This window comes from Corvus moneduloides, chromosome 3, assembly GCF_009650955.1.
Source record: "Corvus moneduloides isolate bCorMon1 chromosome 3, bCorMon1.pri, whole genome shotgun sequence".
In the NCBI taxonomy this organism is placed as follows: Eukaryota; Metazoa; Chordata; class Aves; order Passeriformes; family Corvidae; genus Corvus; species Corvus moneduloides.
The window spans coordinates 53,518,947-53,663,125 of NC_045478.1; the positions used below are offsets into that span (position 1 = coordinate 53,518,947).

At 36.9% G+C, this 144,179-nt stretch overlaps 2 protein-coding genes across 7 annotated transcripts; one reads left to right on the plus strand and one right to left on the minus strand.

The window, feature by feature from the left end:
* Nucleotides 1-11,046: 11,046 nt before the first annotated feature.
* TBC1D32 (TBC1 domain family member 32) lies at nucleotides 11,047-82,225 on the minus strand. 5 transcript variants are annotated; one of them, XM_032101576.1, is made up of 34 exons: nucleotides 82,154-82,225; nucleotides 79,814-79,968; nucleotides 76,405-76,566; nucleotides 75,079-75,256; nucleotides 74,366-74,437; nucleotides 73,095-73,220; nucleotides 72,121-72,199; nucleotides 71,876-71,976; nucleotides 71,734-71,795; nucleotides 71,089-71,233; nucleotides 70,286-70,345; nucleotides 68,355-68,445; nucleotides 67,947-68,084; nucleotides 66,464-66,556; nucleotides 66,064-66,206; nucleotides 65,245-65,369; nucleotides 63,927-64,125; nucleotides 62,016-62,098; nucleotides 60,248-60,386; nucleotides 59,663-59,750; nucleotides 58,090-58,208; nucleotides 57,388-57,504; nucleotides 53,937-54,025; nucleotides 43,605-43,727; nucleotides 42,456-42,564; nucleotides 41,520-41,613; nucleotides 33,213-33,338; nucleotides 26,306-26,389; nucleotides 19,644-19,713; nucleotides 18,718-18,833; nucleotides 17,560-17,714; nucleotides 15,970-16,110; nucleotides 14,007-14,195; nucleotides 11,047-11,748 (listed from the first exon to the last, which is right to left on the minus strand). In XM_032101576.1, the coding sequence occupies exons 1-34, from the start codon at nucleotides 82,217-82,219 to the stop codon at nucleotides 11,629-11,631; spliced, it is 3,957 nt and encodes a 1,318-aa protein (XP_031957467.1). In that variant the 5' UTR covers nucleotides 82,220-82,225; the 3' UTR covers nucleotides 11,047-11,628. The 5 variants fall into 5 exon arrangements, with proteins under 5 accessions (XP_031957467.1, XP_031957470.1, XP_031957469.1 ...); XM_032101579.1 differs by lacking the exon at nucleotides 82,154-82,225 and adding an exon at nucleotides 81,813-82,051; XM_032101578.1 differs by lacking the exon at nucleotides 82,154-82,225 and adding an exon at nucleotides 81,463-82,051.
* A 42,439-nt stretch (nucleotides 82,226-124,664) lies between these two features.
* Nucleotides 124,665-134,004, plus strand: GJA1 (gap junction protein alpha 1). 2 transcript variants are annotated; one of them, XM_032101581.1, is made up of 2 exons: nucleotides 124,665-124,907; nucleotides 130,925-134,004. In XM_032101581.1, exon 2 carries the CDS (start codon nucleotides 130,941-130,943, stop codon nucleotides 132,084-132,086), a length of 1,146 nt encoding a protein of 381 aa, XP_031957472.1. In that variant the 5' UTR covers nucleotides 124,665-124,907; nucleotides 130,925-130,940; the 3' UTR covers nucleotides 132,087-134,004. The 2 variants fall into 2 exon arrangements, with proteins under 2 accessions (XP_031957472.1, XP_031957473.1); XM_032101582.1 differs by having other exon boundaries at nucleotides 124,666-124,907; nucleotides 130,929-134,004.
* Nucleotides 134,005-144,179: the final 10,175 nt, after the last annotated feature.

Genomic DNA, 144,179 nt, shown 5'->3' on the forward strand with positions numbered 1-144,179 from the left:
TATTCGGTTAAGGTTTGGTTGATTACGTTTTGATCAATTACTTTGGTTATATGCCTTTGAAAACTGGGGATCCAGCATGAATGCAACAGGACTTTGGGAAGAGCTTCAAAATTTCAGTCTATACTCACTGTCATAGACATATTTTTCTCTCTACATTTGGAAATAATGCCCTCTTAATGCAACCACTGTAGCAAATCCTGCTCTCTGTTCAGCCGATCACGCATTACAATTTGCTTTATCCTTTCAAGTGGGTTAGAATAAAGGAGATTTTCCACAGCAGAATTCTTAAATTGCCTTAAGCTCAACTTGGCCATTGATGATGCTGTGGAAATGGTGATGATGCTGTGGAAATGCATGACACCATTCCTCAGTATACTGGGAAATTAACACCTGAAAGGATAGGAATGAGGTAAATGCTATCTGTTAAAAAAAAAAAAAAAGGGGGGGCAACAAAACCCAAAGAGTTAAATTATTTACTCCTGTGTTACAAAAATGTGGGAAATACCATAATGTTCAATTTCTGTGTGTAAGAAAAGCAAAGAAACTGTAAGAATTAGAGACAATGTATTTGATTTCCCCTTAAAGAACAGGAAGCAGGTGATTAGCAGTATCAGAAGAAACCAGATTGTGTTGGGTTGACATTGGCCAGCTGCCAGACCATCAAGTTGCCAGTTTCACTCTGGCACAAAAGGGATGGTGGGAGGAACACAAAAATGAAAAAGAAATAAGAAATAAGAATTTTTAGCATATGCTGTAGAAGAGGGGAGTAAAAAGGGAGGCAGAAAGAAACTGTAGTGTTCATTTATCCAGACACCTAGAAAGGAAGACCAAAATATTCTTACTGCTTTGTTCTTGGTGTGGTTCCCACACTAGGCTGCTGGAGTACCTGCTTTGCTGCTCTTTGATTTTTAAAATATTAGCTTTGGATGCAAAATACCAAGCTCACTTTTTGACGAAGGTCCAGACAGACATTACATCAAAAAACCTGAAGAGTTCTGTGTTTCAAATGATCTGCTGGGAACTCATGTTGGAAGTAGTATATGTCATCATGGAGCCATGGGCAAACTGGGCCTCACACAGCCTGTGGCTCTGCATGCTCCTGCCTGACTCCTGGAGATAAAGCAGAAAGAGAATGAGGAAAAATGCTACTCAAGTGTTTGTCAAAAAGCTAATATAATTTGGGGTGGGTCATTACTTATAAGCTTTATGTTGGAGAACTTTGGCCAATAATTCATTAATCTCTACTGCTTTAATCCACAGGTATTTATGAGCCTGCTGCAGCTCTGGTGTCATGGGCAAACTGGACTGGAGGGGAACTGAAGCAGTACTAATAAGGATCACTGCCATGTGCACAAACACTACAGAAAAAGAGGTGAAGTTGAAAAAGTGTTCCTAGTAAACGCAGAGGCCTTAGGTTGTGAAATAACAGATACTGACAGTTTCTTTGGAAATGTTATACATGTAGCAGTAGTAGCTGGTATAAATTTCTTTTACTGACCTCTTTTGTGCACAGGCAGGCAGGCTGAGATTATACCGAAGATTTAGGTATTATATCGTATAGCTCTAGGGATTATAGAAGAGCCAGGTGTAAATTTTAGAGCTTGGGTTCGGTTTGGAGATCTCCCTGCCTGAAGTTTCATAGGCTGAAATGTTTACAGAGTTAGATCAGAGAACAGCAGTGGATTTTACAATATCAAAGGCAGATTAGTCAAAATATTCTTAAGTAGTTGGGTCTCAATTCTTTTGGTGTTATGGGAAGTGGCCTGTATTATAATTTCATCAATATCATAAATTATAAATAGATTTCTCCTTGGCATTAGACAGATGTGTGGAACTGAAATTTTAAGTCGTATTAGAAGACAATCAGCAAAAGATCACTGTCTATCCTCATTTTTATTTATTTGTGGTGGTTTGAGGATTTTTTTTTCTTTCACTCTTTCCTTCTCCTATTAACTTTTGGTGTTTACTTGGAAATTTGAGAAACCAAAATATTTTGTAATTAATTCCTCTATAATTTCTCTTTTGCAAACTTCTCATCGATATCAGGTTCTAAGATTTGTGTTTCACTTTCAGTCTAACACACAGCAAGGAATATGTTGTCTATCAAACCGTGCATCTGTTTAATCCCTGCATTTTTGTTAGTGAAGGATGTTAATTTTTTTCCAGTCTGAATTCCTTCTCTTTGATGAACAGCCTTTCCTCCTTAAGAGCTTTTGTACCTTTCATCTCTAGACCAGGTGGAGTGCTGCATTGCTGCATTTCTGAACAGATGTTCTTTAAGTGCATTCTCTCTTCACAAAGAAATAAATAGCTCTTGCAGAATGAGATGGGTTTAGTCACAGTTTGAAGAGAGTGAGAAAGAAAGCAGTCTCCTGAATGAATGCTTGCCTACTGTATGTGGCTAATTAAAATCCATTACTGCTTCCTTCTTTGCAAAAAGCAGTTGAGATATGGATTATTAGTGGCTTGTGGATAAAGCCTGAAGAAAATCACATTGTAAACCAGTGAACAATTTGCAGCTAGATAGTGAATGGAATGTATCAGTGACGTATATCTGAACTGACTGAATGACCAAAATATTGTAAAGAAACTGAGCAAATTCTTTCGGCACATACCCATGGTTGGCAGTGAAACACCCAAACAACATCTTTAAAGGCTTTGATCCTTCTAAAGATACGAACAATATCTTCAGAAGGATCTGAGTACATATGGAAATTTGAATGCCTACACAAGGAATTGGATGCCAGGTGGTGAGCCAAACTTGGAAACAAGTATGTTTCTTTGAGCTAGTTTCCAAGAATTACTATCTGTTGTAGTGCTATTGGAATAAATATATCTAAGCAAATGTGTAAAGTTGGGACTTCCAGCAGATTTTTTTTTTTTTTTGTCTGATTGAAAAGCTTGGAAGTATTTGAGCACTTCCATTTTATAAGAAGGTGTTCAGGGTTTGCAGTTTTTCAGTGAGATTTGAACTGGCTAGGCTGACATGGAGATGGGAAAAGACGTGCTAGTTCAAAGTTGATCACTCTTCCCTGAAAGATTGCTCTTGGCATAGTTACAACCACTTTCAGAATAGCCAGACTGGGAGGCAGGGAGGAAAGAGCTTGATCTTTGGAAAGGCAAGTAGGGTTTTCAAAATGCCGACCATGTGTTTATAGAGAACTCTTCACTGTAAAATGTTTCAAAAGAGCTGTCTCAGGTCAATACACTGGTACTTTTAAAAAAAGGGGTTCTGTCAAGAAATTTTTGGCTGTGTAAACATAGCAAGGCATTGCACAGAAAACATAATTCTACAGTAAGGTAGGAGCTCATGTACCCCTAGGGCTGATTGTTGTTGCAGGCAGATGATGCCTTCATATCCATTGAAACTGCAATTTTAAATTCAGATGGTCTCTATTGTGCTCTGATTATTTTATGAAGGGCCTTGCTTTCCAGCTCCATGCTGGCATACTAATTTGATAGTTATTTCTTTTCTAATTTCTTAGTCTCAGACCTAATCTTTACACTCATTATAATTGTTTTTTATTATTACATTTACTGGTTTAAATTCTGGTTTCACTCTGTACCTTAAGTAGCTTGCTGCCAGTGCAGCATCTTTGCTACACCACTGTGCACACAGTGTTCACAGTCTGTATTTGCATAATGAGCTAATCTTTGTTGGCTGATTACTTTGTGGAAAGAATTGAACTTGTATCTGATAATAATTGCAATCTATCAAACTGCACAGTCACCTCACAAATGATCAAAGTATGTTTGCTCAAAGTTCTGCTGAATTTTATGAGCTCTCCCTCTCCATATTGAAACTCAGCTCAAAACTTTACCTAACATTCAGCTCCATCAGAAGAAAAACTGGGATCTTATTAGGTCAGTTGCTCTGGAATTAATAAAAGCAAGATATTTATAAAAAATTCCCAAGCCTGTTCTTTGTATAGGTAATGATGTATCTTAATATAATGTTAGTTTGAGGCCAACAGAGAAAAGCATGTACTTTTCCAAGCTATAGTTTTAAATTGAGTGCCTTGCCTTGTGCACTGAGCTTATAATACTAAAATTTTCTCGGCAAGCAGAACACATAAAGCTTTAATTTCTTCGGGCACATTAAATAACTCTAAAGCTACATATTAACTTATCCATCACATCTAGCCTAAATTCCTCAATTTACCTTTTTTTTTGTGAAAAAGATTTAGTAAGTCTTAGCATTGCTTTCTCTATTCACAGATGAAACTTTGAGGTAGAATTTGCAAATAATATAATCTTAGTGAAATTGTCATTGGGATTAAATAAAACAAAAACGTGCCAACATTGGCCTTTACTACATGGCAGAGTCGAATGTTTTGCTACAGTGATAAAGTACAGCTAAGTCCCTTGGTCTTTGTAAGCAGCACATTCTTTTTGTGACTGACTTTTTCATAAACACAAACCATGAGATTGTTACTGTATTTCAAGGAATTCTTCATACATTCTGTCCCATGTCCTGAAATTTTTTGAAGTGGCAACAGAAACTGCTGCTACAAATACTAAGGAGAAGGCTGTTTCCTGAAGATCTTGCATGAGCTAAGGTGGAGGGGGACCAAACATTCTTCTCCATGTTGTACTGTTGTGGATTTGCAGCACAGAGAACTTGATTTGCATGCCACTGCCCATGAGGAGGGATATGGAATGAGAAACTAAGCACAACTCTTTCCTGGCAAAAGACATTTGAAGATATATATGTAGAGTTCTCCATACTGTTCATACTTTAAAGAGTAGCAGGCTAAACAAACTCTTGTGCAAAGAGCCTGTGGCTAGTGTCAGAGAGGCTAGAGAAAAGCTAAAGCTGGCTTATCCAAAACCACCTGGTAAGACTCCAAAATCCACCTGAGTTGACTGTAATGCCATCAACCTGGAATATGCAAGTAATGGTTCAAGTAGCCCTTTAGAGTTACTGATTTGAGTGCACCCTTCTGCTTGAAGATAATAAACGTTGAGTTTGTGATCTTCTACTATTGCAATTGCTGTGTAACTTTGCTGCTGTTTTTTAAAAAGGTGTAAGTGACATGGTGTAAGGACCTTAGGGATAGACACTGGCAGCTGTGGTAGACAGTGGAGGAAAAGGACAGTTCAATCAGCAAGCTGAAATAAAAGCTATGTGCCAAAGAAAATTTGCTGGGTGTCTCAGCTGAGATTTTCCCAAAGGAAAACATTTGTTTTGTCGTAGTTGCTGAGCTTGTTTTCTTAGTTAGAATCAGAGGTAACATTTGGGGTTTTTTTCTAGTTTATTGCCCATTTCTATCTTCTGAAAGGGTCATTTGGAAGACCAGTTCTGACATTTACCTCCTCTGCTCTTTGAAGTCAAGTCAAACTGGCTGCTAACAATCCAGACCATGTTATACCGTAAAGAATGTTAATGCATTTCTTTAAATCTTTCAAACTTCTTCAGTGGCTGAAATTTATAGTAGAAATAAGTTCATGTTCGGGGAAACAAACTATTCTTACTTTGGGATTTTGGCACTTTCATCTTCTCTACTGTAACAAATGGCAGTTTAAGTGCTTGTGACACAAGTGGAGGAGACATTTTTCCATGTGGACACTATTAGTCATGTTACAGGTTCACCTAGTGACGCGCTGGCTGTGGGGGGGGTCGCAAGAGCGGCGCGTCCGTCCCGATCGAGTCCCGTCGGAGCCGCTCCGGGAGTGCAGTGCGAACGTGCTCAGACACACTCTGACACACCGCAGCTGGGGGATACCCACAGCCACTCACACACAGAGCCGGACAGCTCCTGCAGCGTCGCCGAGGACAGAGAGGCGGGAGGGGTCCTTTACACGGAGTTCCGAGGGGTTCATTGAGCTCCCTGCCAGAAGGGATCCAAGAACAAAGGACAGAACGCTGAACGATCCGGGGTTTTATCCGGATCGGCACCGGGGAGGGCAGAACATCAGAGCCTATCCTTCGGGGGCCAGAGGGTGGAGAGGGCATGGGGTGACAGGGCAGCGACCAGTGGCAAAGGCGAGGGGTGGAACGAGGTACCCGGGAACCAGTGGGGTATCAAGGAAAGGAGAACTATCTAGAACATGAACTTAAAAAGGGTAAAAGGGGGTGGTCTTAGACTTCTGAGCCTGCCCGCCAGCGGACCTCCACTGTTTTGGGGCTTTGTGGCTTCTGGGTTATTCCTGCAGTGGATTCAACCACTGCAACAACGTAGCAACCGTGATGGGGCTCCCACACTCCACCTGAGCATCTAGAAAACAACCCTCACAAAATAAGATTATGTCCTTCTGCTTTTAAATTATATAAACCAGCTAGGGGAAGGATCTGGTAAGAATCAGAGTGGTGCAACCAGTGAGAGTATTTATCACAGAGGCAGGGATTACAGAAGGTAGCAGCTTGTTGTTTTAGCTGCCCAAAACATCATGTTCCAGGATTTATTACCCTCTTTCTGTAATGAGTATCATATTTTAAATAATTCCTTGTAATTTTGGGGGGCAGTGCTGATAGAGAGGGGGACTCTTTTTTTATGGGAGAGATTTAAAGCGATTTGCCATTCTGAAAAGAATCACTGTGCTTTTGGAAAATATTTGATAAAATCTGTTGTCAAGATTTTGTTGAGACAAACAGTCCCATTATTATTCACCACAGAGGATGAGCTAGTTGATTCAGGATGGAAGATACCATTGTTCTCCTCAGCACAGCATGTTAGTATTGCGTGATGTTGTCCATAGCTGTGTGAAACAGCTGGCACTAAGAATAGCCAGAGTGGTAGCTGCAGCAGTGTTGCAGGCTAAAAACAGAACAATGGTTGTTAAACACTACACTGGGATTCTCCCACTCCTTCAGTTCAGGATGTTTTGGAAGCTTCAAGTCTACTGCACGTTGAAGGTCAAGGCAATTATTCAGGATATAAAATTAGTTTCTCTAAGGGAGAAAGCTGCACGGCTCCAAGTGACTTGGCTGAAAATTCATCCAATTTAATTTTCATGGGAGTCTGAAAAGGTTGGGATATCTAGAGACCACGGTTTCCTCTCACTTCCAGGTTCTGTACAAAATTAATTTCCTACAAATATCTGAATGACTCCAGAGTGATTTAGACAGATGGTCTAACTGGCTTCATGGGTCTATAATTTCCCTCAGAAGGAATTCCTTGCCAAAACTGTATTTGTTCCAAACTTTGGTTTCCTATTTTCTAACAGGAGGCTTTTCTCTGTTGATTTAGAGCTAGAGGAAAAAGGGCATTATAAGCAAACACCATCCCGAATCAACATGGGGAGTAAGTTCTTTTGGAGCAGAAATCTTTACCTAGAAAATCCATGACAGAAATTGTGACAGTATACACATCATGGCATTGTTCACAACAGTGGGTTTTACAAATCAAGAAAAGGTTGATCAGAAAAAAACCACTTGTTATTTGCCTTCTAAGTGAAAATTATGTGGCAGCAGGTAGCCTGGATAACTCCAAAAGATTAACCATATCTAAACTATCAAAAATTTTGAGGAGAGGGAAGTTCAAATGTATTGTTGTGCTTGTGAATGTCTGTATTAAAACTAAAGCAGCATTTTAAAAGCTGAGTCAAATTTTAAATGAGTTAATTTCCACAACATCGATGAATCTCATGCCATGACAGGCTTTGAGTTAGAGTGGAACAAATACCAGGAACAGATGAAATCTTTTGAGAGACTAAACACTGATTTCTTTAAAAAGGTTAATTTCCCTTGGTGTTTTTATTCCTGTGGTGTTTGTTTCCTTAAAAACCTACTCCAAAAAAGCCTGCTTTCCTCATTCATCATTTTAAGTGAATTTCATATATTGTCTTTGTCTTGTTCTATTTCTGAACAGGAAACTGACCTTATGAAATATTAGTCAGGTGTCAGTTCCTGATTTAACACAATCTAAACTAATTTTTCAAACCATGTTGATACCTCCCTATGCACCACTGCTCTGTATGTTATGCTTTAAGACCTTTTGTTTCTTCTGATGAAACAGAATCAAACAACATTATGCTCTGGAGCTGTGGGGATTTTTTAATTTACTGGTGTTTTGGTAAACAGGGAAGGAACAGGGAAGATGTTTTTTCCCTGATATACTGCTGAGTATACAAAACTTTTTGAATCAGTTCTTGCTAGGTGAAGTAATATAACTGGTACCTCATTCACGATCTGAAATGTAAAGAATTGTTCTCCTTTAGCTTAGATGTTGGACAAAAATGAACTCTGAAAGGACAGGATCTGTGTATATGGAAATGTCATTTAAATTATTGGAAACTAGCTTGAGTAATCTAGCTTGGAAGAGTTGTATCTTTGTCTACTTATGAATGATCAGTTAATAAACAAAATGCCAGAAGTGTCATAAATATAGTCCATTGATCTGCAGAAACAGTACAAACACTGCAGCTCTCCAAATGACTTCCTCACGGGAAATAAATGATAGTTACTTCTCCTGGCACAAATACGGTTACAAGTTTAGCTAGTTTGAGCAGATAAAAATTCAAAACTTGTTTGAACTATATCTTCAGTTCTAGTCCAGTGTGATATATAGGTAGATATAATTTGAAAGGGAAAATGTATGCTGTCATTACCATCTATTCTTAAATCTATGGACAATTGCTATGGATTACTAAAAAGTATTTTAAGACAACACAAAATGGTTTAAAAAAGCTGAGACTTTTTATCTGTTGTCCTAGTGATTGAGCTGGACATATTAAAACAGCCAAACCCAGAATTTACAGTGCAACTATTTACCGTTGATCTATTTTTTTTCCCTACCACATCTAAACTATTTTGTTTTAAAGTTTCTAGTTGCTTCCACTGCCAGTATTTCTCCTGTTGCATGAACACTATATATAGTAATGAAGAAAGTGTTTCCACCTGCAGAACTGTCATTTTGTACAAAAAAAAAAGGTAAGCATTATTGTATTTTTTTAGAAAAGTACTCAGAGTTTCCAGAAATAAAATAATTTGGCAAAAGGAAACTGGGCACACATGAAGATGTGAAAAATATTTTTGGATATTACTGATTTTTATCCCAAAAGGCTGACTCATGCTGCATAGACTAGGTGAAGGAGGTAGTTTGGAAACTGCATATCTTTTAGAAACAACACAGATGTTTCTATCCAGCATGGTATCCCAGCTGATGGTCAGGGGGATATGACAGACAGGCAGAGACAGCAGCACTCAATTGCCCCCTGTAGGAACCTGGGTCAGGACTGCTGACAGCATATTTGGGAGGGTCATATCTTCCTACAACCAGCTTCTCAGTTTTTCCAAGTTGGGGATTTATTTAGTGTCTTGTTTAGGGGGTTTTGCACTATTACGTTTATTTTAAATCAAGTTTAGTCACACGTTAGGTACGAGCAAGGAAATACTTCTTATCCTTTAGTGCTTGGGCTGTCCCTGGGGATTGGGAACAATGAGACAGCTGAAAATAACAGAGAGAAAAAGTCTGAGAGAGGTAAATACAATCATGATGGAAGGCAAGGAAGAAGCAGCTGGAAAAGGCAATGAGAAAAATACAAATAGATTTAGAGACAGAAACTGTCTACATCTCAGTAGAATAGCTCCCTGAAAGAAAATAGGGAGCTGAATGGAGAAATTTATATACAAACCAGCAAAGCTGGATAAGGGAGTCTTCAGACTGGAGGTAATACAGCATGTGAGCATGTCTTCAGGTATCTGTTGCTAAAATGGTCATTTGTTTTCAGACTGTCACTGATCTAAAGAAGATGCCACTGGTTTCCCCATCCCTTCAAGCTTTATTTCAGTCTACTTGTAATATGTGTCAATGTCCTGTTTCTGTCATAGGGCACAATGGAATTTAAATTATTACCAGGTTTTAAGATTTTGCATTTACATAAAATTTTCATGCACTAAATGTTTTATGGATGTTCTCTAATTAATCATCTCAGCATATATGGACTGTATGAAAATGTAGCTGTTTTGCAGATGGGGAAACTGCAGTTGACTGAATTGCTGGAAGCAATGCAAAAATTGCTTTTAGCAGTAGCAATGCTTGGTAGTCAGGCTGTTTGCTTTCTACTATATGTATCTGAGTTTTCTTTCTGGTTATTGGGTACTGTACCTCTTTGGATTAATTTGATGCAATAGTGATGAAAGTTGTTAATATTAAGGGTCAGCTCAGCAGTACCTCTCTCTTCTTTGTTGGGGGACAAGGAATAAAAAAGGACAGCTATTTATATGGCAAGAGTCCTTGGGTAACTCATATGCCTATCACAAGAGCCTATTTTTCTGAAAAATTTCTGGTGCTGCTAAAAGAACTGATGACTTACTTCATAATGGATATTTAATCAACCATGGTCTGTCTAGAAACGTGTATAAATTAGCGTTCTAGTGTTATTCACCACCTGGATGTTTGTTATCTCAAACCAAGAAACAATAAATATATGCCAAAATAAGGTTATTTAAAAATTAGAGACTGCTATTAAGGTTAAAAGAACAGATATTATGGGAGTCATAATACTCACTGGCCTCAGTGACAGGCAAACACTTGGTTCTATCAGTTCTTGTCATAATTCCTTCCTCATACTTGCCAGTCTCTTTTATTCATGTAGGTGAGCTAACACAGTTCACAAAAGTGCAAAAATATTTAAAACATGTCTTTGCTAGACAGGGAAAAAAGCTTAACTTGTGAACTTATGAAATGCAGAGTCAGAAAAGTAGAAATTAGTGGCAAAACCTTTGTCAGTGTTCACTCTTAGGTTGCATATAATTTCAGAAATTTCACTGCAGGTTCTAATGTGTTTTATAATTTGAGTATGTGTTGAATTCATGTATATATATTCATTTTATCTAGCAAAGTTGTTTTCCAGGAACTTTGCAGCAGTGTTTAGTTTGTCTCCCAAGGATGTGGTAACAATATTGGATAAATCCAAATTCAACATTTGTGGTTTCTGTTGGACTTCCAAAACATTTATTATATCATGAATTTCTATTCAAAAGATTTGAGATTTCAGACATTCTGTAAAGAAAATGTTATTACAGGTGTTGACAAAACATAATATTTTCTCTTCTTTTTTAACTAAATAATAGTTTTTAAAGATTCTAATTTCATTCAGACATGAAAGATAATAAAGCTTTATTACCTAAAATGATTTATCTTATTTAAAAAAAAGACAGGAATATCAAGTCTTTTTTCATTGCATGTATTCGAACATCCCATTTTCTCAACATTATCCACAAAGTCAGAACAGAGAATTTGGTTTTCATTTGTTGACTTTCCTTGCACATGAATACACACTAGCAGTTGTTTCTAAATATAAAAAATAATCCCTTTGTCAGACCTGAGCAAAATAGGAAGGCTTTAGGATGGTGCTACAAGGAGATGACAAAGAGACAATGAATTGAGAACAGGTTCAAGGCTTTATAAGGAAGACATTTCAGCATCCTACAGGTGGCTTCTGAAGCTGCCTTGTGCTAACTGAAAATGAGGCTGTGCACATAACCTATCTGGGAAAATTTGGTTATCAAAATTAGGTTATGTCTTTTTGAAAAACTATATTCTGAAATCCCTTCTTATTTGTTTTACAGTATGTACATTTCAACAGCCTGGCTGATTTTAGGTGAGATTGATCAATCAATCAATCAGCATCCTTTTAAAGGACATAACCAAAACTGTAAAATAAAGTGCTTGTTTGCTTCATCTATGTATTCTGTGCTCTTATGGTCCTCATGTCTTTCAGCAGCATCGGTCTGTAGATCTCCTCCAAGGTTTCCATGTAGTCTAAATAATCACTCACTCGAAATCCATGGAGTGCTTCCTCCTGCACAAATACACATAGAAAGCACTTAATAGCTAGACCAAAAAAATGTACAACTCAAATGTATGAATTCCAAGCTTCTAAAGATGGCTCATTTTGTTCTGATTGTCACTGCCTGGCTGTTTAAAATAGATTTTATTATGTTTTATTAGAAATACAGATTTGGCAATATCTGCTTCCAGACAGTTTTTTTTCTAATTACACACTTGGTATCAGAGAATTTTATTTCATGGGAACATTGTTTACCTCATTTTTGGAGAATATTTCATTGAAGATTTTTAAGAAAAATAAAGAAATTTTTGAGAAGGGAAAGCCAGGTACTAAAATATTTTTTTGAAAGAAGATTTCTACACCAGCACATGACATAAGTTTATTAGTGTGGCGGAAAACAGTAGATGTATATCCTCAATGATAGAGGAAGATCTTCATGACGTGCTTAAACAAAACCAGAATAAACTGTTCTGCACCACTGCAAGCAAATAATTCTTACTAATTCCAAAACACAGAGTAAAAGAAAGTGCCCTCAGGAAAAAGAAACTAACAGATAATGTTCCTTCTCATGGCTACTATATTAGAGGGATAAGGAGGATGCAGCACAGAACACAGGATCCTGAAGAACAGTTAGGTAAAAAGGGTTAATTTGTTGCTGTTGTGTCCTCATCATCTACTAATCAGTATTAGCACTGCTGGGAGGATGTGCTGCAAAAAACTCTCTGGAGCCAGACAGTCTCTGTGGACACAAGTTGTACCTCTGGTGTATTAACTATGAATCTCTGCTAAAAAGAATTCTCCTGAGAATGTCTACTCAGGCTTGGAAAACAGCACTTTGGCATCTGAACAGGAATTCAAAATAGTCTTTATATTTCTTCTCCTCTACGTAGAAGCAAAGCAAAAGTAAGATTTTACCTTCCAAGTTGCTCCTCATGCACTGTGAGAAGGCTATGGTGGAATATAATATATATATCTGGAATTGAATGGCATGTAGTGACAGGACAAGGGGGAATGGCTTCAAACTCAAAGAGGGTAGGTTTAGGTGAGGTATGAGGAAGAACTTTACTGTGAGGATGGTGAGGTACTGAAAAGAAGTTGTGGATGCCCCATCCCTGGAAGTGTTCAAGGCCAGGTTTGGTGGGACTATGAGCAACCTGGTGCAGTGGAAGATGGATTGGAAATAGATGATGTTTAAGGTTCCTTCCAATCCAAACCATTCTACAATTCAATTTTTTTTTTTTTTTAATTTCCATTAATTAAGGTTATCAAAAGCAGCAGTACAAGTTAAGTATGCTCCTTTTTCTTCTGCAGTTGTCACTCAATAAATTGCAGACATTCCAGTACTGCATTAATTTACATTTTTTTCTCATTAATTAACATCTTTTTCTCATTAATTTAACAGTACCATACCAAATCTTTAGTCTGTTTATACTGCATGTGGCAACAACAAAATTCTCTCTCCTGTAATTTACATATACCATCCAATAATGCCATCAAGATGCAGTTTTTAAGCCACCTTGTCCAAAACAAAACAATACATGCATTAGACTGTGTACCAAACATTTTCAAGCAAACTGAGTGGGCTGAGATATTTTTCATATTTAAGAATATGTAAGTTGGATGCAAACCAGTCAGAAAACTATTATTCTTAGGACAGACTAAGATGCAGATATCTAGTTCTCAAAAGAATTTTGACAGGTGAAAAAAGATTAGAGAAAAAGACAAAAATGTCTCTTTGAAGAAGAGTAAGATACTGTATCTATTTATGAATGCAGCTATAGCTAAGCACTACCCTGCAAAAACCCCAAACCCAAACATAATTTCTACTAGGGAAAGAATATGAAATCGCGAGGCTGGTTGTATAGTAACTGGCATCTCTTCAAAATACCAGCTCACTCAGCTTTGTGCCACATCTCTACAAGCTTCTGCAAGAGACCACTGTGCAAACCCACCTTTCTGGAGAGCACCTCATTCAATGAGACTGAGCCCACATATAGAGAACTGAATCTAATGATCTCATGACTTAATGTGGCTATTTTCTTTGCTCATGAAGGGAACTGCTCAGTGCAAAATGCAGGAAAGCTATTCTCTGGAAAATACTACACACAATTTCCTGCCAGGAAGCAAGTAAAATTAAAGTATTATTTCACTCACTTGAAATCAATAAGTGAAATTCAGTCAGAGTGTCAGATTAAGTAACGTATATATCCTCAGTATTCAGAGCTTTGCTTCTCCCCAGCAGTTGAAAAAAATAAGAAAGCAACCCTTACTTTAAGAAAAACCTGAAGGTCTCGGGCTTCTGTGTGCTTCAGGATGTCTTGCTGTAGGTGTCTGAACACAGAAATACACATATATATTTGATAATCGGGACCAAGGAAAATGCATATGGCAATGTAGTGACAGATCTCACTCCAGTCCATGTAATTCCAGAAACACTGAGTTATCCATTGCAGACAGATCTAGATGAGAATGAAATTATATATAATTAAATCATTCTATACATTCCGTCACAATTGATCAGCTTTTCTATACTACAGAGCCTTTTCCCTGTAACATTACCCTAGCTGTGAAAATAAAAGCTATAAAGCACACCATTTTTAAAAGCACAGCCTTTGAATAGAATCCTAGTGAGTTTGACTAAACATAACACCCTGTATCCGTGCATCTCACTTATATGAGTATGTTCCAGCACCTCCTGACATTGAGACTCAAAAGTCCAATGAAAGCAAAGGTGATTTTTTTCAAGATTTTGTTTTAAATGTGGCCTAAAGGGTAATGACAGTGATGAAGGCATATTCAGTGTGGGTTTTCCTTTCAATTAAAGTAGTTCTCTGCATTATAAATGAATGTCAGGCCCTTCCCTAAGACACGTTTCCATTTAATGAAGTGCGTATGAACACAGTGACTCCTCTTCTCTGTTCTAAATTACAATGTATTAAGATGTATAATGCACATTTCATTTGGTTCTAGACCACAAATCTTCAGCTAATCAGTCCTTGAAGTGTTCAAAAATATGCAGCAGAATTACCAAGATTCTAATTAGATGACAACAACCGTAGTCTGGCAGTAAATCTGTTTTGAGGTATTTATTGATGCACACAATCAAATACATCAGAACTGTTTCCACAGTTCAGAGTTTGTTTTTAATGCTGCAGTAGAACTGCAAAATCACACAGAAGATACAGTGGCACCATGAGTGGCATTTCAGTAACTTGTTAAATAAATGAAAAAATCCTTGTTAGCAGTTTGGAACAGTATCTAGTCTATTACTGAGTGCACACAATTTAAAAAGCATATAGTGCAACTTGTACAAGAATAGCTGAAGGAGTGAGTGTCCCCATGTGTTTTCCCCATTCCCAAACAGGAATCTTACTGTAAGTACCTTATTCCTATGCTGAGATAATTTCCTTCATCTCCCACTCTTCTCTCCTCAAAGACCAAACCCGAAGCTGACTACTTTAAGCAATACCACATTGACATCAGCCCCCATTAAGAAGTCACTTTAGCTGCAAATCTCACAGCAAAAAGGAATTTTGAAGGCAAAAGATGAAAAATATTTTTCTTGTCTTGGCCCAGCAATATGCTTTCTCACTCTGGCGAGATGCCCTTTGCATTGGCAATCTAACTCACTGCATGGAGCTCTTTACCCTTCTTCATGATAGCAATCTTTACAAACAACGCTTCATCCATAGCTTTCCATACGACCAAAGAATTGTTTTAAGTAGGCAAAATGAAAGCTGGAATTATAGATAATTATTCTTCTGTAGTAACACCTACTTAATATGAAAGAATACCTGATTGTAATAGTTATGGTAGCTCATATAAAATTAATTTCACTCTAATATCACAGGAACAGCTTTCTATTATATAACTACTGCAAATTACTAATTTCCCTCCTATTTCCCTCCATTTCTTAGATAATTATTCCAGGGAATAAAATACTCTGTTTAGTTTTAATGCTAAATCTGAGGATTTAGTATATATTATTTTTAGCAAATTTTCTGCATGAACATGTAATAAATCAGCTCCAGTACACTGGTGTTATTCTGTGAGTCAGCTGCTTTCTATTTTCAGATGCTCTACGTCACTATGTGCTCATATCTGTTACCCTCAGTTTTAAAACCACCACACAAGTGCTGTTTAGAAAAAGTGCCCAGTAGTTCCTCAGTGTTCTTGATTTTGTAGATTTAAGTCAACAGGTTGATGATACTTTAATACACTTTGATCAGTTACCTGGGATGGAGTGAAACCAGACATGTGGAAAGCTGAACAGACAAGGGGCAACTCAGCTTTCAGCAACATTTCAACATGGTGAGCACTGCAAAAATAGACTGGATGGATGCCGTATTCCAGTGTTGTAACAGGCAGGTGCATCTGGTTAACAACAATATCATCATCAACAACAAAATTGAGGAACATGATTACAGACTACAGAAATGTGCTATTTAGTAATGCCTTGCTGAGAGCAATATATAAAAACACACACTTTTGCATGTAAGGTAAGTCATTCTGATTATTTTAGAGACAGGAAACAGGATAAACAAAATAGGTTGTACTTCCATGAAGAAAAACATGTAGGTAACTAAAGAAAAGTTTTAATAAATATATCCTGTTTGTTTCTATGCATTAGCAGTCTAGCTTCTTATTGCATATAGGCTTTAACTGTCAAAGCAGGGATGGAGAAACTGTTGCTATATATTAAAGAAGAGAAGAGAAGAGAAGAGAAGAGAAGAGAAGAGAAGAGAAGAGAAGAGAAGAGAAGAGAAGAGAAGAGAAGAGAAAAAAAGACTGAAAAGACTGATTTCTGTTGGATTTTTTTTCCCCATTTAGTGGTGGTGTGGAACTTCCATCACATTTGAAGTTGTTTTCTGTGTGCAGGTATCTTTGTAGTATGTGTGGAACGCGTGAGTGAAATTCCACTTTGTGCAGCAAAAGGAGCAGAGGTTTTATCACTACAGAAGATTCTGGATATCAATGCCAGTTAATGAATCCTTGGCACCAGTAGTTTTTCAGCACTCGCACAATGGAGCAAATTTCAGCACAAATTTCACTATGCTGTAACAACCTCAGGCCAGACTCAGTGCTGAATGGACCGATACCATCATCACTTCTGGTGACAAAATAGATCACTTGGTAATTACTACAGAAGCCTGCATGCAGAAGTACAGAATCTAATCTGTGCTTCCTATACCCCAGAGTTCTCTGGTAGAGACTACAGTTTAGGGTTTATGTTCAAAACATTCAAGACAACATGACAACGTACAAAGGGTTTTATTTTAAACACCCACAATGAAAGATAGAAATGATGTTTCCTATATTACAACCTCAATGCAGAATACTTACAATTTAAAATTGTCAATCATAAAGTATTTGTGCAGTAATATTTTTAAAATTTACTAAATACACTCTAATGTATTAAGTAAATTTCAAAGCTTTTACAAAAAAAAAATATCAAATGGATGAACTTGCTCTCTACTGAACTCTAATAATTAAAAAAAGGTCATTCAGGAGTATCACAGCCTTCACACAGAATTTAATTCCACTAACAAAGCTTGTTTTACTGCCAGCTTTAAAATTCATTACCATAATCTTCACTATCAGTCCATCTGCTACTTCTCTCCTTTTAAACAAAAATTTGAGCAAATGTCATATCTACATTTTTCCAAGTGAGTTTTTCAGAGCCATGTATTTAGTTAGGGGGCCTTAAGGAAAATTTAATGCATTAGAAAAAAAAAAAGAAAAAACAAAACTAAGGAAATTAATAAAGTCTCATTTGTAAACTTTCAAAGTAGCCTTTCAGAAAGAATCAGAACTTATTCTTACAGATAAATGCAGCCTTGGTAGCCAGAGAAATGCTGAAACAAGAAGACGTGAAAATTGTTGAAGAAACATCACGGTCTTCTCCCGGTCCCCTGACATCATAAGGAAGATGGAAGATGCAAACCAGTCATAGCCAGCATAGTGCTCCTGCAAGCAGCCTGAATGGGAAAGTTAAGGAACTTGGACAGAGATCTCCTCCTCACTCTCCTGCAGCAACCACAACTTTCCTCCGTCCCAGGCCCATGCAGACAGAGCCAGGTGCTGGGCTGTTAGACATGGCCTAGGGGAACAGAGCTGCACAGAAGGCAGCATCAAGGCACAGCTGTCTCTCAAACGGAACTAAGAGAAACAATTTAAGCTGTTTTCCCCATATACTAATTTTTTTCAGTCTGTAAGTACTCAAACTAAACCAATAAAAGAAAACAAACAGCAAGTAAATGCAAAAAAACAAAACCTGCACCAAAACAAGCGTGCTTATAAAGTGCAAGAAAGGAGAATTGTGGGGAAGAAAACAGTTGTTAAAATTATTGGAAAAAAAACAAAGTAAAAGAAATGAGTAAAAAAAAAGTAAAAGCCTTAAAAATGAGATTAAGCACATTCTGACTAATAGACCTGTAGTATAATTTAATAGTGGTATGCAAATGTAACAGAAACAAACATAGCAAAGCTTGTTGGAAAGCTATTATCTGCTTTAGTTTTTTCTTTACAAGAAGTTCCACAGTAGATCTAAAAGAGTCAAGAGTCTGAGCACTCCTGTTGATCAGACTACATCCACTTATCACTCTTACCACTACATGGGCAGTATCATTAGCAGTGCTGGTATTGTGGGAGTACCACAAATACTCATTAATGTTCAAAGGTACATTGCTGCAGGCTCTTTCTCACATTCAAAGATGTGATCCCACTCCAAAACAGTTGATGACAAAAATTAATGAGATTTGCATTTCTAAGAAAGTATAGGAACAAAAGGGTGAACATTTTCTTGAGTGCATGGAGTACGCATTGAACTTAATAAAATTTCAAAGTAAAAGTGCTGCTTTTAAAAACCTTTTTCTTTCTGTAAGTATTATGCACCTACACCTCTATTAAAAGTGAAAACCAAGAGTTCAAATTCCACTGAAATTTTTAGGCTACATAATTTATAAGATCAGGAAAGGATACAAAGTGAAGATACCACAGTTCTTTGCTGTTGTTTCAGAAACTCCTCACAATTCATTAACACAAAGCACAGCCCATTTTCAGCATCTTCTTTTAGCAAGTTTAAATATTTTCCATATCTATTTCAAAAAGTTAAAAAACAAAACTGTTCAAAGATTAAATATTTTTTTAATTTCTAAAAAGGAAGAACTCATAGTTAATAAGCCCATAGAAGTTAAGCTGTCATAACATTCTTCATCACTAAAACTATGCTGTAGGTATACCCATAAATGATTAAATAAAACCTTCTATGCTCTACCTAGAAAGGATACACAGCAAACATCTGCTGCTCATTGCTACAAATCCTCACCCAAATTCCCTTTAGTTCAGTTTTAGAGACTGTGGTGGGGAGGAGCAAATACTCTAACACACGACTCAGTTTCTTCACATACAATATTTAGAATGTGACATAAGTATATTGTACGTGTAATTATTATAATCAGAATTCAAACATTAATGCTAAAGATAGCAATCTGTGGAAGTACAGACATCTTAGCTTTTCCTTCGTCACAGCTCTGCAAATTACCAGCCAAATGAAATGTTTAAATGGCACATAACTAAGCTTAGCTAAACAGAACCATTTAGAGAAGTAATGCGAGGGAAAAAACCTCACATAATTCAGGATAATGCCATTTTATGGTAAATCTTACTAGCATGTTACAGTTAGTCTTTACAAAAATAGAGGATAATAACATACATAAACTGTAAAGATAATTAAATTATGTACTAATACCTTTTTCAATTCCAATTAGAATTCATTTTCCTAAAGTTTATCTTAGATTTAAATGGTATAAAGCAATGAGTTGATGGATTAAGTATCATTAAAGTCATTCCATGAAAATCAAACAAATCCTAGAAATACTCTAGGGAAATATTTTAATACCACGTACCTGACTGTCATTTCAACACCAAGCTTCTGCACAGATGAAAGGTTTTCTTTCTTCACATCTGCATCCATGGCTAAAACAAAAGAAAATAAATTAAATAAAGTATCACAAGAAATATGATTTGAACTGAATACTAATGTAAAGCTCCTTCTGTGTATGCATACCAATTTTGGAGAATTGTTTCCTATTCAAAATTAGTTTGATAGTGTTCGGAAAGGATACATAAAGAACCTGCATTCTTCATATATTTTTTAAATGAAAATCACCCTCTTTATAAGGAAATCTTTATGGTTAGTATGGTTATCATGATGGTTATCATTACATTTACAGCAAGTTATATCTATTTCAGCCCCATATCTTAGCAGAACTTTATCCTTTCTGGCCTAGAAATCAGACAAGGCAGCATATTCTGATGCACCTTTTTCCATTCCAGAAGCCTTAAACTCACCTAGCAGTAATTCTAACTTTTTAAACAAAAATTCTATTTTGATATGAAATGAATCACAGAAAATTTTATAACTGATGGATTTAAAAAATCCTGTACTTCTATGCATTTTTTTCACACAGTAAAATATACTCCATTTTCTGCAGTTGTTTGAAGTAAAAATCCAAGATCGAAAAATTAATAAACAATATTTTAAAGCAACCACTGCTGCAGCATTTCCTTAAAATTTTAAATTCTAAATTATATTTTAAATGGGCATGTTCCCTATCAGGTACATGTATCACCTAAGATAACTATACCGCAGAAAAAAAATTCAGTCTAATAATATTATGAGTTACAAAGCTGAGGGAATAAACCTTTAATCTACTTCTTCGAAAGTGCTACTTAAAAACCAGCAAGAAATGAAACAAATGAAAGCCCCTAATAACTGACAATATTTGTTAAAAATGTAAGTAATAGATCTGGCAGCAGAAGTTAAAGTATATTCATGTAAATGATAAATGTAAAAATCTAATTAAGCAGATCACACAGTAACTTTGTATGTATTTTTTCTATATCCTCAGATGGACAGAGAAATCAAACCGAAGGATTCCCTAGCGATTCATGTAGGTAAACACTCTGTGTTCCTGGCACAAAAGTAGGGACTAAGGTATTAAAGATGAAATAGTTACAAGTTCAGGGAGGAAAGGCCTCAAAGGGAAAAAAAAAATTAAACTAGTGACCTGAAGGATATCAGAATTCTCTAGGAACTGATTTACAATTTTAAAAAATTCTTAGCACCTCAATGGGCAGCGCTTTTCAAAATGTTCTGTAGCATTCAGGAGCACAAAAAGAGACTCCCATAAGGCATGATTTCCAAAGGCAACTATGTATTATTATTAAACTCAGTCCATAGCTGTGAACACTCCAGAGTAAGTTAACTGCCATGCACAGTCCTGTGGTATTCTTTCTGATCAGCCTAGACTTCAATCAACTTTGCAATTTATATGAAAGATTGCTTTCTTACTCATTTTTCCTCTTACCATGACAAAGCATTTATGTGTTTAAGTCAGAAAATGGGCCACATCCGAAATGACAGGATGACAAGCTGAAACAGCTTTACAGCATATTTCATGCAACTTGTATGGTCTTTGGATAATATATAATTTATTTCCCTGTTTAAAGTGCTGCTACGGCAAAGAAACCACTGGCTTCCCTTTTGTCTTAAGTGAAGAAGATTACTAAAGCTGTCAACTCACATTATTGGTTTAGCTCTTCCTGGTGCCCAGGCCAAATGTTTTTATGTCTATATAAATAATCTTTGGAATATGCTAACAGATGCTAAATTTTAACTTCAGTGATGGTAAGAAATTTTAGGTTTCTTTCTATGGATGAAAAAGATTTTTGATTCAAAGAAAATATGTAAGTAAAAATTCTGCAAACAGCTGAAAATCCCATAACAGCCAGAGCCACCTGCATAATTCCCACAGATGCTTCAAAATACTTAAAAGTAGATAGGTATTTTTGCTATCAGATTTCTAGTCCATGGCTTTGTCCATATAAACTGAAATTGTGGAACTCATAATTTTTTGCCTATGATTTATTATTTTTCTTAACAAAACAGCAGGTTTTCACTTACTCTTCAACAGGTACCTAAACACTGACACTGTCCATTGGCAGATACCCAAGCAGTCAATATTAATTTTTACATTTTGCCAGTAACTATCCTTACTCATTCTGATGTTCTTACAAAAATTTTCTATTTTAAATATTACTTGGACTTGGGGCAGAGCAAAAATTACGAGTTTCTCTCCAGATTCTGTTCTGTCATTTTGCTACTATTTCTTGATGATGTCACCTCCTTCACCAGGCTACTCATTTAGAATACTTCTGACAGTCTGAACCTCATATTCATTGTTAGAATTGTCTATAAAAAAATCTTTTTTCAAAGAAAGGTATTACTTTTGCTGGATTTGAACAGGAAATGGAGATAATGTAAACAAGATCCAAGAGTAATTGCTGGAGAATGATGCTGGCTTCTCAAAGCTAGGTAATCTCATTTGCAATTCCACCTTGACTCTTGAAAGTATCTGTCATCAGTACTCTTGTCATAACAGTACAAGACTAAAATATTCATATCTAGATCTTTGTTATGTAATGGTCATCACAAATACTCAAGTAATTTCTGGCAACAGCTTCATTAAGAATGAACTACATTTTCAGTCCAGTTACCTAAACTGGCAATGGGTAAAATGCTTCCTGCTAACAGCTTATTTAAAATGCAGGACAGTTGGAAGAAATGCATTTATCAAATGATGCAGAAAGAATGGAAGAATGCCCTTCCTTCTCCTTCCCTTTCAGCCCAATTTGAGGTTGCAATCCTGTATTTCTCGTTTGCTGCTCCTTCTGAAGGTATACTGATACCTTCCCACTGGGTTTTTAAAATTTCTCAGTTTGTTACCCAACCCACCTGACCCTTCAAAAGATTAAGAGCTCATTAAATGGTAGAAAGCTCCTATGAGATTTTGTTCAGTCAGAGAACTAAGCTTCATCTAGGAGAAGGAATGCACCATGACATTTGAGTTTTATGGCCAAGACCTGAAATCCCTGAGGTTCTGTCCCTTTGGCAGTAAACAGCAGAGCTGTTTCAGAGACAAAGTCCAGTGGAAACCAAAGATTTGACTGCAAGGTCATCTGAAAAAGCAGAACTACCAAAAAAACCTGCTGATCACAAAATATTGCAGCATTCCCAAGTTTGGGGAGTCTGCAACTCATGGTGGAGATCAAGAAGCACAGACACTAATATATTAGAGAACTTTACATGTAGAATTTCTCTGATAAATGGGTTTGTCGAAACCTTGAGAAAAACTAAGAGAGTTCCACAAAGTGTTTCTGTTGCACTGAACTGGAATTTGCTAACAGAAAGAGCAAGAGGCTATTTTAGGAACTTCATATCTCTAATATATAATGCATGGTATTTTACTACTACAGCAAATTTCAGTTTCTTGCCATTTTATTACCTATTACAGCTAGGTACCAATGATTTGATTTTCAATGTTTTGGGGTTTATAAAAGAGAAAGAAAAAATAAAAGCAAACTCGAAAGTATTAATTCTAGGAAAGGGGACAGACAGAGATCATTAACATATAATACACAGATTCAGTCATCTGAATACACATCACAGCAGTATCATTGCTGCTGGCAGAAAGTAAACTTCATGTAAGATTTGTGTTACTGTTTATAATTGAACATTATAACTGCATAGTGTTTTATCAGATATTTTTTCCTTCTCTCTTATCTTGAAAATGGTAACAACACAATCTAATTTAATTTTTCCATATTGGCAAGTTTTATAAGAGACTGAAATCCTGAGGGGTTCCACAGCAGATGGATGACTTTGTTATTCTAATTACAACTAGCTACAGGTTTACAAAGCTGTCATTTTTTTAAGATAATCAAATTCTCATTTCAAGAAACATGATAAATGCTGAATGTCTATGTGCTGTACTGAATCCACTTTCATGAAAAATGTGACTTTTCTTCATTGAAATTAAACAACTATTGGAAACTGGTTTTCAGTTCCTCAGACCCAAATTTAAGAGAATTGTGGACACACGCAACTGCCAAGTTCATGTTTGGTTTACTTAGATGTGGAGCTAGAAAGATGTTACCTTCTAACAACTCATTAGCTTTATCTCATACAGAAAAATGTCTCCACAGTAACTAGTTTTAGGATTTAGGTTAGATGGCTCTAACAGGAGTATATGAAAAAGATACTGTGAAATAACGGCATTCAATAATTCTCCTTGAAGAAATTGCAACGCTTCATAAAGACTACCAGAAAACCGTGGGAAATATACAGAAACCTGACCAATCATTATTCAGTCAGTGAGAAATCTAATTTTAAACAAAGATGGTCTGACAAAGATTTGAGTGTGTTTTGTTGTCCCTTTGGTACAAACATAGGAAGGCCACACTGTTTATTTAAAGAACCTGAAATGAGCACAAATTTAGCTATATGACCAATTCTTAATCACGCCCTTTTACTGTTTCAGTGTAGAAGATGATCACAGATTCAATTTTAGAGCCAGACTTTTGCTTCATGTCAATCAGCATGAATTTATTGGCCTAAACTAACTTCCCTGGTAAACCCTTATTGCTACATCCGTCTGAAAAAGGTGCTTTGAAGTTTTAATAACTATTTTCCTATAAAAGTTAAAAGAAACCTTTGATGACACGTGCTGTTTGCCTGAGCAACACTTTCCTGGGCTGGAGACCTCTTCAAAAAAAGTCTTTGATAATGGTGTTGCTGACAGGGAAAGAATTCAGTAAGACACCACCAGTCCTTTGCCTACCTCTTACCACTAGATTACTGATTATCCCTGAGAAAACTTCTTACTCTCCCATTTCCAAGCTTGTCTTCATTAAAGCACATAAAATATCAAAAGCATTTGCACATGAGAACTGTTCATCAGACAACCCTTTAAATGTAGGAGCCTTTATCCAATAACTGAACAGGCAAACCTACCCAGAATTAATTTCCAATAGTGCCTTTATAAGACCAAAAAAAAACCCCTCATTCAGAAAATATAAAAAGAAATATCATCATTAAAAGAAAATCTGTAATGCTGAAGAAAACCAAGAACTGAGGTTTTTACTATGTTATCTTTGTTTCTGTATCTATTCTTTGGGATTTTTCATTCTAAATAATTAATTGAATGTATGCAAATGTCACAGAATTTTCAAACTTGGTCTTTCTTCAAAGTTGACAATAAATTTTAGATAAGTAATGCAGTGTTGTTGCCACCTCCATCTAATCAGTGGTTCATGATGAAATCAATTAAATAGAAGATCTAGGTTCAACCTTCCTGAATATGTTTTAAATCCCAGCTTTGACCAAAAGGTTGAGAAGAGTGGATTAAAATGAATGTACCTGATGACTAAGTGAACATTGAATACTGCTTCTCTTTAGAGATCTTTCACATTAGATGGAAGCACTTAGCTATCATGATTAAGGAAGAGCAGGATTGCTGTCTTTGGTGGGCAAGGCATCCATTTGGAGGATGCACGGTCAGATATTCGTTCTTCCTCTAGTTAGTTTTTGCCTTTTGAGCTTTTAAAGGAACTATCATAATTATTATTTGAATTAGGAAGTCTCAGAAATATGTAATTAGCAAGCCTTATAAATACATGGAATTATTTTATTGCTTATTAGGCCTCATGAGAAGTTGAAAAGTAATGCAGGACAACACAAAACGCTTTCAGTATCTTTTAAAAAAAATAAAATTGTGATAGAAGTAACTCTCCCATCAGCGACTCTCTTCATAAAGCAAAGAGACAGATACTCAAATGAAGTTAAGGATATTCTGTTTGCAAGCTTTTGGAAGCTAAATGCCACTACATAAAAAGAAAGACAGCCTCTAAAATTACTAAAGGGGTTTTATGCTTTGAAGCTTCAAAGGCAAGCCCCAAGTCTCCAAGGATACTATATTTGCATCCTATGAATGGGAGAGTAAAATATCAGTATAAATAACAGACTCTTCCCAAAGTAGGCTTGATTCTCCACAGTTAGTAACAGAATAAGTACTCTAAATGGCTGAACTACAGCCTGAGAGAAGAGTCCTGGATAAACAGCGAAGAATGGAAGTGCAATTTCCAGCAGATATTAACATTGCTTCTAAATTTTCTAATTTTATCAGTGTTTCAAAGTATTAAAACAGATTACTTTACACTCAGAATAAATCAACTTTATCATTCATCCTTTATTCTTGGCTGTAAGCACCACATCTGTACAAAACTAACACTCAGATTACTCTGACAGCAATAACAGTTTTTAATACATATCCTTTAATACAATATAAAATGTATACCTTTGTGGGGCTTTCAAAAGGGGAGCAATGATTGCTTACACCATCTTAAATATTTATGCCATCAGCTTTGCAAATCATATTATAATAGGTGTCAACTAATACTCTGAATCATACCCTCACCTGTTCTGCATCTCCATCTTTCCATTATACACATAGAAATGTGAAAGCCCATCACTAACAATTATCTGTTCTGTTCACTCGAGCACATCACCTTCTGCTCCCAAGTCAGGTATTTCCCACCAGTGAAGTATTGAATTTCTGAGCTCTTAAAGAACATTTTAAACAACCTCCAAAATTATACAGATACATTTAGAAGAAAAACAATTTAAATATGAAGAGGCTGCATGGCAATAAGTTATTAGGAGACTGACCTTTATAGCTTCCTGTGCTGAAATAACAATCCATTCGGCTTTCAGAAAGATGTGACACGAACTTTTCAATTAATTCTGCCAAGACTGCAAGAAGTAAAAATCCATTAAAACATTAGAGACAATGAACAAAATGTGGAACTACGTCACCTAACTAAATGACAATATATGGGAAAGTAAAGCTATTTAAATTCCTCCATATTTATTCATGTTTTTATGAGGGAACAACTCAAAACCTGCACTGCACTTTTACATTCCTAACACCATTCCTAACTTAAATTAAATTTTAATAGCTTTATTGAGAATATATTCAGTGTAAACGGAAAGAGAATCTCATATTATCTTTATATCTTCCAAGGATTACTTCAGGATTTGTTGCATGGTTTCAATAAGAAATTAAAATTAACTATAATTAAACTATAATATCTTACCACATTTGTCTGTGTATGGAGACAGGAAAGGAAAAAAAACCCACAAGCCACAAAACCAACCAACCAATCAACCACGAACCCCAAATAAATCCAACAACCAACACAGAACAAAAAACTGACACCATCCCAAAATTATGCTAACAAAAGCACATGAAGTTTAAGGACTGTTTTCAAAAAAACTCAATATAAAACCACCTCTGCCATCACAGGATAAAAATTACTCATTTAGATTTATGCAATAAGAGTATTTTATTTGGGAAATTCTGTATTTAATGATGACCATTATGTTCTTCTTCAGTTTTTCTTCCTGCTGTGGAACTTTGAGCCTGCAGATACTGCATAGGTAAGTCCGATGCTGACATCTGTTTACTACAGAGAAAAGCTTATCTCCCATCTTGATAGGATTTAGTCAGGAAGTTGGCAAGAACTCTCAGTGACAAATTATTATCCAAACTGTCCTTGATTCTTCAATTCTGCAAGTTTGAGGCTATGGCAACCGAACACATGACACCATACAAGTTTAAACAAAGCTTACAAAGAAGCCTTTACACAAACTGCATGGAGGAGGCCTGTATGAGGTAAGCCATATTAAGAATTTAAGATAGCAACAATGAACATATTTTTATAAGTAAATGCTATCCTAAAACAGCCGCTGTTGTCTTGATAAACAGGATATAAAGCATACAGATGTGCATACTGATACTTCTTTTCATAAGAAGGCAAAGCGAGGGAGCATATTTAGAGAGTAACAACTGCTGCTACCCATAAGATTTCCTGTTTAAAGACCATGTTACCATTTTCTTGGCAGCACCTCCATTTAATAGCAATGAAGCTTCAGCTCCTGCTCCCCCATTCTTGCATATAACTCCATGCATCCACTGTGCAGGTGGGTTTGCTGGTTTTAAACTGAATAGTTCACAGAATCATAGAATGGCCTGGCTTGTAAGGGACCATAAGGAATACCCAGTCCCACTACACTGTTTAAGTGGACAGTGGCAGGAGCAGCTGCAGCAGCACAGGTGAGGCGGAGCAGCAACGCATCCTGGAGGTAGCAATGGAGAAAGCCAGAAAACTCTTGAGCTAGCCATGCTGACAGGAAAACTAACACAAGCAGTTGAAGAGCTGAGCAAGCTCTTTCAGGAATGAGGAGGAGGAGAAAGAGAAAACCACAGACTGATGCTTGTTATGCCAGAAAAACAATGAAGAAAAAGATATAATAAAGACAATTAACTCTTCTTCTAATTATTTTAAGCTAACATACTGACATTAAATCATGGGGGTTTTTGTCTTGATTACTTGTCTAAAACATTTACAGAAATTAATTTACACTGAATAAGTCCAAAAAAGTTTTTAAAAAGTTGATTTTTGGTAATGCTAAAGAAGTTTCACTACAATAGCTAAACATGAATTTACAGGTAGAGTTCCAGCTCCAACAGTAACAAACTTAATTTTGAGTTGCAAAGGACTATTAAATTAAAACTAAAAACCTATATGTGTAATTTATAATCTGATGGACTCATAGTAAAAAGAGACTGCTAATTAAATATAACATAGCTACCTTTAAACATGGTTAATAAAACACATGGGGCTAGAAAAATCAATTTACTGTACAGAAGAGTGACAATTTATTCTATTTTGAAGAATAAAAATACTCACTATCTTCACTAATATGTTTAGTGGAATTTTGCCCACAAACAATATAAGAAATATTTGTGTAAAATGAGCAAATGTGTATATTCCTGAAATTGTAGATTGCAAAAAGCAGAAATCAGACTTAAAATTTTTAAATAGCTATATATTTACTGTATGACTATTAGTATGGCAATTACTGAAATACGCCATACTAGAATAATAAATGGGAACTATGTTAAGATTGAAATATTCCATAATTCAGAAAATTTGAAACTAAGTTGGACATTGTACATTTCTTCCCTTTGTGTCATAAGACATCCACATGCTTGACCTAGCAGGTGAATACTTCTGTTCAGTGCTTGAGTTAATAGAATGACAGCTCAACTGCTAAGCAATATTTTGAAACTCAAACACTAAATTGATTTCAACCATTTGAAGGTATTTATCTAAGTACCTATCAGGATCTTTGAAAAGATTTTAATGAAGTTTGAGAGAGGAAGACAAACAAGAATTTATCAAAACACATGTGGTTAATTCATAAATAGAGGGTTTTCACAGGATGGTCTTTTCCAAAGGAATGTCCATGTGAAATGACAAGTAGAAAGTTTTTGTCTTTTAATACTAAATCATTTAGCTGCCATTTGGACACTACTGGTTCAGTGATTTAACTGGAAAACTAGACAAAAGACATTTAGGCAGGTTCATTGTGAAGTACAGTCAGTATTGCTGTAAAGGCACAAATTTTCAGGTAAAGTTGTTGTGGCCTACCAACACAGTGAAAATGTTGATTTTCGTAAATTATGGTAGCTTGGCTGTATTAGCACTGAAGTTTTTAAGAGTCTGGCAATCATCTCATGCAAATTTAACTCATACACACAAAATAAATAGACTTTTTATTTAGGTGTGTGTAATTATATACAAAATAAATGGAAGCGTTTTTAAATTTCTTAAATTACTGCAGTATGCTCGCAGAACACCTACATTCCTGCAGGATTTTCTTTTTCTTTGAAGCAGTAGTTTACAAAAGGAAGGTAACTGAAATAGCTTCAAAACTGCATAAGAACATTGCTTGAAAAAAAGCATGTGGTTAAAACTGTTTTAATAGGTAACAACCACGAGCACTAACCTAATTGCTACTCTGAAAGTTTTAAGCCAAAAAGGTCAAAAAATGTAAAAAGCATCAGATTTTTTTTAGATCCTCTAACATAACTAGTGCTACTGGATCATATTCTATGATCCAGCTGTTTCAGAGGAGTTTAAAAGAAAATACAAAGAACTCTTTTAACAGCAGTTCTGCTCTCAGGCACAGGGTGTGACTCTTGGAGATGGTGCTGTGCAGGGCCAGGAGTTGGACTCAATGATCCTTGATGCTTCCTTCCAACTCAGCTGATTCTGTGATTCTGTGACTTCTGTTAGAGGTTAGAAATTCAAGAGTGAAAATCTTGGGCAAATTAGTTTTTTGTAAGAGTAGTGTCAGAAATTTTCAACTCCATCAACCATACTTCAGTTTAATAAGTATATGAAAAACAGAGTTAGCAATTCTATTCTTGATGGCAACAACAAGGAGGACTTTCAATTATTGTACATTAAAATGACAAGTGAACAACCTACATTTTCTCTGAAAAGAGGAAAACAAGATAAAAATTCTGACAGTGCTTCCATTAGAGAAGAACATTGCATGTCATATCAATATACAAGTATTTTCTTCAAAAAACAGCCCCTCAAATCCAAACCAAATGTCCTAATCTTTACACACTTGCACACACATTCCTGTGCACTCACACTGCTTACAGTGGCTCCAAACTGGTTTGGGGACAGAAGAAAGAGTTTCTGATCTGCAATTGTTCTTTCTGCATAACATAAAGACCCACTGTTCCACTCGAATTCTGACACAAGCTTCCTTGGAAAATCAAGGACATGAAAAGGTAAACATCTATTTTGAATTATTCTAAAAACTACTTTTGCAAATACAGTATCAGCATTTTGTTATCCTGAACTGAAAACACTACTACAGCACGCAACAGTCATGGGATCTTTATCCTATGGGAAAAGTTCTGCAGTTAATTTCAAATTTTTGAAGCAATTACTAAAGGCTGCAGCACACATATATCACAAACAATGACACTACTTCAAAGGCTCATTGTGTTTTTTGTCAACATGTTTTGATAGAGCTATGTCAGATGATGCAGAGCTCACAAAATATTAAAGGATTCCAAAACACTGTATTGACTGTAACCATTCTGCTTCCATCAAACATTTCACTCGTAAAAACTGAAGAAAATTCCTATGTTTTATGGTAAGGTCTCACATGCCATTTCAAGAGCTGCTATCTTTTCTTTTCTTGGTTGATTGGTTTTTATAAAGAAAAAACAAATTAGAGGTAAATTAATAAGCCCTAAAGAATACTGGCGATCTAAATCCAGATCCTCAGGGAGAAAGGTGATGGAAAATCTGAAAGACCCTATGGAACAAATAATTTTAGATGAGTTTACTATCCCTACCCATATCACATATGGATATAAAGCTTGAGAAGAACTAACAGGATTTGGGGACTGAATATCTCATGAAAGGAAGAATGTGAGCATATAACTGATATGATCTCTGCAACACCCTTAATTTATTTTACTTTGGGTTTAAAGTCTCCTAAAAGGGGAGAGGAAGAAGGGTATTGAATCTGCCCAGAAGTCAGCTGCTGATACAACATTAACTGCAAACAGATGAAAAAGGAAGTTTATGGAATGGAAAACAACAGAAATACCTTCTTCCATACCTGAAGGACAAAAGGAGGAGATAATTGAAAAAGGCATGGCTAAAATAATCAAGATGAGATTCTGGTTCAAGAGAAAAAAAAACCCAAGACCAAAAGCCATCTCTCAGTCACGTGAATTATTTGAACATGCACTATACTAAGCCTAGATTCACACAGACTAATAATTTTTTACATAAATCTAAACTATTGCTCAGCAGACTGGACTCGCCTGCTTCTTTTCCTGACAAAGCCTAGATGCCAGTACACAGAAAGCTCTTACCTAGATGTACTAAAGACACTTCAGGGAGACCACAAGTACTGTAAAGAGTAATCCAAAAGAAGCCAAGACTTAACCTGACCAAAGGCTCTCCCTATGGTTCTCTAGCTGATAAGTGACCCAAAGACAACAACCAGCTATACACCTAAACATCCACGAATCCATGGCACCTGTACGGAAGGAATGACTGCAAGAATGTCTTTGTCATAGCTTATTGTGCCTAGAACAACAGACTGTAGAAGCTGGTTGTCTACAATATGTTTCGTTTTTAGGCAACAAGATAAAATCCCAAACTTTCAGTCCTGATGCATTAAAAGACATGCAAGGCTAAGGAAGGTTTTACGTCCTTTTAGCAGTTCAATAAAGCCTTTCAAAACTGGATCTTGATGTTTGAGCACAGAAATTACTTAAAAGCTACAGTCAGAGGTGATGCTTTAGCAGAGAAAACACCAGTCTAAGGACAATCCCAAAAGCAATGCATTACCAGAGCATTTAGCACAAAAGTATTGACCAAGTTGATGTGAGAGTAATCAACATGGGAAGGGTGAATTAGAGATATTGATACCGTTCATTTTGCTCAATAATTTTTTGATGGAGTTCAGGCAGGTTCTATAGATTCAGCATCTGGTAATCCTGACACCACATCACAGAATATTTTTAACAAATCAATACACATTACACTATACAGTCCTTTAATCTAATGTTGTCTTTGCTCATTATGTTCTGGTTCAACTCCTGTTAATGTCAGTCCCCCTTAGAATGGGCCCAGTACAGAAAGCACAAGTGTGCATCTTTGTTCCGTAAACCTTGGAGACTGCTCCATCTGTAACTATAGAGAAACCTTTGATTTCTAGGCACCTGGACTGAAGCCTCTCCTCTGAAATCTGGGAGAGTTTTGCATGCTGCAAAAGATACACAGCAGCATAGCTGTTTCTCATAAAGCAGATTCAATGAACACGATGTTGTCTCAAACCACAGAGGTGCAGATATTTTGCTGCTTCTGAAATATCTCCAAGCAGATACAGAACATCTGAAGAGCTTTGCAACTGCCAGTTGTATTAAGTGCTTATTTAAATAATATAAAGGGAAACCTTGGGCACCTGTAAGCAACAAATTAGACTACATACTGACCATCTGACCATAATCAGAATTCCTATGGGAATGGAAGCCAATTTCTGAGAACACCTCCCTTCTTTATGGCTCCACAAACTTATATGATGTCACAAGGGAATTATTATGTCTGACTTCTGATGATTTATGTCATATGGATGATAAGTGTTTTTGCTTTCGCTGCTTTTGTTTTTTAACTATAGCCATGCTCCTGCATGATCACACTGTTCATTAGAAAATGCATATGAAAATGAGGAAGAACCTGAATGAGCGGGTTCATTGATGTTTAGTATGGCTTAATTCTGATATTTCTTACTGAAATTGCCCATTAGTACAATTTCCCAACCCATATTAACTCATTCGCCAATCACTGAGAAACATCTGTTTTCTTTCAGGCTTTCTTTTACATTTTCTCAGTATCTCAATAATGGACCCTTTAGAGATCTGGAACAAAGACTTGTATTTGAGCCCTCTTGCTCTGTCAAATTTCACTGACAACATAGAGGGATAACAGGCATAAAGAGAAACACAGGACATAGAAGCATAACCTTGTTTTCTTAGGAAAATCCCATTGAAATAGTTTTCATAATCAACACAAAATTACTGACTACTTGTACAGATAATGTACTTCTCAATGAAAGTAAGAAGAAGAGTTGCTTACTAGTGGTCTTTTGCCCGCTTTCTTTGTTAAACTTATTAAGTCATACTCACTTGATCCACTGAGACTATCTGGACTGCTTTTCATGACTTTGCAGAACTCTTTTCTACAAATTTCTGCCCACCCGGTTGGTTTGTCTGGACTTTTTAAGAGTGTTAAGAGCTTGTCAAGATCTTTATCTAGAAGAAATGAAAAATTAGTGTTATTCTGTAATGATCATACAATGACAGAATAGTTTTGAGTTGAAAGGGACTTTAAAGATCACATAGTTCCAACCCCATTGCAACATGTATTTTTGGCAGACCTCATAAGTAAAGACTACATAAATATGCCTTTTCCCAAGACAATTAAACTGGAGAAGCAGTCCTAAAGCTGATGACATTCTGCTTTATACAAAACAGAAATATTCATTCTACTTACTGATGGGGTTTCGTGCTTATTTTGGCTGGGGTAGAATTAATTTTCTTCATAGTGGCTGGTATGGGGCTATGTTTTGGATTTGTGCTGAACACGAGAGTTGATGATCTAGAGATGTTCTTGTTACTGCTGAGTAGTGCTTATACAGATCTGGCATTTTCTGCTTTCATACTGCTACCCTGGCAAGGAGGCTGAGGGTACAAGGGAAATTGGGAGAAGATACAGCTGGGACAGGTGACCCAAACTGACCAAAGGGATATTTTACACCATATGATATGCTCAGTATATAAAGTGGAGAAGAAAGAGGAAAGGGAGGAACATTCTGAGTGATGTTGACATGATGAGTTGACATTGTGGTGTTCAGTCAAAGGTTGGACCTTAGGATTTTAGCTTTTACATTTTTCATATATTTGGAATTCTGAAATTCTTTAGTGTATAACTATAAAATCCAAATATAGTGTTAGCTACTGTTCTCCCATTTTAGTCAGACAAAACAATTCCTCTCTAGGCCTGAAACTCAAGGACACCTTACTGTCGCAGGCCCCAAGAAATGTAAACAATAGTGAGTTGGGGGAGAGCAGACTTGGGGTAAATGACTTCATTACCTGAAGCTGTAATTGGAAGATTAACCTCCGATATACAAATGGACCAAACTCATAAAAGTATGAAAACCCATGACCCTGTCATCCATTTTGTGTGTCGTCCAGCCTAGGTGGGCTTCGTCTGCCCTACTGTACCTGAAGGCCCTCCAATAAATATAACTGCTTTTTATTCTCTCAACTTTGTCTAGCCTCTGTTTTTAGGTAGTCCCAACAAGGCATCACAATGATATCTAAGGTCTTTTCAAACCTTATTGATTTTCTGATTGCATTTGTCTCTCTAAGTAACCATTACAGGTGATGGGGCCCTGCTCTCCTGCAGATGGCTGAACACCTGCCTGCCACCAGGATGCAGTGAATTAATTCCTTGTTTTGCATTGTCTGTGTGCATGGCTTTTGCTTTTCTATCACAGAATCATGTGGAGTTGGAAGGGACCCATAAGGATCATCGAGTCCAACTCCTGGCCCTACGCAGGGCACCCCAAGAGTCACACCATGTGCCTGAGAGTGTTGTCCAAATGCTTCTCGAACTCATAAAGGCTTGTTGCTATGACCACTTCCCTGGGAAGCCTGTACCAGTACCCAACCACCCTCTAGATGAATAGTATTTTCCTGATATCTAATCTAAACCTCCCCTGACTCAGCTGCTTACCATTTCCTCAAGTCCTCTGTCATTGGTCACGAGAGTGAAGATTGGTGCCTGCCCCTCCACTTCCACTCGTGAGGATGTTGAAGACCACAGTGAGGTCTCCCCTCAGTCTCCCCTTCTCCAGGCTGAACAAACCAAGTGACCTCATCCACCCCACATAAGGCTTCCCCTTCAGACTTTCACCATTCTCGCTGCCCTCCTTTGGACACTCTCTAATAGCTTAATGTCTTTTTTATGTTGTGGTGCCCAAAACTGCCCCAAGGACTTGAGGTGAGGTCACCCCAGTGCAGAGCAGAGCAGGACAATCCCATCTGTGCCCAGCTGACAATGCTGTGCCTGATGCCCCCCAGGACACAGCTGGCCCTCCTGGCTGCCAGGGCACTTGACAACTACCAGGTAACTTGGTTCCCAGAGTACTTGATGCTGCTATGAAATACTTTCTGGCCATCTTGAGGGGAAAAATAAAGATGGTACCTGAGAGAAGGCAAATGCACATGCATTCTCTCCAGCTGTGTACAACCCTTCTGCTGTTGGACCATGCAGTTCCCATCATATGAAAGGATTGCAACCTACAGTACTACTAAGTAGTCACTAAGGCAATGAACATTTTTCATACCTTGCAAGATCTCCTTTGTTCTGTTTCTACATTTTGGACACTATAGAAATGAATGCTGCCATGAAAGGTGACTTCTCATTAAAGTGTCAACAATTGTTTGAGCCAGTCTATGGCTATCTAGAATATTTGCTGTTACTTTTACTTCATTATAGCATTTGTATTTCAAAACACTATTTTCAAACGATCTTACTCTTTTAAGTGATTAGCATATTTTCAACAGAATTATGATTTTGCATGTAATTTATTTTAAGCTCATCTAAAGACCTTAATGATTTATAATTAGCAATTGTATCCCTGTCATTGGAATTTATTATACAATATATAATATTTCAAAACAAGCTTATTATAGTAACTTAATTATTATCATTAATAATGACACCAAATTAATTAACCTGAAATTTCTTTGTTATCCTCAAATAAATAAGTCCTCAGTATCTTCCCAAATAACATGCAGTGATGCTTAGAACAGCTTACTTATGAAAATTTAATGTGAAGAAGGATTTAACTCTTACAATATTATCAGGATTTCTAGTTCTTTCTCTGCCCTTGTTATTTCTATAACAGGTGAGTATTGAAGAAAATCCTGAAACTGCAAAGGAACACTCCTTGTAGTACAAGTTAAACAGTTATTTTACTTCCTCAAGGATTGCAGTAGTTCAGTTTGGCAGAAAAGGATCAGAGACTACAAGCTGAGATTTAATCAGTCAGCTTACCAGAATCCCATGCAACCAAGATACTGTACTGCAGATATTTAATATATCCATTACAAACTGCAACTGGTATCATATTATGGAAACTTACTCCAGCTTATTTTCTTCCAGGTAAACCACTTGCTTGCCTTAACTTGTCATTATATGTGGATTATCACTTCTGCCAGACGGTCATCACAGTACAAAAAAAAAAAAAAATATAACCTTGGGGAGTTTTTTGAATGAAAATTGCTTACAAAAACTCATGATACTGAAAATTGCCAGCTCACTTTCACAGTTTAGTATATATATATACTCAACTATAACCCGCCCAACAGTATTACCACATAGATGAAACTTAAGCAACCACACGATTCTGGGCTATACATATGACATGTTACTGAGGGCAGGCTATCACACTACCACTACAGGTGTTCTAAACACACATCAACACCAAAAAACAGAAGTTCTGGTTTTATTTCTTCTCTTTTCTGGTATGTCACTAAATGAGTTCACTAGTTATCCTAAATTAATGATCTGAATTTTATTTTTTTTCTGGAAAAAATACCAGACCCGCTAAGTGACATGAAGGATTGAAGGTGAGGGAACAGGGGGAGGAGAAAAAAAATAGGAAGAAGAGAAACGATGAGAAAGAAAATTACTAAGACCTTCATCTACTGATGCTAGTAAGCTTTTAAATATGGTCATGATTGAAAAGAAGCTAATGTAAATTTAATTAATCTGCTGTACTCCTGCTCCCTTCTTCATACGTGGCTATATTTTGCTATCCTATCTCTTACTCGTACTTATTTTGTGCTAGTATTGGTTGTTCTGTGTAATCCCATGAAAAAACCCAAAACCCCACATTTACTAGTTTATGAAGCTATGAAATTGCACTATAAATAAGCTACCATTACATGCGTGTATGAAATCTGAACCACTACATCAAAACTGCAAGTTTAAATTGATCTCCCTTTTCTAAAAGATGCTGCTTCATAATTCTTCAAATAATTCTTCAGCTAGCTTGTTTAGGTCTTCTAAAGCAGGTAAGACCTGAAAAAATTCATCAGTGTTTTAGAAAACATAAGAAATGCAGCAAGCCCTTTCTCATTTGACAGTGCTTTGTGGTAGAAGTGTTCTTCTGTATTAATAACTAAGATCTGTAAATCCATGTGTATCTTATTCAAAATCTAAACTGAGAGATTAACAACCTGACTACAATTTATTTGACTAGTACATAGAAACAAATCCATATAGAGATATAAATTTAGGAAACCTCATGTGCATTTCTGAGACACCTTACTACTCTTTCATCCTTTTTTAATTGAGTGGAGTTAAAAGCACAAGGCAACAGACTCATACATGAATACCAAGACAAATATAAAAAGAAGGAAGAGTCAAAGACGCGTAGGTGATAAAGACATTTATGTGACATTATAAGGGATAACAGGAAAGATAATACAGCTGATTCTTGGACAGAGAAAGTTTAGGAAAAAAATTAGAGATTGCTAGTAACAGGTATTAGAAAAAAAGGCTGAAATCAGATTTAGAAAATAAAACAGAACAAACATGCAAACAGACAAGAAACCCTCAACAAAACCAAACCAGAAACATGGCAGCAAGTTTCCATTCAAATTACAAGTATAAAGCAAAGAACTCAGAGAACAGTGGCTGAGATAAATTATCAAAATACTTTTGATAAGAAGTAACCACAGATTTTCAGTACCAATTCTGGACCGTATAAGTCCAGAAGAAAATAAGATTAATGAATGGTGGAGTACCCAACTTTAGGGAAATTAGTCATTGCAGGACATTTATGGACAATATTTTTCAGCCACACTCACTACCAACTGTCATAACTGCAGAGCTAGGAGTAGGAAAGGAAAACATATTCTGTGCAAATAGAAGAGTGAATATTACAGTTTAATAGACTTCTAAAGAGCTTAACTTTTAATAATCTACACTATAGTTAACATTACAAGTAAAAAAAAAAAAGAAAAAAAAAATTTCACAGTTGTATCCTGAATATAAAAGGACTATATTACTATTGGAAAACCACTTAATTGTTCTTCCTCAAATTACCTTAATGAAATAATAATTGAACAATTAAAACAAGAAAAGCAACAGGGTATCTTGCTGCAGTGTAAATAGAAGGAAATGGAATAATTAATTTTCACATGTAAATAATGATCTACATATATCATTTGAAGTTTCACTATAAATTATCTTCGACAGAAGTGAATCACTAATATACTGCTATCCAATAGTTTTCAAACTCTAATTACTAGCTGAAATGATGAGTGCATATTAATATACAATCAACCAAATTTATTTTTCCATAAATTCTTTCCTACAGACACATATACCACACAGACAAATATCTAACATCTGCAAAACCAGGACAGATATTTGTAAACACTGACACACTACAAATTTTCCTCAAATACAAATACATTTTTGGGCGAGTCTGCTTACTCAAAGTGTCCTCATGAAATGGAAGAGATACTCCACTACTCCAATGCAGTTACCAAATTTACCAGCATAAATTACAATGGAATCCTTTTTTATTCATTGAGTCAGTGCTGGTTTCTGTGATCACTGTAGCAGCACAGAATAAAAGCAAGAGTGCTAAAAAGGAGTTATTTTAGATGCAGCCTTCAGGCCTTGGTACTGGGAAACACGTTCCATACATTGTCAGTTACCACTGCTCTACTTTTTCTTACAGATCATTAGCTCTCCTCCCTTTGCACCCCAAACTGAACCAAAAAGATGTCAGTGTTGCATGTTTAGTACTGTCCTTCAAAAGAACTTACAGAATAAAAACCCCACCCATTTTTTGGGTTTTTATGCTAGAAAACTCCGTGCAAATAAGTACTTTCAAGTAATCACCCCTTATAAGCTACTTTTAGTTTTATCCATGGTTTCCATTATACCAGATAGAGTCATAGGCTAAATGGAGTCCAGGGATGTGGAAATGAAGCTTCCTGTTCTCTGACCTCAGTTTGGCCACACTAAATCCAAAATGTTATAGCATCTATCATTCAACTCCATCTGAAGGGAGGGTTAGAAACAGCAGTATCAGGCTCAAAAGCACATCTGTAAACCTTTTTTTTTTTTTTTTTAAACTCTCACCATCCATCTCCAATATCTGTTTTATAAATATATTAAAAAATCAACTCAGGTTATGTTTTTACACATGACATCACAATAATGTGATGGATACAGGACATATTTTCAAAGTACAAAGAAAAGGTAAGCTTCTCTTGAGGTGTCCATATCTCTTAAGCAGTAAAAGAGGACACAAATAAGAGGTCAGGACAGATAGAATAAAACCTACAGTCACAGCTTTTTCAAAAGAAACTATGCATTCTTTAACAGTATTAAGAATCTACTAGTCTTAATTATTCATATCATAGAAACACCCAAAATAAGAGGACAGGAATGATACCTCACAGGTTACATAATGAAACACCACAGCATGAAATTTGAACACAAGACACGTTCAGGGAACCAGAGACATTGTGCTGCCCTTCGATCCAGTCATGCATTCCCACTCATACCAGGGCTCCAGAACTCTTGCCAGTCAAAAATCTGTGTGAGCCCTGTACATCTCCTTGCACTAAAGCAGAATGAAAATTTAACAAGTATTTTTCTAAACTTCAAGCAATCTGAGTAACACACAGCATGAATTCTGAATATTCACAACAAAGAAGTTGTAAGATCTTGTATAAATGTAACTCACAGATCGATCTCATAATCATATTTTTAACCTCTCTTATGAAAGAAGACTTCTATCACTGCCATATCATAGTGCTTAAGAATACAGTTCAGATATTCTCCATTTACTATTCATGCTCCTGATTTCTTTTTTTGCAAGCGCTAGAATAGCAATTTATGAATTTCATTCTTTTAATTTTTGATCAATTTATTCTAATACTTTCTTTCAAAATAACTTACACATCCTGAAGGCCTCAGTCTGGCAAATCATATGTTCACAATTTGGTGGTTTGTTTTGTTTTGTTTTTTTAACCTGAGTACTGAAATAGAACACTTTCAGTGTTTTGTTTCACTTTTATTTTTAAACAACAAACACAAAATATTTTGACTCCACTAACAAATGTTCTGTTAATTTTGCAGCTATATAATCTTTTACTTCAGTTACCTTTAACATTAAAAATGCCATTCCAAATTAAAATATTTCTTTGATACCATTATTTCAATTCTTCATCAAACTCATTCGCAAACCTTTGAAACTTCATTTCAGCAAACTTACTGTTAGCCAAAGTTTTACCCAAGTTTCCCTAGTTGGCTCTCATCCACAAAAGTGACAACTGTAATATCTCTTTCATTAACCCACTGGGTAATGATGAGCAACAGAATTATTCTGAACAAGAGAACAGAGGGATCCTTTGAACATGTTCTGAGAATAATAATAACAATGCAATGTACTTTTCCAACCCAAGAGCAATACTATTGCCTTCTTGAAGACACCCACTTTACCATTATCTGATTGTTGTCTTATGAAACTTGCCTTGGGAAGCCTGGAACAGTAGTACAAAAGCTAAGATACAGAAAACTCCCTTCTTTTATAACTATATGGCCTTTCCTCTGGTCAGAGCACGGAATCACCTTTTAAAATTTTTTTCCCCAGATATTTACAAACAGACTATTTTATAGTCCACAGTTAATGAAGAATTTTTATCACTTCTGTAAATCTGTCTCTGCTAAGGAAATTCACAAATAATTTCCATTAAGTTCATCTCAGGGATATAGTAAACGCGAACAAATACAATGAATGATTTATTTACCAAATCATTCATTTGCATTGTCTGTGCAAACTAAAACCTTAAAATAGTTTCTCTGTGTGAATTAAACTGCTGTGCCTAGGTAGTTCTTCAAAGGATTCTTCAGTCTGCTCACATTCCAAATTGATGTTCAATGTGGAAACCAACTATCCTAAACGCTACCTATTTCACACACCACCAAGCTCTGTAAACACAGGGATGTGAATCACGAAAGTAGTGTACAAAAAACTCTGCAGTTTAAGCAAACTGTCTTGCTTCAGTTACTAGAGAGATGATATAAATGCACTTTGTGAGTCACCCACCCAAGACAAGCCAGGAGGTTAATCTTGAAGTTTGTATAAGAATTAGATTACCAAACAGAGCTTTGCAGATTGACAGTTGCACAAAGCCAGACAAGCAAAACCAAACCAACTTATTTAGCTACGATTGTAGCTAACACTGAAATAACCTTAAGTACTTAATGAGATTATAATCTGTGGGATGTGAGGGTAGGAAGCAGGGTGCAGGGAGGAAGGAAAAAGAAAATTTTAAAATTGACTGAGATGCTTGCATGAAATCTACACTGCTTGCATGCTTTCTATGTACCTTGTCTGAATTCAGCTTTCCTAGGAATTTCTGAGAGATAACACTTTGGCACAGGGAATGATGAAAACATTGGCCAAGGATATAGACCACTGCCCTAGAAACAGGACCAGAAATAAATTAATTTAGCAGAAAAAATAACAGCTTTTTCTCAATTAATACACAAGGGTACAGTTCCCAGAATTACTGCCTATGAATCAAAATTATGCTTGATACTACAATTTTCAATGAGATGTGCCATAACCAAAAAAAAGGAATGAGAATCCAAAAAGCATTTGAGATTATAATTTTTTATGGTGTATATACCACTGATGTTTGATTTTATGGTTCCTTTTTTCAACCACAAAGAAAATTGCAAGTCTTAAAAAAAGTTATGAAAAAAAACCCCAACAACCTACTAAACTGTATTTCCAATTTTGTACATTGATCTAGGTGTCTTTGTTGGTTGCTGACAGTAATCTGCATTTCATCTTTATGAGACTGACAGCCAGTGAGAAGAAGAACATTTAAAGAAGTTGCTTAACAAACTGTCCATTGTTAGAACATCGATGAAAGCTCCAGGTTTTAGATACTGGACATGAAAACCCAAGCATGGAAAAAATATCAAATAAAATGAAGATAAAGGAAAGCTAGTAAAGAAAACACAGAAATATAAAAGTGAAAAAAAACCCCTGTATTCTCTTAAAAGTAACATTAAAATGCAACAAAATAAACATGTCATCTGAACAACATAGGTACATGACAATCCCCAGATAGTGGGAACAATGTGTTTTCTCAGTGTATCACTTCTTTAAAATGTTAACACTTTATAAAGCTAAAGGTGGTCTGGTATTTCTTAATGTTAAATAATTTTGCACATGCAAAATTATCAGCAAAAAATGTTCAGTTAATGAAGGCAGAAGTTACAGAAAAAGAAACTGGTACAGTTTAGGTTCTAACCTTATCTAATTCTCTCAAAGGCAAAATCCTTTCCTGTGGTCCTCCAATCAGATTTATTCTTACAAGAACATGGTTTCTCTCCACTGACAGACCATCAATTATAAAAACTCTGTGGAAAAAAATCCAAACAAAACACAAAAAACCTCCAAAAATTAGAACTGCTTTGATTTACTGACTGTTTAATTCAGAAAACTTTAATAAGCAAGAATATTTTAAGAAACATACTTGAATTAAAGCACAAGCTGGAATACACATAGGCATAAATAAACAGAAACATGAAGTATTTTGAGATGTCTCCAAGCATTGTTCTAACTTTGTGCTTCCCTACCTACTACTGATTAGAAACATCTGAGCAATTACTAGACTCAAAATTTTGAGTAGAAAATACCACAAGTTTTGTTATTTCACATAAAAATTATATAATTAGGGCAGTGACATTTAATGGACCATCAAAATTTCCTCCTTATTTGGCCTACCAGTATGCTTCTGCTGTCACAAATAAGCTGAGTTATTCATTATTTGAAACATAGAAAATGTCTGTAACTAAATGACTTTCTGCTTCTCTCCCAAAAATACTTTTTTCCTTTTGAAAGGATGTGCTGTGCAATTTTATTTAGAAGACAGCAGTGGAAAGTCATAGAAGCTGGAGAGTTGTATCTTAGTCAAACTGTTGGAGAGTTGACAAAGCTACAAACCAAACAGTGACAACAACAAAAACACTTTCCCACAAAAATCCCCAAGTGCTGATGATGCCTTTAATTCATGAACATTAAAACAATACCCTGATTTTATATTAAATACATAACAAACATTAAAAACCAGTATAAATTAAAAGGCATATTTACATCCACAATTTTTGAACACTTTTTGTTTAAGGAACAACTTAAAAGTAATACAAATAAAAATACAAGTAAAATAATTGCTTTTTTATTTCTTTTATTTTTGGGGTGAACATGGGAGAAAGAGAAGTCTATTTTATCTTTTCATAATTTAAAACTTCTGACAAACCTGCATGTAAGGAAACTTACGGACATTAGAAGCCACCTTAAGTGAAAGCATCTGTATGTTTAAAGCCACTAAAGCATTCATGTGTTTGCTCAGAAGAAGAATTTGATGGCTAAAATAACATTTACATCAGTCACTTCTTACCCATGTCCTTCTGACGTTTCTGTGACATTTTCCTCTTGAGCAGTTAGTAAAACTTGTGACACTTTATACTGAGTCTCCAAGAGTAAAAGGGTATTGAGCTCACAGCACAGCACATTCAACAGCCTGCAGAAGGACACATTGAAATGATACGACATCAGTCAGGACTCCAGTAACGCACAGTAAGACAAGAGTGAACGTGTTTATGAGATCTTGCAATGGAAAGCAAGGGGAGAAATACACAACAAAAAAAACCCACTTGAAGTGTCTGACAAAAACCCAGGCATTACTAGGTCAGGAACACTCCTTTATATCATTTTTAGCCACTCAAGTGGCACAACCTTAATCAAACAGGGTCCCAACAGATTTTTTTGTGTGCACTGAACAACCAGAGAAAATACCCACTGGTCAGCTCAGTCTGCTTTTGAGTTTGCATCACAGAATGACAGAAATGACGCAGGCTTAGTAAGACACTCCATGTGAAATGTAAGGAAATTATACAATAATAGGCTGGTAAGGCAACTCAGAGTCAGGTTGTCTGAAGGGGGAGGAAGGCAGGGAGGTAAAAAAATATCTTTCCTTTAGAAAGTAGGCTTTTAAGCCCTTCTGTATAATCAAATTTAACACAGTTCAAAAGCAATAAAAGATTTAATGTGTAACATAACCAAAAAACCTGCTGGGTTGGGGTTTTTTCAGAGAAACGTGAATGGTAAATGAAATTAGTAATAACAAGTGCCCAAGACAGTGCCTTATATACAATTTTCTTTCATAAATTTGGGGCAAATTAACAGGGTAAGTACTCCAATATATTTTCACATAAATCTGAAGTAAAGTAATCCAAATCATACTACTTTTTCTTTTAACTAATCTATTCATTCTAAGACCGCAACAGAATAATTTTATTGAGGGCTTCCAGTTCAAGGAAAACTGTAAATGTAACTAAACATTCTTGTTACTGGTTTTATTTCCTGTTTTAACACAGTCATAAAATGAAACATAAATTACATCTGATCAGCATTTTATTTTGTATTCACATAAGATTTGATATGAACTAGAAAATACAGTTTTAAATTGTTTGTTAGTCAAAGCTTATTTTCTTCCCTGTAATTCCCAATATGCTTCTACTGACAATAGCAAAAATTCATAAGCCATTCTCCCAATAATTTAACACCTGCAAATTCATACAGTTGTGGCCAAGGATTAAACAGTCAAGATGAGAATATGTCTCTTTAGGTTTTTTTCCTGTTGTTTTTTAATACAACTTGATCTGTTCAGTTTCAGTATTCTTCAGGTTTTATTTCTTTTACATTATCTATTTTGTGACATCAGTTTGTTCTCAGTACTTTTCAAAATCACAGAAGAAGCAATGACAGTTCAACTATAACTTTTATTATTACTATTATTTAGAAGAAAAAAAAACCAGAAAAGAGCACTGAAACCATCATGAAGATGGACAATTTCTTCTGTTAAGTACAATAAATGGCAAAAACCTATTTACAGCAGTTAAAAACCGCTTGGGAGAAGACTGGTAGCTGAGAATGCTTTATAACATCTCCTCTGGTAGGCAAGGCAGGGCAAAAAACAACCATAAGCAAATAAAATTAGGTAGATGGAATAGTCGTAAAATAAATGACAAAATATACAAGATCTAATATGAGCAGCTGCTGCTTGGGCATCCAAATGAAATTTTCACCTATATAGAAAAATACATTTAAAATGCTATTATTGAAGTACAGGTGTATTTAGTTAAATGTAATATTCCATTAATTACCTTCCAATGTCATAAATGTATAGACTAAGGTTTGTAATTTTTTTTAAAAAATCACATTTTATAGTATGTATATTTGTAACCATGCTTGAATACAGCTATGGAGATTTTTCTTTTTTGTTTGCTTTTAATTGCATTTGGAACATAAGAATTGTATCAAACTCCCCAACTCAATATCTCATCTATAAGAAGCACATGCTTGTGAGAATGTATAAAACCTTTACAGATATAATACAACAAGATAAAACATATCTTTTTGAGACATATTTTAAAATTTTCTTTGGAAACTGGAAGACAGAATTCCCAATCTGAATACTGCTGAAAATTGGAAGACAGGCTTTGATGAAGTTCTTGTATCTGGGGAGAACCCAATGCAACAGCACAGGCTGGGGGCCAGTCAGTCAGAAAGCAGCTTTGCAGACAAGGACCTGGGAGTCCTAATGGTCAATAGGTTGAACATGAGCCAGAAACATGCCCTTGAAGGCCAGCGCCATCCTGGGCTGAGTAATGAAGAGTGCTGCCAAAAGTCACTTTGAGGGAGGTGACCCTGCCCCTCTGTTGGCACTGGTAAAGTCATACTGGAGTGCTGAGTCTAGTTCTGGGCTCCCCAGTAACAGCATGACAGGGATGCACTGGAGCAGGTCCAGCAAAAGGCTGAGAGGATGATTAAGGCTTGGGCCATTTGGCATAGAGAAAAGCAGAGAGAGCTGTGAGTGCTCAGCCTACAGAAGAGGATCCTCAGGGGAGATCCTGTCAATGTGTATAAATATCGAACAGGAAGGTTTGAAAATTGAGTCAGCCTCTTCTCAGTGATACCCAGTGAAAGGACTAGATGCAATGGGCATGAATTGAAAGACAGGAAATTCCATTTTAATATATTGTGACGGTGGTAAAACAGTGGAACAAATTGCCCAGAAACGCTGCAGGATCATCAGCCATGACAATATTCTAAACCAGACTGGACACAGCCTTGAGTAATGCTCTGCAGTTGAACCCACTTTGAGCAGAGCAGTCGTACTACACAATCTTCCACCTCCCTTTCAATTCTGATTATATAATTCTGTGATCACTACTAATAAGATATACCATACACCCAGGAACAAACTGCAATGCATATAAAATACAAGATTATCTGAAGGCAGTCCTTTATAGAAGAATAATTTTAAAGATATTCAGAAATATCAAAATACATATCATAGCTGTGAAAGTATGCTAGGAATAAGTAATTTTGTTCTGAATTCTGCACTTCCTGCCCTATCTTTCCTGGAAGGTGGTCCCTGGATTCTATCCTTTCAACTACAATTTCACAACTAATACTTCACTGCAGAAATCCCTAATCTAAAAAAAAGGCATTCTAACTAGTATTTTGTTCCACAAACTATCTCCCCTGCTTTTGGTATGTGGAATCATAATGACTTCTGTAATTATGACAGAAAAAGAGGTCCTTCTTGGGATATAAGTCAGCTAGTAAATAAACCTTGCTAATTTTTATGTTGCCTCTCTAAATTTTTTTGCCTGAAAATAATATAATTAAACTGCCCATGATTTACTCTGAGTTGCTAAAAACGCATATGATGAGGATAGCTTATTAACATACTTCTCAATATTTTTTCTATGAGTTCCTTTTAAGAACACAAAGCAATATATCCTTTGTTCTTTTTCCCAACGTCAAACTATGTTTCTCTCAACAGGACCTTTATTATGGTAAATCCAATTCTATTTTCCTGCAGTTCCCACTACACTACCATATACTGTTCTTCCTTACTGTCGTAATATATGTTCTTTCCAAAGCCACTCTGATGTTCTGTCCTCACTTCAGGGATATCTGCTAATGCTCAGCTGGTGGTGAAAGATGCAAGATACTGTTCTTGAACACAGCAGCTGTAACAGTCGGTGGTGGGTTGACACCAGTCAGCAACTAAGCACTCACCCTGCTGCTCACTCCCTTGCCACAGTGCCTGGCCAGTCTACAGACAATGAGACCTGCAAGACCAACCTCCAAGCCCCTCAGTTTTTATTACTGAGTGGGATGTTACACGGTATAAAACATTCCTCTGGTCAGTTCTGGTCAGTTGTCCCAGCTGTACTCATTCCCAGCCTCTTGCACATTCCTAGCCTACTTTCTCGGGAGTGGGGATAAAAAAGAAAGCCCTGTAGCTGAGCAGTTGCTTGCACAATTTCAGTGGGAACATGCTTTGTTATCAATACTCTTTTACTCACAAATTCAAAACACAGCATCCATGTGGGGTTCTATAAAAAATTTAACCCCAGTCCATACATAGTCCAGTGAAACAAGATAAAATTCCTTGCTATAAGCAGCAAGAAATTTCCACCATCTAGAAAAAAGAAAGCAGCTCAAAATAAACTATACTACAAACTCAGTAATAGATGTGTGCATGCAGCATAAAATGGCTAACTAAACACAAAATGCTTATATCTATGCTATAGACAGTGACATGAGGATGAAATAGAGGACTAAACTGGTCTCTAGTAAAAGGTTTTCTTTTGGCTTGCAGTTACTGCCTTCTACAGCTATAAGCATGGCTGAATCAGGTCAGTGCAAAATACACAGCATGGTATTTGTAGAGAGCTCAGTTGTGACAAGGTAAGGTGCTTTTATCTCTCAGGAATAAATATTAAAAACTGAAGAGCAATAAAACAAGGACTGGAACTTCTTTGCAGTAGCAGGACCTCCTTGTCACTAAATGAGTATGTACAACAACAGTGAAATCCAAAGCAAAACTTTCATTAAACAATTTCAGTGTCATCATCATCAGGGGCAGCCTCAAAACATTTAACATCAGAGCTTACATTAACAATTTGATTTATTCTTTATTATGCTTTGAATAAGAGCCCAAACTTCAGTGAGAACGTGGATCCAAACAGTGAGTGGCAATGACTATCAAGTGCCAGACCAGTAGACAAAGGCTATGGCTAACAAAAAACCCCCAAAGAAATCAAAAGCCACTCAGTCAGTGTTAGAACACAAAGGGCATTTGGAAGCTTCAGCCAAGCAAAGCTTTGCACACTGCCTTTGCACACTGAACAAAAGGCATTAGCAATGAGCAGATAGAGGATGCCTCTGCACTTGGTCTAGCTAAAGGATTGAGGCTTCTAGTTGTTCCACTGAGGGCAATGCATGGTTTTGAAAAAAATATGAGTTTCTGGATACAGAAGTTACACCTTTGGTGCCTGGGGCAGTGGAAGCTACTACCTTAGGGCAGTCATGTTTCTCCCAGAAAACTCAGTGACTAATGTATTCCTTACAATGTTTGCCACATGAAGAGATTTTCAAAAGAGCACCTACGCCACTTCAGCTACCCAATGTACCTACAAATGACATGTAATCTGATTGCTAATGGTAAAAAGTTTCCCTAGCTAAACAAAAATGCTCTCCATGAGCATCACTTGCCAGCCTAGAGGACTGAGAAGTGAAGTGCTTTAATCTTCCCTCAGCTAAGTAAAGAAAAAAAGTCAACAAACAAGTGACATCTGATCACAGAATCTACTGTTCCTATTTTATTAATAATGATTTGTTTTAAATTAATAAACCTAAAAAAACTTTTATTAATATATAAATTAGCAAAAAATTGAATAAATTGTGTAACTACATGACCACAGATAATGTAGATGCATTCTCACATAATCCTGTTGCAAATCCTCATCACTAGTAGTCACTGCTAACCCAGACCCTGTCCCCTTTCACCTTTGGGTTCTGCTAATCATAATGTTTTTTAATAAAGAGAAAGAAAAAGAGCCACTAAATATAAATAGCATTATGTTGCAATCATTAAAATCACACATTCTCTTAATTAACAATACACATAATGCAAGAACAACTAAGGAACAATCTACTTTATATGCTGAGGCTACCTCACTATTAAAATGCAATTATATAAGGGGGCTTTTTACAATGCAGTTGACAAAAGTAATGGAGAAGAATGCAGGGGTGTTTGTTATGTGTATTTCCTAAACTCACAAAGTTATCTTTTGCCTATCACTTTTTTTTTCATTTAATTCATTCATCTGGATTTCACTGGAGTGCTTTAGATGAAATTTTGACTACTACGTACTGCTTTAAGGCAAATTTCAAGATGCTGATTGATTTTGATGTTAGTATAGTATGAGCCATTTAAATTTTCTCTGCTAGTTTTTGGGGCAACAAAAATAGATACAATGCATTTTTATAATTTTCTGCACCCATTTGGTAAGCAACAAAACTAGGATAATAAATAAAAAAACATATTTGCCATGATATTTTATATGACAAAGAAAATGTGACCTAACAATGTCAAAATATTTATTACACAAACCTGAAAATAACAAGCCAATATTCTTTTCCTACTTGCAGCAGACAGTAGCTTTACAATCCTGAAGCTGATACAGATGAGCATATGACTTAGACTAATATTTACAATTTTCTATAATTCCACAGAAACAGAAATGCATTTATTCACACTGAGCATTGTAATAAATACTGTGTTTTCAGCCTTGCCTTGCCTAAACCTAAACTAAATCTATTTTTCATTGCAGTTCAAATTATACTTCTACAAAATAGGTTATCTTCATATATCTCTAATGCTAGTTAAAGCACATTGTGTCTTTACAATTAAGCAGTCACAATTAGCATGTCTGAAGGAAAAGGATGTACCCTCAGAATTTTCCAGGTATTTCTCTGCAGAAAGCCAAACTCTTGAACAGGCTGCTTTCCTTGTCGCCTGATGCCCACTAGCAGGAGGCATCTCAGTGAACAAGTGTGGAGCTAACAAAGGTTCTTCTGATTCAGAATGTACATACAAAAGATCTTTTGACTTCACAGTATTTAGGAGTTCTATTGATCTATGGTCGAAATAAGCCACTGGGGAAAAAATAAGATAGCCAAAGAAAGAAAGGGTCTTGTTTTCCTCTTTAAAGTATTCAAATGCCCCTACTATCATATTACCATATATCCACAAAAAAAAAAGATTCCAGGAACAGTGTTATAGAAGTACTCTATTAAGTAAAGGGAGTTTTTGCAAAGCTGCCTGTAAACCAACTCTTATGCCCTCCCACTGCCCACAGCCTATGCATATTCCAGTAATGTTGTTTCTCCTGTTTTTTTACTCAAGCCAACACTAATGGAGTATCTTTGAATTTATTTTGGGGTATTGATACTGTTTAGAGACAGGAACCTGATTATCAAAGGTATAAATTTTGACTCTGCCACACTTTAATCCAGCTAACAAAATGGTATCACTAACATTCACAGAAAACTAATTTTCTGAATAGAGGGTACAGCAATATGTAAATGCCTGAATAATGCTCTAGGCAAAGACTTTGAAAATATATATATTATGCATATATTTTCTTGGCAGGCTGTAAAAACTCAAAAGTCATGAATGTATTTACTATACTGAAATACTAGACCAGTTGCCTTGATAATGTATAAAGCCATCAATCTGAAAGATTCCTTTATTAATATAAGTTACAGAGATTCAAAGAGCTTGGCCTTAAAAGGAAGCTGGTGAAAACTTCTAGTGCTACATTTTAGGAAAACTGCTATTTCTCATATGCAGTACCTTTTCAAACCAGATTGATGGGTACACTTGTATCAGAGAAATAAAGCTGATAATTAAATTAAGAAAATACTCTGTGTTTAGTATGTTAAAAAAATATTGCTTTAATTACTGCTTTGAATTTCCCTTCTCTAGGATTTGTGCTCTGATGGCAAGTTCAGAACTTTCTAAAACAGAAAGACCACTGAAAATTCCTGCATTAGTTCCTGTGCATCCAGATTTTCAGCCCGTAGAAAAGAGTGTCTGAGACAGCCTTCAGTGTTCTTTTATCAACTGATATTGGCCAACTGGGAGACTTCTCGATTCTAAATAAGTGTAAATCTGCTTTGAAGCTGAAAGCTGAACTGACAGTTTGAAAATCTTTCTAGACACAAATTTGGAACTGTCTATATACTTGCACATATCTATTCCTATCTCCCACTTCTTGCCTAAGGTTTTCCTTTAATAAATAAGTAATAATGATAATAATACCTTTTTTTTTCCCCAATTAGCTTAAAAGGACCTTCAAATGAATAAATCTCATCACAGAAACACACAATAGTGCAATTAATGGAATACCAGTTCACTGCCTGTGAAATTACTGAAGAACCATCCTAGGCCAAGACACTCCCAATAACTTAAAAACAAAAAACAAACAAACAAAACTAAAAACAAACAAGCAAATTTAAAAAAAAAAGAAAGAAAAAAACAAAAGAAGAAAATCAAAGATAGCACAGATTTGAACTCAGCTACAGCTTACTGTGCAACTATTTCACCCTTGACCACACAGGTCCTCATCTATAGGAATGCACCATAGGGAGTATTCTTTAACAGATATTGGCTATGCACACCATATCTAGCTTCCCTGTGTTTTCCCTTTGATTTCTACTGCATGCACACCACTTTACAGAGTGCTTAAGCTTGAAAAGGAAAGTTGACAGAAGAGCCTCTACCAGTCTGTCCTTCAAAATTATAATTCAGAATTCATACTTATTCAAAATGAAGAAAACTATCCACTAGAGAATGCAATAATAACATTACAAACATAAATATATACATCTGTGCATTTTGGATTAAACAGACAGTGGAAATACCAATGTATTAAAAGTTTTTATATGCAATGATACAGCTAATAACCAAAATAATTTAAGACACTGAAGCTCAGTATACACCTGAAGGAAAATTTAGTTCTAAATTGCAGAAGTTGTTTAACATTCAAGTAAGTAAATGTGTAACTGTTTTGAACAATAAAAACAGGACCTTACAGTATAACCTGTAAGTTAAACAGATCTGAAGTTCAGCACTCAGCTCTGGGTGAGCCACATGTACAAATATAAAGTGTATGGCCGTATAGATCTGTGAACAATTAAAATAAAGTGGGTTTGGCTGTACTGCTGGTATTGAGTCTAGCAAAAATGTTTCTAGACAAAATCTTCACAAAATCATACTGCTTTTCAATGCTGCAATTATCACAAACACCTAAATATTTTATTTCTACATAACAGCAAAGAGAAATGTAGATCTTTTGCCCCAATTTCCATATTTTCAGATCTGTTAAGCATCTAATATTATTTGATCTAACTGCTGCTGAACTTAGAACTCTTGATGGAATTTGGTCACGGAGCAAACCAACTACACAAGGCAAGGTTCATTTTACAGAACATGGATGTCTGCAGTCAGTAGCATTTACAGGAAAAATCACGGAACTTTAACTGTATGCCTCCCACGTTCAGATAATATAGGCTACAGTTTCTTGCAAGTCTTAATAATCTAAATAAGTCTTAACACTGTAAATCCTGATTTAGAAGGGCTCCGTCAGGATCAAGTCCAACTCCTGTTCCTGCACAGGACACCCCAAGAATTGCACCACAGGCTGAGAGCATTGTCCAAATGCTTTCTTGAACTCTGTCAGGCTTGATGCTGTGACCACCTTCCAGGGAGCCTGTTCCAGTGCCCAACCACCCTTTATTTTAATCTGTAAACCATCTCATTTTCTCTTGATCCTAATTAAATCAATGGAAGGTCTGTCAAGTTTTCTGTGGAGTCTACCTAATCGTAAATGAAGAAAATAATTTCTTTTTCAAATTTCATCTTAAGACTTCTCATTCCTATATAAACTAGTGATTTTCTCCAAAGCAGCATTTATAACTTCTATGTCAAAATCATGTATCTCCCAATTCCAATCTCTGCCATTGTTCATCTCCTCCATGCTCATCCTTATCAACAAATTGATATCTTACGGTTATTCATACATAGTATGAAATAATTTTACAGTGATATCAAAGTACAAATATGGCTGCAAAAAGCTAGTGTTTCAAAACTTAATCAGTTGGGCTATATTGTGCTCAAACAAGGTTATCAAAGTTTTCCATATTATGAAGTACAATACAATAGATCTTTTATTTCAACTGCATAAAATAAGTTCATAACAAAAATGTGAATTCAAGGATTTATATATTCAGCCTTGGAAAACAGAATAAAAATGCAGAAACTAATGTCTACGTTAAAATTATAAGGCACTGAATATTACAAAACATGAGCATAACAGTGTGAGCATCTTTTAAGTCTACCTTCAGGTTCTAGAAATATTTGGAATCAAATGCTACTCTTCTCAAACTAAGTTTTTGTGAAATCGGTGATAATTAAACAAATACTTAAGAGAACAATTTTAAGTACAGGGAGACTACATAAGCCAAACTGACATAAACATAGTAAAAATAATTTATTTCAGTATTTTGGTGTACAGTGGATGTACAACTTGTTTTTTACAGTCAAATAGGCAAAATCACATGCAATTTCTATCACTGCTTCTCATATTACAATATATCCATTTACAGATAATAAGATTAGATTCAAACTGTTCTCATTTTGTAGGCCATTTTTCATTTAATCTCCTTATGCTAAAAAGGGGGGAAATTTCACCTTCATACATCATAAAACCCAAACAATGTTATCTTGTCAGAAGTAACACATCCAAGCATGTTATATCCTATTTAGTTAACGTGACCAGAGAATAAAAAACATGCATCTTACCTCAGACCAAATATATGGGATTGTTCGTAATTGAATAAGGAATGAATTTTAGCTTCTGAGTTCAAAATTATAAGCCTGTCAATGATATCCTGCAAAGGAAGAGAAATGTATGCTTTTGTAATTTATGCACATCATAGTTTCATATGGATATTAATATTGAATGAAAGCTATTATTAAAACACACACCAAAATTATTTCTGTAACAAGAGGTGTTTTCCACACAAAAGTCAATGGCAAAAAGAAACCATGTAGAAGGTTAGGAAAAAAAAATCTGTTAAAAAATATAAACATACAAAAAGATCCTTGCATATCAACTATCTTAGTTCTTCTTCAGTATTAAACCACAAAAAAAAAGTTAAACTCTTTTTTGTATGTTTGAATGTGTACATGTCTATTTCAATGAAGAGAACAGCAAATCCTTTAGTATAATAACCCTTTTTCACACTGGTTAGTAGTACATGCTTCAAGTCACAGCCATTTATTCCCAGTTTAGCAAGGCTTGGCTCAGATGTTGAGGCTTACACCTTTTACCTTAGAGCATCTCATGTAACAGACAATGACCTGTTACACTTCTTCCACATATCTAATCTAATTATCTTCCCCTGGTTCACTGCATATGCAAACTGCTTCTGAAGGAATAATTTCATTTAAAAAATAGGAAAGAACAAAAACATTCAGTGATGTTATCATCTCAGAGACAGATTGCTGTGCTATGGTCAGAGGAAACAGATTACAAAATCGTTATCAGCTTTATTTAATCTCTATTAAATACAATAGTTTTATTTTCACATTTAAGAAGTACAGTTTCAGAGACAGCAGAGGGAGTTATTATTCACCTAATTAGATCAATGAGTCATTTCGATAAGATTTGAGGGGAAGTTAAGACCCATACTTTCATGAAATCAACAAAAGATCTGTTTTTTAACAGAGAAAAGTAAAATTCCCGAGTAAAACTCACAGTAGCAAAAAAAAGTCTATAACTTTTCGAAGTAAACTGTCTTCATAAAATGCATTCTTATTTAAAATGAAAGCATATTTTTCCTATTAGATTTTTGGGGCTGTGGGGAAGACAGCTTTTTCCACATAGTACATTCACAATCAAATTCTCAATTAAAAAACTCAACTTGTACCTCAAGGCTGTTCATAAAATTGATAATGCAAGCAATTGATTTGTATGGGATTTAAGATTTTTTTGGTATATTTGTACATTCAAATGCTAAGGGATATTTCTCTGATAACAACCTCCTCTCATTTATAAATCAAAGCTTGGAGCTGCAAAAGTGTACAAAGAGCAGGCACAGTGAGAGGACTACTGAGAAAGGAGACCAAGCTTGGATTTGGGATTTTAGGAAGGAAGATAATTAACGAGGTTTAACACAAGATTACATCCAAAAAATGTGCAGATAGATCTGCACTGCTCAGCTATAGAGCACAGCTTAAATATTATGGTCAGATGCCATCTACTTTGAATACCTAAGACAAACCATCTAAGACTCTCTAGAATCACTGAAGAAAATTACCTGTTTTAACGTCTTGCAAAGCTACAGATCTAGAGGGTACTATCCAAACTAGATTCTCCTGAATATATGTACTGCAGAAACCCTCAAAGAGTGAAGGCAGGGAGAAGAACCCTCATTTATATGTTCCATTTTCTAAAGTAACTTTACATGCCAAACACAGGAAAAAGAAATCTTGAATGTATTAAGGAAAACTTTCCAAAGGGCACAAAATAAAAACCTGATTAGTCTACAGTTTGAAGTAGTAAAAGCTCAGCTGACAATCTGTTCAGTCAATGATGCAGCTAGTCAGACAAAAATACAAAGGAGGTAAAAATGGTTAAATCCTGGGTAGTCAAGAAATAAATATACAAAAATGAGTAAGTTCTGTGCATTAGCAAATATAGTCTAGCATAAACAAGTCAGATTCTGTGGCAATGTGACACAATTCAGAAACAGAGAAAAAATAAGGAACACAATCAAATCTTCTAGTGGCATTGAAATTGCTTTTACTTTGCTTTCTATAGTTACATCTGGCCAAAATCTTTTATCTTTTGCTTTCTGCAATCACTGCCCAAAGACGTGGTTATAACAAATCTGTATCTCTCCTTAACTTCAGAAGTTTTCTGAGTACTTAGACTCAGCCATTATATGTTAAATTAACATTAGAGGATCTGACTATTTCCTTTCTGTTAACTACATAACCTTGGACGCCTGTCTTACATAGCTAGACATATCTCTATCCAATCTTGGATGTCTAGGCTTACAAAACCCACGGCTGCACAGTAGTTAAGTGAGACAAGCCTCATCCAAAACACCTTTATCTCCTCAGGGAACTTTGCACAATTGTACCAGTATTGGCATTTCTAGAAACTAGAGAATTTCATAAAAATACTGAAGTGCCTCAAAAGCTAAAACAACACTGGCTTTCAAAAGTTACAAAAATCATTCTTGAAATAATTTGAATGCTCCCAAATATTTATCATCTTCAGCATACATCTATCTTCCTTGCTCCCAATGCCTTAAAAAACTTGGTAACTGAACAAAGCTATCCATCAGTGAACACACTAACATTGAGTAGATTGGAAAAATGAAATTTATCATGTCATTTCCTCCTGAAATCATCAAAACAGTATTGCAAAAAAGAACTCAAAAATCCCTTCCAAACATAACATACACTATTATGGTAAACTCTGTCTAAACAACTTAAACTATCACCAATCCAGAGCCTGTGCTAAACAAACACTTCAACATAACAGCAATTAAAGTGCTAACTCATTAGAAAAAAAATTTGATTTTAACTGCCACACAAGGTCACAAATTACTTGTCTGTGCTTTGTAGATGAGAAAAAAGCCGTAATTGACTAAGTTGGATGATTGAATACAAAATAATACTAAATACAGAAATGGTGAAACTATTTTTCTGAAGTATGTCTTAATCAGTAGCTTTCCCATTACTGATTTTTTCCTTTGTGTGAATCATGTGTCCTATTAAAAAAATTGCCTGAGGTATGGGGATTTTGTGTTTTCATTTTGTTGGTTTGTTTTTTTTTTTCTTTTATTCTGTTTAAATCCACAGATAGTGTGATAGAGCAATGCTGTATAAAACACAAGTATATGTACTTACCAACATTTTCCAGTATGTAACTGCATGCACATACAAATGTGTTTCTGTATGTTACTTTTTTCCATGAAAAAACACGATTCTAACACAAGTCAGGAAAGACGATCTTTAGATTAGGCATCAAATTTTATATTATCTTTAAGATTTCAAAATGAAAATTTAGGTTAATATGAAGTCATATGTGCATATACTGCCCTCATGCTGTATATAATACAAAATGCAGAAAAATTCAAAATCTTTCAATAAGAAAAAAACTTACGTCTTTTATAGAAATAACATTTTCTCAGGAAGAAACATCTTAACAGAAGTATTTTCCTTTCAAAATACTTACAATTATATCTGTGGGTACTTCACGGAATGAATACATGGGTTTATTTGGTATATCTTGTTTACTCAGGAGCTCAAAAACTGCTGGATAAGTGAGCAAGTTTACCAGAAACAAAAAAGACTAGAGAAAGAAAAAAAAGAGGGACAACAGGGAACATTAATCACTTAAGTGCAACCAAGTAAGTTTTAGAAATTATTTGCCATTTACAGTAACTTTGTTCTTATCCTTTACAGGCTGAACTTGACATAAATAGACCTGCCCAAAATAAAACTGCATATCCTGGTAAGCATCTATATAATCTAAAAGGGCAGCAGTGTCTGAAATATCTATTATCTATCAAACTGTACAAGCAATTTTGAAAATCACAGTATTCATTACCACATAATTCTAAAATTTATAGACACAGAATACTCTAAAACACATCCTTCTTCCTGGTCTTATTACAGTAATCTGGACATAAACTGATGGCCAGCATTTAAGACTTAGTTTTATCATGATTGTTACTCATTATTTCATAGTTAATCCTTTGCATTGTGAACTGCCATGCAACACAAGAATCCTTTATCAGACATAATTTAACTAGTGTATTATACAAATTTTGACACATGTGCCAAGAAGCAAGTATAGTTGCAATAAAAATCATCCTGTCTGAACCACGGCACTGTTTATTTCCAGGCAAAAACATAAGATTAAATAATTTCTCACCTTCTGACAACTTTGGTCAATAGGGTCAACTGGAGTAGATTTGGGTTGAGTTATTCTCAAATCATCTTTTCCACACTCCAAAAGAGCCCATAATTCAGTTACAAGTGCCTTTATAAAGCCTAAAACAAATGTTTGTTCTAATCATGAGTTTCATGTTAAAATATGTCACACCAGAATTCTAACCAAGATTCTCAAAATTCTCTATATTGAAGGCTGAAATTTCACATCACAGATTGCCTGAGGGTTACTATCCCTGTTATTCTCAACCCTTTAGTAAAAATTACCTTTCTAGAGCAGTCTAGTTATGTTCCATCTACAGTCTGCAGCAATGGTTTCCAAAGACTATTACACTAGAGTAGGATTATATTTAGATCTCTTCTAAGTAAACGAGCCTCTGACCTTCTTTAAAAAGTTAATTGTAACAGATCAAGGCTTAGCCAGTATTGTCTCTGTGGTTCTAAAAATACAGATTCACTATAACTCATTAATAAATTAAAACATACCACAATGAAAAGGACTAAAAAAAAACCTTTAAGAGAAGCACTACTAGCTGAATTTAAATTGTTAAAATTTAAAATGTTAAATATTTAAATAGAAGAGGAAAGAGCCATCTAACTCTGAAATCCTCAAATGTAAGTTACAGGCTTAATAGAAACTTTACATACATTACACAAGCTGTGAGGGTTGAAAATCAATGCTGATTATTTTTGGTATATCATTTATCTCTGATGCCACAGGGCATAAAAGGGCCATAAGACGCAATTTGGCTGAAAACCTTACAATAGGACAGATGGGTAACTCCTCAGTAGATCTGTTCCCTGCTTTCTGAAAAAATCCCGGAGGCATATATAGTAACTAACAATCAGTTTCCTTGACTGGCAGAATTTGCCTGCCTTTTTGACAGTCTTTCAGTCAACGCCAGCCACCTCTAGATACTCAGAGAGATGATTTGCAACTTTTGTACCTCATGGACTTCCTTGGCAACTTAAGATATTAATGAGTACCCAGATTGTTGATAATATGGTAACAGTTGCGTTATCTGAGATTGACTCTGCAGGGACTTTGTCTGAATTGACAATTCTTGTAGCGCAATCTCATCTACATCTCACTAATGTATAACTGCACCAATGACACTGGGGCCTTTGCAGTTCCTCACCCTTTGAGTACTCAGTAACCATGGAAATGTACAGACAAATTACAGACATCAACAGTTATTAATTCTGAGCTTCAGATCAATAAGAAACACCCGAAAACTTATTTTTAAACAGTACAAATGTCTTCATACACATACAAGAAATTTCTGGAAATCCAAACCAGTGAAGTAAAGATTTTGCATAATATCAGAAGAAAAAATTAAACAAACCCTAAAATTCTGCATCAAGATTAATGAATGACTTGAAAGCTGGAGAGAATTAATTTCCATCAAGAAGAAATTAACAGACACTTAAGAGTCTTTGTTAATACTGCGTAATTATTTTACACAGTTGATCTTTTTTTAACATCTTTCTCTCTTTTTCTAAAATGCAAGACTACAGCATGTTATTATTCATAAAAACATTATTCTTCAATTTACCTGAATTCTGCAGAGCTACTGCAGCCATTGGTGTTGTTGCCATTTGTGTAACAATGATTCTATTACCAAAGTCCTCATATTCATTTGTCTGTTGATAAGAAGTATAAAAGTGCAGTGTTAGTTATTCAGAAGGCATGAAACTCTCAAATGATCTCTTAAATATTGATCTTTCTTACACTTGTTTACAGAATTTAATCCACTTTATGTTTAGACTTGAACAGTTCATAGATATTACCCTCTAAAGACTTACCAGGGTCAGATTCCAAACCAAACATCTTTATCAAGTATCTTATAAAAATTTAAACACAAAATACTGTGGTTGAGACATGCTATATGAGCAAATAAAACCATTAGTGTTATAATGTTTTTGTACACATTCAGTAGGATGCCTGTGGCATTACTTTTCTTGTCCTAAAAACGCATATTATCTGATTTTTTGGTTATATTTCAAGCACTATTAGATTTCAAAATGACCTACCACCATTGCCTAAAAAAAATTGCACTTAGAAGAAAAGAAAAACAGTATTTTTCTTAACTTTTCAAACCTTACAGTAAAAAGTAAACTGTACAGACTGCAATGCTTACCTGGATTTTTTTTGATAAACTGTTAACCATAAAGTTCACACAGTCATTCATGGCACCTGTACTATGAAGCAGAAATAGTCCTTTGGGTGTAGTAGAAAAAATTAGCAAGGCATCTAACAAAGTCTCTTCCCATAACAAACTGCAAGAGTAACAAAATAGTAATTAAAAATTATATGTAAAAAAGCATGGGAAAAAAAGAAAAAGTACAATTTCTAACTTTGAAAAACAACAGTACTTTACTCACTGGACTCTATGCTGAATTTATAAGTTTATGTCAGCTTGAAAAAAGGATTAGGGAAAAAGATAACATACTAGACCGTATTTTGTGTGAACATTCAAACTCAGCATGGCAAAACTAAGGTTAGGTAGGAACACAGAAGAGAAAGATGATGTAATGGGCAACCCAAAAGACCTTTGCTATCCTTTAACATACGTATGACTTACAATCTGACTCTATACAGTCTTAAGATATTAACATGGCATTTACATGTTGGCAAAACAGGCACCGAATTTCTCCACAATGTAAAAACACTATGAGGAACTCATATTTGAGGAGCTAAAGGTTCCTGCAAAAAATTAGTACAGAATTATGAAGAAAGGTGCTATATTTACACAATAGCTTCATATACTAAGAGCAGTAAATGGAAAATCAACATTGCCCTGAATTTTCAGACTCACAAATTGTGTATTTCTCATCTTAATGCATACAAACTTCTATAACAGGACCTTACGTTTCAGTACAAAAGGAAGGACACCTTTCACTTGGTATGTATTAGGCTTTCAGTCAAAATGCTGCCAATCTTGCTACACAGTATTTTGAAGGTGTAAATATGATTCAGCAGAACAGCATTTTAAATTAGCACCACATCAAAGGCCTAAGATAAACAGACAGCTATTTTGTTCTGTGCTTTCCAATTCACATTTTCCTCAAACCCAATTCTTTAGTCAGAGAGAATAAACTATAAGTCAATTTTACATAGATTAGACACCACTCTCTAAGCCATGAAAGTTCTCAAAGGTGAGGAAGAATTTTGTAGCTCTACTGAGACCTTTGCTAGGATGGCTTCTCTACCTACCACTATCCTTTTGGCAAAAAGTCCTGGGTTTGGCTGGGATAGAGTGCGTTTTCCTCTAAGTAGCTGGTATAGTGCACTATGTTTTGGGTTTAGGATGAGAATAATGTTGGTAACACACTGATGCTTTAGCTGTTGCCAAGTAGTGCTTATCCAAGTCAAGAACTTTCCAGTTTCCCACGCTCTGCAAGTGAGCAGGTGCACAAGAAGCCATGAGAGAGCACAGCCAGGACAGCTGAAACAAACCAGCTAAAGGGATATTCCATACTATGGGAAGTCATGCTCAGTATATAAACTGCAGGGAGTTGGCCAGAAAGGGCCAATCACTGTTGAGGGATGAGCTGGGCATCGGTCAGAGGGTGATGAGCAATTGAGTTGTGTCTTACTAGTTTCTCTTGTGTGTTACTTCTCTCTCTCCTTTTCATTACAGCTAATGTTATTATTACCATTAGTAGTATTACTATTATTAGTATTACTATATTTTACTTTGTTTCAATTATTAGACTGTTCGTATCTCAACCCATAATTTTCCTGATTCTTCTCCCCACCCCATTGGGATGCAAGGGACTGTGTGGTATTTACTTGCCAGCTGGAACCAAACTACAACAAAGTCATAGGGTTACAAGATGTCTCAATTGTGGTTAAAGTAGCAGTGTTCACACTTATACACGTGCATAAATTAAGTACCAAGTTACCTGTTTTTTGATTCTTGACTTATTGATGAAATGGAGTCTGCATCAGTTACAGGAGTAGGTACTCTTTCTGAAAGACAACTTGTCTGTAAAATGAAAAATAAATAAAAAGCTCCCTACTGTTTATATACACCATTTTAAAACTTCAGATTTTGTTCATTCTCTTGTTATATACAAAAGAAAAAACCACAGTGATCAGGCTGTAGTCTAGTCTTTAGCACAGAATGCACTATTCCACTACATTTTTTTTTATTTCAGAAAAACTTATTTTTTACTTGTTTGGGTATAAACAATTTTAAAGCTATTACATTTAATTTTTTAAATTAGAATTCTTAAATAAACCTCTTTGTTTTCCAACTGGAGACTCCGAAATCAAAAACTGGCATTTAAAAGAAAAAAAGGAAAAAAAAGGAAAAATTGTAACACAGTTCTGAACTCAATTTCTGTCACAGGCAATGGAAATAACAGCCTCTGGAGTAAACAACACAATACTATTTATTAATTCTGCCACTTTTTATTTTATTTATTTATAAATTATATAAATTTCTCTGTATTGGTATGGATGTGATTAGAGCTACAAACAAATATATATACATGTTCTCATATCTGATTTAGTTTATAATTTAAATTATATTTGAAAATAACTGGTATGAAAGACTGCATATTTAAAATTAATCATTTACGGTTTTTTTATGTTTATGGGATAAAAAGCAAATTACCCCATTGAAATAAAAGTAAGCAGTTATTACTTTACTGCCTTATACATGTGATGTACTAAATCAACAAAAGAATCTTCTATTAAATTAGTCAGTTGTATTGGATCTGGTGCTCCCCTTTTATTATCATGTCTATAAATTCTGTCTCAGAATTTCATCAGAACCTGCCAAGAAAAAGAAAGAACTTCTTTCTCCATTGGTCTTAAAACTCCAGGAGACATGTAAAAGAAATGGATAAAATAATCAGTCCATCCACTAAAAAACTGACACTACGGCTTGCAAAGAGTCCACCATACTCCACCATTTTTGCTACACTATTAATGGTAGATTATTTTATAAACTTCAGGTGTCTTAAAACTGAACAATGACAGAAAAAAAATTTAAAAAGTAATAAGATGATGGAGTTGACTTTCCTGTAGTAACTTGTTGATTCTTGAAGTCAAGAATATATTGATTCTACTTCAGTTTACATCTCACTACTAAAGTGATGTGAAGAAACTTCTTGTTAGTTAAACTTTGCTTTTATTCAACACATTCAGTCTACATATCTTGTACATGTTAAGACAATTTGTCTATATTATGTTTTATACCATAATAAGAGATTTTAATGTGAAAAGAAGTCTTTTGTATGTGTGTAAATGCTGTGGTGTTTTAGAGGAAGTAACTGGAAATGCCGATCAAAAGCTTTAAACAGTCTGCCTGTGATAAAAACTCCTGCCTGGCACTTCTCATTATGGTCTCCCGAGAATATTTCAATGTCACCTCATTATTTAACAAATGTTTGGCATCTTCTTTTTTTTTCCCTCTGTATCTTCCACTGAGAAGACCAGTTTAACTAAAAATTACTAAAGGACATCTCAGAAGTCTTTTCTTTCAAAATATCCCAAACCAAGAGTGAAGGAAAGATCTGTGGTGGATAGCAGTTAACATGACATGAAGTGGCTTCTATCATCAAGGACAATGAATGATAGGTCTACCAATGCATCAAGAGTTCCTGTTTTAATCTTTGGCATGGAAGACTCAAATTAAACTTCTGCAAGGTTCACATTCAGAAGTAAAATTTTCAAGCAGGACTTCACCTTTACAACATTTTCAAGCGCTACTTCACTATGTAAATATGATCAACCTGTAAGAACAACTATTACACAAGCTGAACGTCTCACAGTAAGGTTTTTCCCCATCCAAAAGCAAGATTTACCTTTCTCCAGGCCTCTGCAATACATTCATGCAAGGCATAAGGAATTAGCATCTGTAGGCCTTCACAAGTTCTGTACATTTGACGGCATACAAAAATGAAAGCTCCTTTAACTGACATAAGCTCAGATCCAGATAAGAGAGAAATGTTGTCATGAAGAAGTTTCTTTGTGAACTGAACAATTACACGAGCGGCTGTAAGACTAGAAATAAAATAACACTTTTTAAATGTTGTTCTGTAGTAAACAATAAACCTTAAAGCAGATCCTCTGACTAAACTTACTTAATTTTTTTTTTAGGGGAAAAGAAACTACAGAAAGAGACTATGACCCACTATGGAGGGACAAACTATATTGTAATAACAGTCAGAAGAAAAGAAATGTACAAGTGATTTTACTTTGGCAAATATATCTATGCAATGCAAAAGTATATCCGTTGCTTTCCACGCAGCCCACGTGACCATGAACTACACAGACTCTGTATTTAATAGGAGTCCAGTTGGGAAGAGTAACCAGACAATCATTTTCACTTCTGCTTTATCACTGTTAAGGATATCAGTATAAGGTAAAATTTGTCCTTGTTCTTTTCCCTATCCAAGATATCCTTCTGAAATATTGCAGATTCGTAATGACAAGGACAACTCTTTCTCCAAAAAAGTAACTTTTACTTCCACCCCCCTTAAAAACATAGGCAATTCTGAGATTTATCCACTTAGAAGACATACATTCCAAACATTTTCATGACCTGCAGCTTAGCTGTTTTCAAAGGCTCATCTCAGTTTTACTGCTGTTTTAAGTGTTAGCATCAGCTAACTACATTCTACCCATAGGAACACACAGATTCTAAATTAGGTACAGTGTTACACATGACAGCTTCTTGTACAAGATCTGTTTCTACTAGATGTATTGAAATGTGAATACTACATTAAATCTATTCTTTCAATAAATTTGGTTGATTTTACTATTTATTCTAAAAACAAAGAAAAATGAAGAAGAGAGGCCTTTGGTCTGAACAGTAACACTATGAATATAATGGAACTACCTTCAGAGAAAGGAAAGCTCTCACACGAATTAGAAAAAGAAATAAAACACAAAAACCTCCCTAATTATTTCTTTCCACTGTCATTTCACCTCATTCTACACATATCTCCCTAATACATTCTCTAAAACACTTACTATTTTAATTTATAATCAGATATTTTACTCCAAACAAAACCAAAATGTATCACATTATAGATAAATGAAAGAAGAGAAAATGAGTCTTGTAAGAACAATGTAATTCATTGAAGTGCTCACTAATGCCATTCATTAATGCACTATTACCTGCCTTTGGCATTTTTTTCATTTTCTCCATACAGAAGAAGAGAAAGACCATCTTCTGAAGCAGCAAACCTTGCCAAAATATCAGCTACATCAAGTAAAGCAGTTTCAAGACAGTTTATATACACCTATTTGGAAGAGAAAAAAAAAAAACATTGCTTTTGTGAAAGCTGTTTTTTCAAGTCTGGCTTAGGTATGCAGAACCTGAAGCTCACCTTTCTGATAATTTCTTAAATAGCTTAATAGCCTATGTTCAAATGTCATCACACAGAAATCTTCATCACAGAGGGCACTAATTCCCAATATTTTCATAATCCTTATAGAAATGTTTAAAATATAAAAATAAAATTTAAAAAACCCACCAGCCCTTTTTCTTTTATCAATTCAGAAAATAGTAGCTTCCCAGAGAATTATGTATTTTATTATACTCGTTATTGAGAAGACCTAGCTTCCAAGTTGCCAATTGAATTTAAAAATAAAAGTAGGTTGCCTTTCAAATAAAAGGTAGAGCAAATATTCATCCAAGAAATATCCCAATGACATCAGAAAAAAGGCAAAACCAATCAAAAAAATTAAGTGGTGTGTTTTTTCCCTAAGGAAACAATCTCACTACAACACAATTTTTGCTACTATTCACAAGACTTCAATGTCAGACCAATCATAGTAACAGACTAAACTACTCAATGCACAATATGATAGCTAATGTATAAAATACCACAGAAGCTACCACATTATGTAAGTAAATAAACCTTCTACATAGAAAATACATAAAAATTACAATATTCTATACATGTAAAAATCATTTGGAAGATTATTACAAACCTCTGTGCCACTCAGCAAACTTTGAACAGGATGAAGTAGGGCATCTATCACTGCATCTCTATACAAACATTCAGTAGCACGTCCTGTTTGATCACAAAAAACTTGCAGGATCTCCATAACAAGACTTTCTGGAGAATAATTGTCTGGTGAACACAAGAAATGTGTATTTATATTTTAACTTACACAAATATATCTATATAATTTATGTAGTTGCTTCTGAATTATTATTAATTTTGTTAAGTGCTGATTTAACACGGAGGGAGGAAGAAAGGGTAAGGGCGGAAGAGAAGAGAAAAACTGCACAAATAACAGACACAAATTAAAGATTGTAAAAGAAGTTATCATATGCCTCATTATAGCTAAATATATTAGCATATAAGGAAAAAAAAAGAGCATTTACCTGAATGTGCTGCCAAAGCTGTCTTTGGGTAACTTGGAGAGTAATAAATAAGCTGAGTAAATAATACCAACACATCAGTTATGGATATGTTATCTATTAAAAAAAAAAAAGGAAAGTACTTTTCAAATTAAAGTACAACTTTAATTTTCTAAATAAAAAATGGATTTTGTAAATATATGTAAAGAATGCTTTGCTGAATAGAGGAGATCAATCACATACAAATGATAAAGCAAAGGACATGCATGTCCTTGGGACTCTATTAAGGTATTTCATGATCAACTTCTAAGACTTGATCTTGCTATAAATTTAGCCAATTGAAATTGTACAATGTCTTTCACTGTAACAAATGGCAGCTAACATTTGAAAATACTGAATATACATGGCTATAGAAAAAAAGCATTGCCTTACTATTAGATTAAGTGAGACTACTGGAAAAGGGAGAGGCTGTCAGACAACTCTTTCTCAGGTCTGAAACAAAACCAAGAAATGCAGCAAGATGGGAACAATTGCTCCAAGTTTAATGTAATTATCTTAATAAATCAGACAATTTGTGAGAAAAAAGTTGCCATCTATGAAGCTGAGAAGGACACTATTAAGAAGAGAAATGGCAAGATTGTTACATTTGTAAGGAAAAGAACAAAGCAACCACCACTCCTGGATCTCTGCTGGAATGGTGTTACACAGGTAATGCATAAACGACAAAAGCACTTTGTTAGTAGATGTTTCTAACTCACAACTGCCCTACACTGGATCTATCAAATCTTGATCCTCTAACCATAGGGATAAAAGACAAGTCACAGAACTAGTATCCAGTAATGCTTTGAATTCTACATTGAATTAATAGAGACACTAAAGCAATGGAATGCTACAATTGCCCTCACACACTTCCATCTGCCAACCCTGCACGATGTAGATTTCTTTGGATGTCCAAGAGCTTTTCCATCTTAGATCTTGTATCCCTATTAACACCTCTGTTCCACAGGTACAGAACTTCTCTTCTACTTTTATTTTATTGTAATTAATAAGTTAAACTCACAGCACTTGTTTTCAATTTGCAATTAGCTTGAAATACTGATTTTTCTTTCACACCTGAAAACCAGTTTTGGTCCCTGGACATGTCTCTCTTCCAACCAATTACATCAGTTGGTTTGACAGAAGCTATTACTCATATCTAGAAAAACTGAATCACTTGAAGGACTGATCCAACTGTCCTTCAACATGAAATAATTATACTAAAAGTAAAATTCATAAGCGATCCATTTAACCACATCCATCAAAGAATAAAAAACTGTGTAGATGCTCATATATAGATATATATAGGTATATACACACACCACCTTTATGAAAGTTTCCAGGCCCAGAATTGGTGAACAAAGTGTTGTTCTTCAACATCCACAATATTGCAGTGCAAATATACAAATATATACCAAGTATGGATACAGTGTTTCTCAACAGGTTCCATTTTCCTCAACTCTTCCCTTACCTTTTTTATTTTTCAGCTGTACTGGAAAGAGACTCTGGCCTTGCTTATAGATCAACAATCTTCCTAAGAGGCACAGTGAATGAACAAAATAGATGTACTGCAATTCTGGCCCAGTGTAAGAAAAACTCTGCATATCACCTGTAACAATAAAGCAAGAAATTAGAACTTTTCCCTTGTAGTTTACTTTACAGTACCTAGCTACTACCTGCAACACAAGCGGATCATTTTGTATATAAAGACAGCTTAAGTAATTAACCACCACTATTCTTTTTCTCTTGAAAGACAGTCATACAGCATTTGGGGAAGAAATAGAATAGATAGAATGTCTTCCTCTTGAGGTAGCATGCTCAAAAACCTAAAGAATGTGGATGTATGTGCATATAATGCAAGACATGCAAAGATACTCACAACAGTGCTGCTGGGAAAAGTTGGAATTTTTATTAACTGCTGCTTTGCAAAATTCAAAATAATCAAGACATTGCTGGACAGCTGCATTAATCTGTGGAATAAAGCACAAAATAAGAAAGTACCTGATATTTCACAATAAACTCATTCTCTCTTGTATTCAAGTATTGTCCTTTAACACAAGAACTTAAATACCCACTTCACTTCCATGACTTAATTTTTCAGTGCTTTGGATGAATAAACCAACAGAAGGCAAAATTTAACAGGGCTACTAAAATATATCACCATTATTATTACATTATCACACAGCCAGCTCTATACACATAAAGATAATCTATGAAGAAGAGTAGAGAGAACATAACATGCAAGTGTTTTGAGAAGTCAGCAGCAATCTGCAAATGCCCCATCATCATTAGTGTGGAGGATTTTTAAGTTTACACATGTGAAAAACTTTGTCTTGAATACACTTACTAAACTATAAGTTTGGTTGCCAGGTGCTGTCAGTGCTATTACATTTCTTGGTGGTGTATCACTGTCATAGCATCATAATCTAATCAAGGTTTATAAAAGTTTAAAAATTATAAGCATGGTTGTAGCAAGGAAACACAAAGCACATTGTCCTGGTTTCAGCTGGGATAGAGTTAATTTTTTTTATTTTCTTATGATCTGAGAAGAATAGCTAGATTTATTAGAGCTTGGAGCTGCCAAGATTTATTCGCAAGTGTAAATATACAGACATATACAATAAAAAAACCCCAGCCTTAATCGGATGTTTACCCTGTGCTTATAAATTAGATTAGACTACCCTGCTCATGGACTTTCTACTATAAACTCTTTGTTGCATGGATCATGCTTTATTCTATGCTCTGTTCTGTGCACACAGATAAAAAAAGATAAAGGTCTCTTATAGTTGTCTGTGTCCTTTTCTCCATCTTAAGGTTTTATCAGTCCCATATATTTTACATTTGATATCATTTGTATTTCAAGATTTTATAAAACATAGCCAAGTCCTGTTTATATGAATAGATCCCACATCTACATTGGTCTTATTGAAAACAATGAAACCTCCACCCCAGTAAAGAGATCTGCCCGTACAAAATATATGATAGGATTAACAGCTATATTTTCTATAACTATTTTCTATAACTATTTTCTATAACTATTTTCTATAACTATATTTTCCGAGTTTGATTTATCTTGCTGACTCTGAACCCTTAATGCTTCAAAGAATACAATGGCAGTTTTTTAGCCTCTTTTTGTCAAAAATCAAAATATAGCACAGAGTATTTATGATATTTCTTCATGCACCATTTTCCATTTCTATGCATTTGTGGAAATAATTCTAGATATGAATGCAACATAACCAATAAATTATAATCCCAAGTAAACACCTGCAATAAAATATCCAAATTCCCCTTACTCACAGCTGGCCATACGCTTCTTTGCATTTATCAATGACCCATTTAAGCAAAGAAAAATTAAAAAAAAAAAGTTAAATCCAAAAGGCTTATCCAGCTGAACAACATGGAATAGCTCCAACAAGAAAAAAAGAGGAAAAAAATAGTCCAAATCACAATGTGCAAAAAAAAGTTGCAAGTAAACTTGTCTTGGTAATTCACAGAATGGCCTTGTCTGGAAGGGACCTTAATGATCATCTAGTTGCCATGGGCAAGGACACCTTGCACTAGACCAGGTTCCTCAGGGCCCCATCCAACCTGGCCTTGAACGCTTCTGTGGATGAGGCATCCACAACTTTTCTGGGCAACCTTTTCCAATGTTCCACCACTCCCATAGCAAAGAAGTTCCTCCTAATATCTAATCTAAATCTACCCTCGTTCAATTTGAAGTCATTAGCCCTCGTTCTCTCAATAAATTTTATTTACAGACTACTGTTGAATATATAATCAATAAAACATGTTAATAGAAGTACTTACCAAGGATTTATATTTCCTTTCCAGAAGCCTAAATACCACTCTTCTGCTGTAATATGCATGCTTAAATGACAAAGAAGATGTAATATCAGCTGCAACGATATGTTGTTTTTTAACTAAAAAAGTAGAAATTATCCCTGATTCTGTTCTATTAGGCATCCCATGTACTGTACATATTCAATGTACTGAACTCCAGCTCAAGTAAACCAGTATAACACTCAACCGAGACTTTTGTACATTTATGACAAAAAAACCCTACATCATTAGAAAAAAGTGTAGTAGAACATGCAGTAAAAACAGAAAACCAGTAAGTACACTGAAATACTAAATGTAGTGTTTTGACATTGCTATGTAAATTCTACATCATAAGTTTATAAATGGTAGGCTGGAAGAAGCTCTAATGTCCACTGGAAGTCAGCAAGTTGTGTGTAACATGTAATATAATAATATAATATAATGATGTGCAATAATAACTGTTCTTTCACGCTCATCACTTCTTCCAAAAAAATTACTTGCATCTTTTGATGGCTGTCAGTCAATTCTATGAAAGGGACTGAAGTCACAAAGCACAGAAAATACTCAGAAATTTCATGAAAACTAGTAATTGAACAGAAATTGAAGTGGAGAGTAGTATTGAAAAGCAGTGGACATAAAAGTCTAAAACGACCTTGCACTTCCTTAATTACAATTCTCAGTATAGGTTGTTATAGGACACAATAGGTCTGTGATGTCACAACCCAAACTTTCCAAAATACATGTCGGACATGAATAAATTATGCGTTGTTGGGTTGCGGGTTTTTGCTTACCGTCCACTTCTTAAACCACACCGCTTTGATATCTAGCAGAGCCAAGAAGTGCATTGGACTCAAGAAATCTGGAGAGGCAGCATGATTAGGCTTGTGTTTTACTGACAAAAGTGACAAGGTACTCTCCACTACTTCTTCCATGTACCTTATGACACAAATAGGAAAAAATGGACAGAAGACAAAAATATCACTGAAGTCTTTCCACCAGTAATATTCAGGAACAAACTTCTCATAAAACCTTGTTCAGATAGATCATAAATATCAACAGCATTATCTTTATTTTGATCTAGTATAGGTATTAATTCTTTGTAATACCACAAATAAAACTAATATGCATCTATATTCTCCTAAGTTATTACATCTTTTGTTAAGTGCTAAATATTACACTTGCTACACTTGAATCCAAACTATTATTTTGTTCAAAAGTACTTAGAACACTCCAAAAGCTGTTAGCAGCTTAATATGACTACTCCTATGCAACTTCCATATTTGACTTTTCTTACCCTTTACTTTTATTTCCCCTGTTGTCACTGACGAGCCACTGTGCATCCTATAATCAAGCCTTTGCTAAAATTACATGCATCCTATTTTATGTCAATAACTATTAAATTAAGAAACAGTTACAGGGTTTTGAAGATTACATACTTTTCTGGATGTCGAATCCAGGAAGATGGTGCTTCCTTTTGATACTCATTTAAAAGGCGAACCTGAAAACATAATTATTAAAAAATAATTAATGCATGATGTTTCAGTAATGATAGAAAAGGTACAGAAAGTTCATTCATACCTTTTTAAGTAAACGATTTATATCTGAGTTAGTTACATCCAGACCAGCTGAAATATGAAGAGAATATCCTCCAGAAAGAAAGTACAACTCCAAGTGTCTTGCTAAAAAAAAAAGAAACCCAACAACAAAATACAATTCACCTCCATGACAACAATGACAAAACAGACTCTTATACAGTCTTCATTATAAAACTTTTCAAAAAGTACGTGACTCATGAAGTCTGAAATGTAATTAAATGCACATACCTAAACTTGTATAGACTTCTTTTGTCATATTAAATGGAGAAGAAGAAAAGGTTTTTGCATAGAATCTAAGGATTTTCTCCTAAGGGTGAAAAAGCAAGCAATGTATTAAATAGTCATTAACTGTGTATTATAATTGCAAAATAATCAATATGTAGAGGCATTATTCTCAATATTACATATTATTCATCTAGAGATCTGTGCAGATGTTAAGCATGTTTTATAAAAATATCGTTTCTGATTACAGAAATCTACAGTTCAAAGGAAATTTTATTCAAATACTTGAACTACAGCACCAATGCAAAGCCTCACTGAGTTACGAAGTAGACCATTACTTTTCCATTATGTATTATAATATATATATATATTATATATAATATATTATAATTGCAATTATCACTGTTTTAAAAGAAATTGTAGAACTCAGGTGAAAGAGAAATATATGACAGCAGCTGAAGCAACTTTCCTATTTATTTGGTAATCACTTTAAAATTTGAAGAAGAAGAAGTTTAATTGACATAATAAATAATCTAAAAGCCATTTAAGCAGCTGTCTTTTTTTTTTCCTCATCACTGCCTGTATGATATTACTATGTATCACTTTCTCATCATCATGGAGCATAAACCTGACTTGAGTAGGAAATATTAACAGGACCTATTTTACAGAACAGTTATGTCCATTTTTTTAAGTGTGTTTTTGCTAAAAGAAATTCAGACATCTTCACTGCCATTAAAAGAAATGCAAATGAGTACTTTGGTATCTAAAAATCCTATTGAAAGCCTGTTGCAGTCCTTTAAACCAAAATTTACTGGAATCCTGTATTTCTTTTACTTCAAAAAATTGTTTATTTGATTCACACGCAAATAATAAAATGTCTTGGAACCTTGCTGGACTACTTATAATATGTACGTAACTTTTTACATCTCTTCAGTACTCCTTTCTTTGGATACACATCTGAATACAAAACATTCCCTTACACTGAAGGTTGCATCAGGATCTGCCAGAGAGATCGTCAGATGCTGACGCAGACTTGGCCAACTCTCAGAACTCAGGATATCAGAGGCAGGGACCAAGCACAGCGTCTGCAAAGCTTCTTGGCGAATCTGAAGCAGTCAAAAAATAAACATCAAAAATCCATTCATAGCAACCTCTGAAATCCATAATTTACAAGTCAGAGGGAGTGAGGGAGGGTAGGCAAGAGGGAGGCAGGAAGGAAGGAACAGAACCTGGCTGCAGAACAGATAAGAAACAGATAAGAAAACACTACATCACTGAGTGGGGAAAATGTGTGCATTCAAAGAAGCAATAAAACCATTTTAAATAGGTTTTCAATACTGGATGCAAGGTTTACGTTCTACTTTCTGCCTGTAATCAAATATTTTGTTATTGGGGAATATAGCTCTCTAAAGCTCTCAGCTAGGAAAAGTAGACACAGATATTAGATATTGTGTTATACTGCTGAAATTTTCATCAGCATTCTAAATAATTTCAAGCAATTTTTTTTTCTATTCATAGACAACTGCAATCTCTAGCAATTTATTTCATCTTACTGAAAGAAACTGTAGGACATTTTAATAACATTTAATAGCATCAGACTTTTTATCTGGTTTTCTAATAAAAGTCCATCACAATGTTTGTACCAGTTCCTACCTACCATGGCTTTTTCAACTGCCAGACAACCCCCAGCAAGTCTTATCAAAACAGCACACTGAAACTGGTATTTCTCCAAGCCTCAAAAATATCAGCAGCTGGTGCTGATTGCTGGTTAGAGGCACAAATTAGTACTGCCACTGATATGACAGCAAACCTAACTTGGACTTTGTATTTTCCATTTGGCAGGAGGTTGTTGGCAAATCAGCACATATCTATCTCTCCCGACAGGGAAAACTCGAAGGGCGATACAGAAGCTATCAAACAGGACAAGGGACATGTATGCAGGGCAAATAATGTTCAGTTACTTTATTTATCATAAACCAACTTTTTTTTAAACTAAGAATGATGATCTATAGCACATAGACTTCTAAAAAAAATAGATAGTTGCTGCAACACTAGTTTTTGAACCAGATTGGTTACAAACAATGAAATATTGCACTGCAGAGGAATTTCTGCACTGAAGCCAACATATATGAACCAACAAAGACAAGTTTCCACTTAGGTACATAGGAACTCTTAAGAACATACAGGCTGCTCTCCAACATGCCATAAACATTCATTTGTATTAACATTTCATTTCTGCTTTTAAACTTACTTCCTTGGGCTGAATAGGGTCAAGCCTTTCTGTGAGCAGCTGCAATTGTTCTTGACTCATGAATGCATAACTCTGTAATACACATTATAAAATGATCATTAGTATATTTTATTAAACTGAACAGCAGAACATTAAAATCATCAGTCTTTCTGATACCTAATTTATTTTTAATAATTAGGACTCCAACATTTATACTAATTTAACGATAAAGTCAACATTCCAAATGTTTTCTGCTGTTTGCCCAAAGTTAAACTTAAGATAATGAAATTACCACGACATATTTTGTTTGCTTTACTTCAAAGTTTTCCATATCTTCAAAAAATCTTTAAAATAATTTATTCAACAAGCAATCTAGCAAATTACGGTGGTCTGGAAATGAACTGCACGTTATTTGGCTTCTACAGTAAAATTACAAAAGTTAGATGACGCTCTGCTTTCATCATTATCTTATCTTTTTCTATATCACACTTGGATAGGTACTTTGAAGCATATGGGCATCATACTAATCTCATCCAGCATATGATGCCTAAAGTAGCTAGTATAAGCTTAGTACTTAAAACCAAAAGAAAAGTAAATAATTTGTGTTTAGGATACAAAAAAAGAAGGGAAAAATTAATCATTCTCTAGGGCCATTCTCAGTCTCCACTGACAGAAACTTAACAATTTTGCAGTATCATGCTTATTTCATAACACAGAGAGAAAACCCATCGTACTTGGTTGAAGGAGGAGTCACTGTCAGAACAGTTGTCTGTGTAATAGCCACTCTGACGTTCTTTCTTTGCTTTACTATCCAGCTCCTTATCATGCATCCGATCTTCTTCAAACTTGTTAATCAAAGATTCTACCACAATCATCATGACATTCTTCAAGGCATGCATCATTTCTCTGTATCTTCAAAGTTAATATGATTTTAATATTAAAGAACATACAAATCACTATGTAGAAAAACGAAAAAATCGCTACATCATGAATAAATGAATATGACATAATGCTAATTGAAATTGAACTCACTGAACTTACAGAAATGAATGCATATGAAATCCAAATCCAAATTGAGCAATGAAACCTTACATGTTTCAGTTAACGAGATTTTAAATTACAATAAAACTCCTTTTTTTTCCTTCCAGAACCATTCAATTACCACTAGCATAATTCTATTTTGGGATTTTCTTAAGAAAGAACAACATGAGTCCACCAAAAAGGAGGATCTGTCCCTGAGAAAACAAGCCAGTTCTCATCCTTATTACTGTTTGTTTCTTGTAGCTCAACATCCAATTTTTCTTCTATTATAAAACTCAAGCAGAACCAGTAGAAGTGAACACATTATCCCAATTCAAGATCTTGAGTACAGGTCAAGCACACAAAATAATTTTCTTTCAACAAAACCAGGGTTTTTCTAATTTCCATTAATAGAAAAATAATATCCACGGGGAAGCAATTCAAGATTAAAAAATGCTTCAGAAAAGCATTCTGTTGTAAAATGTTGATGTTTTATTTCAAATTATTTTTTACCTCAGTGATACAATTATTTATTTTACAGTCATCAAAGATACAAATTATCATATTGTGCTTTAATATCCTCCTACATGTCAAATTAAAAATATAAGACACATATTTAGTTCATTGAAGTTTCTTCTACCAATTTTAATGAGCACAAGAACCCTAAGGTCCTGATCCTTGAAACAAAATTATACAAGCATAATCTGAAAAATGGTCATCCTAACATCTGTTTTCCTGTTTTCTTATTTTGCAGCATATAAAAATGACCACTGATGCTAAAATCCTAAATACCTCAAAAATGTCACATATTTGCTACCAATCTTTTTATGTAATAGTTCACAACCTTAATTCCAAGGTGAGAGAAAGCATGACAAATTGCAGTGTAGGCTGGCATTGTCTGAACTGCTTAGCACTGTCTTTGGTTACAGGTTCAGAATTGTTATTGGTTCGGATCTTACTTTTTCAAAAAGCATTATGGAAAAGAGAAAAGAAGATTCAGACAAAGAAGAAACAGATGTGAATTGCATGTATATACTCACTCTTTCGATTCACAGGTCTTCTTAGTAAGATGTTGGACAAGTGTGTCATAGCCAGATATTTCACCCTGATTTTGAGCAGAGGTACATTTTTCTGTTTCTTCCTCAATCACAGGTCCCACAGTATTTTTTACATATTGTCTAAGGTATTTCACAAACTCATAGCTGCGAGAAACAAGCAAAATTAAAATGTAACATCTCCTTGATTCACCATGAAACATTTTCAACATGATGTATCAACAACCACTACCTTCTCTCCCAGGAGACCTGTTACCTGAGGTATGACTTGCATAGAATAAACTTTAGGAGTGTGAAATAACATGTTACAGTTCGATTTTCTTCAATATGGTCATTATCAGCATATTGTAGGAAGAAACAATACCAAGTAGAAGAAACAAAACCAATAGCTAGTTTACCAAATAGCACAATTTCACTTTGTGCTTCTTCTAGAAGTAAAAATCCACTCAGAAAAAAGGTTAAGGTTTTCTAGGTAGAAACCAAAGAGTATCAAGAAATTTCAAATTCCGAAAGAAACATTCCTTGTAGCACTCTGAATATAGCACTGTCTTAGAGTATAAACTGTCTGGTATTATTATTTATGCATACATACAAAACGAGAAGGTACACAGAAAACACAGTTTATAAATTAGAGCATGTGAGAATACCTATGGCTTATAAAATTCTATGTGTCATGACAGTACACAGATATCAGACAAACTGACAAAACAGCTGTCTGTGATTACACAAACACATTAAAGTCAAGGATTTAGCACTTTGCAGTCTAATGATCAGATACCCACAGATCCTTGCTAAAAGAATAGAATAATCAGAGGGAGATTTCAAACTAAAGACTCTCCCTGGGTCCTCCAACTTTGTATTAGCTATAGAAATTGCTGAAGAGTACTGCTCAGAATAAATCAACTTTTCTTTTTGGCTGGTTTTCTGATTTGTATAAAGGGCAAGGCAAACAGAAACATACAAAAAAAAAAAAGTAATCATATATTCAGTAGATGTATCATTTTATTTTCATTGTATCAAATGTGCAACTACTTCACGTTAACTTGGGTAAAAAACCCCAAAAACCAAACAACAAAGCACACAAAATTGTATCATGATAGTTACTTCCTCACTGGATTCCATCAGGTGTGTCAGTATTTTTCTTTTCTCCTACCTTTCCATTCTTGTTCTCAGTGAAAGTAACAGAAATACACCTCAAGAAAGATGCAAAACATATTTCTGTTTTCATTTGTGAAATTGCACACAACTCTCCACTGCATGAAAGCTTTAATGAAACTTCTTCCCCTTTGTTTTAAAAGGGCAACATTTCCAGCATATATATATTTTTGCAGTGACTCCTTCACTCTGAAATATACAGCAGCCACATCGCTATTCAGACCACTACTTTTATGTCTAATGTTCTAGTCTTTATCTTCTGCATTATTCCTCCACCTTAGAAATGTTTTGTAACAATTATGTGTTTCAGCAATGACAGTACTACTTCACAAGCTGAATCAATTCAGACTGATCTGGCAGGGCTTACAAAGGATTCATGCTTGGGGTGGTGTTAAAAACACCTCTAATGTAACAGAAACATCCTACTTATGTAGTTTAAAATTCTGATGTCTACTACTGCACAGAAGTTTTGTACTTGATTCAATTTTCCTTTTCATTAGCTTTCTGAGGAACCTGCATTTGTCTTTTCTACATCGAAGTGGGAACAAAGGATAAAGTAAGGTCTCAAAATCTGGTAAAATTACAGAAACAGTACTGCTCAAAATGCTGAGCTGAACTAGAGCATTGGACAGTCCAAAAGCACACACTACTAATAACGGAGCCTGCAATCTGGATGGATGGGTTAAGAAGAAACTTTCTTAAATGGATTCACTTATAAATGACCATATGACCTCTCTGACTTCCCACGAAAACCAGTCTGTACTGCCACGGGTCACAAACAAGACAAGAATACCTCCAGAAATATTACAGCACCAGAGAGTAATCCTCATGTTCTGCATTTAAAGATCACTTGATTTCCCATTAAATGTAAATTAAAACTGTTCTCATGAAAAGAAAGTATCTTTAGGATCACCAATTTTCTAACATACAAGAGTAATGGATGACAAGGTTTCACTGTTGTAAAAGGAAAAGCTATATAGGCATTGCTTCAACTCCTTACAGACTTTACTCCCTCACCCTGGGTATTCTATTAAGTTCTCAGAAAAAATGACAGAAATATTTTCAATTTTTTTTGAGCTTTATTGTATAAATCTTCTCTATTTTTTTTCTTTCAGAATTACATGTATCTTTCAACTTTCATATGTTTACAACCAAATTCTTTTACCCTCATGCTTGTCACCCAGCAACCTACTACTCAAAATTCACAAGAGTACAAGCAACAGTGTAATCCAATATAATTCGTAACAAAAACTAAAACTGAGCTAAAATACCTTTTAAAGAATCTTCAGAACACATGGAAGTTTCAAAGTTTTAAAATTACAGTGAAATTTTAGATAAACCTTAGTTTTATTTCACTTATTTACTTTCACCTAACTCATACCACTGACAAAGCAATGCCAGTACCTAGGTAAATTTAAGAGACTAAATAGTGCCACTTCTGAAAAAACTGACAGGGAACCAGCTTTCTCAGAAGAAGTCAGGTCACAGAGCTCCGTTCCTTATTAAAATGTCTTCAGGTCATTTCAGCTTGATATTCTCTTGGCTTGTCATAAAATGTGTACTAAAAATCTCCCATGTAGTAAAAATATAATCAAGTTATAACATCATGGAAAGGAAAGAGAAGCGTGGGATCTGGAAATCTAGACTGCATGTAAGTGAGGTCACATTGTCAAGTCTGATTTTACAGAAGTGTGACTGGGATACATTTCCGGTTTACTTAAACATAAATTAAAAGAATGACTACCTGATAAGATAGACACGTTCAGTAATACAGGCCAGAGAGAACAATCAAATATGGAAGCCAAATAGCACTCTGAAAAAGTACTCCATTTTGAAAAACAAGATTATCTTGTCTAGCAGGTGTCAACTATTCTGAGAGCTTTCAGTGACTACTTCTTCTAGCTCCTTTTCATGTGTGCATTTAGTACATTCCATGTGCACACGCATCAGAGCTTTGTAAATTCCTCTCTCACAAACAGCTCATGAATTACTACTACAGTAAAAATATATTAGGAAGAGTGGAGGGAAAAAAAAAAACCAGACCAAGAAAATGGCAACATTAATTTTATTCTTTAAATTAGCATCACCTGAGAGTTGATTAGTGACAGGAATATCTATATATGTATAAATACACACATATTTACAAAGCAATATAAAGTGTAGACTTTTCCCAACTGTTAATACAGTTTAACACATACCAATTTCTTGAAAAGACTAAAAATAGCAAAAATATTTTTACTTGTGAAAATTCTCATCCGTTTCCTCCAAATGCAAGAGAATTTCTTCTGCACATTCTACTGATGGGGCTCCAGTGATTTTTTCCTTCACACTCTGCAGCAACTGTCTAAGCATAGACTGTAGCAGAGCTTCATCTTCACTTGTAAAGTGAGACATCTGTAGAAAACAAACAGAAGAATAAGAAACTCTCATAGTTTTGTTTTTCCTCAAGATGCTAAGAAAAGCACAAATCCCTTACATTGCCACTTTTTTACTGTTATGAATAGGATTTTCTATCAAAAGACACAATCACAGACAGGAAATATTTGATACAGCTTATCTTCAGATAAACCGGAAACAAAACAATCAAATCAGTTTCAATAAAACTCCTGATACTGTAGCATAATATTCTTAAAGGAGATATTACATTAAGAAAAGCCTGAATACTCCTATTTGTACTTGCTTGAGAACTTGCCCATCATATAGGCACAAGACCACACTGTAAGCTAAAAAAATAAAAAGGAGGAACCGTTTTACAGATATAATGACTGTATCTTGATAAGAAAATTTTCTAAGTCTCTCACCTGCTTCTCATCCACTGTTACTACCCAGTTCTGACTTTGAGATCCCTCTACTCAGTGCTACTGCTGTGTCCATGACTGAAAGTGCTGTGAGCTTTTGGAAGCACCAGGTGGAATTATCAGAACTGCTTAATTTCCCTGTGCTAATCAACTGCAGTGACTAGACAGAGTCCTGTCAAATTAAACTGAAGCTGCTGGGAAAAACTGGGAGGAGCAGAAGCAGTGAGAAACTGGAAACATCTGTCAAGTCCAGAGGACAGACTATCAATTAAATTTTCAAGGGCTGTGAAACAAGACAAAAGCTCAATTCTGATCTTAATTAATTAATGGCTTAAAAATCTTTATATGCCATGGAATACTTTCAAACCTCAGTGGCAGTTCTAGCTTATATATTTATAGCCTATTTAAGGAAAAATTACTCAGAGATATTTGACGTTTTTGTCAAAAAAATTAAGGACTCTTTAAGCACCTGTGAATAAATACACACACACTTGGAAGAGACAATATAGTAAATTATTGTTTAAGAATCAAACAGCATCAACAAGCAAAAAAAAAAAATTAAAAAAATGAAAAGCCGTACAGCACTAGCTGGAGGTATCTTTTATGAAAGGTAACAGTTCATCAAGTTAGCACTTCCCTGTTGTAAATAGCAGAGTTACCGAACATTTTATTTTGATCCAACATAATTCAATACTAATTCAGTCATCTTACCAGAAATTTGATTAAAGTAAATTCAGAGCAAACAAACAAAACACCCCAAATTCCCTGTAATAATCTTAAATTTGCAGCCTTCTTTCTTACAGAATCTCAAGATACTTAATTAAAATCAATGCATTTTTAGGTCTATAAAAACATCAGATAATACCCTAATCACCAAAAAAAAAAAAAAAAAAAAAAAAAAATCACCTAGCGTTTTGGTATAACTAGGGATTTTCAAAAGCCCAAGGTATCCAGATACTGGCTGGCAGTACAAAGCTCTGCTCAAATTATTCATAGAGAGAAGTCATGAGAACATTGCAGCTTCATCTCCAGTTTTCCTTGGAAAGTCATACCTGACTTATGTAACCACTAACAAAGATACATATCTTACATTTCATTCGTAAAGGTTTGTGGTTTGTTGTGCTTGGTTTTTTGGTAGTTGTTGGTTTGGGGGTTATTTCCCAGCAGGCTTATCCCCCACTCAGCTTCCAGGCAACATTTAAATGGTCGTTTTCTCCCTAAAATACACCTTTACCCAAAGCCCAGTTAGGGCAGTCCCTTCAAGGTCCCGGCACTGTCCCAGAATGCAAATCCTGCCCCACAACCCAGGGGAGGATTCAGAAGCGGCCTGTTGTTGCCAGCATTTATCTTTACACAAGCCTTCGCCTGAGCAGGCAGGCAGTTTTAGCAACAAACCAAGGAGAGCAGTTCCCAGAATGCGAGCAGGGCGAGAATTCCTACCGCTTCTCGCGCTGTACCGCCCGTCCTTCGGCCGCGCACCAGTGCTGGGCGGCACCCGGGATTCCTGGGACAACCCACGCACGAGGAGAGCAGTCGGTCTCTTCCCAAGCGTTGGGAGAGGCTAAACCTGCCCAGGTGCTTCCCTCAGCTATCGCTGACAGCGCGGGCGGGCTCAGCCCGGGCACCTCGGATGCGCTCTCCCCACGCACCCACTCAGCTCCACCACACTCCCCGCGCCCCGAGAGCCCCGCATTCCCAGTCCCGCCCAGCCCAGCCCTAGGGCAGCCCCGGCCACCTCCCCGGCCGGCCCCCGCGCCGCTGCCCGGCCCGCCGCCATTCACCTTGGGCGGCCGCGGCCCTTGGCAACCGCGGCGCCGCCGCCGAGTCTCGCCGGGCCCTGGAAACATCGCGAGAGGCCGCAGCGGCCGCCCGCGCCCCGCCCGCGCCCCGCCCGCGCGGGGTGGCGCTGCGGCGGGGGCGCGCGTGCGGTGAGGGTCGCCGGGCCGCGCTCAGCGGACGCTCCGCTCTCAGTTCAGGCTCCTCTCTGCTCAGCCCGGGGTGGTGGCCCCCAGCTTTCCCACTGAAATCAGAGGAATACAATCATGCCGCTATGCCCAATTTACATCAGCAGGGGAGCAGATTGTCTCAATAAGTAAAATAGTGAACGGCAAGGAATTTTTCAGTCCTATTTTTAACTCTCCATTCCCTCCTGTGATGAAGGAAACATTACAAAAAATCAAGTAGTATTTTTTTTCTCTCCAACAAATAAATGCATAACACAAAAAACCAGCAGAAGCAGTTTGATTTGAAATAATTTCTATTAGTTTAGCTATAATAAACCAGAATCTAGTTACCGTAAGTACTCATAACAATGTTTGTCAGTGCTTGCATGCAGGGTGTTACATAGTTCATTATTATCCTTCCCTCCTACATTTTTCTAGTGATTCTGATGGTGGGGGAAGCTAATCTTCCATGATGACGTGTCCTTTAATGCTAATCTTCCATGTAACGCTAATCTTCCGTAAGGACTTGTTCCTTTAACTGGACTTGTAGCCCCTTCAGTTAATAGAGCTCTACCTAAGCGTGGGTATCTATTTGCACAGTAGAACTAGGAATGTAAACTGCAGTATTTCTATCGAAAAGGGTTAATTCAGGAATTGAAACATAAACCTATCTTACTGCCAGTTCTCAGAAACCAGATTTTGATCAGTTGCAACAGAATTTCTGTGAAATCTTTATCACTGAGCTCCTCAGTCCTTTGAAGGCGCCCGTCCTTGCCCCTTTCCTTGATGGGAAAATTGTCTGCTGACTGCTACTTGCAAAGGGTCTCCAGTAAATTAACCAGAGTCCTGTTAACTTGGCCATGCACTCTCCCCATCGTCTAAGTGCACCTTTTGGAATAGGCTACAAGTGACAGCAGTTTATTCCGCATCCATGCCAGGCTCTTCCTTCACAGGTAACCAAGTGGTTTGCTTCTTTTCTTTCCCCATACCAGCTGAGAGGCGCTGTGGTGCAATACTTCTAATTCCTTTATCACTTCACAAGCACTGATTCAAGTGACAGCATCTCAGTTTAATAGCTGATAAGGAATAGAAAAAACTCAATGTACATAGTGTTCAGCATTTCCTTACTGAAAGAGTCCCCACTTTAACAAGCCTTCCCTATCTTATAAAACACCTTATAAGAAAAGTTGCACTTGTAGTGGCATCACAGAAAGATGTCCTCATGATGCCTGTGGTGTTTCTGAAATCCTTCCATTCCTTTCTACCCTCTCCCACCTTCTGTATTTCATCCAGCTTCTTTAGCCACGTTTTGCAGCCATTGGAACCTGGAGCCCTTTCTCATGAGCAAAGGTGGCAGAGCTCAGATGCCATTGGCCGTGATTATTAGGATGCATCCAGGCAGACACCCTCTGAGGGTGATACTCCAGAGTGAACAACACTGTTCTGAAATACAATGAATTTACATGGATGGATGTCTGTCACATGAGAGAGGTTGCAATCACTGTGGAATTGTTCATGTGGATTTCACAGTGGTGAAATTCCACTCTCTCTTATACTAGGAATTCCTTCTCCTTGGTAAAAATATTCCAGATGTTCTCTCTTGGTTGCACAAACAGGAAAGCCTGGCTCCTAACCCCAGTTCAGGAAGGCATGAGATACAAATAACCCTTCATAAGATCCCATCATTGTTAGAAAGTCACAGTGCTGGCTTCTATAATTTTAGAAACTTAAAGGAAACGACAAATACACAAATTCTTAGAGTGTGTAGCATATAAGGTAAGCAGAGTTTCAAACTCTGAAACATAGGAATGTGAATAATTTAAGTATTATAGAGAAGTTTAATTTAATTGATACAGTTGTCTCCCCATACCTTGAACACATCCCAAAATTTGAATTACCAGTTTATGCCAAATTTCTGTAAATTTATGTTTCTGCAGTGTCTTCAGTGTGGCAGACCAGAAAGAAGGAAACTGTGGAAAACAAAGGAATCTTCTTTACAACTGATGGTAGCAGTGGAAATAGCTTGTCTTGGTGCTCATGTCATTACACCAGGGACATAATTTCTCTCCCCTCTTTCTGCTCTTTCTGACTTTTCTCTTTTCCTTCATTGTAACTTCCCACAAGACAACTCTTTTTCTGGATGACTCACAAAGGTCTGGAGAGATTTTGATTTTATGTAGGTGATGTACAGCTGTTAGTTTCTCCAAGACTGTTTAGCTAAGACTTTCACCAGCTCTGTATATAGGACCTACTAAAGGAATTGGCATTTACTGTCTGATTGAATAATTTAACATAGCCAGTATTTATTGAAATTCCAGTTTATCAGCCTTTCCTTGACTGATACAGTTTTCAAAGGAGTATATACCAAAGAACTAAAAGGGAAGGCAAAGTCCACTTGACCAAAACAAACTCAACCAAACTAAAAGCAACTTTCTACACTCCCATTTCAGAGCTAAATCAAGACCAGAAGGAGCCAAGGTGTTGGCTTCTGTAACTCACTTTAGAGTTTCCCAAACTGGGACTAAGATAGGAAAAGGAAGAAATAAGTTAGGAAAGCAGAAATAAGTGTGAGTTCTGGTTCTGGTGGTAGCGCGAGAAGTCTGTACCACCTTTCTGCACACTCCGACATCTCTTTACCAGTTCTTGAGCCTCCAAATAAAAGATGAAGACACTTCATCAAGCCTTGTATGAACGCTGTGGCATTTGTTGCCCTCTCATATCACATTTATGGCAGTTTCCCAACTTTGGAGGAACAATGAGCATGTTTTGAGACATCATTAGATCATAATCTAATCATAAATATCAAAAAGGAAACTGCTTAAAATATTACTGTTGATGGGAAAGTCTTTTTAAATAATTTCCAAAGGAAATTTTCTATTTTGGAGACCATCTGTCCTTTCCTCCCTGTACACTCTAGGGAAATACTAACCCATGGCTAGATGTTTCCGTTAAAACAAACACTAAGGAACTGGTGGGTAAATGGTCCCGAGGGTTGCAGGCTGGAGCACTTATGCTGTCAGCTGCACTTGGAAGTCTTGTGTTAAAACACATGCAAACAGAATTTATATCAGTTCCATAACAGGTAAGATGTAAAGTGTCCTGACAGGTCTAAAGTTACATCAGATGATTTTGTACATTCCTGTTGAGAGCTAAACTGGTATGAGATGCATGTAAGCGATTACAGGAATCAAAAAAATAATTGGGTCAGTTTGCTTATTTGGTAATTAAACTTCAGTTATGCTGACATTTCAAATAGACTGAAGATCTTACTTTGCTGTTCCTGATCTCTTTTTTCTGAAAAGTGAGAAACTGGCAGGAAATCAATAGGACTCTTGCATAACATTGTAAAGCACCAACTTGGAACCAGCCTGTCCAATAGCAATCAGGAATGTTATTGATTAAAAATGTAACTTAGTGAATATATACGTACTGATTTTTCCATCTGTATTTTATGACGCATTTTTCAATAGATGCTCTGCTTGAGGTTGTAAAAGTAACTACTGGAACTGAAGTGATAAAATCCATACTGCAATGCTAAGTAACTACCTCAAAGAGTCAAAGACAAAATAAGCTTCAATGACAATACAAATATCCAAATGCCAATAAAATAATTTTTCGATCCACAACTTTCTTTTGGTGAAACTTCAAGGAGCCAAGGACATGTGTCACTAGCTCTGACTGGCCTTAGGCAGCTCTCTTAACATCAGACTTAGGTCTTCATTAGAAATTGAGAATAATAAAATTATATGCCACTGTGAAAATTAATCTCACAGAACTACAACATAACAACCAAGTGACATCATAAATCTTGACTTTATTTTCCATTTTTTATCTAATTAATATTTTGGTCTTTTTTTATCCTGTGTTTCCTGAAGGTGGCAGCAATATTCAGGAGTTGTGTGAATGTCTGACTTTTGAACCTATTGACCTGTAATAGAGCATTTCTTTCAATGTAAATGTATTTGTATTTATGGATATTAATCATATGCTAAAATCAAAATTTTATTACATAGATATTTCTGTTGTAGACACAGGATGTACAATATCACTAGAACATAGGAATAAACTATGTTGGCCTGGAGCATTAGAATTGCTTATTCTTTCATATGATAAAAATTTGGAAGCTAAAGGAGTATTCCTGAAGTATTAAATATTTTTAACAATGTACTGTTGCTTACAGTTAAAGTTACCCATTTCATTGTCTTCCGTGAAGCCTGTATCATATGCATTTTCTGAAGTAATCTGTAAGCTCATTTTTGGGCACTACATTAGCAGTTCAAAACACTACAAATGTTGTGTGAGATCACTGAAGGAAGGTTAGAGCCTGTCTATAGGGTTCCTTTCAGTTCCATTCCTCCATTTGATCTTAATCGTTTAAAATCACTTCTAGAGCCACTCAGGCCAACTATCTCACAGCATTTGAGGGTTTTATGAAAAAAGAAACTTTAGATCTTCTCCTTTTGCCCTGGATGTGGTACACTGCATTATTGTGAAATGCTTTTGCTACTGAGGCAAGGCTATTGCATCGACATTAGAAATAGGAAATAATTAGAGAACTTTTCTCTCCTTTCGTTTTGCTAGCAGTTGCCTGGTCAGGGAGTTGCAGATCCCACTGCAACTGATCCTCTAAATGGAGGATCATGGAAGCCCACAAAGACATCTCTGCAACAGGGCTCTCCTCCCCCATCTCTTTTGCTAATAGAACTGCATTATGCCAGGTGATTCTCCTGCCTGCAAGTCTTCTGTCAGCTCCAGGGCTGCTCTCACAATGCATCCAGGACAAGGGCCCAAGTTCTGGAACTGCTATCCCAGAAATGCCACTTTGATGCAGAGCTCCTCAGTACAAGAGAGTTGTGGAGCTCCTGTAGTGGGTCCAGCAGAGGGCTATGAAGATGATGAGGGGACTGGAGCATCTCTCTTGTGAGTAGAAGCTGAGGGAGCTGGGCCTGTTCATCCTCGAGAAGAGACAGCTGAGAGGGGACTTCATCAATGTCTGTTAGTACCTGAAGGGGGTGTCAAGACAATATTTCCAGGCTCTGCTCAGTGGTGCCAAGCAGTAGGACAAGAGGCAATGAGAAGAAACGGATACACAGGAAGTTCCACCTGAATATGAGGAAGAACTTTACTGTGCACATGGCCATGCACTGGGATAGGTTGCCCAGAGAGGTTGTGGAGTCTCCCCCACCAGAGATGTTCAAGAACATCTGGCCACAGCCCTGTGCCGGGTGCTCTAGGATGACCTGACTTGAGCAGGAAGCTTGGAGCAGATGACTTCCCGTGGTCCCTTCTATCCTTACCTGTTCTGCGATTCTGGCAAATGCATAGCTGCCAATGGCTGTGCTGCCAAAGGAAGTGCAAAACATAGGCAGAGGCTTCCTTGTGAGTCTTCACTGGTGCAAATGGACTCCCTAAATCCTTTCATGCCTTCAGACCTGAATGTTTCATCCTGAGAGAAAAGTAAGGAAAAAATCGCAGGTATTATTACAAAGGTAATCTCCTGTCCTAAATATGCATGGAACACAAATGCTACAATTTTAAATTACACTGGCAGAATTTATTACTCTGTGCTTCTGAAGGAGTTTGCTCAGCAAACCTGGTGGCCTTTTTAGCAGGTGTATGTGAATATTCCTGTGCCTTGAAATTTTCCATCTTTCTTCTTGTCCTTACCAATGACTGTTTGTGCTACCTCTCAAACCAGTACTTTGATATCCTGAAATTGAATATTTTTATAATTGCTCAATTTATGTTCATCCTTAGTAAAGTATTGCTAAAGTAATTTCCTTCACATTTCCTCTCAAGATCAGCATTAATTTCTGCACTTACCATGTTGACATTTCAGAATTAATTTATCAGCTCGTCTGAGCTGCTGATGTGGTACACTTTTGCAGACATTGACTGTTATTCCTTTTTGCATTTCTGCTCCGTCTTAGATTTCCCTAAAATGTGTCACTGCTATCACTTCCTTTATTACACCATTATTACTACAAAGCCTGCATAAGTGATTTTATCACTTGTGATTTAAGTGTTGAGCCACTACACCTTCTCTTTCCTGTTTCCCATTTGTCTTCTGAAAATTGTACCCATCCAGATAAACTACTGCTCTCCTTACCCAATGGATTATCCTGCTATAGTTCTGAATCCCGGCCTCAAACACAATACGGTTTCCTTCCTGCATCATCAACCAAGTGCTGTCTGTAATCTTAATATTTGCAAGAGTCAAATACTAGAGACATTTGCTATGTAAGCTGTTGGCTTATATTCTCTTGTTAGTATAAGTTATGGTCTTCTTGTAAGAGTCTCTTCTACAAGTACAGATTAATCTAGCCAGATGTGACGCACAGATAACTTTGTTCTGTTCATTTTTGGAATGTTGTAAAATGCTTGAAAAGTAAGCAAGTCGTGCTCTTTGCTGCTCGTTTGAAGCTGTAGTCTTTGTAAGACAGGCTCAGGAAGAGAGAATTTGGCCCATCCTTTGCCATGCTTTATTCCTTTGTGTACTTTCAGCAACATGAACTGTGTGCTTTGTTTTTCAAATATTTTGTGTCCTAGCAAACTGTGACCTCCTCCTAAAAGTGATGTTTTAAAGAAATAGTAAAAGCATTGCTTGGTAACAACACTGTTTATTTAAATTACAGAAAACACTTGTTTTTACTTTTTCTTTTATTTCACTTAGATAATGTCTGTGATCCTAAGAGAATTTTATATCCAAGAAAAGGATTTGGAGCTTCTCTGAGCAAATCCTGTGTCTGAAATAAAGAAAGATGCATGAAGAAGAACACCAGTCCTGAATGTCTTCATACACAAAATATGGTCTTTTAATAAAAACTTACTTTAAGGTTGTTGTGTAACAGAATCTGTGGTGCAAGGGAATCTTATTAGTAGCACATATTCCTTAAGATAATGAATCTAATTTCTTCAAAAAAAATTTAAAAAAGTGTTACAGTTTTGCATTATTGAAGTCAATATGCTATCCTCATCTCAATATAATTCCAGCAAATTTTAGTGTTAAAGATGATTTTGATTCAGTAAATCTGAAAATACATTTCTCTGACATGAAAAATAATCTCTGAGTAACAAGAAGAATATTTAATATTTTCACTGGTATTTTTTAGTGCCCTCATGATGTGAGTAAAATTCCAACAGAGACATGACTTTGTCAGTCAAAGTCCTTTCACTGAGGAATAAGACAAATACTTCGGTATCTTGATACACCAGCTCACTGTTACAAATTTTGTAATGCATATTTTATGATACAGCCTGTAGTTGTTGTGACCCAAGGGCACAACCTGGCACATTGCTTTGTTGAACCTCAGACAACTGGCCTTGGTCCCTCAATCCAGCTTGTCCAGATCCCTCGTCTCTTCTTCAGTTCAGAAAATTCATCTTTTCAATTCCTTTTTTTTTGAGGGGTGAACCACCTTCTCCATCCAGGCAATTGTACTTACGCACCTGTCTGGGGCAACTGCCAGAACAAACACACACAAGAGTCCCTGTTCTCCTGAGTTAGAAGTTTATTTGAATCCACAAGATGCGACTCAGGTTTCTTGATTCAGAAGGTATCTTTTTTTACAGACTTGTGAATGGTCTTGTTTACTACACCAGACCTGCAGTATGCAAGTCAGTGCTGCTGAGAGAGAAAGAGCTGTGATTCTGAAGTAAAAGGAACTCTTGATGGGGGTTGGAACTTCATAACCTGACTTTACAGTCAAAGCAAATCAGAGCATTTTCTGTTTTGATAAGGCTGAGGGTAATCCTCATCTGTCAGATGGGTTTTGTGAACATGTTGTGATTGATTGGAGACTGATTATTCTGCTTCGAATTCCCGGAGCATTCCTGTAGTATGCAAAGTATGCTAATAATGTGATAATTATTATTTTAAAGTCTGTTTCCCTTTTGGTGCACTCTTTTTTGCTTAACTCACGTTCCTGTGCTTGCACTGAAGAATAATGCAGGAGGGAAGAATCCATGTGGATGTAGACTCTAGGTTGTTGTAGGTTGATTAACTTGATTTATGCTGATGGATCTATCTTAAATTACACCAGTAGAGGAGTCAACCCCAGTTTTAAGGTGGAAGGAGGATATAATCACAGATGAGTAGTTCTCGGCAAAGCTCTCAAAAAACTTTAAAAATACACTCCTGCTTAGTTTTTAGAATAATTTTGCTAGCTACTCTGATGCTTTATAGTGTTTATAGCACTAAATAATTGTAATGCCGTTGTGTTTCATACTCTTTACTTTATTGCTTATGCACCATATGGTATTGATGTGTATTATATTGCATATAACTCAATACAATAAACATAGTATTACAAAACAGAATTGCTGGATTTTTATTATAGGTAGGTTACCTACTGTGATGAAAATAATATAAAATTATAGGGAAATTATTATTCCCTTTCTTCCTAGTTTTTATTCAAGAAATAACCCATGGTAAATTAGGTGCAATTCCACAAAATTTTATAGAAGCATAGATCTTGGTATAAAACAGTAAATAAGCTCTGCTAGAATTTTATGGGTTTTACACTTGTCTTTTAAAATTAGTTTATATTTGTAATGCTTTGCCTCAGAGGTTACTTGAAGATCACTCCTGAGTGTTATTGCACATTCTTAATTGTTTCTGAAGGTAATGGATGCCAAGAATCTCACTTTGCAGAACAGAACCATTTATTCTTTCTGTTATTTACACATACGCAGATTTTTTTTTTTGTTAACCGTGACACCCCAATTCCTGTCCATCAAAGACTAAATACTTAGCTAAGAGAGTAAATTAAGAGACTAAATAAATTTTCTATCATTCTGATATGATCCTAATCTTAGTGACATGAGCTGTCCTCTGCAGAAATATACTGCATGGCTCGTTTTGTTGACTTAATTCCAGAATGGGACCTGAGAGCCAAAAGGAACAACTGAAATTGCATTTTTTAAGCTAACCTTCCTCTCTCAGCTGTTCATATTGTGAACTCCACAGAGAAGGGAAGAGAAGGAAGGCATTCCTTTCCCAAAGGAATTGCAAATTCCTTAAAAACCTTACACAAAGATGAAGCTTGACTGTAGCATTGTGGTTAAATACTGGTGCAGGAGTGTTGGTACTTTTATTAAGTCCAGTTACTGTTTAATATAAAATGGATGATCAGTCCTGATAGTATAGACAGTCCCACACCTCACTCCTACCCACGTGTCTCTGCAGAGCCAAGCTCACACTTGTTGGCTTTCCCTTCCTCTTTGGCGAATCCCGACCTCCTTCACAAATCTTCAGCAGAAGAGGAAAGCCCTGCTCAGCCTACTTCTCAGCCACTAAAAAAGTTTCCTAGGACCAGGTTTGTTTTGAATTCACAGTTTCTAGAGCTGAGCTAAATAGTGTCAGTGGGCACTGTAGGACTGAAGTGTAAAGAGCTGTGCAGGCATTTGGGGTCTTCAGAGCCAAACAGGAGGCTGCACCCTAATTTTCAGTTTCAGATTCTGAATCTGATCCTGAAGGTTTTCAATTTTTCACATGTGCCTCTTTTTCTAGGTCAATGACTATTCTTAAATCAATTTCTGTTATACAGGGTAACATTATAAGGATAGAATATAGAAGATGTTTGTATCTTTAAATAAGCATAATGCTCTTTTACAAATTTTCACTTATTTTGTATAAATTTAAGACTTTTTATCAGACAGATGTTACAGCAAATTAAAACCTGCATGTGGTACAGAAGGAAGTGAAAGGCAATCAGGATCAAATATATAAGGAACTGATTACATTTGGTGTATGTTTAGAAGTTTTATCTGAAAGAGGCAGCCTGTAGAAAAATTTCTGTCAGCCTTTCACATCATCTGTCTAAGATGATTTGTGTTTTATTTAATGTTAGTTGAACCTGTCAACTCCCAAAACTACATATTGTTTGTATCAGAGCACCAAAGCCTTGCTTTATAATATGTTATACAGATTCATTTGTCCTGAATAATTTTTCCAGTATGAATAACATAGACTTTGTCTTAACACTGTTACGATTTTACAGCAGTACAAGACCAGTGGAGCTACTTCACCTGCATCATCCTCCTCTTCAGTTTTATGCTAGTGTAGCACAGCTATCAGAAAGAAATCACATCTATCTACCTTAGTATTAGTGTCCTAGTCATTCTTGGTACTATAAAAGAATGTAGTGCAGGCCCCATGAAAAGAGCGCCCAAGCCAGGCTCAGGCTCCCTGCAATCATTTCTATTCATCCTGCTGCAACTGTGCCTCCCTGGAATTTTAAACAGAGACACTCCAGAGCCTCGTTGGGAACAAGTGAAGCTGTTCAAGTGATGATTATTCTGGCAGAGCCTGAGCAAATTAGTTAATAATTAGGTGTGAAATTAATGTACACCTTCTGTTTTCCTTAGTAGATTTCCCATGTTGTTAATTTGCTTCTGCACCACCAAGGGACAAAGTACATTTAAAGAATGTACATGGCAATGAGCTGAAAGTGTCCCCAGGTAAACCTTGTTGCATTTGTTATCTAAATTTTAGTATTGTATAGAGCTTTGTTTGAACTCTTTAAAATGTCTCACTCCTTAAGTCCTAACTGTAGTGCCTGTTTGAGCAAGATTTAATTGCTGATGAGAAAAATAAAATATTGCTTTGTCTTTATGTTATATTATGCTAGATAGATATATAGTATATTATTTCATTATTCCTTATCCCATATGTTTGCATTTCAAATGTGATATTTGAGGGTGTTTGTATAGAATGTACTAGCTAAAAATTGTGTGACATGATGTTAGACCTGCAGTGTGGTTCCTATTGTAGCAATGTGTTATTGGAGGGGTTTTATGTATTTCTGTATGTTAAGCAGGATGTTTTACTCAGAGGGAGTGTTTTGTGATTCTTTACTATGAGAAACACATAAATGAAGTTAAATAGACCTGAAAGCCTCTGTGGGAGTTTGTAAATGCAGACTGCACCAAAATACAGAATGAATATCGTCAACGTTTCAGTGAAATTACAGCTTTACTCACCCACAATGTAGAGTGTGGGAAGATCTCTTAGAAATCTGAGGTGATGCAAGATAAAGTTTGAATCTCTGCTCCTCTTAAAAAGTGAGGTTAGAGACATTTTGCTCTAACAGGCCATTTTTGGACCCTTCACTCTATTTAAGTCTAGCTATGCCAAATCATTGTCTCACTGCTTATCCTGTTAACTTAGACTGTGACTTTTGCTTTCTGTAGTCTGCCTGACTTTTTTGACCACTCCAGTTTACTGGACAGGGATGAAAATATCTGTAGCACAAGGGAAAACATGTAAGCGTGGAAGCTTCTATAGGAGTAGGTAGAAGCAAATGTCTTAAGAATTTTAAGAAGCACACATTGCTGTAGCACACATGGCAGATAGGAATATGAAAGGTTCTTTCCCTTTTTCTAGAACAGAAGAGAATGGGAAGTCCTTCTTTCATAAGCAGAAGGATGCCCACAGACCTCTTCCTAGTCTTATCTCATCCTGAATGAACCTGACCTGGTACAGGAGATCAGCAAGTCTTTAAGAGATTGTTTTGTTGCCTGTTCTGAATTTTGTGCTGTTCAGTTGTCTCACTTTAGTTGGAGCTAAGAGTACCATTTTGGTCAACTGGGAACATCACAAGATGACATGACTTTTGACAAACTCTAGCAGTCTTTGAAGTAGATTGTGTATAATGTAGGTAATTTCCCAAACTGTTCTTAATGCATATGCTAAGCAAACAATCGGAACAAAATTGAGGTAACCCATCAGGTTCAGATTAGCCTTCTTGCAAGAATGTTAACAGAGGGAATTTTTGTGATGTCTAAGGCTCTTTATTGTAGTGGTATACCAAAAGATAGCACTTTCCTTTCTTTGGATGCTATTTACCATCAAAAAATCTAGGAATAATCTGAAGGGTAAATAGTTAAGCTACTTGTAAATGGTGGTAGGAATATATGCCAACATTGCAGTTTACAAAGGATAGTATTTGCATATAAATCCAAAGAACAGTTTACATAAAAATTTTTAAAAGGCCGATTCATCAAAAATCAATTACAAAATGCATTAGGATTAAATAGAATCTAAATGTTATGGCTGGACTTAAGTGGCTTGATTATACTCCTAAATATCTGGCATTGAGTTTCCATAGTCCTAATAAACTGAATTTCTATTTCTTCCAAAAATTGTTTCTACTGTTTATCCCATTTGAATAAATATTAGTGCTTGGACTGGCTGGCAGGGGGAGAGAGGCAAAACTCTTCCACTGAAGTCACTACTGGTGAAAGTTCTGAGAAGCATCTGCCTTCTGGACCATGACACATGCCTGGGTGAGGAACTGTGTCTTCAGCAATAGCTAAAGCTGGTCTGCTCACCATCTCCCAGGAAGAAAAATTTTAAGGTTCTCTTAGTGCAGTCTTATGTTAAAATATTTTTAATGAAAGATTATGGATTTCATCAGTTTTTCTGATGTGGGTGTTCTGGTTTCTCCTCATCTCTTCTCATAATCTTGTTCTAAGGCCACCCATTCTTCTTCATGCATGCTCGTGGAATAGCCTGAGTAATAGAGGACCATTGTTACCTTGCCAATAGCTCTTCATCTTTTTGGATTATGTGTCTTTCACTTTAACCACAAAGTGTTTTTCTGAGCTAAAACCTTCTCTTCAATGTTAACTTATGAATGAAAGAAACTGTATTTTATAGGTCTGTGATTTACATTCTTTCTTTTTCTCATAACTGGTGTACTTACCGCTTCTTGCCACCAAAGCAAAAGCTTTCCTCTTTGTCTCCTTTGCTTTTTTGCTTTCAGTTTTGCTTGAATTTGCACTAGGAATAGGAAAGTGGGAGAGGTACTTGTGAATCCTTGCAGCTCTAATCAGAGCTCCATGAAGGGGCTGCCAACAGTGTTATTCACTTCTCTCTGCTGTCCCAGGTTCTTCTTCCTCCCTCTCCCTTGACCCAGCTTCCTTTGGTCATCTCTCTTCCTTTCCCTATCAGTTTCTCCATGAGGTACATAGCCCAGAGTTGCTATTCTTTATGCCTCCACCATTCTCCTGCCTGTCCTCCTCCCTTACTGTTGTTATTTTTTTCTTTCCACTTGTTAGGCATAGAAAGGTCAGGACCTTGTCCTCTGGGCTTTCTTGAAATTTGGATGCTAGCCATAAGTTCATTTTACTGTGGAAGAATGTCAGAGTCTATTTAAGTCAGTGGAAAGACTCCAATAATTTCAGGGAGGTTTCGGTACTGGCCATGAGACCATGGCTGTTTCGGTCAGAATTTCTTTCTGTAGCAGCCTTATCCAGGAATCCAGGGGAATGCCATGGCTCACCCTCATTCTCCAAAACACTTGCTCACTGTTATAGTCAGTGGTAACTATAGCAGCAGTGAGAAACTCTTTCTTGACCTGTTTCTTGAGCTATTGGAAGTATTACTTTTTCAATGATTGCCATATTATGAATTTTTCTCCCTTTCCACAAAAATCCCCTTTTTTTAAATTAAAAAGTGGCCAACTGATTCATACAATCCATCTGCACTTTTACAATGATGCCTCATGTACCAAATCTTCCTGTGGTATGCAATTTCCTTAGTTTTTAATAAAGAAAACCAGAAAATGCTTATTCTTAATTTTTACTGATACTTACCCAATTGTTTCCAGTTTTACTTTCTCCATATCATATGGAGGTTAACATTTTTAAAGAAGTATCTGTGTCTGGTTACATTGCCCTTCAGTCAACCCCGTGCTAAGTTTGAGGTATTCAACAATTTTAATTATATCTAATAATTAGTCCCAACATTCCGACCATTTCTGTAACTCTTCACTGAACTTCTTAATTTTTTATTTAAATTTATTAAATTTATTAAATTCAATGTTTTTCTACTCCTTGAAAGTAGTTTAAAAATTCTCGACCTATTAGCCAAATAGTCCTATTCAAAGTTCAATATTTGACTGGTAAATTCGTGTAACAAGGTGGGCATGATGTATTAATATTTTTTTAATGAGCTATTGAAGAAATTACTTCACTTATCTTGGAACTCCTAATTTTCTTCTTGGCACATAATATATGTGCCATAATATGCACACCTGAGTATTCATGAGTTCTTGGCTTAAGTTACACAAGATTTTTCCTTTGTAATTTTTTTTTTTTTTGACAATTACTTCTGACCTCAAGATGCAATTTTTCCAGCCTTTAAGACAAAATCAGAATATTCTCTGGAGTCCTTTATTCTTTTCTGATAATTAGAATTTTGTGTGTTTTTAAATCCTTGGGGTTTATATGCTGGATCTGTGCTTTAACGTTATGTCAATGAAGATAGTATGAAATCTGCGCAAGTTGATCCACAAATTACGTTTTGTTGGTTGATATTTATAATCCTTTCCTTTCATTTTACTGTGATTTCTCAGCTGCAGAATTCTTTTTCTAATTTCTTATCCCTGCCAACTTAGATGTTCAAAGTAATTTAGTTTATTTTTAAAAAATCAGCATGATCCTTCATCATGGAGAAAAAGAGATCACTGCAACAGTGATAATTTTGCTATTTTAGACAGTCAAAGAATGGTAGTATGAGGCAGATAAACCATTTGTTCAGCGTTGTCTATGAATTGGAGCCATAGACAACAGAAGACAATTGCTCATGTCGAAACCAAATCCTCAAATAATTTATCATATCTAATTTAGAATCCAAGAGAATTGTAAAGAGGATGAGACAAAGGAGATAATAAAACATTTTGGAGAGATCTCTGATGTTATCTTGTTCAGGCAAGCAAATGGTAAATTGTCCCATCTGCTTCTAAATTTCAGGCTTGGATGGAATTCCTGAATTAAAAGAAAAAACCCAAAAACCCCAACAAGCCCCCCCCCCTCAACAAAACAAAAAACAACCAAACAAAAAAACCCCAGCAAAAGTAGACTGATTAAAAATGCACGTGCAAATACTAGCAAAAAGTAGTAGATTGGGTCATAGAATAATAGACTAGCCTAAGTTGGAAAAGATAGGAAGTTCATCTGCATAAAACTTTTGTGTGAAAGGGAGCCCTAGTGACATTATCTAGCACCCTGTCCACCTACAATGATGGAGACTATCAAATAACTGGGAGATTGTTCCAATTCACTGTGAAAAAATAATTTCTTATATGAAGATGAAACCTGTCCTTATGGAGCTTGAGCTCATTGTCCCTCATCCTCTCCATGTGGGTGTGGTCACTTGCAAAGTGACCTTCTGTCTGCTTTGTAACTGCCCTTTAAATACTAGAAAATTGTGATGAGGTCACCCTTGAGTCTTCTCATGATAGAAAAGGCCGAATTCCTTCAGTTTTCCTTGTAAGTCAGGTTCTTCAGCAATTGAATCATCTTTGTGGCTCTCCTTTGGACTCTCTCTAGTCTTTTGAACGTCTTTTTTTGAATCAAGGAGTTGAAAACTGGACACAGTTTTTGAAGCACATCCTCATGTTTGTTGGCTAATACCACTGCAGATAACCTTCAGAGATGTAATTAAGAGTTACACTCCTTCTACTATCTTGAAACTCAGCTATATCTTGGCTTTTATATACTTTGCATTAATAGTACTTTTGCAACTTTTTCTACAAGACTCTTTACACACAAACACACACACACACACACACACACACATATATATATATATATATATATGGTTTGCAGGAGGATTTTGAGAAGGAGGAGTACTTACAGTTTATGAAATATTTTTTCTTTGTCCTGTTAAATTCTGGTAAGCCTCTGCTGAGATGTAAATGCCCTGATACTGCCATTTTCCTTCTTTAACACATGGACCACAAGGGAAGACTGTGATAGCAAGCTGAAATATTCACAGACCATGAAACTTTGGCTGGGCTGATTCAGAAGCCAATGCAGAAGACTGTTATTCTTTCTAATGGAATCAATATGCAATGCCAAAATACACAGTTAAGACTGGAATTAGCTCTATTTCCAAATCTGCTGCAGTACCCCCAAAATTTGTGTGTTTCCCTGAAGTATGATATAGAGAGCAAGGGGGGGGAGAAGAAAATCTGAGTTCTTGTTAATTGTCTCCCAGACAGACCAGGCAATTGCAGTCCCCATTTCATCATGTTAAACTACATGGCTATGGAGAAGGGAAAGAAGGAAGTAAAGTTATGGCAAAACTATTTTAGGCAGTGACACAACCTAGAAGTATCTCAGAACTTAGCAACTAGATATATGTTACAGATCCTTCCCTTTCACTATTGCCAGGAGCCTCAGTCATTCACTAGGGCTGCAGTGCCCAGGTGCTGTCTAAACACAGAAAGGGCAGTCCCTGTCAGTTTACAATCACAGAATAAAAATAATAGGAGAACGCAAGAAGCAATATGCTAAAAAAATATGTATTTTCTGAGTCAGAATTTGGAAATGTCAAATGAACTTTTCTTTCAATACCAGCTTTCAGACATCTTAGTAGGCACTTATATACTGGGATTGGGCATATACCCCAAACACAGGTTTTAATACACATAGTAATGTATTTTCTAACTTACTTGGTGTTTAACTTTTCAAACCATAACTCATGTTTCTTTAACAACAGAAAGTTAAAAGTATGCAAATAAACGTATCATTCTAATAATAAATGAAAATAAAGGCATTGTTTTATACTGAATTCAAATGAATTAATTATGGTCATCACTTGTGTCCTGGGGTGATGTTATGAAGCCGCTTTATTCCTTAACCATCCCCTCAATGCCCAAGGACGCTGTGCCTTTAGGATGGACCCGGGGGGCAGGGCCGGGGCCACGGGCCCGAGGGGGCGGCTGAACAGCTCAGCCCAAGGGGGCTCTGGGGGGCTGGGCAGGGCTCGGAGGGAGTGTGCTGGGAGTGCTGTGCTGCTTTGTGGGTTTCCTTTGTGTTCCAACTAGCTGGGAAAAGGTTCTGTTGGTTTTTTCTTGCTCTTCTTTTCCCTTTCCTTGCCCTTGCCTCACTGCCTCCCTTCCCTCCTCACCGGTCCATGGGATGGCCCCAGTGGGCCCACAGGGTGGCCCTGGCTGGTCCGAGCCCACATGTCTGTTCCCTCTCCGGGAATTTGTTGTATTTTGAGGGTTTTTTTTTGTTCTACCCTGTTTTGTTTGGTGTTAATAAATAGCTTGTTTTTTTTCCACTTCCACTTGCTGTGACCCACTTGTCACATTGATGGAGGAAAAGGGGAGGCCCTTTTCCCTTCAGAGGAGACACTCACTCCGGAGTGTTTCCTCCTGAAGTTTTGTCTCCAAAACCGAGACATAAATTTGTCTTCTGGATAAAAAAACTTCCCTCACCTATGTTCATAGATTTCAGCTTTGATGGGATTTTAAAAACCAAGCCTTAAATTCTGCTGTTAAGCAATGGACAAAAGATCTTAGGAAAGAAGTAGAATTTAATGAATTGGACTCTTGAAGATATCAACTTTAAATGAAGTTCACTAAATGTATCCACTCTGAAGATTTCAAATCCATCTAGAAGTAGAGAAGGAAATGCAAAACCATCTATTTTACATGGAATTTGGAATGATTTCTACCAGTTAGAGTAGTCTCCAGAACGCTGATCCCAGGGAAAACCATGGAGCAAGTCCTCTTGAAGGACATTTTGGGGCAGGTGAAGAAGGAAGTGATTGGCAAGAGACAGCATGGATTTTCCAGGTAGTGATCAATCATACCTTACCAAGCTGACAGCAGTGAATGCTGTTTACCTTGACTTTAGCAAGGCTTCCAACAGAGTCTCCTACAAAATTCTTGGAACTAAGTTGAGTCATTACGCTGTGAATGAGTGGACAGATAGTCGGTTAAAAAGCAGTTGGATGGTTGGGCTCAAAGGACAGAGAGTAATTAGAGGATTGTGTTTACCTGGTGGCAGTGGAAGGCCACCAGTGTCTCTGACCTGGGACCTGTTGTTTGACATCACAGGAGCACCCCAGCCTGACCTCAGCACTGAGCCTTCTGTAGCAGGGCTGCAGCAAGGACCTCCCGAGCATTATTATCATATAGCCGTTGTGTAAATGTCAGTGTCTGCATTCTGTAAAGGATATGTTTAGAAATTATACTTTTTTTCCTTTTAAAAGACTGTTCTAATAATGTAAGTAAATTTTTAAATTGCTTACAGTCTTACAGTAGGCACCAGGCATGACTGAGCTCTCTTGAGGCTGAACAATATGTTACTTACACCTAAACATTTAATCTGTGTAGAATCTAAAGAGTTCTTAAAAATGAGGATTTGATTTTAAAGGTCAGAGAAAAAGAAAACAAAATCAAAGTAGTAGGAATAGATCTATTTACTAATAAAAGAGACTTACTAAGTGGCAACCCTACTTCCTAGGATTTGAACTTATTTGCCAGAATGAGCTCTGAATCAGAAAAAATCATTGTGAAGCCAGCTGAACACAAAAAGCCAAATTCAGCACTCAGATGTATTCACACAGCTATCATTTACTGGAACAGGATTGGCTCAGAACATGGAAGTGAATAAGCCTTTGCCAAGCAAAGAAAAACTTAGACAAATTTCAGAAACCACATCATAGGAACATTTCCCCATTGTGCCTTTGGTTGTGGTCTGGTGGTCTGCTGAAGTGAGGGAGAAGGGAAAAGCATGAAATCAGACCGGAAAATGTGTCTGCAGGCACCAAGCAGCAAGAGGGCTGCAGCATAGTGGCAAGGTGCCTCACTGACTGTAACTCCTTCTTAAAAAGCTGAAACTGCATTTTTAAAAAGTTTATTAATTCTTTACAGTTTGAAGAATTATGGATGGATGTGCTTTGTAAAAGTGATACTCTGCTTGTTGAATCATAGATATGTTCCTCCTGATCAGGCATTTTGCTTTTTCCCTCTCCGCATGTGTGACAATTGATAACTTGTGTTACAGGAAGTCAATCAATAGACCTGTTTTCATTACATTACTGAAGGTTGCTTTAAATAGTTTTATTAACAGTAAGGAAAATGAAACTAACTTAACATGAAAATATAACTTTCTGTGTGATCAATTAAAAGTTATTTAAAACATTTTGAAGATTATTGAACTGAATTAGGCTGTATAAATTTGGAAAGGCCAAAAAACCACAAAGTCTAAATTTGCTTAGATCTTCAGGACAAAATACTAAATCTAAAACAGTTATTTATCTAATGAATGTTTGATTCAGGTTTTGGGGGGACAGTGGAGAATAATTTTGAGAGAAATTCTTATTCTGTAGAATTACTAAATTACTACTAGACAAGCCGGAGTTAATTTCATTCACATTCCTGCCTTTTTTTTTTCCTAGGCTGCAAAAGATTTTTCTGGTATTTACAGTGGGACCAGATAGTTGTAAAAGCTTCTCTTAGTAGTGCTCCTGAGCAGACTTACAGATAGCACTTAACAAGTGTAATGGACCTGAGGAGATGGTGCTGCAGTGTAAGCCATTTCAGTACAATCAACAGTGAATTCCTTTCCTTGCTACTTTTTCAGTGGGGAAAAGCCCAGGATCAGCAATATGAGTTTTAAACTGTGGAACTTCATTATTTACTCAAAGGATAAATGAAGCCATTCACAATCTAAATCCTCTCTGCTCTGTAGATGCAAGGTTTCTGCAATAGGAAGCTGGTCCCAGGAAACCAGAACAGGATCCCTGCCTACCCAGCAGGGGCTGGAATGTTTGTCCTTTGGTATCGAGCTCTGCCTAACAAAGTGCACAGTACAGCGAACATCATACAGTCTGCATGCCAATGCCTGTGGCCACTGATCTGGCTACAAATAGAAGTCATTGGACCCACACTTATTATTCATGTACCAAGTAGGAGATCACCAGCAAGAGCAACAGCAGTTCTATCTAGTAATATAATGATGTGATGGTGGCAGAAATACTTAAGAAGAAATAGGTGTTTCCATTAGTTTAGGCTTTTGCTTCAGCCCAGCACCATAGTGCCTCATATTCTGAGCCCCACTGAACATTCAGCTTGTGTCTGACTCCTACAAAGAACAGAAACCCACAGCCCACTGAAGAAAGCAAGCAGGCAGCTGTACAGGGCCCAGTGAGCCATATGAACCTCTGACAGCTCAGATAGACCGAACATTTGAGCTGGCCATAAAGTTCCCACTTTTCCACCAACGAGGACAGTGTTTGGCCAGTGCTGCATACTTGTTAAACACTGGCTGTACACTTTGCTATGTGTGCTGTGTCTGTATAGGTAATTAAATGAAACGTCACAGCATCCTCTCTTTCTCCTTTGTCTACTGATGATACATTTCTGTCCCATGTTACAACTTCCATTGTAATGATACAAAAAAAAATTAGAAGCATGAAAAATTGATGGGGCTGTGTGTTTGCTTTAAAAACCTGGCATATTCAGATATGCTATGTTTAATAAAATGCAATGTGAAAAAACTCTTTTTCTTTTCTAATTAAAAAAAAACTGTACAGATACTGTAGTTACGGTTTGGTCTGCTCCAACACAGATCCTTGATGGTCTTTTGTACACTTCCCTCATTTTTGCATTGTGCTTCTAGCTAAGATTTCCTTTAAATTCTGAGTTTTTTGGCATTGTTTAGTGCTACTGTAACACTTGAGGAACACTCAGCCCTTGCTGAACCCTGAGCATGTCTTTGGAGGGCAGAGAGAACAAAAAATGAATTATAGCTACACAGTGATTTCTCAATGCATTTTAATACAAGACTGGATACAAAGAAAACAGAATCTATGGCTTGAGTGGCAGGAAAGAAGCGGTTGCATCAAGGATAAAGGAAAGGCAGGGAGGCTAGATATGTGCTTGAATTGAGAGGTTATTTCTGCCACATGGATTTTGCAGTGGTTGCTGGAGGCTTGAAACAAAACACCACCTGAATTTGGTTATTTAAAGTGATAGTGGCAGCTCCTTTAATGCAACAAAACACACTGTGTTTCTTGTGTAAATTTTGATCACTGTGTAAGTGACTTGACTAACTTCAGTGAGGTAGCATATGGAAGAAAGTTCCACTAGGAGGAGAAAGAGAAGGGCCATTCAGAGCTCCCTCCGAGTGGTTATTCAGAGTGACACACTGTGAGAATGTTAAAAGGTGGAGATGTAGGTTTTCAGAAAAGATAGTTGATTTTTGGGGTGTCTTAAGTATTTTTCAGAAAACTTTGGTGGGACATGCTTTTTAGGAAACGCTGTGTATTCATGCCCCACGCAGCTCCTTTGTGTCTCCTTTGCACACATCACTCGACTGCCAGACCCTGCTGAAAATCTCAGGCTACCTTCTTGCATCAGTTCTAGATGATGAGAGAAGCCTCCCAAAACTAATTAAGAGAGCCACTTTAGCATCACAAGAATCCTCTGTGAATAAAATATTCCAACTTCTGTTTGTGTACCCTTCCTCTCCAGCTAATGCATCTGTTCTGTGTGTGCCAGTTTATCCTGTAGTGCTTGTCCATAGCAGCAGGAAATTGAAATTTGAAATTCCTATTTAAGAAAGCTGAATAAAGAGTTTGCATTCTTCCAGTTCAACTACTTTTGAAAATAAACCCAGGAAATTGAAATTTGAAATTCCTATATAAGAAAGCTGAATAAAGAGTTCGCATTCTTCCAGTTCAACTACTTTTGAAAATAAACTCTCAGTATAAGGATGCCAGAAAGCACAGTAAAACCTGCAGCCTCTTGCAGACTCAGAGCAGATACTTTGGCTGGAGTAAGAGCTAGGATTTTTGGCAGAAAGAGAGAGAAGGACCAACATGAAAGACCAGGAGAAAAAGAGAAAAAGGGTTGGGGAAACTACAGTGAAAGAGGTAAGCTGAAGACAGAGTCACAATGAAATTAAAGTTGGCATTAGAAATATATAATGACATTATTTTCCCAGTAGTGCAAAGCTGTGAGCCTGCTGATGGAATAAACTCAGTGCTTAATGCCATCTGCTCTTGCTGATGGAAACAGTGTCTTGCTGGATGTAGAGGGTGGAACATTCCTGAACATGTTAATGCTATAAGCTCTTCATAGATTAGCATGGTCTGTTGCAGAAATGCTTGAACTAGAGAAGGAAACAACTCATCACAGCAACTTTACAAGAGTCCTTGATGGTCTGCTGCAGATCTACTGCACGCAAGTGAGCAACTGACACAGCAGTGCTCTGAGAACACTGAAAAATCTTATCTGCAAGCGTAGATCCTGTTTGTGCCTGCAGGCAACATACTCGATTTATAGCCAAAGCTGAAAGCCCTTTGAAAGTTGGCCCTTAAGGTCATACCCTCTCTCCTAAAGTCTGTCAAGGACTTTTCCCCTACAAAATATTCCAGGAGAGTTTTGTAGTGCATGCTTGCCTTGTCTTGTTCTCTTTTTGATATGGCAGAAACAGCAACCTTTTTGAGAGTTCATATAATCAGATTTGCATTTTGTTTAGCCAGACTCACTGCTGCTATTTTGAAAATAACTCTCAATATAGTTTTATACTCCAATTCATTATCACAGTGTTTGGTCATCTTTCAGCTAAAAAACAACAGCAAAGAAGTTCCTGCAGGAATTCAGAATCCTTGGCATTCTCTTTTCTTTGGCATTTTTCTTTTCTGTGTGATTTTTAACTTTTGAGATTCTTTTGATTTGGTTTACTGATTTTTTTTCTTCAGATTCCTGCAATACAAGTTGGGGGTGGCATGGATTAATATTTATTAGTACAAAGCAGTGTGGTTCTTAGATGAAACAAGGAATCTTTTCTGTTTAAGGTTTTGCTGTATTTCCTGAAAAAAGTGAGGTTAAAATACTTTCTAATTTTTTTTTTCTTTCACCATTACTAGATTCCTTCAGTGAGGAATGCTTTGTCTCCATACTCTCACAAACTTTTTCCTGTGCTTTTCAGCTTGGGACTGGTATAAATCAGCTTTCTCCATAGTAGACATTTTACCCTATAAATTTTTGCATACACGTAGCATCTCTCTTCAAAAGTGTCACACTGTTAGTATTGATTTTTTTCAATTTAATATTTTCCCATGACTTTCTCAACCTTCAAAGTTCTTTAATTTACCTATTTTAACTCCGAAAACTCACTGATTTGCATTCTTCTTTTATTTTTATTAAGTATCCTACTGGGTAAATCTGAAGTCATTTAGAACTGTAAATCGCAAACCTGATAAAGGCAAAACAATTCGTTTACAGTATTTGCATTAACAAAAATTGTTCAGTGGAACTGGATTATAAACCATCCAGTTTATACAATAGTGAAGTCAGTTCTTTTAGATTATTCCAAGGGCCTAAGAATAACAAACAAGGCAAAAACTAATTCTTTAACTGAGTGGCTGCTAGCTAAAAGAATAAACAAAACAAAATCAGAAAGGATTTAGTAGCATGGTGGTAAATGGATAGAAGGCATGTAGGCAATCCAAAATTTTTTGATTTCTCTCCCTGTTTTTGCTTATTTTACACCACTGAGTTAGTCCATTGAAATTCATGCTCCATTTATAATATTCTAACTGATCGGTGAATCTGGCTAAAATGACATTCAAAATCTTTGTAAGTACCAATCACTTAAACGGGAGCCCAGAGGAAACACAAACTGAATTGCCTAGGGTGAGGACCATGTTAAGAAATGGAGTCATAGACTCCATGTTAAAGTTCTCTTCTGCCAGGCCTCCTTTGGAATGTAACTGCTTACCTCTTTTCCCTGACAGACTGCAAGTGACAGAAGTGCTCCACTGTTCAGGGCCTCTTGCAGCAACTGCCAGCGTTTGCTTCAGCTCTGTCTACATATGGGTCATTAATTTCCACATCATCAGTGTTGAGAATGAAAGTACAATTGACAATTGATTAAAACATTCCATTTAGTGAACTCAAAGGAATCTCATAAAGTTGCTTCCATCCCTGTCTGGGCCCTCAGCAGTGGTGTGTAGGCAGATGTTGATCTGTTGGCATGTGAAACACCCTGCTGTGCAGAACTGGGCAGTGCAAAACCATCGTACTTGGTGTTTGTGAGTTTTCATTGGCAATGAGGACTGTAATGTACCCTGCAGATGTAGGGAACGTGAGCTGGACCAATGTAAAAATAACAATGGGAAAATGATCCATCTGTTAACAAAATCCAATTCTTATTGTAGAGCAATTCTTAGGAAAATTCCTGGGTTAAGTGAGGCCTTCTTTTGCTATATTACAATACATTATTGTGGGTAATTGTTTTGAAAGCTTTTGTGGGACAATAAGCATCAAACTCAGTTATCTATAAATGGCATTTAGTCTGAGATATTCTTGGGCACACTGTGTCGTATCCAGATGTTCCAGAACAGTGTAGGCATCGTGTTTGTCCTGTGTCACATCTGCCAGACACATGCGAGTGTCTGAAATGCCCTAAGGCATCCCAAATGGCAGTAGGTGTCTGTTTTAGTCTGCTGCATCAATCCTGTTGTGTTACTTTCAGGTGAGCTCAAACTGAAGCTGGATTTAAGCCAACTAACTTAGGAACTAACTTCAGTTGAACTGAAAGGAAAGTCTTGTCAAAGGGCTGAGCACCTCCTATATTTCTATTCTATCTTTCTCATAGACTCATGAATATCTTAAGTGCACCAAATGGCCCTAGTCACCTGTAAATATAGGCAGTCTCACCATGTGCAATTCATGCAATTAAATTTTATCCTTAACATCTACTTAATTTCTGTTTAGGCTCCTACATCCTGTGCATGAAACCATGCCTGTCACTGAAGTCTACCGTGTTAGTTCAGTCTATTTGCTTTTCACCAATACACTCATCCCTCTTAACTCTGAGGCACTTAACGCGGAATTTAATTACGGTGTGGGATCAGAGTGGTGAACACAGAAATTAAACAAATGAAAATGAAAGACAATCAATTTCTACTCTTTATTTTTTAAATAAAATACAGTGGTTTATGATTTCTGATGGGAGGATCAATTTAGCCTTGGCAGTGTTTTATTTTAACGAATAAAACCCCTGCTGTCATACAAGCTTTTTCCTCCAAGTTACATCTCTGTTAGAATCTGCTATTCTTATCAATTTTGAATTTTCCCAGGTAAACTCAAATTAGAACCCATAGTTTTTGTTTTCCAGGAATAAAAAAAAAAAAAAAAAAAAACCAAACTAGTTTCCTATATTAGGAAAATACTTCTTCTTAAGTGACAGGAAAAAGAGGTGTGAATGTTTGGCATATTAGCATCTGACTGCAGTAATATTTTAAAATATAAATGCACAAGGTAGAAATGTGATACTTGTCAGGTTCCTACTACAAAAGCATATTTCAAAGCTGCACAGTTCAAGTCACCTTGAAGAATTCTTTACCCAGCCCCAGGAAGAGCTCCAGTTCAGTGCCCATCAAAAGGGTGTGAGTTTCATAGCGGGAACACAGAACTTAGTTCCAAGACTCTCAAAGACAAATGGAGTAAGAGCTTTAGAATTTGTCAATAGGAACAATTTTATAATATTGTAGTGAAAAATTAGGAACTGATTTCATTCCGTGTTTTACTGAGGTAAATTTGATTGTTACTATGGACCAATGAGCCACTCGTGCTTGATAATTGGGCACCATACTGCTTTGGTCAAGGTCCCTGAGCTGTGTCAAGGATGGTCCACAAGAGGTATTCCATAAGAATAAATCCATGCCCTGCTGCTGCCAGAAGAGGTAGGATCAGCAGGAAGAGTTAGTGGTGGCTGGAAGGGTCAGACGAGCAGATGGATATCTCTGATATGAAATCATAGTGCTTTGTGGCACATGTGCTTGGTGGCACACCCCTTCAGTGCAGCTCCCCCTTACTAAAATTCCTGGTGTCCAGATAGAAATTTATACTCTTGATGATAGAAAATTACCATATAGACAAAGAAACTATTTGTAAAGAAATATTATCTTATCCCTCAGTTTTTCTCACCTTTTTGCTCCTAATTCATTCTCCGTAACAAAGATTGCCAGCCTTTCTCAGCAAAGCAGTCTCTTGTCTTGAAGTCATCCCACTGAAACTCTATAGGAGTTCCTGGGCAGAAAGATGTTATTCATTTCACTAAAATAATTTAGAAGATGAGGGGTGCTTGTGGAGCAGTCTGCATCTCCCAACAATCATTGAGACAGCAGCATATGCGGCAATTTGACTGTGACATTAAAACTGTGCACCCTGGGCTCTCAGGCAGGTGACATTGCTAGACTGATATTGCCCAGCTTCTGACAATTTTCCAGCTTGTGCAGCTGTTGAGAACATATGGGCCTTAATGTTTCTGTGCTTAGTGAGTCTTCCTCTTGCTTTCTCTTACATAAACACACACAGACCACAGCCTGCCTCTACTGAGCACACTGAATATTAAAATAGCAGATTTGTTTTCAGAACAAGAAAGTAATGGATTCAACTCTTAATTATTGAATAGCTGTGTTGTCTTCTAACAAATCTGAAACTACTGCCAGTTCCGTGATCTACTACTTTGATACTGGCAAAGATCTTATTTGTGAGTGCATTCAGCTGCATACATATGAGAGTCTGAAAACCCAGAGCTAAAGCACAACTTGCTTCTTCCTGATTATATTGAACATTTTACAGATATGAAAACATTGCATTTTAGTTGATGACCAGAATTTAGCTAGAAACGTACGTGCTGCAAATTTCAGTGCTAATTAAACAGAATTTTTACAGCAAGAGAAAGTAATATATCCTATTCTTACAAATATGGGTTCAGTCCAATCTGTCTTTTTAATTGCACTGCAACAGATTATTAAATTATTCAAATAAATAATAGAAAAAACTTCAACTAAAATCCTGCTGAAGGGGAAAGTGCCTTGTATAAAAATGGCTTCATATTATTTTGTTCTGCATTCTGATAAATACATAGCCATCAACATCCTTGCTTCAGTATGACAGAATTGTTCACAATAATAGGTAGCTATTTGGGTCTCAATATGAATACATATTTAAAATGTTGATAAAATTGCCATCATATTTTTAAATGGACAGATCATGATAAACTAAATTACCCTGCAGTATTATTTAATAATTCAGCAAATTTAAATCTTGATAATTTTAGTAATTAAACTCCAAAATGAAGCACATGCATAAACCAGTTATTTCCTCATGCCCCAATTCAAGATAGAAAGAAAATTCAAGTCTTTTGGCAAATTATGCTTTGGATGGAAGAACAATATCTAACAGATATTGAATGCTAGTCCTTCAATAGCCAAGCTATTTTGAGAACCACCTGAGAGGTGTTTATGTTGACAACTGGAGGAAAAGTTGGGGGTAAGGCAACCAGATCCTAGAATCACATAGAGAATAACTGCTAGGAAAAACCCTGTCTCTACACTAATGGGGGTTTTGATCTCTGAAAGTGAAAAAAAAAAAAATTTGAACTCGTGGTACTAAGATATGGGAATAAGATATGAACCTCTTGATTGTTTTGGCAAATCACACTAGTGCGCTCACCTGTGCAAAAGCTCAGCCTTGGAAGCAATTACTGCTTAACAATATGGAGCACAGGAAGGGCTAACCTACAGAAGAAATTAGATCAGGGATAACTGGAAGACTTGAAGACCTTCAGCTTTGGGAGAAAGCATTGAGACCTGCAGACTGGAATATCATTCCATATTTAGTTATGTGGTTATCTTATTCTCCTTTCACCTTGAAATAAAAGTTTGCACCTTCTTACAAGATGTCAATTGTTTTTCTAACTGGGATTTTTAAGGCAGGCTATCCATCCCAGATACAGTAGATACCATGCGTACCACAGAAATTTTACATTTAAGAAAGCTGAATCTGTCTTTTAATACAACCTCTTTCATAGCCATGTCTTTCTTCGATACATTGCCAGGGGTGGTATGTGTCAAATATAACCCTGGTTTACAAAAAGAGAATAGTTTCGAAAAAAGGCAACCAAATGAGCTAGAATAAGAACTAGCAAAACTTTAATGGTGCAGCATTGCATATGTGCACTCCACAACTTTGTACAAAATCCATAATGGAGGTACACTTCTTACTGAGTATATCCAAACATTAAATCTCACATAAATGAGACTTTTAGAAATTATCTTTCAAAGTGAGCCCTTACAACTGAGATAATTCCCATTTCCTACATTTATCCATTGTTTGCTCCACCCTGTGCCATGATTTAAAGTCTAAGTTATTTCAGTACTAAATCTGATTTTGAGAACTTTGTTAATGCAGGAAAGCTCTTAAAACTGAGCAGGGCACACTGCTTATTATGAAAGCAAATATAAAACAAGGTAAAAAGACAAACACCCAAACTGAAAAGGCAAATTGAAAATCTATGTCAGTGTAATGATCACGGTAAAACAAATGTCTCAATGAGGTTGTTTCAAGAACAAATCAGATTACATATATAAAGCATAACCCATATTGAAGCATTAATCATATCACTATCTCTTTTGTACCATTAATATTTTGTACAGACCCATGCGCATTTTTCTTCCGTAAAAAACTCTTATGCTTGTGAAGGATGCACCACTGTTAAGAGCAACTCCATGTTGAGAGTTCCTTCCAGCTACTGCAAATTATCAAATATATCTTCTAAAGAGAGTTTACTAGAAATGTCTGTAGCAAGATTGAATAAGTTTGTGCATACCCATCACGCAGTGCATGGCTTTCAATAAGGAGTTTTCATTTCTATGTGATATGTTTCTTTTTCAGATTGTTTCATCTTCTTTGATTTGAGGTTTAAAAATCACCCACGCCTGTGATGATATCTCTTTGTACTGCTCACTTCATTGAGATTGATCTTCACAGCCTTCAAAGAGGACACAAGAAGTGGACATCTTTGATTTTCCTATATGTCAGCTCTCCCCAATACAATGAAGGAGAAGACCCCAGTTGTTGAAATGCAAAATCAGAAGATTTAGAGCTGGAAATAGCTTTCATTATGTCCTATCATTTATGGTTTTGCTGTGTCAGAACTGTTGTCTTTTGAGGGTTTGTGTCCCAGTTAGTTATAAACAACTCAGGCCATACAAAGACTGAGAACGAAAGGAAGTTTCCACTCCCTGGCAGTTGGAAAATATTTTCCTTCATTCAAGAGCATCTTTCTACCTTTTATTTTCATTTTTTGTATTTTCTCACCTTCCCTGCACCAAACCAAATAATCAGGCAAACCAGAGAATCACAAACTTTACCATTATCCTTCATTTCTATTTGTATTACTGGCTTGGAGTTTAGATTGCACTGTTCTGTCTACTATCTCCTGCTGTAGTTTACATTTCCTTCAGGACAGTCATACAGGATAAGTCTTATTATCAGTGATTTTTGCTGAAAGTCAAATATTAGAAACAAATTAATATGGGTATGTACATGTCTTTTTTTTAGGGGTGAACAAGCGGAGTACACATGTTCTGGAAGGTCCTTTGTGGGTTTAAGAAGTCAATCAATATAGCAACCACAATTGTAGTGTACAAATAACTCATGTTGGAAATAAGAGTTAGAATTACGTGTTACAGGAGCATTCCCGAGACATTCCTAAAATACATTAATGTAAATATTTAAATGGATAGTTTTGAGCAATGGATACTTTTGTAATTATCAAACTGTGCCTGGAAATACCATGTAAATATGGCAAATGTCTAAATTAATTAGATATTCTGTTTACTATGGTTATAATTTACTATTGCATGACTTCTACAACAACTTAAGATTAATGGAAGTCTTAATTTTTTGGTGGAATTCTTGACTTTTTGTTAATTTATTTACCCCAACATTAACTTGTATCTACAGTACAAGTGGAGGGCCTCCTGTGCTTTGATTATCCTATAAAGAGCAGTAAGAAAGCATTTGAACTCCTGCTGCTTACATTCACCAGTGACTCCACATATTACCCAAGGTTATTTACCTTGCAGAGCTTGTTTTGGTTTTTTCTCCCAAGCACATACAGTGGCCTTTCTAGAAGTGAGTGATAACAACAACATCAGCATCAGATGGGAACATGTCCTCAAGTATCATTACTAGTTGACACTTTTTTCTATTAACTTACTGTAAAAGAATTTCAATGCTTCTAGAGATAATTAGATCTCAAGCGATCTAGGTACTCTTTTTGTTTCTGCAGGTAAACATAATCTCCAGAGAAAAGCACTAAGGATTGACATACAGTCTCTGAAATTGAAATTGTTGTTAAAACAATTGCTCTAACATATTTTCCAGAAGGAATTGACCAAATCAATTACAAGTAATCACTCACTTCATGTGCAGCTCACTGACACTTTTAATGAAAACTGTCTGTGTTGTAGGTTTATTGACAAAAGCATGCAACATATTGTTCCCAGAAGAACCAGAACATTTTAATAGAGTAATATGAATGTCAGAAAAGAACAAAGAAGACAATTAATGACAATTAATTAGTTGTACTAATAGACCTTGAAAACCCTGGGGTACTACTCAAATCACTACACCATGTAAATTGTAAATGTGTCCTGGGGTGCATCAGGCACAGCAACACCAGCTAGGCAAGGGAGGGGTTCTCCCACTCTGCTCTGCACTGGGATGGCCTCACCTCAAGTGCTGGGGGCAGTTTTGGGTGCCACAATACAAAAAAGAGATTAAACCATTAGAGAGCATCCTTGAGGGGAAGCCATATGAAGAGTGGCTGAGGTCACTTGGTCTGTTCAGCCTGGAGAAGAGGAGACTGAGGGGAGACCTCACTGCAGTTACAACTTCCTCATGAGGGGAAGAGGAAGGGCAGGCACTGATCTCTTCTCTGTGGTAACCAGTGGCAGGACCGAAAAGAATGGATTTGAGTTGTGTCAGGGGAGGTTTAGGTTGGATATCAGGAAAAGGTTCTTCACCCAGAGGGTGGTTGGGCACTGGAATAGGCTCCCCAGGGAAGTGGTCACAACACCAAGCATCACAGAGCTCAAGAAGTGTTTGGACAATGCTCTCTGGCACATGGTGTGACTCTTGGGATTGGTGCTGTTCAGGGTTGGGAGTTGGACTTGATGATCCTTGAGGGTCCTTTCCAACTCATCTTATTTTGTGATTTGTGACATGCAGAAGTCCTGGTTCACGAGTTAAAAACAAGGACTAACTTTGTGAGATGCACTGTATTTGTTGAAAGCTGGTTGATTTTGTAGATGATCCAAGCTGATAGATAGCGAAGCAAGCATTCCATCAACTTTTCTTTTACTGGAAAAACAGAATGAAAGAAAATATTGTTGATCAGTTTGTCAAAGTCTGAAAATGTTACGACAAGTTTATATTATAGACCATGATATAAAAGACTTTGAAATGTCTTTCAAGAATCATTACTTTCAGATGGAAACCCTTCAGAACTCAGTAGTTTCTAATTTTCAGATATTTATTCCTGAACTAAGAGAAGAATGACTATAGTGAACAGACTCCTGATATCCGAGTGAAACTTTTTTTAACATTTACTCAATCCGTGCATTCCTGAACTGAACAAACAAAAAAAAAAGTGTATTCTTTAATATATATATTTTTAAAGTGTATACATCAGGATACGTATAGTGTGCTGAAGGTATCAGGAATCAATGAACAGAAAGGCTGCGGAGTGCCTTTCTGATAAGGAAGCGGCATCCCATGGAGGGGAATCACTGCTGCCACCGGTCTACAGCCTTCCTTTGGTCTCTAACCTGCCTCGCTCCCGCCCATCCTTGATCCAGCCCCCCCATTGCCCCCTGTCCCCGATCCAGCCCCGCTCCAGCGGCGCGGACGGGCCGGAGGTCTCCCCTGTCTCGCACCGCCCCCTGGCGGGACCTGCGGGAAACGCGGACGTTTCCTGCCTGGCCCCGGGTCCCCCGGCCAAACTTCTGCCTCCTTCTTGTTCGAAACCTTAGTTTCGCATAAAATAAAAATTTCCATCTTTAAATTATTTAGTATCATAATATAGACATCAATAAAACTTTTTAATATTCAAAAAAATCTTTATTTTGATCGTTTCATTGTGGTTTCATGTATTTTTTTTCCTAAGTATAGAGCTTCTTTTGTATTTAGATGTAGGGCAAATCTGAATAGGGACAATACAAAAATTCATATGTTATGTCCTTCAATGTCTTCGAGATTAATGTGCTGTGTTGGCAGATTACACTTCTTTCTAGACACCAAAACTTCAAACCCTGGTTAGGATTGGGATGTCAAAACAGTCCTTCGGGCTTTTTGCCCAGCAGCAGTTATTCTTCTTGGCACAATGCGAAAATTGTGTCTAATATCTCTCTGCAACCTTGGTCTGCAGAGCTGCTTAGAAATATGAGCTTGTCGTAAAGCCAGTAATTAACAGGGACAGAAAGAAAGGTTATGCCTCAGCATAACATTTGGAATTAAGTCAAAGATTTTTTGTTTAAAGACACACAATGTTTCTGGTGCTGAATTATGTTTTAGGTCTTTCTGTCCTGCTGTAATAGCCTGGAAGCTCCAAGTCAGCAACTGCCATGTCTGGAGGCACCTCATTTTCTGAGAAGTCATTAATTGCTTCCTGCTGTGACTGCTGAGGGGCATGCTTGTCTTGAGGGCATGAAGCTGCTTGGTGCCTCAGTCTGTGTAAGGAAAACATCTTTCTAAGCTGAAACAGGAATTTGAATAGGTTGTGTTTGTGATGATCATCTGTGTGGCCACACTGATCAGTCCTGTGGTGTAAGGATCCCTTTTATGGATTTGATCCGCAAAGATCCTCGCTATGCTTCTTTCCTGAATATCTTTAGTCTCTTCAAGCGGAAAAAAAAGTCAATGATGCTATCATTTTTGTTCATACTTTTGTTGCTTTTGTTTTCATCCCTGAGTTGAATACAATCAATCATAGTTTTATGGGAATAAACCTTCCTTGTGACAATTTATAGGACAAAAGAAGCTATATTCTTTTCCCAGCTCTCAGGAGTTTACAAAGGAGCCAAAAGACATTTCACACATTTTTAAGTGTGTATTATTGCCTTAATATGTTTCCCTAGATTTCATGAGTATTCAGAATAATTGCATGCAATACATACTCAATTCTCAGTTGCCTGTCTTATAATAAATCTGCACATATCTACACCAGCAGAGCAAAACACTTATTTTAAAACTCACGATGTGTTGTTACAGCAGAGACCAGTGGTAGAACTGAGCTGTTTTGTGGCGGTATATATAGCACCAGGGGTCCTGACACATGCACTTCTCAGATGCAGTCTGTGGGTCAAGCAGATTGCATATCAAGGACTTTTTCACACTGAGACTTCTACATTTCCATTTCAAAGGCTGGTAGAGACCCTATTTGTTCTTGATGTAGAATTCCTTCTTGAAATCAAATGATATTGAGGGCAGGGAACAAAAGTTGAATAAGTAACGAAGAGCTACTTATGTCCCATGGAAAAGCAAAAAAAAAAATGTGCAAGTGCTTCAGTATCACTTGACTCTACATGAATTCATAAAAGGATCTGTGTTTTATATAGTCATTCATGAAGTAAGCCAAAGAGATTTTACTTCTGTTTTAGCTTTTAACTTGTAGTTTATAGTATGTGTGTCCCTGTCCTGTACCAAAGATTAGCCCTCATTTTCTGGCTTAGTTGGCTGATCAGCAGGATCTTCCCTTATCAGTAAACATTTTCAGCAGTATCTTCTACAGATATCAGTTTAACTGGCTTCGTACCCATGACTGCTTTCCAGGTTTAAGAAAAATAATTTACTCAGAGGAGTATAAACAGTGAATAAAGATGTTCATCCAAATAAAGAAGTTAATCCAAAATGTAATAGCCACTCACAATTTCCATAGAATAGTGTGCAGTGGGTGGCCAAAGGGGTTCCCAGACTCATGTACATTTTATCTACTTGTGCTGTGATCGTCTGAAATTGACAGAAATAAATGTACTTTCTTTAACACTATGTTATGGATACTTATCCCATCTTTAGGGTTATTTTTGAAAAAGATGTTAAGAAAAAAAAGTATTTTTTCTCAATTATTTCTCAGGTTGTTGAACTTTTCAATTCTTTTTCATATAATCATAGAATGGTTTGGGTTGGGAGGGACCATAAAAATCATCTAGTTCCAACCCCATAGAATTATTAAGGTTGGAAGAGACCTTTATTGAGTCCAACCATAAATCCAGCACTGGCAAGTCCACTGCTAAACCATAGCCCTAGGTGCCATATTTTTGCAAAATAATGCAGCTTTCTAAACAGGAATAAAGGATGCATCGGTTTTTCTTCAGTTGTTCTCAGTTTTTATAGTTAGAGCAGTGCCTTTGAAAGCTAAAGATAATTGTTTTGAACTTTACAGTCTCAGCAAGGCTTGCAAGCAAGTTTACGACTTTGGGACCAAGTGTTCTGATCACTAAATAATTATCAAAAATCTCAGCAGCAGCAGAAGCAGAATCACAAGTAGCCTCATCCAGGAAAACAGGATGATGTGAGGAACTCCACATGGCAGCTCATCCTGGGCTGCTTTAGATAATATGGGGCGAAATGGGGCCTCTCTGGGGAGGGCAGTGGGACCACCTCCAGTATTTTGGGGTTTCTGTCCAGAGCAAGGATGGGAATGGGCTCTGGGCAGCACAGTGTGGGGTGGCTGTGGAGCGTATTGAGCACCACAGGTGCTTCCTGAGCTCTGCAGGAATCTGTGCTTTTCCATAGTTTGGTAATCACTGAAGAAAGGCAGCTGGACCAGCAATTGTGTGCCTCAGTTCTCCATGTCTGTACTAGGACCTAAATTCTGTATTCATTCTCATCCTCACTGCTAACACTAAGTCACCCTTAAAATGGATTTATATAAGGACAATTTTTTTTCATAGGAAATAACACCTTACAGGCATTGTCTGCCAACTTTCACTTAGATTTTAGACATAATAATTTGCCAGATATAACCTTGGTTGTGAAAATACTTATTTAATTCTTACATTCCATCTTCTAAAAATATCCTGTACATATGGAAAAGTCTGAGATTATTAGTACCCATTTGGGGTTTTATTGTGATCAAGTGTGCAAGAACTATGCTTTTGGATTATACACCAGTGTTAGTTTTTAGGGCAGGTATTTGAGAGTTGTTTATTTTGAATGCAGCTTCAGAAAGTTGTAAAGCTGCTGGGTTTTACAATTCAAATTTGACATGTAAAAGATCACCCTTAGTTTAATGCTCAGTACATTACAACTCATTTTTCTCACATTATTGAACATGCTTTTAGCATGCTTTTGATACGATGTATTTGTATTAAAATTTTATAGCTGAAAGCTATTGTTATCTATTATGTGATGTTTTCCCTTATGCACCTATGTTCATGTTTGCTGAACAGTGCTGGCAATAACTAATGAGCAGTTCCCAGCCTAAATTGTAGAGTCAGGGATTCTTATGTTCTTTATGCATCATTTGTATGTGTCATTAAATTACTGATACACTGTGTAACCTGACTACATTTCTTTTTTTCAGTTCAGTTAATCTAAAAATTTATGGGAAATTAAATAAATGAATGTACACACATTTAAATTCAAAGCAGATTTCTGGACTTGATGTTTTTTACTGCCTAAGAAAATGACTCATGGATTATACTAGAAGATCCCCTTCTGGGAAAATCTTATAACAGAAACTGCTAATTTCAGTAGATTAATTTTCCAGTTGTTTTCCCAAAGCTTTTCTTATGGGAACCCCTTAATTAGTAGTATATTTTAAATCATTTTGTGTTTTTACCAGCAGTAAACCCTATTAATAATTTTTACTTGCTTTTATGTAGAATTCCTTGACCTTTAGTTCTTTGCAGACCCTTTCATGTCTACAACACTGTTAATCCTGCAGACTGCCAAAAGAAAGAGTCAGTTATGCTACTCAAGTGATTCTGACCAACATATATGCAGCTGTACAGCAAATGGCAACAGAGTGGTGTAGGGGGAATGAGTGGGAAACCTTGAAATGTTCATGTCCTCAAACACCCCTGTGGTGCTATCAAGAACCCCAGTGAGTGCACCTCTGCCTTTCAGCCAGGAACATCTCACTCGACTCTGCCTCTGTTTTTCAGAAATTTTTTGAAATAGTGTACTGCAGGCCCGTTCTCTTAGATGACATTAAATTTCTCTTTTCTGCAGGTAAAGCCCCTCTTAAAGTGAGAGGAAAGATAAACCTTGGTTTCTTTGGCAGTCGTGTGGAGAGAAGACTAAACTGACCAGCATAGGCTGTCTGCAGGTGAGTGAGCAGTCACACAGTGAAATGTGAATGAACCCACACGTCAATCTAAAAATAATTGTATCTACAGGAAAAGGCTGCCCAAAAAGCATTCTCTAATCTTGTGAAGAATAAAAAATCCCCGAACAGTTACATTTATAACGTGATTAAACACATTTTATTCAAATGCATGACATAATAAGAGAGCTTATAAATAATTTATTCTAGTTTCTTTCTATGTAGGAATTGATCTAAAACAGGGACTTTTTTTCTAAATATCAATGTGTAGACTGACAATAAAAAAATGTTCATTTTGATGTTCTAGATAAAAAGTCCTTTTTAGTTAGACTTCAATGCTTATTTAAATATTGAATCACCTCAGTTTAATTGACTGTAACCAATGATATTGCCTAGCCAAATGCAAAAATATTGTTCTGTTAGTAAAACATAGTGCCTCACATTAGTAAATTTACTCAAATGGTGAGTGAATATGGAATTATTTAAATAAGATCAAAAATCAAAATTAAACAAAACTTGAGTAAATTCTGACAACAGGATTAAAAAGGAACAGTTTCTTGAGGAGAAGAGAACTCACCCATTTCCTCTTTGCTCTTCTGAAAGTAGCCAAACTTTCTGTCCCTCAGTTCAGCCACAGGTGGAAAACTCATCAATCTCTACAAGATTTCTAAGACTTCCACAGAAAGGCAGTTGCTGCTTGTAAATCCTGGATAAAAATATTAGAATTATGTCAAAACAGCTCACTTATTGTAAATACCCAAAGGACAATGATTATTGCACAGCTGATTTTTTTTTTTGTTTGGTAATAAAGAATTTTTTTTTTCATCAATAAAAGTACAAAACTATTTTCAGCTGGGTAGTAATTTTGGGGAGTTACTTACTCTGGTTTTCTTTCATTTGTAGAGATTGCTGTTTTGTAGTTTGGTTGTACAGCCTTTATTTGTATTGCTGGATAATACTTCATGTGTGCAGATTTATTGCCTTCTGTGAGATTACCCATAAGACTAAGTACCAGACAATGTCAATACATATTCGGAAATTTTCTTTTCTTCCACTGTTAATATATTCATTCATTTCCAGACCTCCTGAAGAAATTAAAGACAGTTTTGTGAAAGACAATATTACTTTCACTCTATGTTACTCTATGGTTTGAAAACATGAAATGGCCATACCTGTTTTAAAAATCTCCCATCCTTTGGGACCAAAGGACTTGGAAGCCCCACCACCATCAATATAGAGAAACAAAAGCTCACAAAATACTGTAAGACCATCTCAGTGTTGGATTTTTGAATGTGAAATGAAAAATAAACAAAAAGATTACCTGGCATTCAAGATCCAATATAATTCATGTTTATTTTCACTGTGTACAGAAGGTGGAGCCAAATTCATAAGGATCTGGGAACTCATACTTCAATCTTTCTTTGAATACTTTTCTAGAGTCTTTCTTGAGGGGCAACTTGTTCAGAGGACATATTGATTGGAATCAGTTACAATGTTGGGATAAATCCTTTTAAGACCAACTTTTCTGGTGTTAAGCTGTCTGTAATGAGGTTTAGAAGTTTCTTGGCACAGCTGAAGAGCATCTGAGCCTTCATGTATTATCCTTCTCTCTTTCTCCATCAGTGATACAGGAGTGAATTCGTATTTCTAAAGGTAGCATGTGAAAGGGAGCAACCTGAGTATCTCCATGAAGTTGTGATGAGACCTTAGTGGTACGAAGTGGCAAGCACTGACCAGCACAAAGAACAGAAAGGAAACAATCACCCCAAGCTTTGAGCACTTTACTTTCCTTCTCTGTGATCCTTATAAATTTTAAAAGGAAATTCCCACTTTTTGCACTGCTAGCCGATATTCCAAAATGCAACTAGAGAAAAAATCAGAATAATTTGGGTCTTAAAGGATGGACCCTGACATCAAGAAATTTTGCTTCTAATTCTGGTTGAGCCATTATCTGTCTGTGACTCAGAAGAGCTGCTGATATTCTCCATGACAAACTTTCCAAGTCCGTAAAAGAAGTTACTATAACGTAACTTCTTCTATGATAATATTTATAAAACACTCTGAGATTGTAGACAGATGACTGTACAACAGTGCAATATATTTCTGGAGAATGGTGACCATTCTCTAGGGTGGGCTCTGACGCAATGGCGTCTGTCATAGAGAACTTCCCACTTTCATTTTAAGTGCTTCAGTCTTGATGTTTTATTCCAGCAGGGTGTCTTTTAAAACAGCAATTATTTTCTTTTTCAGGCAGTAAGAGTAGAATCTATCTTACGCTGACTAAGCATCCTTTTCCCCTGGGGGAAAATTCTAGCTGTGAATTAAATGAATCTGAGAGACCAGTTTCAACAAGGAATGGCAAGTGAACTCGCTGACAGTCTTGTGATTATCCTCTTTTTATTATTTTAATCCTTAAAATGATCAGAAAATATTCTTATAGGCTGCGCACTGTGCCACCCAAGTGGGACCAGATACCGCCCTGAAGGATGACAATTGCCTTTAATTGTCTGTTTTGAACAAGCAATGACCCTTTGAAACTCAGGGCAGGGGGTGGGTACGGCTGTGTTTCACAGACTCAAGGGTGCGCTGGGTGCATCAGTGGGCTCCAACAGAGTCACCCCAGCTGAAAGGATGTGCAAGCACTGTGGTCAGCTACTTCAAAGCTGAGTTGTATTTCTATGTGATGTAAATTCCTTAAACAAGCAAAAAAAACCCCACTGGGTGCTAAAAGAAAGCATTAGTCTGCACATTTATGTGCTTAGGTAATCATGAAATACCACATTATTGTTCCTTGGATGTTCTGAAAAGCTTTACCTCCATAGGGCATGAAACAGGGCCACGCATTATTCACAAGTCTGTCTTTAAAGACAAATGTGTGAGAAGGAACATCAGTGAAAACCTGCTGAAGCTTATGTGCCATCCAGGGATGTGGGTGACTGCACAGCTGCCTTGAAAGCACCCAAGAAAATCTGCACTGCCTGTGTATGTTAATCTCCATTCACCGTATGTACAGCTCATTTTACTCAGTCTGTGGATTCTTCTCCCAAATTGCACAGGATGAGGACAGTGCTGTGCATGGGAGTACCGGGAAGTGAATTTTTCAAGAAAATTGAAAACAAGTGAAAGCATGTGATTCGTTTTAAGAGCTCCACAAACTACAGACATGCTTAATTGGAAGTAGACCATGAACCCCACTGGTATCCATGGAAGATTTGGTAATGGTCAAAGGACTGGATAGCCTTCCAAATGAAACATTCACTACAGCTTTTCTAGTGAATCAGGTTGCTCAAATATTATTGAGAGATTATTTGGAGGAAATATGAGGAAAAAAGGTTTTTTATAAAATGCTGCACTTGTGTTCAGGTAATAAATACAAAGAAAACAGTGGACTGAGTTCTGTATTAACCACAAATATGTGCCAAAAGATGGAAATACTAAATAATCCAAATTTTTGTTCCCTTTGGTAAGTCTGTATAGAAAAGCAGCAGCAGTACTGTGGGCTCTGAACAATTTCACTGATTTAGCTGAAGATTCAGCAGAGAGTAGACAGAAGCACTGTGGAAGTCATCCTGAGGTTCAGCCCCGGAGATACACTTGACAGAGTCTGGGCTCCAGCATTGCACCCGGGTTGTGGTGCAACTGTGTCTTTACAGATTACGCTGCAGCCTGCCAAAACAAAGGCAAATGTGTTCTGGAGTCCTTGCACTGCCAAGACAGTGCTGTTTGCTCCAAAATGCAAAATTTCAGTGGATGGCAAGAGAGTTCTCAGAGAGTTCAAGGCCCCAAAATGTTCATTTCTTTTATATGAAAAGAATCTGTCTTCTACAATGCAAGGCTTCAAACCTAACTGTGATCTTCTTACCCATCTCTTAGTCCATAATTATGAACAGATTTGCAAATACCTCAGATCTGACACCCCCATGCTTTCCCGTGGAACACAGTTTCAGCTGAAGAGGGGTTGTGTGTGAGGACATTTGCTCCATCTGAAACAATGGTTTCCATTGCAAGGCAAATGAATGTGAGGTTTTCTTGTAACCTTGTGAAATGGTAGATCATTGCATCACCTGAAGCTGAATATATTCTGGTAATAGGATGCAAAATATGATCATGGAGACATTTCCAAACTCTAAGAGACCTTTCCGAATAATTCTTATTGGGACAAATAATAATCCTTCCTAATTCTGCACAGTGTCGTGGTGGAGACTTGTAAAACTTTCCCTTTTTCATGTAGATAATGCCATAGCAAAACTAAGTCCTCCGCTTAATCTGGCTGCAAAACTATTCTTCCCTTGTTACTAACGTACACATTTTAGTTTTCCAAACTGGATTTTAAGATTGCTGGGTTTCTCACAAATACTGTTTTTTGTTTGGTTGTTTTTTTTTTTTTTTAATTTAAGTGGAGAAATACTTTATCCTTCCTTCAAAACCATAATGTTTGCAAAATCACAAAGCCTATACTGGAAGATAATGGGAAACTGCAACATCAGACAAGCTGGACCCTGTGATCTTGCCAGCTTTGACAGGGAATGATAGCTTTGTATTCTTGCATGTTATAATTCAAGGGTTTATTCCTGGCATAATTCTGCTTTCTAAGGGGCAATTTTTTCAGCACCAACATATACAACATCCCAAATGTCCTCAATGTCTCAGCATTGACACACGTAGTTACGTTGACAGGGTTTTATACTTTTCTCCAAATAACCAGTGTTTTACAGACAGTAGCAGGAGCCCTGTGTGTCCTCTGCTCACTGTCTATACCACAGTCATGAAGACAGTGAAGCACTGTCGTTTGTATATTACAATTTATCCATTCTCAAGAAGAAGGGCCCACAGCCTGTGAGGCACAAGGCCCCATTTCTCCCTTAATGTGATGAGAAAAGGCAACCTAAAAACTACCTTCAGAAAACAAAGTTTCTTTCTGCCATATGGCTTGGACAAATGTAAAAACAACAGAAAAAAAAAAGTCAAAACTAACAGCCACTACCAAAGAAAAGAGAGGAAACTAAGCAAAGCAATTGTCTCTGTCTGCAAGTGGAAGAAGGGGAATGGAAGGTGTGCATTGTAGTGTACTAGCTCTGTTTGTCACACAGGAGGCAGTGTGGCCTGCTATTAACTGCTCCTGAGCAAGAACCAGGATGGGTGTGTTTAGTTCCTAGCTTCAAAGCTCCCTGCTGAGTATATTTCTACAAAGATCCTGTCTTCCTTCTCTGGAGAGTTCTGGGTGAAAAGCAGTAGGGAAGAGCTGTGAAAAATAAGCAGTAATATCTAGGTTGTGTTGCGGAATGTAACTTTCAGTATTTCAAAAAGAAACTGTAAAGAGGACCCTTATCTAGGAATCTCTCCATGACCATTACTGGACTTCTCTCCTTCAAAGAGCAAAAAATACTTATCCTGGGCTACTGAGCCCAGAAATAGCTCTTGAGAATAACATGAGTTGAAACCCCAATGAGCCTGGTACCACCCCAAATGTGAAACTTCATGGAGAACTATCTGACCAGGAACACGTCTAGAGAAGCTCTTAAGAAGTCCCACAGAGCAGCTAATATCCCAGGACATGAACAAGGACAAGACCAATTCCTGATGGCGTTTGAATTCTATATGTGAGGAGTTTAACACAGAGAAATAAATTAATCTCTGTTCTACAGACAAGGCATTTTTCAAGGAGAATTTAACCAGGGTCTAGGCAAGAGCAAAGCCAAACAAGTTTTGTTTCAATTGTATAGATCAGTTTTGAAGCATGCTTTTATTCTGTAGAATATGTTCAAAAATTATCAAGAACATTTCTTCCCACTATTGAAGCCTGATTCACTGTACTATGCTTTATTTTCTGAAGTTTCCTGGAAAGAGTTTCCTGGAATGTGAGATAATTCCTTCATTTCTCCCATGGGATGGACACAAGCACACATGCACACACAAATAATAGTAAAAAAATATGTGATGTGTATCTACTGTGGAAACAAACGCTGCTCCTGGTGTGTACTTTCATGTGTGCACGTAAAGGAAATTGACCTCAGTAAACAAGGCTGTGTTCACAACAAAAAGAGTAGAGAGGGCTTGGGAGGGCTTCCTCTCCTGAGTGGAAGACTAGGAGAGAGCTAGGAGACAGCAGCCCCAGCATCCAGAAGGTCCACACTGGTTACCCACTGATCCCTTTCCCTGCAGTGAAACTCCTGGTGCACACCAGAGAGCCAGCTTGCCTCATCTGTCTCAGGCGAGCCCAGATCCGGTCACCGTGCCAGCCAGGTGCTGGCTGCTTACTGCCCATGCATTTTTTTTTGTTACATCAGCAAGTGTGGATTTCCACGCTCTCTTTCATGTCTTTCCCTGTGCCTCCAGTCCGCCCCCTCCTCCTCCCTCAGCTCGCAGAGCCCCTCCTCCCGGGCTGCCTCCCCTCCCTCTCCCCTCCTCTCGCACAGTCACAGGCTTGAAAACTTGTTATAAGCTCTCCCAGTGTTCCAAGTTAGAAAAAACTTTTACGAGGTATCAGCACTTTTCTTTCATTAGTGGGGAAGGAAGGATGAAAAATACAAAACAGCAGTAAACTTTTAAAGTTTAAATAGACAGGTCTGAGTGCCTGAGCGTGCTCTTCCATTTTAGTTTAACCCTCCAAAGAAGTACACTGATCCATTTTCACTGCTGATCAGCAAGGGTAAGTTGAAAGTTTTCCTTTTTTTATCATTTTGTGTATCCTTTTTTCTTTTCTGAAAACACTTCTTTTCTTTTTTCTTCCCCCCCCCCCCCCCCCCCCCCCCCCAAGAATTCTGTGTTATTGCGTTGAGGGTTGAGGGTTGAACTCGTTTAAAAACACACATCACTGAACAGCGTACATTCTCTTAAAGTGCTAAGTTCCAGCTTGGAGGAATTCTTTGCTTCCTTTTGTCATATTTCTATACATTTCCAGAAGTGCTACACTTTTGCAACTTGTAACCTTGTTCCGCCGAAGGAGGAACTGCGCCGAAGTTGTTAGTGCCGGACTGAGCTGCAGACTTGTTGCTGCAGCAAGCGATCGCTCCCCTCCGCTGCTCTCGGACTAACACAGCTCCTTTAAAGAGAAAGCCGAGGTGCGCTTCGCTCTCCTCTGTTGTACCAAAATTGCATCAGAAGTTGGTAACAGGGAGATCTTGCCCTGAATGCGTCCCATTCCTTCCCCACACGTTTTGCTTTCATATGGAAATCCTGATTGATGCCTGATAGCTTGAGCAGAGCAAGGTTCTTAATTAGATGCTTTATTAAATGCTGCAGCTTCTGAAGTGGTGACTTTCACGTGGTCTTCCTGATAGGTTTTTTTCCCCTTTTCTTTTAAAATAGATGTGATAAAATCCAGACATGGGTTATGGATTTTTAACCTGGTTTGTATATAGTTACTCTGTTTTAGCAACCTCAGTGAGGGATTTTAGCGAAGGAATGTGGGATATCATGATATGCCTTACCACGTTGGCAATGTCTGTGAAAGCCTTGGGTAGATATAAACGAAAGTTGTCTAGGAAGGACTGTACATAATCCCTATATGACACATTCCCTGTATGTTACCTTGAAGACCTAATTGCCAAAATGCAGAGAAAAAAATACTTGAGCAGCATCTCTTGGAGAACTAAAAACCTTTTTATGTTGCGAGACTTGGAGTGATTCCTTGTAACAGTTGTTGCCTGCTGCTCGCCAGTAGTTAAAAAGCAGCACGAGGAAGGAGAAAAAAGAGCCTTCAGCTGAAAGACAGACGAAGCACAGAATCTATCTTATCGAGTAACACACGAACAACAATATTGTGTGCTTATAAGTGTCCTCATATTTTGCCTTGAGATAACCAGCAAGCCTCATGAAGCAGCATATTTCCTCTGAGGATTTCTTTTTCATTTTTGTACATGATGCTTATGACAAAAAACCCTGATAATGAGGACAAAAATGGGATATGGACACCTTTCGCCTGACGGCCCTGTGTGCACGCGCGTGTGTGTGTGCGCATAGGGAGCGAGTTAGAGGACTTGCATAAAGCTTTCATCCTGCCATTTTTAACATCTGGACAGCACACTGCGCGGCAGAATTTAAGCCTCTAGACTCTGGGATGTTTACTGAAGTGTTTCCTTCAGAAACTTCAAAGCCAAACACTGGTGCTGACCCACAATACCTAACAAGCATTTGAACGGGAGAAAGGCGAGCAGCAGGCTGGGTTCAGGACAGGGAAGAGAGGGATGAACACAAGGGATTTCATTTGCGACATGAAGCTGAATGCTTATACACACAGGAGCACAGACAGATTCAACACTCTAAAGTTATCTCAGCTCTCATGTTATGCAAGCCCAAGAGATTACTTTTATTTGTCTCTGCGATGAACCAAGGCCAAGGATTCCTGTGGGCATGGGGAAGGTTAGAGGGCATTGAGCAATGCATCTGTTTCACTAGAAAGGTTGCTCTCTTTCCCCCAGTCTCTGGTATCTCCTTCCCATGTTACTCACTGAATTTGCCTCATGTAGAGGCACCTGGGCTGTTGTTTGTGCCATTTATGTGTTTAGACATCCAGATTTCAAGATCCTCAAGCAGGAACATTAGAGGGCCTGAGGCCCCCTCAGGGAATTCAGCATTCCTTCCCTTAATTCCAAAGTTAGTCAGGAGAAGGATGAATCTGGGCATTAACACAGAGGGTAAACCTGGCTTGTACAACTAGAGAATGTCTAAGAAAATGATTACAATTGCTTTTGCAAATATTGTTTATAGTTAAATGAGGTGGGGAGGGTACAGCATGGGAGAGCCAGAGGTTATGGGGTAGATCTGGTAGTGACTGACCATCAGCAGTACTGGCAGACAAAGGAAAAACCACACTTGTGACACTTTAAATTCTAGTTTCTGCGACCATTTTGTGCGTAACCTTTGTCCAGCGGATGAAATGAACTGAAGCTCATCTGCAGACCTATATATGAACTACACCTTCTCAAGGGAATGTCTGCAAGGCATTCATTTATTTTTGTAAGATTTCGAAAAACTAGCTTTCCCTATTCCAACAGGTCCAAACCCAATGAGTTGTACATCAACTGCTTTTTCTGTGATGCACGTTACTTTTGGGAAATTCTCAAGCTGATTTATGTTCAGGGTCCAGAGCCTTCTCTTTTGTAGTCTATGTGTGTGTGAGCACAAATAAAAAGATAGAAAAGGTTGGAAAACCAAAGCTTTGGCTGGTTTCCCAATTACTTCAGCTGCATCATCCCATTTTAGAACCCACTCTAACCCTTACTGCTCTTCCATCCACTAGCATCTGACCTTCTAACACTGTAGTCAGACCTGGGACATTACCACAGCACTGAGTTTGCATTATCCTTCCTGGAAAATATGAACCAGATGACATGATGAATGCCGTCCATAAAAAATAGTTCTAGAATTTCTTAATTGTGGCTTACAAATCAAATGTCTTATATATGTGGTCATCCTAAACCCATGCAGATGAATGCTGTTAGATCTCCTGCTGGTCTATGGATTTTTTTCCTGTCTTTACCCATACACAGTAGGACCTGAAAGAAATCCATCTTTTAAAGACTGGTATATTTTAATGTTAGGCCAGCGTTATTCTGCCTCAGAGAAGGTTATGATCCTGTAAATTATTAATCAATAGGAACTCATGAAACGCACATACTCATCATCAGCCATATCCTTAAATTCCTGAAGTACTGAATTTGTATCATTCAAACAGGCCAGCCTGTGTCATTCAGTGGACTCATTTAAGGTAATTGGAGGTGTTAAAACAAGCTAAAGTCCAGAATGCTAAAGAGCTAATTTTAAAGGTTATCTGCCAACCATTTCAAGCTACTTACAAAGCTAGAATACTTAAGTACCTGTTTGACACAAAACCTGTTTTTTTACCTGGTAAACAGATTTGTAATCAGTTAATAAAACTGGTCTTTCAGTGCCCTGAAAGTAAACAAGTTAGATCCGGTGAATGAATTTTCTCTACAACAAAGCAAAGTACTGTGTTTCATAAAGCAATGGAATCCACTTAAGAAAAGGAATAATATATTTGTGCCACCACAAGGTTATCTGATTAACAGTACAATGTTTTGAATTGATGTGGGGTTTTTTATCACTGGCAAAGGCTAGTATGTAACTGATCTCTTTTTTTAAAAAGTTGCTTTTCAGAACTATGTATGAGTAATTCAAACATGGAATGTTTCCTCCTGGAGTTTATATTGCCAGCGGACTCAAATGAAACTTAGCAATTTTGCATGCTGAAGCAAATTAAAAAATAGGTAGTAAATTCTCCAAATATTGCAGGTGTGGGATTAAGTAGGTCAAAACTGAAATAAATCATATTGCATTAATGAACCAGAGAGGAGCTTAATTAGAAAACAAACAACACGTAACTGCCTAGAAATAACATATCGTCTGTTTTCTTAATCAGGCTTTAAATCTGAAATAACATTTAGACAGTAAAAAAGTACTGAGTTGAGTCTGAGGAAAGTCTGTTAACCCAATAGTTTCTAGTCACTGGAAAGCTGACTAATTAAATCAAGAAGCTGTTACTTGAAAAAGGTTCTTTCTGTCCACTTGCACTTCTAGGACATGAAGCAAATAGCTTTCCTTTAAAACAAACTTCACATGTTGTATAGTTACAGGCTGTTCTCTGTTTTAACAATCCCAGCCTGAGGAGGAACGTGGTCACATTTCATTCCAGCCTTTCCAGGGACCTCTGCACTTCTCTGCCTGACTCCTTCTCTGCCACCCCAGCCCAAAAAGACAAACTCACTTTTTCTGGGACAGATGAAAGCTGAGGATGGCTGAGAGGATGTGTCAGAGACAAACATGCTCTGTGTGCTCCTCCCAGAAGAGACTTCCAGTTTTAAAAGTTTAAAGCAGGCTTGATCCTTTGATGGGGCTTTATTCATGAGGAGAGCTAATTACATGAGGAAGGGTCATCAGGCTGCAGTGGGTGAACTTCAGAGCCAGCTGTTTAGGCAGATGGAGGAAATGGCCCTGGGATATTTTTCAGGGGTTCAAAGATAATTGGCATTTCAGAGCTATCAGAGCGAGTACTTTTAATGCTCGTCTCCCATTACTCTCTCAGACTCGGTGGCAGGAATGGTGTGTTTTTATTTGGCATCTATTGTTACGTTTGAGTTTGCCAGATTTATTATCTTCTGTTTCCAGTGACTCACCACTTCTTGAAAGCAAGTCTCCGTGGTGCTAAAATTTCCTATTTTGTGAATTATCCAAAAAGCGCTTTTTCTATAAAGGACCTTCACTAGGGAATATGTCCATGATGCAGTGGTGAGGAAATCATTTGGACATTATCAAAACTGTTAATACCAGGAAGGGATTACTCAGCATCCATGGAACAAATATCTATGCCCAGCAGCATTCCCATTAAAAGGGAAACTTCATGATTATTTTTCCTTTTAAGTTCCTGATTTCACATGCTTTTTCATGTGAGGCAAGTTAAAATGTAAGTTTTTATAAGATTGCCATTCTCCAGTTGATAAAAATCTATAGTGAAATTTGTTTTTCCTAGGAATCTAGAACATCAAGCAAACCATTTCATTTCTTAATTTATATCATCATGCATATTTCCAGATATCCTGAGAAGCTGCCTGTGTCCAGAAACATGCACTTTAAAACTCAAGTCAGGAAAGACAGTTTAAACTTGCAGTGTTCAACACTTGGAATGCAAACTGCAAGCCAGAAGTCGCCTTACAAACAGCTTATTTACCTTTTTTTTTCTTGCTAAATCTTTTCTTTCAAAACAAAGAAGGAATTTAAATACAAAAAGATGCAAATACAAACCTGAAACTCCAATGAATTAAACAAATCACAGATAAACAGGAAACCAGTTCCTCCAATATGGTAACATGATCTTAGCTGTGTTTAATGTATTTACTATTTTCAGTTCCTTCATAAAACTATAGGTAAAGAATTCTTACTTTCATGTTTGTGACACAAATACTAATGTACAAGTTTAATTTAGACAGCTAACATTTTTTCTGAAGTTGAGTAGAGTATAAACTTGGCATCATTAGGAACTATACTCTTAAATGTGTTACACTCTATGAAGTGATAGGCAAGAACTCAGTTTAATATTGCTGTGTAGGAAAAACTGCGTGTATTTTGCAAAGGTAGAATTTTGTGTATGTGACCCTAATAACTTTAGGTTACCTATTGTATTTAGGTTATACTGTGGTTTGCTTTTTTGTTATCTGAAAGAGTGAACATAAAGATTACATTGAATGATAAAATCCACACTGAAACTGAGAAATCTTTCATATATTCCAAGAATATTTAGGCAGTGCTACTACTTAGTTCCACGCCCTGCTTCAGCTGTGTGTCACAGCTGTTTTCCACCTGAGGCAGATGTAGGTCATTGAACTGAGGCTGCCACCAAGGAAGCTGAGCCAACCACAGTGGTCACTGAGGGTAGTCATGGACTTCTTGAAAACTGGACTGAAATTAGGAACTTTTTCCATTGTGCTCTGAGACATTATATGTTACTTTCTCTTTTCAGTTTCTCTAACTTTCCACTTCACCTGCAGACTAACTAAAACTCCAGTTTCTCTTCAGATCATGTAAAACACATTAATTATCACAAAGGTGACACCACTGCTCTATTAGCATTGATCAGTGATTTAGTGTATCAAAGGTATTAAAGCTGTTCCTTAACCCATCCTGTTTTTTTTCCTTTGTGTCCTTGTTTAGCTAGCATCCTGTGAAGATGGGTGATTGGAGTGCCTTGGGAAAACTTCTTGACAAGGTTCAAGCCTATTCTACTGCAGGAGGGAAAGTGTGGCTGTCTGTCCTGTTCATTTTCCGAATCTTGCTATTGGGAACAGCGGTAGAATCTGCTTGGGGAGATGAACAGTCTGCATTCCGGTGTAACACTCAACAGCCTGGTTGCGAGAACGTCTGCTATGACAAGTCCTTTCCCATCTCCCACGTACGCTTTTGGGTTCTGCAGATCATATTTGTGTCTGTACCTACCCTTTTGTACCTGGCACACGTGTTCTACGTAATGAGGAAAGAAGAGAAGCTGAACAAAAGAGAAGAAGAGCTTAAGGTAGTCGCAAATGATGGTGTGAATGTGGATATGCATCTCAAGCAAATAGAAATTAAGAAATTCAAGTATGGGATCGAAGAGCATGGCAAAGTAAAGATGCGTGGGGGACTGCTCCGTACTTATATCATCAGCATCCTGTTTAAATCTGTCTTCGAGGTGGCTTTCTTGCTGATACAGTGGTACATTTACGGGTTTAGCCTGAATGCCATCTACACCTGTGAGCGAGACCCATGCCCACACAGAGTGGACTGTTTCCTCTCCCGTCCAACTGAGAAAACCATCTTCATCCTCTTCATGCTGGTGGTGTCCTTGGTGTCTCTTGCCTTGAACATCATTGAGCTTTTTTACGTGTTCTTCAAGGGCGTCAAGGATCGCGTGAAAGGGAAAACCGACCCTTACTCCCACAGCGGTGCCATGAGCCCTTCCAAGGACTGTGGCTCCCCCAAATACGCTTATTACAATGGCTGCTCATCACCGACTGCCCCTCTGTCTCCCATGTCTCCCCCAGGGTACAAGCTCGTTACTGGAGACAGGAACAATTCCTCCTGTCGTAACTACAATAAGCAAGCCAGCGAGCAAAACTGGGCCAACTACAGCGCGGAGCAGAACAGAATGGGGCAGGCTGGTAGCACCATCTCCAACTCGCACGCCCAGCCCTTCGACTTCTCTGATGAGCACCAGAACACGAAAAAACTGGCGTCAGGACATGAGCTGCAGCCCCTCACCATTGTGGACCAGAGGCCTCCCAGCAGAGCCAGCAGCCGAGCCAGCAGCAGGCCTCGACCTGATGACCTGGAGATCTAAGCTTCTTGCTCCAGTACTTGCTCAACTATGAAACGACGTGCATTGGAAGATGCCGTCAGTGCTGATCTTGTTCCAGTGGAGGTGGTACTTAACAGTCTCAAGCAGGAGATTTTAACAATCATTAAAAAAAAAAAAAGTAAAACAAACAAGCAAACAAACTTTTAAAATACTTGCTGGTTCTTTGGGGGGTGTGGGGTTGGTGTGGGGTGGTACAGTACACATTGATATTTAATGTAGCTGGTTTAAAGAATTTAAATACTAAAAAAAAGGAAAAAAGATAGGTAGTACTAAGGTAAAGGGCTGTTTTTCTAGAAAGGCTGTAAATATCTGAGTGTATGTGTATGTGTGTACTATCATGTTTGTTTCTAAAGAATCTTCCGTAATACTAAAACCCAATAATAACTGAACTCACATTTGTCAGGGTGAAGTGCTACCTGAAGATGAAAACATTTTTCCTATTCAACATGCAAAAAAGTCCAGGATTGCCTCTGATCATTTCCCTGTCAAGAACATTCCATTCTTAGAAAGTGCACTTTGAAGGTAAACTTTCCTACGTGGTTCTCCGGGTTGTCGGAAGGCTCCTGTGAGGACAACTTACAGTCTTTGAGTCGTTCAATTCAAATTTCAGGCATGGCCCACCAAAGAATACTTCAGTCACCTGCTCTTCCAGCCCTTCATGCAGGTGTACTTTGTGATGTGCGTAAACAGGACGGCTCCACACAGGTGGAACCCGCAACGACACAGTCTTGCCCACAGCGATGCTTGTGTCCTGCTACTCATGTAGAGTGTCTTTAGTATTATATAAAACACAGTTTGCTGCCACTTGCAGATTTAAGCATCAAGACAAGCAAGCAACTGCCTTTAGTGAATTTTATCACACCTTTATGTGTACTAAGAGTGTACGTATGTGTGTGGATGTGGAGGTAAAGGTATACACAAAACACCCTCAGAAGCATAGGCTGACAAATAAACGCACACAGGTTACTTGCAGTTGACACTTTCTCATGGATATTGTGAACATGTGGGCCACTATGGTGTTTACATTCTCTGGTTCCTTCAATGTAAGTGAAGCACATGTCGTTATATTTTTTTAATTCTATAAAATATTTTCCATGTATCCTAAATGGATGCTCTTTTAAAAATAAAAAAATCTAAAGGGCCTAATCCTGGATGTCTTGCTCTGGAAAATCACTCTTTAAAGTTGTTGGGAGTTTTGCCTCAACAAAGTCTGCAGGATCAAGCCCAAGATGTAGCGAACCATGTTCTTGCTGGCATGAATGATTTTCTTTTGTAGAAGTTAGGGGTGGAAAAGACCCATTAGGTCATCTAGCCAATCTCCCCGATAGGTAATAATGATGCTTGAATGATAGAAGATGTAGTACTGTAAGCAAGCTTTAGTCTTTTATGTGAGAAACTTAGAAGAAGTGCTTTGTGCTGGATTAATGATAAAATATGCCTACATGGCTTTTGCAATAACTGGTATTTTTCTTGTTCTAAATATTCGTATTTACTGAACTGCAATGCCCACTGAGTTTGACAGTTAGGTCTTTCTAGATGGCTCTAGCAACTTTAGTGTTTACAGTTAGATTATGTTTGAAATGCAAGTGAAGTTGAAAGGATTTTTAAAGAGTACAATTCTAGCTAATTTATTTGAAACATATGCTAAAGAAATCTACCAGTTTCTTCAAATGCATAGCCTCTTAGCTGAACACAGATTGACCAAGGAAATACATAGCTTGATTTCATTTTGCAGCAACACAGATAAATTGTTTCATTTAATACATTATATTAATTTGTTTGACATTCCATGTTAAACTACTGTTGTCTTCAACTTCATTGCATGTATGCAACCATAGTTTGTCGGATCATGTTGTCTGGAGAACATTAGTCAATAAAGTTTTAATTTAGTATAAATACATTTTCTAATTGTCTTTTACTGTTTCATATGTCCGTATATATCTTTAGTTTCAATCCGATAATCCAAACTCATTCCTCCCTTGTTCATTTTTCCCCAGTCACTCTGCATTTCAGAAGCATCCTTTCTTTAATCCATCTGGATTTACTTTGAACCGAAATTCCATAGAGCCACATTCAGATACCCTCACAACAACTGGAAAAACAAGCATTGTCTCTGCCACTCCTGAAACAAAGTAATGTTCAGCATGAAAAAATCTTGCCATGAGTCTCAGAAAATGTATATTTATTTGCAAACTATTATAAAAATGAGAGTACTAAAATACTGTCACATAACTTTTCAAGCAATTTTTATTTATGACTTAGAATTAACATTATGAAATCATTGCATCTAGTTTACATTTCTTCATGTAATCAAATTGCTCAAGTGACAGTCAGTTTCAATTTCTGGAATTAAACCCTCATTTCTTCAAACTCAGTTGGAGAAAAGTACTGATTTTGATAAGGCTGACACTTAGTATATTGCCTCTTCTCCTTCACCTTTTAGGTCCCCATCCCTAATAAAGTCATACAGTGCTTGGCTTTTCAGCATTGGACTCTAAATGTAAGGTGGTTCAACTCCTTTTTTTATTTGAAAAATCAAAATATAATGGTCATGCAATTATCAAAGAAGTTTCTACTTTCAATTTGCTTGCTATTTTAAGTCCAAATTCTTTCCCTTCTTATTAGTAAAGATGGGGAAAAAACAGGGTAGTGGAAGTGGATTTACAGCTCTGAGAGATACTACACAAGCACCAGCACACGGAACGACTCCTTGAAGTTTTTCTTAAATAATAACAATGAGTCATATTTAAGCTGGCTTGTCCTAGTCTGTCAGTACAAGCTGAAGGGCATTCCAAACATTTTGTGAGGATCATGCCCTTGGAAAGGTGGATGGACATTGAAGCATTCAGAGAAAGGCTCACCCTGAGATAAAATGTAGTGTCTCCTAGACAGGCTGGTTGTCAGGTATATCCCATGGGGCATCTTGCACAACTGAAATAATTTAGTACTTCAGTGCCAAGGCTCTCTGAGTGATTTTTTTGGTGGTAATGCATGTGTGTGCGTGTTTAGGGTAAAGACATTCCAGAGGCCCTTTCTCCCACCTAGATTTGTTTCTGTGGACTGCATTTATTACACACTTCAAAGTAATCACAATTTTGTGTGTCATTCATCTAGTTCTTTATGTGCTTTCTCCCAGTGCATCCCTACAGCAGCATTTGTTTTGTCTGCAGATGACACAAAATAAGCTGTGATACAATGCTAGCACTCAGCCTTTGTAGAAGAATATGTTAGATACTGATTTCAAACTGGAAAAGATGCAAAAATACACATTTCTGAAGGTAATTAAAATATAAACCCCAAATTCTCATCCTGTTAATTATTTTAAAACTCTGTTTATGTTTTGTGTAGCAGTATTTTGCAAAAAAGGCAAATCATCTTAAGGCCCCCACCCTGTCCCAGTAATTTGAAATGTTTTTAAAGAGTAAAGTTAGAAGGAAAATTTACAGACAGCCTAAAATCTATATGCATATCATGTAATTTCAAGATGTTTTAAATACAGCGAGCACACACGGAAGGTTATTTCCCAACTTAGAAATTCAATTTCCATGTTTAAAGTGGAAACTACAGTAATAGTTTGAGAACCGGAACAAGTTATGTGAGCGTACCTGTCGCACCCACTGAAATCCATCATTTTTAAACAATGCACTTGTGTCACTGGTCCAGAACCACATTTCCCACATCTGTCTGCAGCACTCCTGTGTTACTCAGCAGTAGCACCCTGGCTCAGCTGTGCACTATCACCATGCTGCCTTTCCCTCAGACTTTCTCTACAGCTTGTTATTGATTAAAACAGAGAAAAAAAAAAAATAGTGATGTAGGGAGTAGAATTTTTCAAGTCAGATGTAAGAGTTCTGGAGTTACCTTGTCTGGTTATTCCAGAGTTCTGAGTATGTCAGATCAAAACCTCCTCCAGTTTTGGTGGTGGCTGTTTCTATTCTGCTGAGACAGAACTACTTTTAATTCTTCTTGTAATTCTTCCGTGATTACCACTTCTCTCTTTTCAAGAATTTAAACAAAATAGGGTAGAAAATAGGATTTATCTTCCTCCTGTAGAATTTTTTATTTCTATTTACTCCTAATCCAAACTTAGAAGGACTGAGCATTCTTCTGAGCTTGACATACATTTTTAATGCACTGTATTATTCAAATAGTCAGATTTACCATAACCTCCTTGAAGATGTCTTGTCTTTTATGCTGTTCACTTCAGCCATTTGCAGTTAGACCTGCCAGAGGATTCAGATGACAGAGGTGGGGTGCATGGCCCTTGAGGATTTCTCTGCCAAAAAATCCAATCCTTTGATGATGCAGAGTACTCCTTACATTACTTTTATTTCTACTGTCAACATAGACAATAAGGTCAGAAACATAAGTCATGTCTGAGAAATCACTACCTAGATGTGTTATCTGCCTCAGTTCTATGAAACTATTTGAGTGTCCTCCATTTTATTTTAGCTCATTCTAGCATAATAGCTCCAGAAACATGGGGCTGTAGAATGAGCTCCTAAAAGAGATGACTGCATTTCCCTGACTTAAATCATGTTTTTTTGACTGTGCCCAAGGACATATTCACACCCAGACCCTGTCAGTCCTGGAAAGTTTGTCAGCTGTAAATTACATGATGCTAGCCCATCACTAGATTGAAACAGGAAGAGCTTATTGGTTTCCGTTCCTATTTAATAGGCATTTTGATAGACACAAAAAAAAAAAAAAAAAAAAAAAAAAAAAAAAAAAAAAAAAAAAAAGCTTGTCTTAAACGCTTCCTAACCTGCAGCCCTACCAAAGACCCCCTGAAGCAATACAGATGATGTGGATGTAAACATGTTAAGCATTATCAATGTATGCTACGAGTATAAACAGTTTAAACAGATCCAGCTGGTCAGTGATCTGGTAAAACCAGCCTCCTCTGAAACGGCTGCCCTCACTCTTTCCGCCTGGTAACCAAAATGCTGTATCCGGCTTCCTAGTTTGCTGGCATTTGCAATGCAGAAGCACCTTGGACAAAGACAGACACGTTTTTACGGTGATAGTTTTACGTTAACTCCTTTTAAGTGCTGGAGAAGCTGAGTGCTGGGAGCTGGAGGCAGAGAATCTGGGGCAGCCTATACTGGGTTAGTAAAACAGTCAGGGGAGTCGCTGGTGAAAAGTAATGGCTTTCTGGGGATTGTGGCCTCTCCCATCACTTAAAAAGGCCTCTGCTGCTTTGTTGAGGAAATCTGTGTAACAAAATGAGACGTGTGAGCTTAGACCAGTATAAAAGGGAAAACGTTCAGACATTTAAATTGCTCCTTGAAACAAGCCTAGACCACAGTTACATGCTTCCCATTAGAACTGACAGAAAATGCTCGTATGAGTTCCAGGATTTCAGTCATTTAAATCAGTGCTAAAATTCTTTTCAACATCAAACATAAACAGATTGGACCCAGAAAGATATATTATGACATTTAATTTTCATTTCTATAACTGCAGGGGGAAAGCTGATGAATATAAGCTACCAAATCTTGGATGGTGTCTAAATATGTATAATCATGCTATTTCCTCACACTGTCTTTTTACTGTAACTCGGTCTAGAGGCAAATTTATGAAAAGTAGTCTAAAGGTTTGTGTTTTTTACAAAGAGACGTGAATTTTGTAGATGTAATGAAATAAATTTACATGATGTCCATGTCAAATTTATGCAGTATTACATAAGGAAGTGTGGGGTACTACATAACATGCATCTAACTCTTCTGGGTTAGGCAGCTGAGGAATGAAATCTTCACTTTGTCTCTCCTTATCCTTGTTAGAAAGCTTTTCATATCCCAAAGACCTGAGCAGTTTCTCTGGGAGCTTTGCTTGGGTAGGGGTCTTTTCATCCTCCTCCTTCTTTTTCCATCTATAGTATAAGTTCCATAGTGAAAAACAGAAGTGGCCCCAAATATAAATGCAATCACAGTTGGTAACAAAGCATTGCCATCAGGGAATAAGTAGTAGTTCTCTTTTGCACTTCTGCAACTAACTGAATAGGAGAGCAAGACAGAAAATAGTTTAAGGCATTAGAAAGTCCTCTGGATACTTCAGCATCTTAAAACCACTGGTCCTTGCTGAAACAGGCCTTTTCAGTCTCAGCTTCTGCTGAGTCACAGAGGTCGTTGCCTTTGAAGGCTGAAGTACTTTTGCCCAAAATTGAAGTTGTTCTGGAAAAGTTCAGACCTTCCCTAATGACCAAATTTACATGCTATTCTCGCTAGTATTTACATATAATAGGACACCCTCCGCAGGAAGGCTTCTTCAAAACACAGGCTCTGCTTACACTGTGAATTTCCCTATTCAAAGGGGAATATTCAAAATTATCTACTTCAAAGTGTTTCACTGGGAGTACTCTGCCATATATTTGGGAGACTCATCATAGTTGTTTGAAAGCTGAATATATAGCCAGCTGTAAGATTGCCACCTGGATTTTGTGTGTGGAGGCAAAGTATTACTCAGGCAAGAATCCTACCTGGCCTGACCTGGCATACTTCTGTTGAGGACAAGGAGTTTCTGTTGAGTGATGTGAGATGAAAACCCTTCTCTGAGCTTTACTTAGTTCCTTCTTTTATTCAAGTCCCTGTAGGTTTTTTTTTTTTTCCTTCAGAGCACACAGAGGATCCAGCCATGAATCCATGAGCCTGTGTAACTTGCTGAGGTCTAGGATAATCTCTGAGGAATTTCTTCTGGCTCCATTTTGGTTGTTCCAGCTCTGTGGACTTTGGATAGACTGTAGTGCTCAATACCTCAATGGTAGGGTAGTTGGTGATGGCAAAGGGTGTGTGAGTAGAGAAAGTGGGTCTGGATTGTTTCCCATAGGATTTCCTATAGAATCAAGGCAAACTCGTCAATCATCCTTCCTTGTCCTGAAAAGTCAAGCTGCAAAGGTGTGAAAGGATTTCTGCCTTCTGACAGAGGCTTCAACTTTGTGCAGTAGCATCCTCTTAATCTCTGTCATCTTCTCCACTCCTCCCATGCAGCCATCTTCTCTCACCACCTATTTATTTTCTGCATATTGCTTATACCACAGATGTTTAGTGTTTTGTACTAAAAAAGCTCTCCATATGATTATTTTTTCCTTGTGTCATGTGCTGGGACCACTCAAATACCTTAGAATAACCTGCTCCATTAAATATCTATTAATTAACAAGCTGATGTATACCCTATTTCATTTATTTAGAATGAATGCTAACTACTACACGTTTTGGCTGACAGCTTAGGAAGTAATTTTGCATCTCACCTCATAGGAGCCCACATCTGCTTCGATCACTTTCTTTTTCATAGAATTTTACAATTAAGGAAGACAGCAGAGGAACTCAGAATTCTAGTTATCTACCTTAACCAGGTGCAGTGAAAGTGTGAGGACATGGAGTTTGTCCAAATCTTCCTCCCACCTTAGTCCCAAAGGGACTCAGATCTACTCTCCCACTAATGGTTATGTATGCTATATAAATTATAATACCTGGAGTTGCACTGATACAGTGCCTTTCATCTTCAAAGCACTTTGAGAACCCTATATAATTAGTTTGCTATGGAGTCATCACCGATGATACTGCACGAACTCCAGTACTGTGAGAGTCCAAGAGGGAATCTGAACAGCCAGAGACCATACATAACCTCTATATCACTACTAAAAGAAATTGAAAATGCTGAGCAAGGATATTTTAACACTTCACACAGGAGGATCCACAACTACCAGGAAGCCAGTCTCCCTATGATAAGGAAACAGGAATGTTTTCCTTGCTGGTAATCTACTACTTTAGATCTCTAAACACATTCTAAATACATTTTACCTTGAACTATGTCTCAGTCAAGCTGGCAGAAGATCACAGGTAGATTATCTCATTGCATGGAGTCTTCATCTTCATGCAACTAGAATATATCCATTTTTTTAATTTAAAAAGTTTTGATTTGATGAATCCAGAAGGGATGCAGATATAATAACATTAAATAGGTTTTACAAACTTTAGTGAGACTCCAGGGGGACAATTTATCTAGAGTACGTTGTTGGCAATTGACAGTCCAACTGAGTACAATTTTAATATAAATTTTTTTATTTGAAGTACTATTTCATAGTACTTTTTCAAGTATTTCCAGCAAGCTTACAACAGGTCCTTGTCTATGTCCAGGAACTTGCTCTTTAAATCAACTTGACATTTGCTGGAGATTATCATCCCAACATAAATTTGTAAACAGCTTTTTTAAAACTACACCATTAAGAAAGGAAAAAAAAAAAAAAGCCGTAAGAGTTCATTCAAACTGGTGAGAATAAGAATGCAGAGGAACTGAGCATTTTTTGTATAAAGGATACTTGGAGTATCTCTGAACATTACTAATTTTAATTTGCCTCAGCCTTATACACTGCCTAGCATGTATTTCCTCAGCACAAAGCCTAATGTGCTTTGTTTGCCCTTTCCAAATAAATTTTTCTTATGGAAGGTTCCATAGGACAAAAGGATACTGTTTTACATCATTGTATATATTAATGATCAAATGAAGAATAATCTTGAGACTAGATTTCCAAAGTTGTGGTCAGGCAGAGCTACTGGACAGGCAGAAGCAACTCTGCTTCCCATGCAGTTAATGAATACATGCACTCACATGTCTTGGTTTTTGCTCCATTTTAAGATCACTGTTTCTTTTTTAAAAATTGGTGTTCTTCCCTGTTATATTTAAATATCACACAAAACCATAAACATAACCATATGTCAGAATGAGTGCTTTACTGATGAATGATGGTTTGGACTCAGTCTCTTTGCTTTTATTTTTACTGCTTATTCCATTAGTTTTAATTGAAATGTATTCTCTGTGTGTGTTAGACTCATATTATTTTTAGCTGCTCCTGGCCTTCTTAAGGAAAACCCAGCACATGACCTCAAGAGTATGAGAGGTACCTCCTAAAGCTTCCTTTTCTCTCTCCCATGGTGCATCAGTAGAGCCTCATCAACACGGCCACTATATAACAACTATAACATCCACATATCTTCAAACAAGAAATAATGTTTTGGAAAAGCAGCAAAGCAAGAAAAAGGGCTGGGGAAGAGCAGTGAGATAAATGATTTGAGTAGTCCTTCCAGATTTCAAGCAATCACAGCTGTTTCCTTTCTGTAGCAAGAGAAGTGACCCTTCCACACCAGCTATTTTTACCGTGGTGGAGCTGCAGGTCTCGGAGCGGGAGGAAGGAAAGGGAGTGACAAGGTACAGCTACATGAGAGGTGGTGTAGGAAAAAAAGTTGACAGACGGAAAACGGATGTTTCCAAAGAAAGAGTTGCACTAAAGTAGATGTTCTGTGATCTTCCCATATGCAACAATAAAGGAACTTTGAGATTACAGTGGGGAAGGTGTTGGAGGTGAGAAACTCAGAGCTTAAGAGACTCCAGGAATGCATGGAGTTTCTCTTGGTCTGACTGCACTCTTTTGAAACATATGATGAATACATATCTCGGCAGATAAATGTGGTTTGCTTCACACTACTTCCAGGCAGTATATAGCCACACTGTCCACTTCAATGGTATGAGGAGGAAGCTCATCCTCCTTGTTTTTTTGCAGATTCAGACTTCTCATTTTCAAAGCCATATGTACAGCTGTGCTTTCACACTCTCATTCCCTGTTGAACCCTTGTTTGGCCCTACATTTTTATTATTTATCTGACACTGCTTCCTTTCTTTTTACCTCTACTTAGTGGTCAGGTATACTTTGCTTGTCTGAGCATGGTACACCTATTTAGGTGCACAGCCAGCCCTACGGCTTGGGGCAGTATTTCCACATCCTAGTGACACTGTGGCTGATTCAGTGTGTCCAGCAGAGAAGGTGATGTTACTAAGCAGGTCTGAGTGCCACAGTAGTGTGGCTGCCACGCTTCTGGAGCTGTCACACCCTGCGCGCTGAGTCACTGGCCCAGGCTGGTGCTGGCTCAAGGACGGGAAATCTCAGGGAAGAGCAGCAGGCTGCTGTGCACAGCAGAACTGCCCAGCATTTTCTTCCACACTGTTTCTTCTCTTAGGTTTTAATTAGGCTTTTGGATCCCACCTGACCTCTGCCATATCTTGCCTTATTTTTCATTGCTCTGGGCCGTATTCTGACAAGCTTTTCAAACTGTGAGCTTTTCAGGCATTCCCTATCAAATGTAAATAGAGCATTTGCAGAAGCATGCAAACTGAGTAGGTGATCTGTTGATGGTTGGAAGTTTTGAGCAAAGGAGGAGCATTCATTTTGCAGCTTTTTTAGAATGAGAGTGTCAGAAACGATTGTTTTGGCACCCGTGTATTCTCGGACTCTTTAATAAATTACAAGTGAATGAACTGGATGTATCATGTAGATTTTTGCAGGCACCATGAATGTACATATTTCTTATAGATTTTTTTTACTTCCTTTATTCACTCCTGAAAAACTTAAAATTGATATACACTTTCTAAAGTTTTTAATGAAATATATATAATTTGTTGTAGTGACCTGATGTCACATATGCTGTTTAACATATGAATTGGAACTTATCTGAGCCAATAGCAGTGACCACAAGTCACTGGAAGAAGACTCAGGAAATCTCAAGTCTGTGACTGAATGACCTTTACTGTTAGATTTCCTTTCTGAAAAATGGCAATTGTACTCACTTCCCTTGTCTGCCCTATATAGATAAATTGTAAGGTTTGGGGACAAGGAGATTACTAGTGTTATACAGAACTAGGCTCATCTAAGACATGGGGAGGGCTCACCTTTGGAGACCAGATACAGTCATTGCCCTGGTCTGTCCACCAGGTCCTCAGGGCAGGAAGATATGGTCCACCGATCAGTCAAGTCCTGCAGAGATTTCATGTGCATATCAGCATTCTAAAGCCAGTTCTAATCAGTAATAATTTAAACCAAATTTCACTACAACCCAGTGGCTTAGGAGCAGATGCATGAGTTTTTCTGTTCTCCGTGCAGTGCAGGTGAAGTAGGCAGCTGAGCACCTTGTCTGCCATCCCTAGTGACAGCACCATCATTTGTCTGTCCAAAGCACAGAAACCGAAATTCAACTACCAAAAAAACCTGGTATGCTTGAGTACAGTTGGTCAGAAAGTTTTGTGTTTTCCATAGGCATTTAGTTTTGCAGGAGCAAAAATGAAAGAGGAATTCAGTGGAATGCTGACTGAAAATTTTAGTGAAAGAAGAGCACAATCATTAAGGAAAGCATTACCAGGTCTTTGTGGTAGCTGCTGTCTGGAATAAGCTCTCCTGGCTGGGTTCCAGGCTGCTTTAAAGGCCTCATGATGCACCATGGCCAGGCCTCTTGTCTGTTCTCATGGTGCATCCTGTAAAATCCAAAATAAGTTGCACCAGACAGAATATTATTTTCCATTTGTAAAAATTCACAAATACTCAAAACCCAAACTAATCATGGAACCCAACATGTAAAATGCCTTGCTATTTTTTTAATGAAATTTTCTCATTAATTTACGTATCTTAATCAAGAATGATAACAGTTTCATGTTTAAGGCTGATGACTGAAAGCAAGTAGAAAACAGCACAAGGTGAAACAATTTGAGAGAAACTGTCTTTGCCATCTGGATTCATGACATCTTTTCTTGCTGAGGTTTTACTGTGGCACAGACAAACAAAACTCAGCATCAAAAGCTACGAACAAAACTAAAAGATGAAATCCTTTTTAATATTGCTTCATTTTTAACCAGCTGCTTCACAGGTGTAGAAATATTGCGCACAGTGGTTTTCATGCTGGGTGCCAGGCTCACCACAGGTAGCTCAATGAGAATCTTGTATCTCTGTGGAGAATCTGATTGGAGGGAAAGCAGGTGGCTGAAGTGCAAAGAGAAGGAAACAGGTCTAACTCCTGCGGGGAACTCCAGCTGCAGGGAGGGGAGACTCGGTGGTGATGCTTACGTGCCTGAAAGCTTGCCAGTGCTGGTTGTCTGGTTGCTCTTGCACTTGATGAATCAGCTCTCAGAGTCCCTCCTGCACATACCTTTTCTGACGCTTTGAGTTAGTACTACCTCAGTCTATTTTTAACAGCTACATTTTCCATGATTAGATTTTAATGCTATTTATTTATTTAAACTGAACCAAACAATTCC

Bases quoted from the DNA above. Each gene is read 5' to 3' on its own strand.
- GJA1 (XM_032101581.1), top strand. From the start codon at position 130,941: ATGGGTGATTGGAGTGCCTTGGGAAAACTTCTTGACAAGGTTCAAGCC.
- TBC1D32 (XM_032101576.1), bottom strand. From the start codon at position 82,219: ATGTTTCCAGGGCCCGGCGAGACTCGGCGGCGGCGCCGCGGTTGCCAA. The intron at 76,567-79,813 runs GTAAAAATATTT...TGTTTCTCGCAG, and splicing joins ACGGATGAGAATTTTCACAA to CTATGAGTTTGTGAAATACC. The intron at 71,977-72,120 runs GTATGTGCATTT...TTTTTTTTTTAG, and splicing joins AGAAGTCTATACAAGTTTAG to CAAGACACTTGGAGTTGTAC.